Source organism: Phaethon aethereus (genome assembly GCF_964289735.1).
Source record: "Phaethon aethereus genome assembly, chromosome: 3".
NCBI classification, from domain to species: domain Eukaryota; kingdom Metazoa; phylum Chordata; class Aves; order Phaethontiformes; family Phaethontidae; genus Phaethon; species Phaethon aethereus.
In genome coordinates this window covers 84,035,238-84,179,416 of record NC_138576.1, presented here as the reverse complement: position 1 = coordinate 84,179,416, position 144,179 = coordinate 84,035,238, and the positions used below count along the sequence as shown (strand labels likewise).

The window sequence follows — 144,179 nt, the reverse complement described above, 5'->3', positions numbered from 1 at the left end:
CTTGTAAACTGTTAGCATGTTTGTAGTCTCATTTTCTCATATAAAACATATTTTGCTTTAGCAATTAGTTGCTGTTACTTCCAACAGTGTATTTTTGTGTTGCTGGCTTTTTCTGCCTGTACGTCTGAATTTTTGCACTTGTGAAGGAGATCAGGGTACATTAAGCAATTTGGAGAAAAATATCTGTGAAAAAAGAAATACTGATAGAGAAGGTAGGATAGCTTAGTGAAAAGTTTTATGTTTGAGGTTGGTCTGTGGGTGGTGCTAATTTTTTTTTTAATTAACAATGAGAAGACTGTTTATACACTGTGATAAAACTTTATTTTCAAAGTACTGTTTCCACAATTTCCACTTTGAAACTCCCACAGTATGAAGTAAAATGAATAAACATTGGTCTTTTTAAAGAACAGGAAGAATCATTTCAGCTGAACTTGGTTTGGGTTTTTTTTTTTTTTTTACATTGTAATTTTCTTCTTTACTTCATGCCACTGGATAAAAGAAGAGCACAAATGGCAAGACGAATAAAAGGAAGGCTGTTCAGACAATTTCTTTAGGTGTTTTAAAATTCACAGAGCAGAAGTGTGTAAGAGTGGGAGGCTATCCTCACTAGCTGCTACTAATATTAATTGTTATGGCAATAATGAAAACAAATCCTCAAATAGAGATTTATTTTTTCCTTAGCTCACAGACTGCTGGAGGAGGTAGAGAGGGGCTGAGATAGTAGGCAAAGAATGAGGAAAGTTGGAGAAACTTGAGTACAAGGTTGTGGGGTTGAAGTGTGTTGTGTCCTTCTGTTCAGCCATTGATGACTTTTAAGGAAATAGCTCTCAGTCGAAGCTACACTTTCCGTTCATTCCCCAGGAAGCTCTTTTCTTCACGTCTTGTTTGAAGTGGGAATTTTGGCACCCACATGCTTTATCTTACTTTCAAATTGTTTTTTCTTTAACCATAATTCTCTGGCTTTTGGTTGCTTCTCTTCTCACACAAAAAACTGTTAATTTAAAATCAATTAAAATCCTAATGGGGTTACTTACTTGGGAATAAACTGACAGAAACTACTGTTCTGAGCCTTTTGGAGAGAGGATCTTAGGGAGTCATGGATACACTACAACAAAATTGCAGCTAATTGCCAGTAGCCCAGCTGATTTATAGGAATAATATAAATATTCTCACAGTTGAGCTGACCACAGTAAAACCTTGCAGTTATGAGATGTTATGAAACCTAAACCATGAGTTTCTAATAAAACGTTTATGGCCTTCAACCTTTTTGGCAATAAATTAAAAAAATTCTGTTTAGAATGCATTTTTTTCTTAAACTGTAATAACAACATAATTTTCTCTCTAATACTTTCCTCCTCCCACATACAGTCTTTCATTCTACAGTAAAACTTTTCATGCCCTTCACTCATGCTCTATTCTGTCTCCCACACCCCTCTACTGACTTGCCACTACCCACTTGTGGAACGAAATATCACTTCTCTTCTTTAATTAAAAAGCGTAGGCCTGTGGCACAACAGCATAACTCACTTCAGTCCTGGGTGTTTCACTGTACCCAGTGGGATACAGTGTGGTGTTTGTCTCTCCAGAGGCTGGAGGCAGTGCATGCCTCTTGGTGAAAGACAGCTGACCATCAGCTCCTGTGTACCGTCTGGCTGGGCAGTGTGTGCTCAGATTTGTTTCCTGCCTCCTGCCTGTGAGGTTTCACATTTACTGCTGCCAAGAGGACATGCTCTCAGCCCTGGAGCATGTCGGCAGCACAGGTTGCCCCTTGACCACTGGCAAATTAGTGAAATTCCTTTTCCAGCTATGTGTTTTATGGGACTTGTACAGTATGTAATGTAAGAGATCTCAGAGTAGAGTGAGCATTTATTTTGCTGTTTTGTTTTAAATTTTTTTCCTGTGGTACCATGTTCTTTCAATAAAGGAGTAGATGGTAGTATGTTTTTTCTAAATTTACTGAGAATGTTCTGCCCTTTCAAGCTAGTTAGACTTTAAATGATTTTCTGTCTCATCAGTTAGAGGGGATAAAAACATAGCAAGAGGTTCCACATCAGAAAGTCCACATATGGTTCACAAAGATGATGAGGTGCTTTGTTTGTTTATTTAATGGATTTTAAATGCCTAAACACTTTTCAGGATACAAATCTTGGCCTTTTTTTTTTTTTTTTTTCCTATTTGATACCCATAGGATTAGCACCATAGATGAAATACTAAAATAAATAAACAGTCTGATGTTTAGATATGATGGAGATGAAAGCCTCTTGAGCTCTGTATGTTGTCAGTATATTGAATAATTTGACTGAAGGATTTTGTCTCCTATAGAATCGGGGTTTTTTTTTCTTTTTTTTTCTTGTGTTAACATCTTTTCTGGTACATACAGTTAATATGTATACTCTGGAGGTTATTCATAAGTTAATGATAACCCTGTTATCCTTGACAGAGATTCCTTGTTCCTTCACTTTTCTTTTTTTCCTCTGTACCATAGCCACGGGTATACTTTAATGATATTTTTATCATCAAAGATGAGCGATTTGTAAAACTTACAAACTACTAGAACATAGAGAAGGTAAGTTAATAAAGATGCCATTATCATATTAGAAGAATTGATAATATTCATGTTTAAGAGATAACAAGCTGTGAGGTTGTGTTTTCTGGGAATTTAATAGCAGTTTCTCTCCACAAACTGATGGACTGTAGAATAGGTCCTCATTTTTTTAGCTCTCCATATTTATATACATTGTATAAAAAGTGGGTATTTGTTGCCTTCGAGATGCTCTTAAACGGAGGGAGAGTGAAAACACCAAGTGAAGGGAAACACATGTGGAATATAAAAATACTTAAGAATATCCTCCATATATATAAAATGCTCTAAATTTTTCTGTTAGATTAAAAGGACTGTTCCTCTGGGGAAAAAAAAATCACTTCAAGTTTCATTGTTAGATATTAAGCACTATATCAGATGAATTATATAGTGTCGTTTTTCTTATATCAAAAGAACTCCCTTCAGCTCTTTTCTGGCTGCTGTTTTTACTAGATGGGAGTGCAGATCTATATTTTTGAGTAGAATATTTGAGAATTGGACTCTATTAAGCAAACCTCAAACTTGCTTTGTATGCGTTTGCATAATTTTTGTTAAGGCTACTTTTCCATCATTATATTGTGAGCCATTTATAACAAAATGCTGATGTATAGGAGTTCGCAAGTGAGTAACTAGTCTGAATGGCCTAACCTTATATGTCTGGAACTTAATGCAGTCTTTTGTGATTGAGTGACATATGAGAAAAATGAAAAACTTGCAAAATGAGCCTCTCTTTGTACAGAACTGTTGCTGCTCTGTTCAGCTGATACAGACTCTTTTCAGCTGTCACTTTTGGTACAAAAGAGGCGAAGCCTGTACCTGGACTTACTCCTGCTATCTTAGTTGGACTTTTATCTAAAAAGAAGTCTGATGCCTGCGAGGTTATCCACCATTTGTCCTGTCAGAGTGCCAAGGTCTAGAATCCTGACTTTTCTGTGTTTTGGTAGTTCATTGTCAGTTTTTAAAGTATCTTTGTTTCAATAATCAACATTAGATACTATTTGTCTCCTGTGGTGGGGTATTAAAAATAATTGTCAAACACAAATATTCTGCTCTCTTCATACTCCAAAATATATTAGGTAGTCTTTTATGTTCTTTTTGTTTATAAATCCTAAAAGTATGTTAACTTGAAAATACTTCTGTTTTCAGCAAAAAGCATCTGGGTACTTATTTTGTTCCTAAAAGTATTAAAAGTTCTATAGCTGATAATCATGACTGAAACAAGAAATACTAATCCATTTGTGGGAAGGGGAAAGAAGAGCTGGGTGATACTTAGGATGTTTGTGATAGCTGCAAAGTCTGTATATTGGAATTGTACAGTTGTCTCAAGCATTTTTTTCGGTACTGCTCGGTCTTGATATGCTGTTTTCTTGTCAAGCCAGTCTCAACATTATAGGTAAGTGGTAGGAAGTTCTTAGGTAAAGCCTTCTACTAAAAAGAAATACAATAAAACAACAATAATATACTTGGATTGAGGAGCAAGGAAATCTTTGCCAGACGGAAAAAGGGTGAGTGAGCAGGGTGTGTATGTGTGTATGCCTGTGCACACATCTGAAATGGAGAAAGATAAATAAAACATAACTGTGAGTGACTGTTTGATTGTCTGTTCCACACGTGCAAAAGCAGCAAAACACTCTCAGATCTGAAATAGAGCACTGGTTCTTTTTTGTTCTTTCCGTGATCTTGGTTTTATTAGTCAGCAGAAATAGTCTGTTCTTGGTCTGTGATGTTTATGACTTAGAATTTTTTTTTTTTTTGGTTGATTGATATCTATTCCTGGTGGAAATGCTATATTGCTTGACTGCTGGTTTTCATTACTCGTTCATCCTATTGCAGTTTTTAGAATGGAATATACTGTAGGTAGCATCCTTAATTGGGTATAAATTGTTACACGAGTGCATTATTGAGATAAAACTGTGTGGTGGCGCATACACTTTCAAAACATTTTGTAAATCACTCAAACCTTCTTTCTAGTAGCAATTGAAGCTGTATAATAGAAGGGTTTGTCTCAGTTTAGTTTTGATTCAATGATTGAGATAAAGGGCGTGTTTCTAGAACTTTGGCAACCTTGAAAGTTTGTTTCAAGTCAGGTTAAATTCCTCTTAGTTACTGAATGTTTTTAACAAGACCAAAAGGCTGTGTTCATAGCATCACTGAAGGTCAAGGTACTGAATGAGTGAAGGCAGCTTACTTTTAAGGCAGAAGATGTAGCATGGCATGGTGCGAAAGCTATTCAGCTGTGCTCAACCTGTGCTAGCTAGCAGAATACACGAAGGTGCAGAGCCTTGCTGTCTTTCTCAAATAAGGCTATCTAGAAAATGCTTGGGTATAATAGATGGCAAGAAACTTGATGTCATTTTAAGTCCTGATTAAGGTACACAACACTTATTACTTTAATTTGCATTCTCTCCTATGCATGCACTAGGAGTGTGAACCTTAAATTACAGCTATTACAACTCATGTTTGGGAAAAAGAGTACAGCTCATGACTTAGAAAACACACATTGAGAGATGAGTTGTTCTCTTTCTATAAATGTAGTCATTTGCATTTTGTTTTACAGAATCACAGAATGGTCAGGTTTTGAAAGTCTCCAGAGAAGGAGACTCCACGATCTCTCTGGGCAGCCTGTTCCAGTGCTCCATCACCCTCACAGTAAAGAAGTTTTCCCTCATGTTGGGGTGGAACTTCCTGGGCTGCAGTTTATGCCTATTGCCCCTCGTCCTATCTCTGGGCACTACTGAAAAGACTGGCTCCATCCTCCTGACAGCCACCCTTCAGAGATTTATAGTCATTGATAAGGTCCCCTCTCAGCCTTTTCTTCTCCAGACTAAACAGCCCCAGGTCTCTCAGCCTTTCCTCACATGAGAGATGTTCCAGTCCCTTAATCATCCTCGTAGCCCTTTGTTGGACTCTCTCCAAAAGTTCCCTGTCTCTCTTGAACTGGGGAGCTCAGAACTGGACACAATACTCCAGATGAGGCCTCACCAGCGCAGAGTAGAGGGAGAGGATAACACCTCTCGACCTGCTGGTCACATTCTTCTTAGTGTACCCCAGGATACCACTGGCCCTCTTGCCCACCAGGGCACATTGCTGTCCCATGGAGAACTTACTGTCTACCAGGACTCCAACATCCTTCTCCATGGAGCTGCCTTCCAGCAGGTCAACCCCTAACCTGTACTGGTGCATGGGGTTGTTCCTCCCCAGGTGCAGAACTGTACACTTGTCCTTGTTAAATTTCATGAGGTTCCCCTCCACCCAACTCTCCAGTCTGTCCAGATCCTGTTGAATGGGCAGCACAGCCTCCTGGTCTGTCAGCCACTCCTACCAGTTTTGTATCATCAGCAAACTTGTTGAGGGTACATTCTAACCCTCCATCTAGGTCATTGATGAAGATGTTGAACAAAACTGGACCCAGTACTGATCCCTGGGGAACACCACTAGCTACAGGCCTCCAACTGGACTCTGCGCCACTGGCCACAACCCTTTGAGCTCTGTTGCTTAGCCAGTTCTCGATCCTTCATAAGTTTCACAGAAAACTTATTTGGATATATTGAACTATATTATCCTGATGTAGTCTAATTTTATATTTACATTTATTTTGAAGCTCTTGAATAAATAGGTCCAAAACCTGCTTACTGTTGTTTTATTTAGAAGTTGGTTAGATCACATCTGAATCATGTTGAAATCTGTTAAATCTTAACTGATGGATTTTTAAATTGAGATTGTAAATGCCTTTTTAACAGTGTTTTTATTTTTGTGATGTGTGCTGATTTCTAAACTGTGTGCAAAAATATGGGGAGAGGATTTGTCTTTTGGCCAACTTTTTTTGTTCCATCTTATAGATGGCTATGACTCCTGTTTCACAAATACTGAATAGCTGTAACTGCTCCATAGTTAAGGACATTTATGTACATTCAGCAGCAGATGGCCTCTTTAAATACACAAACCCAGGGACTGTCTTAGCAAAGATGAAAAAAAAATTCCTCTGTGTATGGCACATGGCGAAGTGAAACTGTTATTCCTGCTAATTGTTGTATTTTAGATGTGTTGTATTTTTTTTCTTTTCCTCAGACAGTAAAGTCAGTAAAAATCCATGACAAATACTGCTTTCACATATTTCTGGTACAGCAAACAAACCTTGTTCTCTAGTAATTTTTTTGTTTTACAGGAGGGAGGCTATTAGCTGTACCTTTCCTGATCTCTCTTCTTGTGCAATAGTGCCTTTGGGATGCTTCTAGTTTGACTGGCAGGCTGGCATATTTAGGCATGTCTGAAATATAGGCTGTGTATTTTTGATTCAGAACCACACAAACTATGCCATGTTTGAAGTAACTTATTGAAGCTTCATCTGCAAGAATAATGGGCTTAAGAATTTAAAGTAGAAATTTTGTACAATCAAAATTCTGTGCGTTTTTTTTTTTTTAATAGAAGAGAAATACATCTGTCAAACATAAATGGAAAAGGAATCAAAATAAAGCAATCCTGAGCAGAAACCACTTTTTAGTTTGAAGTTTTTTCACTGACTATTCTTCTGTTTTGCCATTCAGTAAAGACCAAGGGTCTGGGAAACAGCAGTAGAGGTGGTAACTGTGATTGCCTGTATTAAAAATGCTTGTGAATGAGCCTTCTCTGCAGCTATATCAGGGAGATGGGGGGTGGGGGTGGAGAGGAACAAAAACCAAACAAAAAACCCCCAACCAAAATCAACAACTTCCCCTGCCCCCCAACAGGTGATATCAATTATTGATTTAGTAACAATTCACAGAAACACTGGATAAGTGAAAGAGTGGTGAGCAAATTTTTCTTTTTTTTTGGTCAGGGAAACAGGATATGCCCTAGATTGTAGTGTAAGTATATAAATATTGGGCTCTAGTTGCAATGGGAATCCAAAATGTAGCAAAAATGTTTCCTTAGTCAAAGTAATCAAAGAAGAATTTTGTTTATAATTTTGTAAAATATCATTCCAAATTATAAAAAAATTTTATTCAAATCAAAATTGTTATATATATCTTACACTTTCATGGGCTTCAAATTTTTTTCATATAAGACATCTACCTGTCCTGGTTTCGGCTAAACCACGCTACTACCATATTCTAAAACATCCAGAGTTATAACCTTCATAAAAAGTATTACTTCCCCCACTTCACTTAACGAGTGAAATCATAGTCATTTTGGTCTATGACAAACTTTCTTTGACTTCAGTGAAACTAGAATCAACATGTACCCAAAATCTGTCACCAAATCCTGTTGATTTATGGATATGGATTAATGGTATTTGGGATGCTGAAAGTTTTGGGCTGTGTTCAAGTTAGTCCCTCTGGACCTGAAAAAGGGATAGGGTTCTTAAGTACACTATGTTATAGTGTACTTATCTTCTCAGATGGTAGCTCAGATCTCTTTAGTCCTCAAAAGGAAAGAAAAATAATTCTTTATTTTCTATCGTGTATTTACCTTATATATTCCTCTTTGTTTTGCCCTGTGTGTGTGTTTAATCTGGCTTATTCCATGCTACTATTACACCATGTAATTGTTGACTATAAAAAGCAGTGGTAGTAAATTATGAGACTCATATTCTTGGAACTAATTTGATGACCAATTATGCTATTTTTGCCTCTGATATTCAAAGGGAAATGGGAGACATTCAAATGCAAGTCTGGGCATTGTCAATCTTTTCATTGTTGTCTCACACTTAAAGTTGAAAGAAGACTGTACAGAATTTTGTATAGGATTTTCAATCAAATGCATAAGTTCAGCGTGTATGAAAAACACTATGAAGTTATAATTGTGTTTGTAATTGAATGAAGAAATGATGAAATTAATTTCTAAATTCAACAAACTAGTTTCTTTAAATTACTGGATATTTCCCGTAGGAGAGCTGCATGGTACGTTAAAGATCTTGGTTTATGTTAAATACTCAATTTTGTTCCCCACAGTTTAAGAGGGACATTGAGGAACTGGGGAGCACCAGTAAGATGGGTAGAAGGCCCACTGCTTAGAGCAAATGATCTGCCAGGAGAGGTTGACGGAGCTAGACTTGTTTGCTCTGACAAAGAAGCAGCTATTGGGTGACCTAAGAGTATCCCGTAGCTGCTTGCAGGGTAGTTACAAAAACGATAGAGCTGAATTTTTCTCAGTGGCACCAGACTGGCCACAAACGGTGATATGGTATGTTCAAGTTAGACATGAGGACAGTGCTGGGAGGCCAGTACAGCCCTGGAACAGGCTGCCTGGAAAAGCTGTTGAATTTTCCATCTTTGGAGGTCTTGAAGACTCAGCAAGACAAAGCCATGCCTGGCCATCAACCATCTAGTGTTAATGACAGTCCTACTCAGAGCAGAAGGTAGGACTGCATGACTTCCAGAAGCTTCTCTCATCCACTCCAAAACTTAAAGCGATTAGGTTTTTGTTCATCCTCTATCCCATTTCTTTTATTACCCCATTCTAAAATGACTATGGCTCATATGTTTATTTGAAAAAGCAAACAACACTGTCAAAAGGCATATCCTACACACAGTAGGGCATCTGCACATGATATTCACAAAACTCTCCTATTGTTTTTGAGAGAAAGTAATAACATTTAAAAAATCCTCTCTACTGATAACATTTGAAAACGGTCCTGCGTTTCACTCTGGAAGAAAACAGAGCTGATAAAGAAATGTTTCGGGTTTTTCCATAGTATTTAAAATCTTGCTTTCCACTCAAAAATAACAAAAAGTATTTTTTCATCCCAGCAAAAATTAATGACAAAATATTAAGCAGACCTATGCGAACAATATGAAAAACCTTCATTCTTATTTCTGTGAATAGCGTTCGCAACACCATAATTTAGTTAAGATTATTTCACACCTATTTTGTGAGCTGTGAATATTTTTTGTATCTTTGCTGCTTTTAAGCAGTTGCCTTAGGTCCGTTGCCCCATTCCAGTTGTCTTTAATTGGAAATTGTCAGGTACTACCTCACACACTAGCTGATTTTTTTTATTTTTTTTTTTTAATCTCCCTTTCTGTGGATACCATCAATGTTTTCTGTCTTGTTTAGTAACTTCAGTTCCAGACTGATAACTCATTTTTATCATTAATATTTTCAGCATTTACACTTTCATGAGGTTTCTTTTTCTTTGTGTTTAGGTGGTATTGAAAGCACTTATTGTCTTATTACTGTACTCTGAAAATATAGGGAAGAGCCCCTAGCTCTTTCATTGTGAGGTGTGGTACCTGGTGGTTATACCAAGCCACTCACATTTCAGCTGTTTACCTCTTCATTTCTGTGGTGAAGTCTGGCATAGTACAAAGTAAAAAAAATACGACTGTGGGGACTAAATGCTGAGCTCTTATTAGCAGAGAACAGAAAGGCAGCAAAGACAGAATAGACCTGAAAGTGGCTATACTATCTACTCTGTATTATCTACTGTATTTTCTGTAATTTGTGGTCCAAGCCCTAAGGTATTTTGTAGTCCCAGAATTGATACTGTTTCATGATCTCTTTGTGGCCTTGATTATTACCTGCTTTTGCTGTGTGTTCAAAATGAGGTGTTGCAAAGGGAGGAAAAAATGCTTGGAGCTGAACGTTGTTTCATGGAAGAAAAATAAAAAAAGATGGGAATGAAGATGGCGTTCACATTATGTACATGAATGGCAGTGTGTGTAAGTGGCACATCGAAAATATAAATTATAAAGATTTAGCTCTTCACTTATTACCTTTTATTAAAAATAGTTACATTCTATATTAATTGCCAATTTATTGTAGGTAAAAGGTATCTAGTGAAATGATATGCAATGTGGGGTGTTCTGTTCATTTCTGACAAAATCATTTTAGTGTCATGTACAGGAAGTTCAAAAGGTAGAGCTATCTCTAGTTACATTTTCTGTTTTCATAATGAAGAATATTCTTTATCTGAGGTTTTTTAAAATGTTATAGAACTCTTCCAGGTGAGAGCTGGGTCAGTTGATTTTTCATATTCAGGATAAAGGTATAATTACATTTCAGTGTCATAAAAAGAAAATTATGATGGCCTAAGGATAGACCTATTCTAACTGCTTCTTATATTAGAGAGTGAACCAACAGTGTATATTGCACTGTGCACCTTAAGTTTCTTAGCAAGTGCTCTTTACTACACATCTCAGAGAAAGGGTCATCCAAAGTTACATGTTGTTCAGCAAGTTCTATAAATGGTGCTTCTCAGCAGTCAATCTGAGACTTAAGCAGACAAAAGATGAATGGATGTTGCTTTTTAGTACTGCTGCGTAATTAATTGCCCTTAATTAGCAAATCTTCCTTTAAGTATTCAGACTGCAGTGATGTAATTTGTTTTCCCAGGTAACTGATGACATAACAGGACAGTTCAGCTTGGTATGGAAAGCTGCATTTAACAAACTCCAAGTAATTGCATGTTTCATTGAAAGTGTTTTGATTGAAACAGTGGTGATATATCTGATGACTCTCAAATTGTCTTGGGCTCACCCAGTCCTTCCAGCTGGCTTGCTTTTGCTTTAAGATACAAGGTGGATGTTTGGGCAGTGTGCTCTCTCGGGTAATTGAATCCTGGTCCCTGTGCTACACTCAGCTATGTGCTCAGAGTTTGGAAATGCATCCACTGGGGAGGTATCGCTCCTTTGCTGCATGCACAGGAACTGGTATGTAGAAATAGGAACAATGTTTACTGTGATGGTGAAGTATCTGCAAACTGACCTATAGCTGTTGAGGTTAGGCCAGCCTGGATCAAATAAGGTATCCCTTCCATAGAGAGGCAAATTTAACTTTGTGATAGTATTTTTTTTTATTTTATGTAACTTTATATTGTGACAGTATTTGTGATAGCATGTGATAGTGATAAAATTTTCAATTTCCTTTTAAACTGAGTGGTTTGTGTAGTCTCCTACATGATTAGTGCCCTCATCTGCTTGACTGCTTTTAGAATTGGAATTTTCCACACACCACTGGGCAGTAGAGAATTATAGATCTTAGCGAGACAAATGTAATTCTTGCTAGAATGGATGTTGATATTTTTGACACTCATAAACAAGTGTACAACCTTAGGTGCCAGGCATCTTCAGCCAACACAAGTTACTTTTCATTTGTGCTTGTGGCTTTGGTACAGGAGTTCAGAATACAGAGTCCAAGAAAAATCTGTAAATGGGGAATTCCAGTTTGTGCTTTAAATAAACGTTATAACATTGCAACCAGCATTTGTATTAAAAACCCCAAACAACACCAACTTATCAAATAAGGGATGGTTTTGGTTTTTTTTTCTTTAGTCAGAGGTGGCTAGAATGTTGATTTGTACATGTTTATCTGGGCAGCGTAAAATCAAGAAAGAACTTACGGCTTTAGAGGGAAAACCCAGTTTACAAGTCAACACATAAAAGAACTGTGGTGTCTCAAGCTGGGGATTTTACAGGTCTTAAAGCAAAGATACTGCCTGGTATAGCTTACATCTAGGGCCTTGAAAAATGCTCTGGGTGTGTTACCGCAAGAACTACATGGAAAAAGGAAAGACAGAAGGTGGAGGTTGGGGAGAGCTGGAATGCAATACAAACCAATTGAATGCCTGATCAGGGATATCTGTTGTGTTCTTGAGTCCATGGTTTTATTAAATTTCACTTTCTAAATCTTGGTGCCTTTTGTTTTCCTGTGTCTCATTATACAGAGCTAAGGAGAGAAAAAAATACATTTGTTGATGTTGTTTATGGCTTGTTTATTGTATATCTTCATTTTGTTTCACAGTAAAGCATGTTGCTGCTTCCTTAACCTTACTGTTTTCTGTTTCTCAGTCTGTATTTCAAAAAGAAGCAGCAAGTTTTCTCTGAAATGAAGGATTACAATAGATTTCATGTATGAAACACCTGCACAGTAGGAAGTAACTTTTTAGCTCTCACTGTTTTATGGCAAGATTTCTGTTGCCTTTCCTTCCTGTAAACAAAAGGAGTCGCTTAGAGAGTGGGAAATAGGCTATTTACAGGATATTTTCTGTATGAAAGGAAGGAAAAGTGCCTTTACAGAGATCAGCCTATTGTGTTGGGAATATTGGAAGTTATATGGTGTTAAATTGAGTTTAGTGTGTTTGGAGGGGATATAAACAGCAAAGTACACATAATTACTTCAGTCTTGACCCTGAAAAGTGCTAGATGCCCTCATTAGTTGCTGAAATCAAAGCAGGTGTTAGGACATAGAGTGCTTTGGTGTGGTCCCAAATCCTATGTGTAACCTGTGATCATTGTAAGAACTTGATCAGATTTAATTACTAGTTCAAGTTACTTTTGCACATCTGTCTTCCAGCTGACTGTCTTTGAAATACAGTTGTCTTTGCTAGAGAAATGTCGTAATTGGCTTTTTCCTGAAAGTAATGGTTTCAAATGTACATGTAAAGTGTACAGATTTTCAAAGTTCTAATTCACCTGTGAAATATATTAACTATAATTCCAGTGTGAATCAAGATATCTAATTCTTGCCCGTGTTATAAAATTAATTTCTATTAATTTATTATAGCTATTTGATTTTCATTTACCTTCTGTAACACCAGCAAGAACCTTTATCACCAGTAAGAATTGTGGATTAGGTTTTTAACTCTTAATTCTGCTTAAGCATTATAGAATAATCTGCCTTTCTTAAAACCTCAGGTGTATATATAAGCTGATAGGACAGACAATAGCTTCGCCAGTAAAACTGAGCAGGGTAGAGAGAAACACGCATGCAATATTACTTGTCATTAGCTGTATCTTTTATCTGTAGTTCTTTCACTGTAGTCACACTTGAAAATGGAAATGTATTGTAGCAGTTCTTATAATTTCTTTTGCTCAATATGTTAAAAGTAGTTAATACTTGAATACCAAGAAAAGGCAATTGAAAGCATGGCAATGAAGCAAGTAAAAAAAAAAAAATCTTTCTTGCTAAATAGATACTGAACTCCACTCTTAGTTTCAAAAGTGGTACTTAAATATAAAAAGCCTTCACAGCAGTGTTCCCTGTTAGAGAAAGGATTTTATTTCCTGCATGATGGATCCAGTTCCTCACACAGAAATCCTAGCATCTGGGTATTTCAGTCTAATTTGGCAAATAAGACTGGAATGTGTGCATGTGTGTATGTAAATGGAAACTGAGAGTGGTCTCTCTTCTGGTATGTCTTGGTGAATGGAGCATATGCCCTATCTTTGTCCTTATAGAAGAAATAGAATGATTCCTTTGCTGCCTGTATTTGGTTTTGTGGTGTTCTAGGCCAGAAGTGTCTGTCTGCTTGTTTGCTTTCTCTTTGTATTTTTCGGTCCTTTCTTCATTCTAGGTAGAGTGTTACCAAAAGAGCTACTGCAGTCATGAATGAGACTTTGTCTAGGTGTAGAGGAAAGCATAAGGTTTCTTCTTAAAAGAAGAAGAGTTGGAGTCTTGAAGAAGCAAATGTCAATAGTATCCTACAATCTAGACCAAATGACTCAACGAGGCATTAGCTAGTGTTTGTGGTGCTATGTGGAATTTATTTTGCTGGGCTATGTATGATTTTGAACATAATATTTTTTCAAAGTGAGTAGGATCTTAGATGTAAATACATTATTGTCCTGAATATTCTTTAATGAGGGAACTATTAGGTTTGTATTTCACATGTAAGAAATGGTTTCCTTATACATCTTGCAAATGTAATAAATCCACAGAATCACAGGATCACTAAGGTTGGAAAGGACCTTCAAGATCATCAAGTCCAACCATTAATCCAGCGCCACCATGTCCCCTAAATCATGTCCCGAAGCGCCACATCCACACGTTTTTTGAACACTTCCAGAGATGGCGACTCCACCACCTCCCTGGGCAGCCTGTTCCAATGCTTGACCACACTCTCGGTGAAGAAATTTTTCCCAATATCCAATCTAAACCTCCCCTGGTGTAACTTGAGGCCACTTCCTCTCGTCCTATCACTAGTTAGTTGGGAGAAGAGACCACCAACACCCTCGTCGCCACAACCCCCCTTTCAGGTAGTTTTATAGAGAGCAATAAGGTCTCCCCTCAGCCTCTTCTCCTCCAGACTGAACACTCCCAGTTCCCTCAGCCGCTCCCCATAAGACTTGTGCTCCAGACCCATTACCAGCTTCATTGCCCTTCTCTGGACACGCTCCAGCACCTCAGCATCCTTCTTGTAGTGAGGGGCCCAAAACTGAACACAGTATTCAAGGTGCCGCCTCACCAGTGCTGAGTACAGGGGCACAATCACTTCCCTACTCCTGCTGGCCACACTATTTCTCATACAGGCCAGGACGCTGTTGGCCTTCTTGGCCAGCTTCTTTTTGTATGTATGAGAGTTTGAATCAAACTTTCCTAGTAGATTTGCTAGGCTTATCTTTCATAGATTCACTGCATCTTCTTCCTTCCCATGAAAGTTCTCCTATTTTCTCTCAGATACCCCAGCAGAAATATGGCTCCTATACTATGAGTCAAGCATGTCCGGGGTACATTAGATTTACTGTGTAGATGATTGCGACAAGTTGATATTCTGGACATACTGAACCTGCTGTGGAGCTTATCTCTGCAGTGACCCTCTGTACAATGTTTCAGAGCACTAGGAAGCCTTCTTGGAACTAGGCCCTCGTGACTAGGATGCTGCCCATCTGTGCATCCTTTCTGGAATCCGTTTCTTCTGCACAGCCAAAACTTTTTGGGTAGAGAAAGAAGATTTGCCCAGAGAAAATTGGATGTCTGGTACTGATACTATTGTCTCTTTCTGCTTTTTGTATGATAACAAAATAGGAATAGAAAATATTAGAAGATTGGACATAAGTAATACCAAAGACTCGTGCAGAAAATTCATGTTTTTGTAGTTGAAAATGAGGTGCAGTGTATGGCAGGCAACAGTTATGAATGTCTGACCTTTTGCCAAACAGGAGTACTGATAAGGATTGCCCTTCCTAATCTATTTAGGAATTACTTCTACCTGTGTTTCAGATACCTTCCTATGTGAACTCTTCACCTTTTCATTGGCCAAGTTGGCTTCCTCAGTGACATTCCCTGTAGGAACAAGGCTCTAGTTTACAATTCCAGAGGACATTTAGAAAAAGAAAAGACTAACAAGCCAGCAAATGAAATAAATGTGTTACTTCCAAGAGAATAAAGCAACCTAGATGGGACTCTGGGAATAGCAAAAGATGAGAAGTCCAGGAAAAACAGATGTATGATAATTGACTTACACACAGGAGTCTTACGATCTCTAATGATACAAACATGTTTTAAAGTACATTTAAGAAAATAGGCATAGTTACTCCTGATTTCTGATTTAGAATTTGTTACTTTGAGAGTTTAAAGGAACATATGTTACTTCAAGTTTTGAGTTGGTTGTTGTTTTTTTTCAGTTGTAGATATTCATGAATGTAGGGCAAGATGTTATGAAGAAAACTCTTAGAATGCTGGTGAAATCATGAATTATTTTAAAAATATATTAAATTATTTTTCTTTTCAATTCTTGGATTTTTTTTTTCCTGATACAGTGTCCTGTATAAGAACTTTGAATTAAAAAAAAAAAAATACATGGACAAAGCTTAGTGTTTTCCCATTTGACTGCCTCACAAAAGAGCTGCATAATCCTCTAAATCTTACTTTACTCTGTGGATCAAGTGACTCCACTTTCTACTCCCATAAATAGGCAATCTGGAAATTGTCTTTGAGACAGATGTTTTGAAGCTTGCTCTTCTATTGATTTGCAGTGCATGAAGACATCTCTTTTTTTTTTGTGAGAAAGACAACATTAATAATTACAATATTTTAATAATATTATTTATAGAAAACTGAAACTAGTTTATTTTGGAAAATTGGATCAGATTCCATAGGCATTCTAAAAAAAAAATTCTTCATTTGGCAATTGCTTTCTTCTCAAGTATTTACTTTTCTGGTTCTCCCTCTGTGCTGATGTTTCCTTTTATCCTGATAATGTAACTTATGAATCCAGAGGCTCCTACTGGAAAATAAGCGTGGATTTTGGTTATTCTTATCTGTCTGGAGAGGCTTATGGAATATGTTTGTGTGTTTATCTATATATATATTTGATTTAATTTATGATTCAATTTCAGTTTTACATTGGAACAAATGTCTCAGAAACACTATGAGACTACAGTATGTACTTGTACCTATATAGAAGTATGCATATCACTTATAAATTGTGATAATCCTTGTTTTAACTTGTTGTCTCTGGTTTGTCAGATTAGACTAAAATACATGCCAGTCTACAATTTTGTTTCTCGGTGAGAAAACAAATCTGTCCTGCTGGACTTCTGTTGCTTCTTCAGCTGTTTGTTTTACCATATGCAAGGATTGTTTAGAATTTGGATACTCATTTCTTACGGGTTTTAGATGTTGTTACAGTGTTCTCAAGTTCTTTCTTCTAGGATTCATGATTGAAGAAGTTAAAATGTTTGTCTCTGTCTTTAGTTTCATCTTTTACTTGAGTGAGGTTTATGTTTGAAATTTGTCTTTATCAGATATAATTTTTAGGTTAGAAATGAGATTTTTCTTTTTAATATCCTGGTTTTTTAATTGTGTCTTCTGTTGGCAAACAGATTAGTTATCTAATGATGTTGGTCAAAGCTACTACTGGTATAGTTTTGTGTTGTTTTAGTTCTTCCATAAAAGCTGCACTGGTGAAAGTGTTTGCTCAAGCTTTAGGTTATAACTACACCAGGACGTTTTTGCTACTGTGAACATAGTGGTAAAAGTAGACATAGGTGGCTGCCTAGTTTTAACTAGGCCTAAGATGAGGATAATAGTAAACTGTTCTGCATTCCCTCTGTATGGGATTTTTGGTTTTTTAGGTATTATAGGCACTAGTAACATAGATTTGCATTTGACTTGGGATTTTGAGGCTTTGTGTTCTTTTCCATTGTATGCACTATTCTGTAAAATACTTACTAGAATTGTTTTTATCCCTATGGTGGTGCTTTAGTACAGGAAATTACATCTGTTACTGCTGTGTGTGTGTTCTTTTTCCTTTCTTTCAATATGAATGTAACATTGTGTATTTTCAAGTTAGATTTTATTATCTGAGGTCATGCTAAAATGAACTCCCTTTCAAACTGTGGTAGCACAGATGTAAAATAGAAAGCAAAATCTTGGTACATGATAGTTTTATGTTCTGTATCTTTGTATGTTGATCAGACAGACCTATCTAAAACATTTTTACTTTACATATACTTTTATTTTATTTCATTCATAAGTAAATATAAAAATGTCAAATGTAAAGTTTGTGATGTTAGACTCTTGGCTGTAAGCCTTCCCACAGATTCTCATAGAATGTTTCTAAATTTTTTTGGGATGAACTGACTACTATCTTCCCTGAAAACATTTTATGAAACTTCATTATTTTTTCTCATACTTGTAATCAAAAATATTATTAAGCTACTTGCTTTTTATAATACTGTTCTAGGATTAGCTGCGGACCCTTTATCATGACCTTTGAAGCAGAGCCATAATGAAACAGTCTGATGGTTCAGCAGCTACTGGTTCATGACCTCTTCCCCTAGCAAAGCTTTTTTCCAGTTATTGCCAGGAACTTACACAGATAACAGCTTTAATTTCTCTGTTGCAACACATACATATGGTATGTGTTACACTAGGCTGAATTTTAAAGCCATTGAGTTGTTCTTGATATTTTCATATATAAATTAGTTGATTCTCATTTTACACAAGTGTTCATTTAAGATTATTGTTTTTACTTATGCCTTAGTGTCATAAGTGGACATGTTCACCTAAAAATAAAGAAAAAGTCAGACCTTTCTCATTTGACTTGCAGGTATCTCCATTTTACTGATATCAGAAAAAAAAGTGACTCAAGTTGGCATTCTTTGGGAATCCTTCTAGCCAAAGGTAAGCATAATTTCTAACCAGTGGCAAATATGTTGTTAGTATGTTTGTAGTATTACCCTACCTTTTAAATAAAATGACAGCTGTGCTACTGTCTTTCGTGATGTTTGACATCTCACAAACTGAATTTTGTTGGGATATCTAAAGCATCTTGACAAACCCATAAAAGAATAATTTATATGGCTCAGCATACAAGTGAAGTTCAGTCTTTTTTGATGTCTATAACTTGGCAGATTGCCTCTCATTAATATTGAAGCGTATGGTACAATCTTTTTGAGGCAACGCTTATTATACAGCTGTTACTATACAGAAGGGTGATTGCATTCCTTAATGCATTGGATAAGCCAAAAATAAAATCATAAATTTGGTGATTTGGAAATTCTGAACTTGATCTTCTGGAAAAGAGTTAATATGACCAGAAATAGACATGAGCATAATACACTGAAAGAGTATCCTTTGTAACGGCTAATTAGGATGCTTGTAGAAAATCCTGAGCCTAGAGTTGCCAAAAATCATGACATGTTGATATTTTCTGCAACAGGAATTAAGAGGTGCAGTCATCCTTCTATAGCTCCTAATTCAGCAAACTTCTTGATCTAGTCCAGCTGGGTTACTTTATAGTTCTAGTGTATGGGTCAGGTTTAGAAATACTTCATGTTGGCTGAACACAGTCTGTCATCTAATGAAGACATGCTCCCTGCAGCACAGTGAATAAATGAATAATTTATTGGGGGATGAATACCTTCCTGTCCATTTGTGCATTCATGTTTACTTCTGAATAAAACCTGCTTTTGGACATTTATAGATAAATTATTTACTTTCAACAACATGCAAACATTTGGGAAGTATTTCAATACAAGCTTGAAAAACTTGATCAAATTAATTCATTCTATTTTCACTGTATGGGTTCACCAAGAATACTATAAGCTAGAGAGAAATCTGCCACATAAATAATTCTTCAGTTATGGTAATCTGGTAATCTGCTCACTGTTAGACATTGTAAATATGTACTGTAACTACTTTTGTTTGAAGAACAGCATATCATATTGATAATAAAAAGTGGAAAATAAATTGTGTATAATTGTGAGAGACTTGAGTCAGAGTTTCAGAATTATGCTTAGTTGTTTGTGGTCCAGATGAAAAACTTTCAGCCTTTTACAAACTGTTTGAAGAAAACTAATTTTAAAAGAAAAGCAATTATGCATATGCAAAACTAGCAATGTGGATTTCTCATATTATAAGGTGAGAGGGAGAGTAGTGAGAGGGAGAAGTAGTTGTGGAAGATTTCTTTTGTAGAGAAGAAATAGAATAGTACAGGGCCACAGTAGGTCTTGTGGCTCATTCAACATTCCTGGGGAGTCTAATGTCAAATATGTATCAGAGGTATGTACCAAAAATTAAATATAAGTGCTAATAAATGTTTGTAGATGTACGGCTACACTTTGTTATAATTCAGGATTTCACAATTCTACAGCTGCTGTAGGAGAAAGTCAGAAAGCAAAATGCTGAAAACTTAATGTTTAAGAGAAGGTCTGAAAACGTTCCTGTGTTTTCATGTTACCCTTCAATGGGTATTGTAGGAAGAAGTGCTGTATTCATGTTCCAACTTTACCCTCCCTCCTATGTGATGGGCAGATTTGGAACAGGGGGTAAAGTTGAGTCCCCTCTATCTCCCTTCTTTCTAGATTAATATTATGAGGATGTGATTGATGTGAAATCAAATTGTGTTAAAAGCAGACACAAAGAAGTTTTAGGTAATCTTCTAATCTAGGCTGCTAATTTTTGTAGTTGTCACTTTCTCTTTTGTCGTCTTCTCTTTTGCACAAAGCACCAAAAGAAGGAATTGTATACCTTTATACCTGGGAAAATAAGTAAATGTTCTGAGAAACTAGTCTAAATTAGCTTTTTTCCTGATTATTGTTACAACTGAAATGTTGTGTTTTGTAAGAGTAGATAAATTTTATATAAACAAACCATAAATTATATATGATTATACATAAATTATATTGAATAACTTATGCTTCATATTCTTATTGTATTCATTCTAGTCTCTTAATTTTCAGTCTTTTCAAGCACCATCCCTCTGCAGTATATACAGTGTTCCACTACTCTGTGTTCTTTTACACAGAAAGAATGTAAAAGATCATTACTGAAGCTGGTTAGAAGCTTCTGTTTTCAACAAAAACTTATTTTGCATGATCCTTTTTTTTCCTAAAATATTCCTATTTGGGGGCAGGAAAAGAAAACTAGAATTTCATCCTTTCTTTCATCCTTTCTTTTGTCCTTTCTTTCGTCCTTCCTTCTTTTTTTAAATGGAACTCTCCCAAAATCTTTTACTGTTTAGAAGTTCAACACTAAGCTATGTTTGCCTTGGAGGCAAACCGAGACTGTAAAAGCTGGTGTTCAAGCATCTAATGTCCATGCTGATGGCTAGCTTTTTTGACTAGGCTGCATCTGGTTTGAGGCCATAGTTTTCTTTCTGAGTGACTCAGGTATAGTCATGCAGTTCCCATGACAGACATATACATCGTAGGTGAGATATCTGACTAGGGAGGCCAGGCAAACATGGGAGACACAAATTCTGCCCTCTCTCTGCTCTAACAGCTGCTTGTGAAGTACCCACATCTGTTGAAGGTACAGGACAGGGCTGTCCTTCCAGAATTTTCCAGATGTTCCAAATGCAGGCTTGAAGATAACTTCTGCTTTATACTTTATAATACTCTACATACAATTGCAGTTTGTACTTTGTTTTTCCAGTGTAGTAGTTTTCTGTTTGTATCGTATTGCCACCATTAAAACTTTTAACTTTCACTTCCAACTACATATTGTTTCCAGGAGAAGAAAAAATCCGAAGGAGGAATTGTTTGGGTTTTTTTAATTTTATTTTAAATTTATTAAGCATTCAGAGAATTGTATGAAGTAAGATAACTGCTATTGGATTCTGTACAATTTTGTCAATCTATTGAAAAAAAATCATAGATTTAGGAGTGTCTGAATAAGTGACCTTCCTTGCCAGTGGTTTGGCATGGTTGGCTTATGCTTTGATGCAAGAAACAAAATTGAACTTTCTGTCCAGCCACCTGAGCCCCTCTGCCCTCTGTGCACTACAGCAGTTAAACTAGGTAGATGCTCAATAGCTACATGTTATCATTTATCAGGTTTTAAGTGGCTTCCTTTTCTCACATCAACTTAATAGTTTCTTTCCCTTTCTCATCTAAGGCTCCATTTTTCAATAAATGGTCTGTTCTGTAATGCGAAATAAGGTCACCAGACTCCTATGTTACTGAGCTTGATGAAGCTCTGCTATATTAATGGCAGTGTAGAACATACCTCTGAAAATTTTGCCCACTTACACAGATTCTTACACAGAATCACAGAATCATTAAGGCTGGAAAGGACCTTTGAGTCCAAGTCCAACCGTTAACCCAACACCACCATGCCCCTTAAACCATGTCCCGAAGTGCCACATCCACACGTTTTTTGAATACTTCCATAGATGGTGATTCCACCACCTCCCTGGGCAGCCAGTTCCAATGCTTGACCACTCTCTTGGTGAAGAAGTTTTTCCTAATATCCAATCTAAACGTCCCCTGGGGCAACTTGAGGCCATTTCCTCTCATCCTATCACTAGTTAGTTGGGAGAAGAGACCAACACACGCCTCACCACAACCCCCTTTCAGGTAGGTGTAGAAAGCGATAAGGTCTCCCCTCAGCTTCCTCTTCTCCAGACTGAGAGATTCTTTTGGTATAGCTTACAATTATGGTAGCACTGGTACTGATTAGCAGTTTTGGTAATCCTGATTTTGGAACATGTAAACCTAGAGTATTTTGTAGACTGTAAGAACTTATTCACTCTTTTTCTATCATAAGGACAGGCATAAGAAGATAGAAAGGAAGTTATTCTTATTGTAGAAAACCAATAGTGGTTTTGTATCTGAAGAAAAGTAGTTAACCATTTATTAAGGAATAATAACACTAAAAAGTAAAAAATATTTGAAGTTTCTTTCTGTTTAAGAGCTATTGTAAAAATGGTCACGCACAACTAAGTGTTTGAGAAATATTTACAATTTCAACTACTTAAAAAGGAATATAAATTACTTATATTAGGTTGCTTAGCTCTTGCAACTGCACAGGCCTGCATTATGTCTGTAGGTAGTACTGTTAAGGCAGGAGAACAGATAATAAAATTAGAGGCTGTACATCCACGTAGAATATATAAGTGTCAGATTTAACTGGTAAACTTATCCATATTCGCCTAAGTCATCATCTACTTCGTGGGTGACCTTTTGATTGGGAGCATGTGTCCAAATACATGAAGTGAATATAGAATCATTAAACCTATATACGGCATTTGGTCTTAGTTTTGAATCCAGTGGCATATTTCCTTTTAATAATGATAAAAAAAAAATTAAAATAAGTCCACCGCACTTCACCTTTAGCTACTGCTAAACTGAACCACTAGCTACTGAACCACTATTCCTTTCATATTTCTGGTATTTATTGTATAGGGGTGCACATATGTGGGACAACTTATCTGATCTTGAAGTTTGGTATTTCGGTAGTATATTTGTGACCTGGGAAAGAACTTGCTTCTAAAGCATTATGTATTTATGCGAATTAATTGAAACCTTAGCTCTCAACAGTTTGCATATGGTATTGGTAGTTACGATATGGGGGTAGATAGAACGATGTCGTTTGTGCATAAACATACCATGTTTTCAGACACTAATGCAAAGAAAGAATGTATAGCAGTAAATTTGATACAATAATATATGTAGAGTATAGTGTGATATAACTTTTTTATGAAAAACATGTCATGCATTTGGTGCAAAGAAAATTGTTTTCAGAAGCTGATGTGTATTAGACAAATCACAAAATTGCTGAGGCGGGCAGGCATCTCTTGAGATCGTGTAGTCCAACCCTCCTACTTAAGGGTAGTCAGCTAGAGCAGGTTGCTTAGGGCTAAGTCCAGTCAGGTTTTAAATATCTTCAAGGGTGGAGACTCCACAACCTCTCTGGGCAACCTGTTCTGTTTTCTGACTCTTACAGTAAAAAAAGTGTTTTCTTATGTTTAGATAGAGTTGCATATGTTTCCTTTTGTGCTATTACCTCTTGTCCTGTCAGTGAACACCAATGAGAAGAGTCTGGCTCCTTTTTCATTGCCCCCGATCAGGCACTGGTAAGATGCTCTCTGAGCCTTCTCTTCTCCAGGTCAAACAGTCCCAGCTCTCTCAGCCTTGCCTCATGTGAAAGATGCTCTAATCCCTTAATTGTTTTGGTGGACTTCCCTGGATTTGCTCCAGTAATTCCATGTCTGTTTTGTACTGGGGAACCTAGACCACAGTACTCCAAATGTGATGAGGGAACGATGATGGGATTTTAGCTCTAACCAGTACGTGAAAAATAACTAGCTAGAAATGCAGATAGACACATACTATTTCTGTCAATAGCAATGTAATATGTTCAGTAATTCTGTATGATTTCTGATGTCTCATATCCCTTTTCAATCTCCAAATTCTTATCCTTTATTTCCTCAGTGAGAAGAATTAAAATATACAGTCAGGTGTAAATAAAATATCAAGGTGCTTTATATTTCAAGGCATGGTGTGCTATTTACTTCAATTTTGGAGCAGTACACAGTCATAATAGTTCTTTCATCTCTCACCTAGGTGCAAAGGTCATGGGTAAGAGATCCAATTTTTTTTGTTAAAAAGTTACTAGATCATATACTACAAAATAGTATTAATGCTATGGGTTGATTGGTTGTTTCTGTAAAATCATATTGACCTGCTGAGTTGATCTCCTGCCATCATGAATCTGTGAGGACTTGTCTGTTCAGGCACAGGACTATTTTGGTTCCTAAAGGCAGGGAGCCAAAAAAATACCTGTGCTATGTTAGGTTTCACTGCACTGTGCTTCACAAAGTTTTTGGTTCTGGGAAGGTATATTAAGTTGGCTGGATCTGTCTGTTGAGCTTACTGAAGCTTGGAAAGTAGTAGGACTCTCACCTATTCAAATACTATATCACTCTAATAAAAAGATAACAGTAAGAAGCACTAGTTGACCACTTGTGAAGGCATGCATTATTAGTGAGGTTCATCAAAAATAGAAGTCAAGGTAGATTAACATGCAAGTTAATAAACCGGAAGAGCTTATTAATTCATGTTTTGTGCTAGCTATTTTGGCGAGAGCATGGGGGAAAAAAGAGGGAGTGTTGGCAGGTTGGGTGTAAGGAGGGGAGAGCTAGGATCAAGAGCTGAAGAGTGATGAATCTTAGAAGGGGAAGACAGCTATACTAAAAAAAAATGAGAACCTAGTGTAAAACCTTCTTTTCCTAGCCCTCAGCAAATGCAGTATGTGTTTCCTCTTTGAGGAAGAGGCTGATGCATCAGTGGTGCATACTAAAAAGATGTAAGAGGAAACAACAAACTCACTAATAACCAAATAAAAAGAATTTAAAGAAAGTTGTCAGGAAGGAGAGGGAAAAGATGCACACCATCTTCATCTCTTAATTAATATAATTAATTTATTTCAGTAAAATGAATTGTGTATTGTTCTTTTGTACAAAGTGGAGGATTAAAATAAATTATCTTAATTGAAGTCCTTTGTTTCTGGCCCATGCAGAAAAAGATCTCTAATGAAATATTTGAAATAATTAAGAATTAATGCAAATACTTCTGAAGATAAACTGCAGAATGGGTCAAAAACATATCCTATGAGCTTGTTTTTGACTCGTACCAGAACTGTGCAGGATGAGTGGGAAGGTTGGGAAAAAAGAGCTATGCATTTGTGAAGGAGAGACTTCTCAGAGAAAATTGGAAAAACAGAACATGTAACAGAATGGGAAAGATGAGAAATGAAAAAAATACAAGGGTTTGAAAATGGTTCAGGGAGAGCCAAAGCCTTTCTGGAATTAAAGCTGGTGAAGGATGTGAAGGGCAACAAAAAACCTGCTACAAGTACATAAGGAATAGAAGGAATGCTAGGGAAAATCTTAGCCCACTGATGAATGTGGTAAGGGATCTGGTGACAAGGCTGAAGGAAAGGCTGAAGTAATCAATACATTCTCTCTACAACTACCTGAAAGGGGGTTGTGGCGTCGAGGGCGCTGGTCTCTTCTCCCAAGTAACCAGCGATAGGACGAGAGGAAATGGCCTCTCGAAAGTGTAGAGTAAGGAAGATTTACTCTCAGTGGAGGAGGATTAAAGAAAGAAATATTTAAACAAACTGAGCATAAAGAAGTCCATGGTACTTGATAGGATGAACCCATGAATACTGAGGGGGCTGACTGATGTCAGTGTGAGGGCGCTCTTGATTTTCTTCAAAAGGTCATGGCAGAGACTGGAGAAAACCAAATGTCCAAGAATGACCTGGGGAAGTACAGGCAGATCAGCCTTGCCTGACCCTGTGAAGTCAGGCAACAGAGCAAGTAATCATGGAAGGTATTTCCAGAAGGACAAGAATGTGACTGGGAGTAGTGAGCATGGATAAAAAAGTGAAAATCCTGCTTAAGCCACCTGATAGCCTTCTATGATGAGATAGGTGGCTGGCTTGGTAGATGAGGGGAGATGGCCTTGATAAATGGACGGTGAGATAGACTGAAAACTGGCTGAACTGGTAGTCTCAGAGGGTTGTAATAGCAGCACAAAGTCCAGCGGGAGATTGGTTACTAGTGGTATACCCTAGGGGCCTGGGTTCAATAGTGTTTAATGTCTTTGTTAATGATCCAGGTGATGGGTCTGTATGCACCCTCAGCAAATTTGCTGATGATACAAAACTGGGAGGAGTATGCGACATCTCAGATGTTTGGGCTGCTATCCAGAGGGACCTCAAAAGGCTGGAGAAATAGGCAGAGAAGAACCTCTGTAGTTCAGTACAGGAGAATGCCAAGTCCTGCAGCTGAGGAGAAATAACCCCATGAACCAGTACATACTGGAGGTCAACCATCTGGAAAGCAGCACTGCGGAAAAGGACCTGGAGACTTGGGTGGACAGCAAGTTGAACATCAGGCAGCAATGTGTCCTTGTGGCAAAGGCGGCTAATGGTGTTCTAGGCTATATGAGGAAGACTGTTGCCAGCAGGTTGAGGGAGGTGGTCCTACCCCTCAGGACTGATGAGGCCACACCTGAAATTCTGTGTCTGGTTCTGAGTTTCCCAGTACAAGAGAGAGATGGGCATGCTGGCGAGCATCAAGTGCAGGCCACAAAGAAGATTAAGGGACCAGAGCATCTCTCATATGGGGAAAGGCTGAGTGAGCTGGGACTGTTCGACCTAGAGAAGTCTCAGGGAGGCATCTTGTCAATGTATAAATACTTGAAGGGAGGGTGTAAAGAGGATAGAACCAGGCTCTTTGCAGTGGTGCACAGTGATAGGACAAAAGGCAATGGGCATAAATTGTAATACACGAAGTTCCATTTGAACATAGGAAAAAGACTTCTGTGAGGATGGTCGGGTGATGGAACAGGCTTCCAGGACAGCTTGTGAATTCTCCATCCTTGAAGATATTTAAAATCTGACCAGACATGGCCATGAGCAGCCAATCTATCTGACCCAGCTTGAGCAGGGCAGTTGGGCTAGATAATCTCCAGCAGTCCCTTCCAACCTCAACTATTCAGTGTTTCTCTGTGATTCTGAGAAGATTTCTAGGAAAAGGGGAGAAATCATCAATGTGTATTTTCCAAGCAGAAAAAAGCTAGAACATGCTGATAAATTCCATGGATTAAAAAGATGGAGTCAAGATCACTTGCAGCAGTTTCTTAATTGAGTCGTAGGGAAAATGCTCAGGTAATTTTTTCCTTAGTTAGTGATCTTAAGTAGCAGGGTAATAAAGTCAGAATTTCTTTCAGGCTCTGTTTATTAGAGGGCGAAAGATTTAATAAGGCTTTAGAAGCATTTTTCAGGGTCAAAATGGATTGTCTAAAAAAAACTATCAGTGCTTTGAATTTTGTGGAACTGGCTATGCTGTAATATTTTCACCCTGTCTATGGAATGTCTAAGTTTGTGCTTTCAGTAAATTTTAGTCTTAAAATATCGATAATATGATACAGATGACCTCTTTTTATATTTGGTCTTCTCTTGGGTAGCTTGTCACATCCACTCCTATCTAAAAAATGCAGACAGCTTAAAATAATCTCTTGCAGGCTGTCCTGGTCTGGTTTTTAACCCAGCACACTCTAAGCCCTGTCTATTTGCAAAGATGGGGGGGGGGAAGAGGAGGGGGCAGGGGGAGAGGAAGCATCTAGTTTCAAAAATAGAAATCTCACAAGTATTCTTTTTATCTTTGTTAGTCCTCTAAAAAGTTATTCATTTGGTATGAACAATACTTTGTAGTTCTTACTTATTAGACTTGCAGCAGTTTTTTCTTTGTCTTGCCATCAGACTCTTGTCATTTAGCCTAATAACCTGATTTGCTGCCTTGTTAAATTCCTCCTTATGAATGGAGTGTGTACTCTCTCATGCATGGCAGCCTGGGGTGGCAGAATACAAAATTTTCCCAGATCCTCCACTTCATCTGGTGTCCCCTTGTATACAGTTTTTCTGTTTCATCTCATTGCAAATGGGAGAAAGTTATATGGATGGAACGAAAACATACTTTAAAAAAAAAAAAAAAGAAATTTCAAGAAATTTCAAGAAGAAAATCCTCCTCTGTCATCTTTAAAACCAGTGATATTAACTGCTCTGGACAGCTTCAGGAAGGGCAGGGCTACATGCCAGCAAATGCTGAGGATCAAAGTCTGCTGCAGCAATAAAGTTTTCTCAAAAATATGGATTAAATTTGTAAACATTTTTTGAAGTGGCTATCTCTGGGAGGGGCAGGAACACAGGCTTCCATTTCATGTACTTTTGTTAAGCATATCTACTGACTGTCTCCTTAGAAGAAAGGAGGACTTCAGCCATTTCTGTATGTGACATCCTTCCTTTTGTCATTTGTCTCTTGGAGATTGTAGAAAAGTGATCTTCATTATTGTTAATAACAGCTAATTATATTTGGGTGACTGACAAATAGATAGACTGTCTATTTCTACTTCGTCTCTATTTTTCAGTTGGCTCCAAAGCACTGTTCACAGATATTTACTTAATTTCTCTTAGTGATGAATGTTTCTCCTGTATCATGTTTAAAAGCCAGATAAAAAGGTGACTTTGATTTTTTGACGCTGATTGTTTTCATCTTTTCCTAAAGTAGGATTTTTTTTTTAAGAGAACATTTAGAGATATCTTCCTGCTCATTCTAAAATTCAGAATATACCTGTAAATACATTTCTTTGTTTTTTCCTGTTTTGTTCTCTTTGGCAAGCTTTTCTTAGAATTTTGAAGGTCAGAGTGGGCTGCAGGTTTAATTCAAAACTGCTTTCTAAGGAGCAGATAAACTGATGTCATAGTCTAGTCCTTTTGCTTTACATATGCTAATTATTAGATTATATTTGGCAGTTGGTAGTTCTGTCTGAGAAGGAGGAAGAGTGTGGATTGTATGACAGCTGTAAGCATTTCAGCTGACTTGGTCTCCAGGGCAGCCAGCATTTATGGTACTTTTAGCAAGGTAATCTTGGGTCTCTCTTGCTTTGCATTTGATATAGTTTGACTTTGAAACTGTTCTTAAACTGCACAAGAGAAATAAGTCTTTGAAATACTTTGTTTTTCTCAGACAGATTAATGTATGCAGCTATGATGGATTTTAAGTTACTGAAGTATGGTGTTACTGGATGAGGTAGAAAGGAAACTTGTTTGGTCATAGGATTATTACCACTATAATGAGTGTTTGGGATTGACATTTTGTATCAAGGTAATGCAGTGATGTAGCTTAAAAGTTAAAATGAAGGCTATTTTTTAATTTAAGCTTTCTTTTTGCTTTTTGGGGGGGTCAGCAGACTGTCTCTTCAAAGAAGTAACCACAAAAATATAAAAATTTACAGAATTCATACTTCAACAGACAACATACTTCAATTATGTTGTAGTTGATAAGTGTGTTCTATGAAATAAGATGATTTTGTCTTGAACCTCCATGTTTATGTTCCTGTTGACCTTGTATTTTTTTTTCTTGTTAAGCTCACACAGGAAACTAAAATAGAATTCTCCATTGTGTTAGGTGTGTGTGGCTTACTATGAGGTGTTGTGTGCATAGCTTCTAGAACTATATACTGAAGTAATTATTTCATTGTTGGAAGCTTCAGGTTTCCTGGTTTGACAAAGGTGAACTAAAGCACAATTTGAAACCAGATACATTTAAGACAAGAACAACATGACAGTTGCCAGTGGAACAACTGCAAGTCTGCAGAAAGTATAGGGCCTAGTGAAGTTATACCTGTGGCTGTATTTCTGAAGCAAAAATTGAGAACTTATTAGAGAGTATTTTGGTGCTGCTGTGATGCAGGGTATATTTAATAACTCTTTGCAGAGATATAGTTTGTCAGTCAGTGAAGTCATCATCCAGAAAATTTAAAAAACTTCCTTTTAGTTCAAGGAGATTAAAACTTAAAAGTTAGTTTTAAAATAAGAATGTATAGAGGTAACTATTTTAGAAGGATCTTGTAGAAACGTAATCAAACAAATATTCTGGTATTTTATATACACATCAGGTATTTTGTTCAGTGTCACACAGGGTAAAGACCTTTGTGTAGAACACTATCAGAAATAACGGTATCTTGGAGTATTGGGATAAAATGAGAGTTCCATCCTGGTAAAATCCCCATAATATATTTTATCTCTTCTTTGTGAATATCCAACTGAAGTGGATGATGCAGTATTAATGCTTCACTCATCTGGTTGATTTAAAATTAGTTTCATATTTTACTATTACTTTGGTGCTGGGTGAAATATGAATAAATCTTAACTAAACTGAATTTCTTTTTTTTTTCTTTTGCCAGAAAAATCAGTCCCTCATGCTAATCCCCCCAGTGTTGGCTGTAAGATCAATGAATGGGTGATGAAGGGCTGGTGATAGAGTGCATTCTGCTGGGACATGGGTTCTACTGTGTGCCCTTCATCACCCACATGCTCCCTTTTCTGGAGCTTTCTCATACTCTTTCCTTCTCTTTGTTTCACCCAATAATGCAATATTCTCCCATGTCTTTTATCCCTTACCTAAAATAATAAAATAATTGTCCAACAACTTATTTTCCTTTTGCTTCAGTTAAGCCACAAGGTTATGTGCACATGATCCACATAGTTGCTAAAGAGAACTGAGCTCCATTGGCACATGCAAACTTCTTGGCCCTACTGGTGCATACATTTATGTCTGGTATGTATTTTAGGCATATGTGTTCATATGCTTCCTAACCGGAGAGATCAAGCAGTCAAATCAGGCCATGGTTGAAGGAGGGCTACAAAACTGATTTTTTTTTTTTTTTTTTTTTTTTTTTTGTATGTTGTATAGACTTAGAGGGAAACACTGGTAAGGAAATTGTAATTGTAGTTAGAATTAATGGGTAGTGCTTAATTTAATTGCTTAGTCCTATTAAAAATTATTTTCTCTAGCAGTTCTCTTTATAGTTAATTTACTTTTTTCCCTCCTCCACCCAACTACATGCCTGGACTGTTAACAGATAACTTAAGTTTTCTACCTGACATTTATTTGTTTTAATTGCTCTTACTGACTTCTAAGTGTCAGCTTTGACTAGAATATACTTACTGTCTCCTTTCAGCTCCAGATAACCATGCTGATTTGCATGCAGACAGCAAATGTCTGCATGAAAAAAATCATTATTTTGATACAAGTGTTACCACCTTGATGCTTTGTCCTTTTTACACAGACATTTCCTTTAAGTATTCAGCCCAGCAACTGCCCAACTATGTTGGGCACACTGCTCAGTGAAGATTTTACTAAAATAGTTTTTTGCTTGTATTTTTCTTCTCTAGTTAGCAGAGGTAGAGCTAAGCACAGTGTAAACAGATGTTTCTCTATTTATATTTAAATTATGGAATGGTGTAAAATGACCTTGTTTCATAGTATGGAAGGAGGCCTTACTGGTATCCCATACCTTCCATGAAGGCTATCAGTATGATTGATTGGGGGTGGATGCTTGTTTTTCTTTAGTTCTTGTGCTCCCTTACACAAAATGCTCTTACAAAGGCAGGATAGGAGTGTATTGTATTTGTATTTATGGACAAATCTTTGCAGCATATCATTCACACTTAATTTATTCCATAATGTACATGCTACCTTCTTTATTCAATTGTTATGAAGTTTACTTATTAATTGAATCAGAAGACATCTGTTTTTGATACTGATTCATGTTTAAAAAAGTCTTCCAGTTGACATATATGTTGTCTGTCAAGTGGTATTCATTCCTTCTCTGGAAGCAAACATTTCCAGAAAAGTACTGCCTACATGTCCATTGCCTAGACTCAGGATCTACTTCCGTTGTCTTGTCTGCAATTATTAGATGTTGATGATAGCTAAAACTGTGAAGAAATACTTTTTTTTGTTGTTATCTCCTACATAATATTTTGGTTTCTAAGTGTTTCTGTATTTGGTGAGGACTGGAGTGGAGGTCTGTAAACTTTCCTGTAGATGCCTCCCCACTTCAGAGTAGCTAGTTGCTTGGTAGTTTTGGTATTTCATTGGAGTATTGATTGCTGATTGCTGTTTTGTAGACTTCTTGCATGTAGACTTATTGCAATAAGATTTAATTTACTTCCCTATATTAAACAGAGAAGTGAGAATTATTTCTTACTGGAATTTGAGTGATACTGCAACACAGCAGCAAAACATAGTTATGAATATTGCTTAGAAAACAAGCTGTATATTGGACAGACTGTACTCATTTTTTTAATTAATAAAATAACTTTTTTCTAAAACCAGAAAACAATGCCCCAGTGCCCCAACCAACCCACAAACAAAAAAACCCAACACAAACACCAGCACCAAAAAACAAACTCAAATTCAATTTCTTCTCAGAGTATTCTAGGGTAGGAAGATGTTTACTGTGTTGTACTGTGTAGCTGCTCTGGATAATTTTTTCTGTATTTGTACTTCAGTTCCACAGTTTTCCACAAAGCTGCTTTTCTCCAGTAGACTCAGAATTTTTATGTTAATATGTATGCTTTCCCCAGTCACTTCACAGTGTCACTGAGGTTCTATAGAGTTCAATGGAAATAATGCCTGTCTTGTTTAACTTAAGCACAGTATGCTACTATAGTAGTTTTGCCCAACCTTTTTTATGTGAAAAGCAGTTTGCATGGTGTATTGAATTCTATTTCATTCTAATGTAGAGTCATTGTGTGTGTAGGAACAATTAATTGTGTATCAGTAAATTGCATTCACTTTTTGTGTGTTTGTTTAATAATGTGTATTTTCTTAACTTAGTCACAAATATTGTTGCTGATAGCTGCTTTAAAAATTAGTTTATTAAAATGTATTAAAAATTAAGAAATTCAACAAATACTCATTCAAGTTATACTTTGTTTGAGCACCAAATATGAAAAGAATTGTTACATTAAGTTGACCTGCTTATTTTTTTCAGCTTTTAATTGCTTTTGTCTAACTTGAAAGTAAATTCTAATAATTTTAAAATTATTTTAAACTATTTTTTGGGTTTTTTTTTAAAAAAAACTTTAATTGCTTTAAAACATTATTAAACTACTGATGTATTTTTAAAAAGTTAACTAACTTATTCTAGTTTCTTAACTAGTTGGGAGGATTCATTGCCTTACCTCCAGATGAGTTGACAGGTATGTCTGATAAAGTGCGTGGCCTTTTACGGCAGCCATTATGTTAGCTGCTTGTACAGAATTGTGAATAAATTGCATTCCTGGAGAAAACACAGCAGTAAAGAACTACTCCCTTCTAAAATTCTCCCCTGAGTGGTTCCTGCATACAGGGTCACCTCTTATGTGCAGTTGATATTAGTCTGGGTCCATTCAAATAGGAGAGATGCTTTCATCTGAAACTAGGGGGGGCGAAGGGGGGCAGTAAAACTAGACAAATGGGTCAGTGTTTTACCTGAGTAATGTGACTATAGGTGTGCTTTTAATTTTTTGCGGAGACTAACACACTGGTCTACTACCTCTTGCTAAGACTAATTCTGTTACTTCTATCTAACTGGCATTTGTTGGCAAGGAATAATATTTGGCTTAGTTTCAAATAGTTTAGGACTTCCACATTGATTATTAGAATGGAAGAGATGGTTGACTCATAAGTTGATAGGCCTCTAATTCTTTCATGAACAGTTCTATTAGTAAGCGCCCCACTTTCATTTAATCAATGGAAGAATTGTTTTGGCTGCCACACTAAGTCTAGTCTTTATTATTAAAAGGTATTTTTGAAGTGTCTTAGCAAGAAAAAACTAATTCCAGTTAACACATTATTCCTTTTATGAAACACAAGTTTCCAGGAAGATGTGGCAAAATAATGTAGCATTCCCATTTAATCTTCAAGATGAGTTCTTGCATTCATAAAGTACTTCGATCAGGAACAGTTATTTCAGTTGTTCTCTTGATACAGGTGTTATAATTTTTTTTCCTTCATACATGTTTCATTTGTTCAAATTATTTTGTGGCTTCCATATGCATCTTTGAGGTTTTTACATATAATACATATAATCTCAGTGTTTAAACTCAAAGATTAATTGAACACTTTCAAGTAGCTTTAATCACTTTCTGAAGTATTTTTTTTTTTTAAGCAAAGGCTAAATATCTGTTACACTTCCTCTAAAAATAATAGCTGAAAAGTGAAACAGATTTTTAAAAAAACTAATTCTAGTATTAAAAATATATATAATATAGTACCACAGGGCTACTATACATTCTGTTTTCCATATTAATGTCTCAATTATCTATACTAAAAATATGTACTTTGTGATCTTTAAGATTTTATTTGTGTTTACTCATTTTGTCACTAGGCTTGTCGGTTTTTTAATTGAAGGAGGGTGCCTGGCAGAGTGTTCTCTGAGGGGCTTTGTTCTTTGAAATTCTCTCAAAGCCATTGTTTGAAGCAGATTATTTGCCACTTTAAGGACACATTAAAGTACATATTTGGTTTGCCTTGGTTTTGACAGGAGATGCATGGATAGATTAGCACCTAAGTGTAATGCATGGTATTAACTGTTAAGTATAGATACAGACCCTTCTTATTCAAAGGAAAGGAAAGAACATTTAAATAAACGTACAGCACAGTGGACATTTTAAAAAGTCTCATAGCTTCCTTACCTCGCTTTCCTTTATCTTTCTTTCCAGGTGAGTAACTGATGCTAGTAATGTTGTGCAGTGTCTCATCTGACTGTCTTGGATACCACAAAGATGTAGCCTGCCAGAATAGAAAGGACTGATGAATGATACTTTAGGAAGATGTTAATAATCAGGAAACAATATTGAGATAAAGGAAGCAACAGTAGAGGAACAGTAGTGACATCAAAGAGGACAAAGCATTCAGAGAGGAAATTAATAGTAAAACTGCAGAATAAAATAGAACCTGAAGTGAATATTTCTAGATAAGAAGGCTAAAACAAAGACACATGCTTTTAAAGTCAGCTGAACTTAAATGCTAGAATGTTGGAAAGCTGGACTTCTGTCAGGGAAGTAGACCTTGGAAAGGACACGGAAAAGTATATTTATAAAAGAGGAAGAAATGGGCTTGGGGGTAGACAATGATGTAGGATGTTTCTTTTGATTTCAAGACGTTATAGGAGGCTGGACTTGCCAGGACCTGATAGATCACTTCTTGATAACAGATGATTTTGTACAAAGTGACAGATTAATTATAAGTTTTCAAGGATGGTTTTAGGCATCAGTGAGCAGAAACCAATTGATTTGAGTGGAAAACAAAGAAGATAGTGTGGACATATGGGCGCTTTTGGCTGGTGATTAGCAAAGCTGCTACCTTTTGCCATTTCTGTAATTGCCTGCAGATTAAATAGATGGCTGATGATGACCATTACCAACCTAACTTTGACTGGCATCTTAATTTACCTTATTGGCCTGTTTACACTCTTAATAGGTATGCCTGAAGAAGTGTTATCTGTGAACACTCTCATTCCAGACCAAAGGATGTCATGGCCCTAACACACATAAACTATCTGGCTTGTGCTCCTTGAAAGGAGGATCATATAAGTATGGATTGAGAAGGAAAATGTTGCATGAATTGGACATGATTTGCTGAATACATGGTTCCTAGTATATGGAAATAGAGAAAAGAGGAAGTGAAGAAGCCCACAGCATCGTCAACATGTGAGATAAAAATGGGAGACTGAAAGACTCCTGCATTAGAAGGAAAACACTGGAATAAATATGGTTTGGAGCTACATCATGAGAGGCAAAGAATTCCTGGTGTATGCAGCAAACATGGCATGCACATGCATGCCATCACTTTTACAGGAAGTTAACAAATCCTTAGAATGGAAGGAAAACTATATATGCTATTTGTTTTGTAAATATAAATTGCAAAATGAAATCTTTGTAGTGAAATATGGACAACCTATAATGATGTGATGAAAGGCTGTTATATGCTGAAACAGCAATTCATGAGACTGACACTGTTTTTTTTTCCTCAAGACTTGGCATTTTGGATAGAAAAGATGGGCGGGTTCCTGAATAAGACTATTAAAGAAAAGTAAGACTGAAACTGTGCAACCTTCTTTTAAGTGGAATGACATGGATCCTTCAAACATAGTTTCAGTGTGTGTCCCCAACACCTCCATTCTTAGAGCAGTCTTCTATAATTTACTAATTTAAATTTGTCTCTCTGCCGATGCAGGCTTCATATAATCAAGCCTTCTGAAGTGCTTAGTTTTTCTAAATACTGTTTTAGATGATTACTTAGCAAGTTTGCACCCCTGTCTTTTGGACCAAACTGCTGCCTAAGCTTTTTATTTTAATGTAGTTCTCTAGGTAAGGCAGGGGGGAAGTCTTGCTTCATGTAAAATCAAAACTGTTGACCAGAAATTTAGTCTGCATTTTCAGAAAGCTATTTATTCTCTGGGTAGGAGAATTACTTTTCTTCCTAGATACCATAGTCTTAAAAATATTCTGGAGTCTATAAAATCTCTGCATAGTTCAATTTAAGCCTATAAAACAGTGTTTAGATTAGTTAAAGAAAAAGATGAGAGGGAATTTGTGATTATATTTAACTTCAAAGGTGGTACTAAAATTTACTTTTTTTTCCCCAAAATCACTGTTAACATGGACTTACAGGCTAATGAGAATATGGATGCATTTGTATGCAAAAATATTGTTGCTTACTTTATGTGCACACTGTAGTGTGAGTGTCCATATTGAGGAATGCAGCCTTGAACATGCACAAAAATGTGCTCCCACACAGTTTGGCTGGAAGAAATTCAAACAACTGAATACACTTGCATATAAATGTAAGTACTTATAATTTGTTGACACATATGCAGTCAGACTTCAGCTTAGGGGAAGACACTTCTTTAGGTTATAAAGAAAATAGGATTTATTTGATAATGTCATGAATTTGGGGAAAAAATAATCTGTGGATTTTACTGATAAAGTAGGTGAGTATGTATTGTGAAGGAGAAGGAATGCCATTTACTTAAGTTATATGTCAAGTGTGCAGTTTCTCTTATAATCTAATATGAGCTTTCTAAGAGTCAGAAACTTAGCAAATGTGATTATTCCTTTCTAAATTTGGATTTTGAAATAAATCTGTAGTTTGTATAATGCAAATATGCTGTAAAAAAGAGAGAGAGATGCACTGACACCAAGTAAAAACAAAGTTCCAGAAATGTGCGGTCTGTATGAATGATATACAGTTTGTTGGCTGACCAGAAACTTTGTGCTAAATCAAGGCCAATAATGAAATTCAGAGCCAGATTTTTTACAATGCCTACGCTGTGCCTGTGTGTGAACACTTTGGATTGGTTAATTATACCCTCCTATTTGAACGTTTTCATTTACATAAGGAGCAGAACTTGATAAATCAAATATAAAATTCAGTGTCTGAATTATTGGATGGGGTGTTATGTAATCAGAATTTTAAAAGCAAAAGTTAAAACAAAACTGGCCCTGTAGAAGCAAACTATTCCAGGTAAATGTGAATTTATAATTAACGTACCCCATGCTTAGGAACAATGGACCACAGTTATATTTTTCGTGCTTCCTAATAATGTTATTTCTTATTAGTGTGTTCAGAGAGCTATTTAAAGGTAAATTGCTGATTATTAAATTACTGAGTATTTCAGTATGTCAAGAGACTTCTTTTTCCAAAATTTTTCTCTTTTGGCTCTTTATCATAAAGCAGTCAAGTTAGGAAGATGATAACATGCTTATGATAGCTTGTAACTATCATCTCATGTGTCACCCCATACAAAATTTTTTTTTTCAGAATCCAAAGAAAGAGATAAGACAGGGGGAGGGAGGGCGAGGGGGAGAATGATGATGACAAAGAATTAAGATTCCTGAATTATTAAAAACTTATTTTTAGGGTTGTAGCTTTTTAAAGGATAATTTACTCCATTGTTGTCATGCTAAGAATCAAGAAAGGCTTATAGACATTTTATTTAATGTCTCTCTAACAGGAAGGGATACAACATTGAATCTGCATTCCTTAACCCCAGTTATGATGATGACTTTGTCTGGAAAATGCGTATCTACAGTAGAGAAGTCATCTTTTCAATTTAGGAAAATGAAGTCTTGCTAATCTGGCTCAGAATTTTTGAAAGACATGTTTCCACACTATAATTTTGAAGATAGTTATTTTCTTCCTGTTTAAACTGCAAATATATAGCATATTTCCTCACCAGGACAATTCCAGTTCTCTGACATGTGCTTTAACTTAAACTAAAGGGAAAGCTGTAGAGCAAAGTTTAAGCTGTCTTACTGCGGTTTTGTTGGGGTTTTTTTTGAGGGGTGGGGGTGGAAGGAAGTGTTCCATAAAGTTTACATAAAACTCTAACCAAAATTATTTTCCATTACGACCCTTTTAAGTCTCATTGATAACAAGTTTTTTAGCTTGACAGCAATTTGATTCTAGATAAGCTATTAAATGATCACTGAACAGATGGCAATGACTTTTTATTCCTGTCAAGTTGTGCTGAATTTGAGTTGACTGCTGAAAAATGAAGAACAATATTCTCCTGGCAACTCTTTCACTCCAGCTAGTGTTCTTCTGTTTATGTCTAGAATCATGTGAAAAGATTTTATTCATCAAGGAAGAACTACAACTCTACAAAGCTGTAGAACAACTGGGCTATAGGTCGCTGTCTGAGAGGCACTTGTTTGCCCAGGCTGTATTGTTCATTGCCAGGTGGTCCAAGCTCAATTGCATGTGCTTAGAAATGTCATGTGGACACATGTTACCAAGTTATTAGGTAACTACCAAGATATTTAATGGATTTTGTTAATCTTATGAATCTGCTTTCCAAATTTGTGTTGTAAAGTTAAGAACAAAATTGTTTTTATGTATTAAGACTGTGTGAATTAAGTGGTATGTATGAATTATTATAGTCACCGTAGATTTCAACAGATTTTCCTTCTATATGGAATCTCTGCTCGTTTAATTCAGAGAGAAAGGACAGAAAAAAGTGAAATTTCTGTTCACAAAAAAATAACTTCTTTAAAAGATCTTGCTGTGCACTGATATGAAATAATACTTTAGAGCTCAAAGGTGATACAGGAGTACATCAAAAGTTACTTGCTGACATCTGAAACTGCAGAACCCCAGTCAGTTTGAAAGATTCAGAAAACTGGCCAGTAATATCAGTTTATGCTACCTCACAGTTCATACCAGTGAATAAAGAACCAAGGTCAAACTAAAACAGTTACCATAAAAAACAATGAAGGGTAATGTTTCCTTTTTCTTTAAAACTTCTTTTACTTTAATCAACTACTTCCTTCATTACCTCTAAAAATAATTCTGAACTCTGACCTCAGAGCCATTCTAATACCAAATGACATGGCATAAAATTTGCTTTCTGTTTTACTTTCTTGAGGACGTAAGAAACAGAAGCAAAGCTAGTATTTCTATTTTTTCCATAAAATGTGCCTCTCTACTCTCTTCCTACTGAATACTTTACATCTCTTCTACAGTAGAATATTTTGAGCTTTTGAACACTCCATCTGTTGTCATAGGCAGTATTCAATGTTTCCTTATTAATTAGTGGGAGAGCATGTTCTTTTAGGGTTTTTTCATTGTTGTGAACTTTTATGATTTTATTCAAATTTTCCTTTGCTTTAACAATGAAGTGTACTTCAGCTTTTTTTTTTTTCCCCCACTGAGAAATGCAGTAACTTGAACTTCTAAACAGGCATTTTTCCACTTTGTGATTCCCTTGTTGCCCAGAGGTTGCAAAGTGTTAGAAAAATTGGTGTTAGCTGCAGCAGCTCAGTTTCTAAAGAGTGTGTGAGTGAATGTCTACAGTTGCATTCAGTAATTACAGACTATTTTCATCCATCTTGGGGGAATGTGGCTGGTCAGGATGGCAGAAAGACAGGACTCTTAACAGGAGCAACACTCTTGAGAAATTTTGAGAAACACTGTGTTCATTATTGTAGATACTCACGTGGTAAGAACTAGGTAATAGCTGTATGAAGCTGTGTAACAACTGACCTTTAGGCTGGCTGTCTTGAAGGTGCTTTTTGACCAGACTGTGTTGTTTAGAAAGTTAGAGAAGGTATAGAAGAAATAAGTTATGTCCATCAAGAATTCATTTGGAAATGTAAGGTGAATGCAATAGGTCTAGCAGAAGAAGGGAAGGGAATCAGCATGTTGCCTTTGTGCATTTCATTCGGAACCTGTAGAATGTTTGAGGAATCACTGGATGATGCTGCATATATGTATAGAGCACTTGTGATTTGCTTAGTCCCATGGTAGGGTAGGAGCTGGAGGGTGACCCTCTGCTGTCACAGGCCTGCATTTATAAGGCCTGTCTATAGGGATTCTCTAGACCATCACCAAAATAGTGTTTCTCTGGAATATTTTATTCCCAAAAGAAGCTAGAACTCTCTTATTCTGGCTAAAAATGGCTTTGTACATTTCAAAAGCTCTCGAGTACTATGTCAGAATCTGAAACTTGCTTTGTGGAATTGGCAGCCTTAGCCATTTAATAGATTTATTATTTTATGTTTTCACTGAGTAGATGAAAATGCTTTATTTTGGGCCTTACTGTAGCAGACTTATAAAAAGTGGAATTGCCTCTTAGGAATTTTTGTGGTGTGTTGACTCTGAAAAGTCAAAGCTTGCAATCTTGCTCTTTCTTACTGAACGATTTCTCCTCTTCCAGTATGTGACTGAAAGTATTCAGCTTCAGTACAGCTTCTGAACCTGCTTCCAAATTTCTACCTCCGAATTTGAAATAATAGTCAAAATGTTAGTACATCTCTCCTTTCCTATTAACCTTTAATTAAAAAACATTTCTTCAGATATCCCAGGAGAGGTCAACTCCCAATATCCCAAAAAAGGTTTGAGATAATTTCTCCAGAAAATATGGTGCTAACACATTCTGTCAAAAATTTATCTAAACTTAGTTTTCTGTTAGAAATCACCCTCTGTTCCTGAAGTTTTAAAGTTTTGTAGATTGATAAGTATACGTAATTATGTTCTTTAATTACTTCTAATTTTTCTATCACATCATTCCATCTGTAACAATTTGTATATTGTATGTGCAAAAATTCTTACAGTTCTACTTTTTTTAAATGAAATGGACAAGACATTTCTTAATATTCATAGAATCATAGAATCTTTGGATTGGAAGGGACCCTTAAGGGTCATCTAGTCCAACCCCCTTGCAGTGAGCAGGGACATCTTCAACTTTTATTTTCCTCTCTAATGCTGTTTTTCTCTATGCCTGCTCTTGGGCAAAGTCCTTTTCCATTGGAACTTCAATAACCATTTTGTGTGCTGAGCTAGAATTATAACAAAAAAGATAATTTCGTATGTGACTAATGCTGGGAGAAGGTAGAATGTGTTCTTTTCTTTGTTTTAAAATAATGGAATACACTTCCATTATTTCTTCTAAAGTGCTGAGTTGCTTTTTGTTTCTGGCAGTATTTTATAATAACTACATAAAAACCTTACCATTCTTAGTATTTGTTAATGTGTATTAACAACTTGAAGGTAAAAAGTTTGTTTTGAAATTAAACACACAGTATGTTCCTTTCTCAATATACAATCTGAATGTTCTCCTTTCTGTATAATTTTCTGCTAGTCAGTTTACAGATGCTGAATTTCTCTTCTGAGTGTTATGCCAATGCATACAATTGGTTGTCAAAAGCTCATTTTCATGCGACAGGTATTCAGCAACTACTGACTTTCCTTTTGGATTATGCAAATGATTGCTTAGAGTCAGTACATGGTTGTCCTTTTCCTTCTGTTTGAATGTATGAATGTGGTGCACAAGTCCTGTCTTTGTCTTTCTAAACTTTGCCTCTGAAAGTGACTTGATACACTTGTTGCTTACCAACTGGATTATCATAGTATTTAGCATCCCATACAGTGAGGTCATTGTATGAGGATCCTGTTGGAACAGGACAGAGAAATAGCTCCTGTCTTGGGGATTATACAATTTAAATGAGAACATGTGCATTCAAGTAGGAAGGGGCAATTCAAGAATCAGTGGACGTATGACAGTTTCTGAGCCTGTAGATGGTACTGTTTCTACTGAAGATTCAGAGGTTGTCCAACTTGCTTGAGAAGACCACTGAAAATGACTTTTTGGTTGGTTTTGAGTGGAACTTGCTTCAAGGCAATGTTTCAATATTGTAACTGAAGGTGAATCATCTTTACTCTTCCAGAATAATTCATGCTCTGTCTAATCTGAACTCTCTTACTGAATAAGTTCTACTAGCTGCGGAAAAGTACATGTCATGCAAACAGATTTTTACTCCCTACTTTGTAAACTCTTGAACTACACTGAATATGTGAAGTATCATACAAAGTTTACTTCTGTTTATCTGGTCACTGATGTTTCTTTGTGTGAATCTTATGACATACCTATACCATTATATTCTCAAAGATGAATCTGGGATTAAAATTCTGTATTATTAGTATTTTAAGGATATATATATTTACAAGGAAGTTGTAATTACTATGAAATGTTGGAGGCACAGAGATAAGTACATCTAAATAAGGTAGGAAAATGTCTCAGTCATACAGTCTACTATACTTCTTTCTGTCCTGAAGAGATAATATACATGCATGTAAATTATGTTCTGGATGTCGTTTTAGTCTCCCTGTAGAAAACACATTATTTAATGCTCAATAAGTAGGGTTCTTTTTTGTTATCCTGCCCTTTGACACCTAGATTAATGAATGGAAAGAATAAAAGGAAACAAAGACAGTTTGGATTCTGTTTGTTTAAAATTTTCACGGATACAAGAACTTGACTGACAGGTATATAGTTTCTGTTTGCAAGTAGTAAAGACTGCCAAAAATCGTATTGGTTAATAATAATGTATGAGGAGTTTGCCTGTTGGATTTTTTTGTTTGTTTGTTGTTGTTTTTTCTCTCTCATTAAATAATAAGTGGTCAGTGCTTGCAGATGTTTTTTTCAACCCTTCCCTGGAAAAATTCCTTGGTCTGAGAATTTTGTGTCAAGATGTTTCTTTTCTACCTCATTCATTGTGTTATGTTGTAGGCTCTACTGTATGTTCCAGGCTTTGCTATGTTCCATTATTTCAGTTAAAAATAATTGAATTGAAAGAGTACAAATTAAAGATTCTCAGTGTGTGTGTCTGTGGTAGCTTTGCTATTGATTTCAGCATAATTTTGATCTCACTCTGCTACTTCACATTGTTCAGCCTGAACAAGATACAACTTCAATTCCAGTTTTGTAGTTAAACTCTGCATAGGCTGCATAATTGAACTGTTTATAATAGAGCTGTTAGAACAGGAGGATATCCAGTTTGTTCTGGAAACCAAATTATCCTCAGTGCATCTCAGTGTCAAAACTTGTGCTAAAGGAAGAGTAGAATATTGGTATTAATATTCTAAGAAAATACAGTGCTAAAACAATCAGTCACAAATTTATCTAAACATATTTTCCAGTAACAGAAGGTCATTTCTAACAGAAAGTTTCAAGTCAGTGACAGTAATGCTATAGTCAGTAATAGCTCTATATAAAACATTGATATTCACTGAGAGATAATGTAGGTTGCTTCATGAAAAACTTAAACAGTGTTTTTTAATGAAACAAAGCAAGAATTGAGACACAAAGTGTAGGACAATATTCAGGGAAAGTAATAGAAGATAAGTAAAAGAGAAGCTGATGGATCTTTGTGGTAGGTATTCTTTGGTATAATGAGTTACACTAAAGAAAGGATATATTTTGTAACTGCTTTTTTAGTTCTTTTCAATAAATGGCTGTAGTATATATAAAAAAACCCAAACAACTAATAGTAGTGAGTTTAGTATTTAGTAGTTGGAAGGTGTGATTTATTAAATTATTTTCTCTGGAAAAGCCAAGATGACAAGTAGGGGCTCTTGACCATAAGACAAACACAAGTCTTACTTTTTTGAGGGGTCTGTTTTTTACTGTTAGATCTTACACAATTATTCCTGTAAATGATGATGAGATTTTTCTCAGCCTGTGAATGGAGTAGTTATGATTGGAGGTGTCTCTTTCTTAAAGATAAAACACCTTTCATTGAACAGTACCAAACAGCTGTGGAATTCAAAGTTCTATTCTAAAGATCCATTGCTCCAAAATCACACATTGCATCTCTGTCTCAATATTTATGTGTCTGCCATTTTCTTTGTTGGAGAAAGGAACTGTATTTGAAGAACAGAGTATGATTTTTATAATTGTTTTTTTTAACCCCAAATCTTGCACCAGTCCCAAACTAGTGGGATTACACTGTTTTGGTAAGAAACATGATGGTTCTCACCAGCACTGAGAATCACATGGTCTATTGTCACTTAGTTGTAGCTCTTTCCCCGCAGCCCCCAAATCAGTTAAAGTGTCATATGATTGTGGATTATTCTGTAGATGCATTTCTGTAACTATGTCATTTCAACAAAGGATTCTTTTCAGTTCTACTCCTGTGTTTCTCCCACAAGCAAAGACTGTAAATATGAAAAAATACAGCATAACTACGGAAATATGCAACAAATATTCACTACACAGCAGCTCATATGTATTTCCATTAGCAAATGAGGAGCTTCCCATCCTTCTTCTGCCTCTTGTCTATGTCTGCATATTAATCAAGTATATGAAATATGCATATGAGAAGTAACCATTTATACCGTAGTAGTTATAGCTTTAATTGTAAATTTGATGTATAATAATTTGAACCATTTTTTTCATGAGCTGTGCTCATAAATTCTTTGTTATATTATTTCCAATCCATTTTCCACAGCTGCAATCTGAATAAGTGTCTCAATTATAGTTAGTTTTATCCTTTAATATTCACTCATGGAACCTCCTGGAAAACTTTGAAAGAAATATTCTATTTAAAGACAATTATGCTTAAATATCATGGTTTTCTAAAGACATTTGCATGAAAACAAATGCATGAAGAACTCATTTTCCTTTTCCATATTCCTATCTGCAGTAATAATTTTCCTGCATGACATCATAATCAACTGTCATATGATATGATTTCACAGTTCAGTGTGACCAGAATTTTCTGGCTTGGACACACAGATAAGCAGCATGGCTTGAAAATCAGGCATAGCTCTCATTTTGCTTCTGAAACTTTGGTAGTTCTGACTTAGGAATCATTAAGAAATAAATGCTGTTACTAGATACACTGAAATTATGTAAATCTAAAAACATTTGCTAATGTAGTCTCTTTTTAAAAATAAGCAAACTGAAACAAATTTGAACTTGCATTAAAAAACCTTTTTGTATTTTCTTCTTTTTTCAAAAATTACTTCTTTTTCTAGTGGCAACCTTAGTTTTAGGAGATGATACCTTGTGACAGATTTGTTCAGTGGATTATCTAGTCCAGAACTTGTGGAAATACAGGCAGCTAACAAACCACATTATTTCTCCTTTTCACTGTTCTTTTTCATTGTGCTTCAAAGTATGGGCCTGAAGGCAGAATTTTCTTGCAAACTTTGGATTCCCATAAAGTAGCCATTGTGTAACTGCTAGTCTGCTATACTGGCCAAATACATAATGCTACTACTCTACTATGTGTTTTTTTGAAGAGTGGAAACTAACCAGTCTCTGAGCACACAGGAAATGCTGTGTAGAATCAATTGAATGCAAATTAAATGTCTGATCTTCAGCTTTTTGCATATTATTCCTGCCTATACTCTTATCAAATTGCTCTTCCCATTTTTTAAGATTAGTAGAGCTTGAGAGTCATGGTTTATAGAATTGTCATCTTGATAAATAGTGGAGACTAATGCTTTCATCCAAATTATGCATTCTTTTTAAGATGATAACATTACATAATAATAGGGGCAGATTTCCAAAGTCTTGATCAACAAAATGATCACAGAAAGACTTCTTAAATAATTCATTTCTATCTATCAAGGCTGACATGAGGCAAACAGCCTCCTTTTGACAGGATAGTTCAATAGTACAGTTCTTATTCATTGCTCTGCTACTGGCACAGGAACATTTGTGGGCATGTATCCAGGTCCCCAGGAAACTTGGAATCATTCCATGTTAAAGAGCTGTAACTGTGGCTAACAAACCAGCTGCTGTATTGAGCTCAGAAGGAAGTCTTTGTAGCTGTGTGGAAGGAACTTAAGTTATTTGCATAACATCCAGCAGCCTTAGTGGGAAGGGTTGGCATGAGCACAACAGAAAGATAGGCATCCAGCTTTTCTTTTCTGACCATATCTGTCAGGGATTACATTCTTCAATGCTAAGATGAGTCAAAAAGAGAGACTTGACCAAAAGGACTGTAAGGTCTGAAGAGAAGGGTACTCTTGATCACAGTGACTGCATTCTTTGTGGAAGTAATAGTTTATTAAGTCTGGCAAACAAAATTGCTTTGTAATGAATAGTATCAAAATCTATGGAGGAATGTTTGTAAGCCACTAAATTGTTATTATGGAGGAGGAAAAACCTTAAAGAAAAAAGTACAGGAGAATATAGTGCTATCCATCAGCATAGGTCAGCTGTCAATCAAAACACGTTGTTGTACTGACTTACACAAATTTCCAGGAATAATAATTAGGCCAACTTCAGATTTAAAAAAAAATATTTACTGGTATACCCTAGATATACTGCATGCCATCTTCAGATACTAGTATTTCCAATAAAATGTCAATCTACCATTCCAAAACAAGCATTTCTTTGGTCTTCTGTCACACCAGCTTTACACTGTAAAGAAAAATAATTCTCTCTTTAAATACTACCTTTTGCAATGTACCTTTGTTTTAAAATACTCGGGCAATCCTTCAAGTATTTAAGCTACCACCAGCATGAAAGGAGAGAAGAAAAAAAAAAAAAAAATCTTGCTTTCCTGTGGCCTTCAGGCTATCTCCTGCCTTCCACAAATTTGAGGCCAAACAGTAAATCACGTCGTGGATTTGGATTGAAACAAATGGGATTGTTTTGTGCATTTGTTGTTCCTTCCTTCTGCCTCTCACCACTTCATCCTCAATTCAATTTCAGTCTGGATTATGGTCCTCGTCCAATTCACTACTTCTGCACAAATGCTTGCGGCAGAAAAAGGGTTAACACAACAGAAGAAGAGAATGGAATTTTTGTAGGATAGCCTTTTCTGACCTCATATGTATTATCCCATTTTGTAAGAGATAAAAAAAAGCATATAGTAATGACTTCTATGAATGGGATTTATGTAGTAAAAGGCAAGAAGGCTAGAAGATGTAATTAATTAATTTTTCTTTGAAGTTATGGTGAATCTTCAATATGAAGTTAAGTATCTTCCCAGATATGTGAAATTGACCTTTCTGTGTTCTCACTATTTTATATTCTTGCAGAAACAGAAAAGATGATTCTGGAATAGTTTAGTTTTTCTTCAGTGTTTCTATTTGGCAAAGGTTTCTCATTCTTCTACGATTGTATAGAGAGCACTTTAAGAGATGATAAAGCTGTCAGCTGTTCATGTTAATTTGTATCCCACAGAAGTTTTCTTGTATTTCACCTTTGTAATACTACTTGTGCCCCCAAAATATTAAGCATATTGACATATCTGAGAGCAGCCCTGCAGAGAAGGACTTGGGGGTACTGGTGGATGAAAAGCTGGATAGGAGCCAGCAATGTGCACTTGCAGCCCAGAAGGCCAACTGTATCCTGGGCTGCATCCAAAGCAGCGTGGCCAGCAGGTCGAGGGAGGTGATTCTGCCCCTCTGCTCTGCTCTGCTCTGGGGAGACCCCACCTGGAGTCCTGCATCCAGCTCTGGAGCCCTCAGCACAGAAAAGACACGGACCTGTCGGAGCGGGTCCAGAGGCGGCCACAAAAATGATCAGAGGGATGGAACAGCTCTCCTGTGAGGACAGACTGTGAGAGTTGGGGTTGTTCATCCTGGAGAAGAGGAGGCTCCAGGGAGACTTTATGGCAGCCTTCCAGTGCTTAAAGGGGGCTTACAAGAAAGATGGGGACAGACTTTTTATCAGGGCCTGTAGCAATAGGACAAGGGGTCATGGTTTTAAACTATAAGAGGTCAGATTTAGACTAGATATGAGGAAGAAATTTTTCACAATGTGGGTGGTAAACCATTGGCACATGTTGCCCAGCGAGGTGGTAGATGCCCCATCCCTGGAAACATTCCAGGTCAGGTTGGACGGGGCTCTGAGCAACCTGATCTAGTTGAAGATGTCCCTGCTTATTGTAGGGGTTTGGAACTAGATGACCTTAAAAGCCAAACCATTCTATGATTCTATGACTGATACTTTACTTTTTGTGTTTTATTTTCATAAGTCAGTGTTTAAAAATCCTACATGCCACTTTTGAAGTACTGTTTCTTTGAACATGTCAGTTGTTTAAATAATCTTTTGGACTTCTGTAAAGAATTAAAAACTTTGATGGTCAATGATGTCAATTAAAACAGGAGTTCTGAGTAATTTGTATGTAGTGAAAGTAAGTTGCAATGATATATTGTTACTGTTACCCGTTCCTAACAGTCATATAGAAACTATGTCAATCATAATGCTACTGTAACTCTTAACTTGTGTTTAGTAGCCCATTAAGGTAGAAGAGTCCTAAAGTTTGCTGTATCAAACACAACTTTGTATTGATTTCTGAAAAGCAAAAAAAAAAAAAAAAAAAAAATCTGTCAAGTTTTAATTTATATTATTCCTTTGCCTCCGCCTCACACTTTTTTTTAATATAATTTTTATGGCATTAAATGTGGGGAAAACCTTACTTATCATCTGAGCTTCTTTTACTCCACCTCATGTCTTCACTGAAATAATTTGACCTGACCTTTTTTTAAGCTCTGGTGAATGCATATTATGCTTGTTTGCAGCATCTTAAAAGATCATTATGTTGGTGTTTTTGTTCAAGGAACAAAAGCTGAAAAGGAAGTACATAACACGCTGTCTTGTCTCTTATTTTAGTGTAGTTTTATGCAGTGGGTTAAAGAATGGGCTCTGCCTGCAAATTGATCTTCACAGCATGAGTCATGGTCATTCTTAAGACCATTAAAGCCATTGAAGAATATTTTTATTTCCTAACAATTCTAATTTTGGAATCAAATTAACACTTACCAGTAGGGCTACTATCTTTTCTTATTTGTGGAAGACAACAGACCTGTTCTTTAGCACAGTCTAGGTTTCAAACCAAAGGAATATAATGTAACAGAAACAACTGTTCTACACAGCTAAATAATAGTTTTCACTCCAAATAAAGGAATGTAAGTAAAGATCCCTTTGGCGAGAGAGAGGAAAAAAAGCCAAATACATCTATTCACTGAATTAATCACAGTGGAGAGATTACTTGTCTTTAAAATATTCTTTTAAATGGGACAAAACACTTTTCTTTGTCTAAGGTCCTATCTATTTTACGTACTGGGGCAGGACTGGTAGGAAAATGTAACTCTCTCATGTTATGTAAAAACCATTATTAGTGGTTAGACAGAGAATAGGCATCTAAGTTGCTGTCAGCATTGAAGGAAATGTAGAGAGGATTGTGGCTATTCTGCTTGGCAGAATCTGGTCTGCTGTTTGGTGTGCATGTACTGGCTAGCCCATGAGAGATATGCAGGTTCAAACTGCTCACATCCTGTGGGTATCATATGGGAAACTGGGATTATTGCATTTGTTCAGTTTTAAGGAGGCAAAGGATAGAAAACCATACAAAGCAAGTCTCAGTAGTTCCAGTTTCATGGGGTATTTCATTGTGTATATACAAGCAACATTGGAAGCTTACTGTTATTGACTATAAACATTTTAATACACTTTCTCTTTTTTTTTTTCTTTTTATGAACAGATAAAAGAAATTTCTCTGGATTAATACTGAAATGAATGCATCTGAACTGAAGGAAACGTTTTAAGATTGCTCTCCTGACAGAAGTTGTAGAAAAATGATACACTGAGGTTTCTGTGTGCACTTCTAGGAAGAGTGTATCTGTATTTTTATATTGCAGTTTATTGGCCCATAAAAGACAATGTAATAACAAAAGTAACAGTAACTTTGTGCAATAGTAGCAGTCCCCTCTCACTGACTGGACATGAGTGATCAAAGGTCTTTGCAAGAAGATAAGCACAAAGTTAGCAGAACTTCCTCAAAGTTCAGGGAGTCTTCAAGAAGCATGCAATCTGATGATTATTTTGCTAGAAAACTTAAAGCTTTGAATGGCAGCATGGGTCCTCCTGTTTCTTCAAATGCATCTAGCAAAACTGAAAATAATCAAACAAATGGTACACCAGCTGTGCCTAAAATGGGTGTTCGAGCAAGGGTATCTGAATGGCCTCCTAAAAAGGATTGCTCTAAAGAGCTGGGTAAAGCTCCATGGGAAAACAGACCTCCGACCAGTTATGAGAGTGTTGGCTCAGTACTTCCAAATGGACAAAATGACCAAAGTGATGCACAGCAAGAAGAGCTAGAATTGGAATTTACAGAGGGAAAATACTCAATTGGAGATCTTTTTGTTCATTCCCCTCAAAGGGGACTTCATCCCATAAGGCAAAGAAGCAACAGTGATGTGACAATAAGTGATATTGATGCTGAAGATGTGTTAGACCAGAATGCTGTTAACCCAAATACTGGAGCAGCTCTTCATAGAGAATATGGCAGTACCTCTTCAATTGATAGACAAGGCTTGTCTGGAGAAAATTTTTTTGCAATGCTAAGAGGATACAGAGTGGAAAATTTTGAACATAAAACTCTTGCTCCATTTGGATTTTCTGAGTTTTTCCACTGTGATCCTACAGTTTCTCCAAGTCTACATGCTGCAACGCAGATTTCCAGGGGAGAATTTGTCAGGATTTCTGGCTTGGATTATATGGATAGCGCCCTACTTATTGGTCGAGATAGGGAGAAATCTTTCAAGAGGAGACTAAAATCGGAAGCAGTAGAAACATCTCTATTTAGAAAACTACGAACGGTTAAAAGTGAGCATGAAACTTTTAAGTTTTCGTCTGATCTGGATGACAGACTTGACAGAAATGTTCGTTCTTGGAACTGTCAGAAGTGTTTTGCGCACTATGATGTTCAGAGCATTTTGTTTAACATAAATGAAGCAATGGCTACCAGAGTAAATGTAGGAAAAAGAAAAAATATAACCACTGGGGCTTCAGCTGCATCACAAACTCAAATGCCAGCAGGCCAAACAGGAAACTGTGAATCTCCTTTGGGAAGCAAAGAGGACCTCAATTCAAAAGAGAATTTAGATGCTGATGAGGGTGATGGGAAAAGCAATGATTTAGTACTGAGTTGCCCTTACTTCAGGAATGAAACTGGTGGGGAAGGAGATAGACGGATTGCACTTTCTAGGGCAAATTCAGCATCTTTTTCTTCAGGTGAAAGTTGTTCTTTTGAGTCCTCTCTGAGTTCCCATTGCACAAATGCTGGTGTTTCAGTGCTGGAAGTACCAAGAGAAAACCAGTCCATTCACAGAGAGAAAGTGAAGCGTTACATCATAGAACACATTGATCTTGGAGCGTATTACTACCGCAAGTTCTTCTATGGAAAAGGTAAATTTTTCTAATGCAACTGTTCTGAGATATTCATGCATTAGATTTAAGTTGCTTAGTAAAGATTTTTTTTTTTCCTTCTCTATAGAGAGACCTAAATATTACAAGGGATCCTGAAACTGTTAACTAACATTAAGCCTGTTGTTCTTGCTGTCCCAGAGGGATACTCAACAACCAGTGGGTTATGTGTAAAGTTATGCAATACTTGTGTAAGTTCACTAAGTGTGGGGTCATTTAAATTGGTACATAAACTAACTTCTCTGAAACAACCTTTCTCAGTGGGCATAGAGGAAAAGAGAACATTTATATCCAGTAAATGCATTGGAAATACTGATACCCAGAGTGGAAGTCATTATTTCCTAAAAAGGTGCCTCCAAAAGAGGTTTTATTATTGAGGCTTCTGACTCCCTACTTCTAAACTTTTTCAAATGTCTCTTGGGGCCTTTCATATGCACATATACATACTCCTTAAATAGAGGTCTTCTGATGCTATTTAGTTTTTCAGCCTAAAGAAGGTTGTTTTATGCTTTTTTTCTAGCCTTCTACCCTATTCTTTTAGGATATGTTCACACTGCAAAGTGGCAGGATACTCTTCTCAGCAGAGTAATTATCTTGGCTTGAAATGTTATTCAGATAGATCACAAAGTGGAAACAGTTTACTTTGGCTGTCTGTATTCAGTACTGCATTGTGCAATGTGTGTGAAATCTTTGTTTTTGTGGGGAGAACCCAAAAATACCTGTCGCTGTCCTTTCAGTCTTAGGAAGTACAGCTCAGTCTTTTTGCTGTTATTAAAAGAAAAGCAAAGAAAAAAAAAAAATCTGCTTCTGTGCTTAAAAGACTATTTGTTACTCCCCAAGTCTTCCTGAAATCATATTTCCTCTGCTTTCTAACTATATTTGAACAGCAGGAAATAAGCAGTGTACTGTATGCCTTCCTCCTGTGACCATTTACAAGGAACTCAAAAGAGGATCTAGTACAGTGCTCGTTTTCACAATACAGTAGACACCTAGAACATATTGGCTGTAAAAACACTGTATTTAAAAGGCAAGGAAAAAAAAGAATCTGGAGCTGTCATGGAAGGGGAAGAAAAAGACCTAGAGCTAAGAAAGGAATGGGCAATAAATTCAGAGGTTGAAAATGGTTCTCTTAGCTGGTTGTTCATTGAATTGTAAATTTAATAGCACAGTTGAATTTAGCAAAATAATTGTGGAAGGGTGAAATAAAAATTTAGCAAACAATAGTCACTTGTATATGGAGACATATGTAATGCCACCGATTTTCTTTGCCTTTAACAAGATATCTATGAAAAAGAAATAACTTTCTGAATATTTGATTTAGCTCACAGTTTTATAATTGGCACTTGTCAACGTACAAGTTTTATTCCTGTTTTAAGATGCGTGGAAGAAACACCCTGGCATGTGTAGTACTAATTATTCCATTTCCTTTCAAGAAATGAGAGATTTGGAATTCAGTGTCTTTTGAAATGAGCTGTAGTTTTATACTGCATATTTATAAGCTTTGTAACTATTGTTAAAATCAAATCCAACATGATTGATGTAAAATATGTTAATGTTTATGGAAAATATCTTCTCAGTTTTCAGTTAACATTTGTAAAAACTAGAATATTTTCTTTTATCTCATGGTTTTGATTTAATGGTGTCCTTTAGTGAACTATATTTTTGTGGGATAAAAGGAGATGAGAAGGGGAAAAAAGCTATGTTGATTTTTAAACAGGATAACTGAAATATGCTTTTATTGTCATTGGTTTGTCCTTTGCCACTTGTGTAATTATCTTCATAACACCTTGAGACTTGACTATTACTACCATACTTTTTATCTGAGGGATGCTTGCAACCATTTCTTAATATGTTACTGTATCTATCATGCTGATAGGAAACTGAAAAAATGCTCTAGAAGAAATGTACAGGCTTAGCAAGCCTTTGGTATTAACTTAGTTTTGTATAAGTAAGACTTTTGTGTTAGAAGAAAAGCTGACAATTATTCCTCAAAATGAAAAGGTAAAAAATGAGGAATATTTTACCATCTCTCTTTAAACAGCTAGAAAATAGCACTTATTCTCTTCTCTCCAGTTGATAATTTTAAATCAACATAAATACATTTAAATGCGCTTAATGAGTTTGTAGTTTATGAGATTTTTTTTAAAAAAAAGCTTCTTGAATTAAAAATTTTTTCCCCAAGTCCCAGAATATCAGTAGCCATGCTATTCTTTAATTTACTTCAGCTTCTTTAATTCCCACTCTTGAAACTGTTTTATGCATTTTATTTTTAATACACATAAAGAATATCTTTGGGTTTGTGTCTTTCATATTGTACAAGAAATAAGAAGATATCCACCAGGCTTGCATTTTTCTGCTCAGTAATACTGCAGCCAAGAAATCTAGTAGCTCTGTAACACGCTTTTCTAGATTTACATCAAAATGGAGGGCTATAGAAACCTTAACTGAGAAGTTTACCTTTTGTCAAAGCTTGAATATGTAGCTGTGGGGAGTTTTTATGTTGCTGAAAGTGTTTGGCCTCTGAAATCTCTCTCTCTGGTCTGTAAATTGATAAATTTGCCCATTAAGGCTCAAAGTTTTAATTTAACACTGGGAAATCCATAAGGTATAATTTATCCATGCAGGTGGAATGCTCAGGCTGGGGAAGGGATGTAGTTGGTGACCGTGAGTGCGTAATTTAATGTTTGTGCCCCTTTCATCCCAGGTGTTCCTCCCCCCAAAAAAGATGTTGGTTGCAATGTGCTGCTACTCATTTTCTCTCCATTGGGAGATGGACTGTAACCACCAACATACTTTATAGGTAGATTTTTGAAAAGCTACTGGAAACTTAAGTTAACTTAACTTGATTTGACAAATAAGACTGTCGTTTATGTAGAGGTAACTTTATCTTTATTGTAAAATAAATAAATCAATATCCAACTAGCTCAAAAATGCTAGCAAAGTGTTTCTTAATCCAGACTATCTTAAAAGGAGAAATTAATCTATTACTTCATTGCTATTTAAAATATGGAATTATAGCATAAATTGGATTGGAAGACATTTCTGGAGGTCTTCCAGTGTAATTCCTTGTTTAAAGCTGCCTTTAAAGGTAGGTTCTGAATAGGTTGCTCAGAACCTATTCCCCTTTAGTTGTCCCTTGAGGTTTTGACCATCTCTAAGGATGGAGATTCCACAAACTCTCCTGGCAACCTGTTCCTGTGTTTGATTCCCCTCAAAGAGGGGCTGAATCTTGTGATGGTTGCATCTTGTCCTTTCTCTTTATACCTTGGAGGAGAGCCTGGCTGGCCCTTCTCTATAACCCCCGCATCAGCTAGTGGGATCCTACAATTATTTCCCTCATGCTGCTCAAGCCCACCTCTTTCAGCTTCTCCTCATTGGTTATATGCTCCATCTCCCTAATTGTCTTGGAAGTTGTGTGCTGGCCTTGTCTCACTCTTTCCAAAACTGGACACTACTCCTTATGTGGTGTATAAAGTGCCAAACAGAGAGGCTTAATGTCTTCTCCTGACCTGCTGGTATGCTCTTGCTAGTGCAGCCCAGAGTGTGGTTAGGTTCACCTCTGCAGGGGCTTTTGCTGACTGCTGTGCAGCCTGTGTCCCACCAGAGTCCCCAGTCCTTATCTACAGAGCTGCTCCTGAGGCAGTTGGTCCCCAGCCTGTGCTGCTGGATGAGCTTGCTGTATTCCAGATAAAGGTTTATGTTGTTTTTCATGAGGTTTTTGGCCATCCATTTTTTCAGATTGTCAAAAGGAGAGTTTGTTTTAAACATGACCTGTTAAAAACTTCAGTGGTTTACGAGTTGCTTCTCATGCAGCTCAGCTGTCCCATCTCAGCAGCAGCTGCCTCCAGGGGAAGGGGAGAGTGGGCAGTGAAGCACAGTGAAGCCACCCCACAGCCTTGGGCCTCTACCTGTGTGGATGAGTTAACCGCCTGTGCCCGCTTTTGTAAAACACTGCAAGGTTTATGCATTTCAGTATCTGCCCTATGCACATATTACTCATTTGTTAAAAGCCTGATGGTTATTCCCCTTCATCTGTTGCACCCAACTACAGCCCTAACCTCCAGTACGTGGACTGTTCTCCTTGAGCTTGATCATATATATGAATTTGTTGAGGATGCATTCCATTCCATCATTTAGATAATTTAAAAAAAATATTAGTAACAGCTCCACCACTGATCACAGTCCTTTGAGGCCAGTTGCCCAGCCAATTGATGTCCACCTTGTAATTTGCATGTCCAAACCATATCTTTTCAGTTTAGCTACATGGATACTATGGAAGACTGTGTAAAAAGCATTACTAAAGTATAAGTAGGTGACGTTCATTGCTCCTTCCTCACCCATAAAGCCAGTCATCTCATCGCAGAAAGCAACTGGGTTGGTCGTGCATGATTTGCATTTTGTAAATCTATGCAAACTGTTTCCAAGCATCTTTCTATCCTTCATGTGCCTGGAAATGTCTTCCATGAGAATTTGTTCCTTAATCTCCCTGGGAATTAAGGTTTATGATGACTAGTCTATAGCTTCCTAGACCCTCTTTCTTGCCCTTTTTAAAGGTAGGTGTAACTTCTCACTATGACCTTTCAAAGGTGATGAAGAGGGGCCTTACAGTGACACTGGCTAGTTCCCTCAATATGTACCCTGTTTGGTGCCATGGACTTAAGTGTGTCTCATCTGCTTAAATGGTCTCTAACTTGATCTTCCTCTTCTGTCATAGTGCTTTACTCTCCCAAACTGGGCCAGCTGGCTCAAGGATGAATTTAACTGAAGAGTTACTAGCCTCAGTTTTCACTTGTTAAAACTGAATTGCTGCTTTGAATGTAAAACTTTAAATAAGAATAAATTGGATGAAATTAAGGTGCTATATAGCACCTTTATTTGTTTGAAGACTGTTCGCTTTTGTTGAGGACTCTGTTGTGAAGATACAGTTTTCCAAAGTAGTTTCTTACAGCATCAAGCAAAATGATTAATTTCATAGTAACAAACTATGCAAAAAATTATTGTTTCATAGCAGTTGCAGTAATTTATGTGATGTGAGTGACCATTCTACTCATGGCATTTTGTGATTTGTGTACTTAATTTTGCAGTTCAGGAGATCACAAACCAGTATATTTGCAGATCTTGCAGAACAATTAAAATATTATTTTTTTTTCTTGCTGCAGAAATTTTTAATGAGATTTGATGAACATTTTCTAGGAGACTCATACTTCATTATTCTCTTCTCTCTTCATTCACTCTTGTGCAAAAGAGCATCAGAACTACTTTGGAATAGATGAAAATCTTGGACCTGTAGCAGTCAGTATCCGGAGGGAGAAGGTTGAAGATGCCAAGGAGAAAGAAGGATCTCAGTTCAACTATCGTATAGTTTTCAGGACAAGTGAGGTAATGTTCTTTCATTAATTCTGCAAAGGAATGGAAAAGTTAATTTAGAGCTTAGGATACTAGTTGTTTGTCTGTGGATGTTGCTAACTTTGAAAGTAGCAAAGGAGATGGGGATATAGCAATGGGAAAGGGATGTTTCTTGTACCATAAGTAAATGTGGTAGCTCCTGAAATAAAGTTTTCCTCCTCTGCACTGCATAAGATTTTCCTCTTTTTGAGCAAGTACCCAAAAGGAGGTAAGTTGGCTGAAGGGAACTGCAAGGGGGCAAGCAAGAAAACAGATGGTAAGAACAAAGCTGAAGGTAAGTTTGGATCAAGATGCTTGATGTTAAGTTTCTAATGATAGAAACAAAAGATTAAGAAAGAAGCTAGTACTGTGATTTATTTGTATTTTTGTGTTTTGTTTCAAAATACTTTCTGTAGAGGCTCTTTTCTGTGAGATATTTTCACATACTTCTACGTACATGATTTGTGGAAGGCATATTAATATGTTGATAAAAATAATTGTCTTATTTGGAAGAATATCTTGCTTGTGATCATTGTGGAAGGACATGTCTCTCAAGTTGTATTTCAAGTGAATTAATATCTCTTGCAAACTAATTTCTTCTTTATCACAGCAACTAGCTTTGATTTGTATGAAAACACACAATGTTATTATTGTAGCAAGCAACCATAAATTTTAGTAATCCTTGGGACGATTGTTTTTTATTGTGATTAGGAGAGAGAAGTGTTAGTTGGACCTCCTGATATCTCTGGGCTCATGTGCTTTTACAAACATATATAGAAAGAGACAGATAGATAGATAGATAGATACAAAATTTTTTTTTAGGCCAGGTTTTTCTTTTATTACCAAAAAAGAGGGGTGTCTGTATGTATGTGTGGAGAGGTTATTCAGTTGACTCACTTCTAAGAAATTACTCTCTCTTTGACAAATCCAATGAAAATAAAGCAGCAGGGTTTAAAAAACTATTTAAAAAATAAGTGTATGAGTTAAATGAAGTTGCCATTAGCTGTGGCTTACCTCACCTGTCCAACTCACCTTCAACTACTGTGTCTGCTGGGATAGTATGGCATTAAAATTAACAATTTTTAGTTTTCCTGGTGTTTTTTCCCAGAAAAGTAATAGTCTTAGGAATTAGAATAAGTTAATAATATCATCAGTGAATTTCTTTAAACAAAAAATATATTTGTCACTGAGACAATAAGAGCTTGTCTCCTCTTTAGAAGTTATTTAGGGATCTTTTTCTTCCCATTCTTTCTTCCATGTTTTTGCTAAAACCTGAAGTTTATCTCTTTAAAAGTCATTGTAGTCTTAGAACTGAAAATGTTTTTTATGTTTTATCCTTAATGCAGCTTACTACACTTAGAGGAGCAATTTTAGAAGATGCTATACCATCCACTGCTCGGCATGGCACAGCAAGAGGTCTACCTCTCAAAGAGGTACTAGAGTATGTAATACCAGAGCTGAGCATTCAGTGCCTGAGGCAGGCTTCCAACTCACCCAAAGTACCTGAACAGCTGCTTAAACTGGATGAACAAGGGGTATGTAGCACATGACTTTTCTTTAAAGGCTATTCATTTAAAAGAAGAAAAATCTTAAATATTTTTCAGATGATGTTAACAAACATGATTCTGTAATGCAAACCATTCAGTTTCTTGGTTTTGGAGGTGTTTGTGTATTTTCATTGGCAAAATGAGGTTTGGTTTTCTAAGCAAATTATTTTTAAAGTACATTGCAGCTTAGGAAAAAAATGATTGGTCAGTGGAGTATTTCTTTAGATAACTGAGTGAGAGAAAGATTATAACTAAACTTTTAACGTCATAAAAAGTGATTTTCACAATCTATATTTGCACTTTAATGTGTACAAATGCTGAATGCAAATGAAAATACATCCAACATTTTATTAATATTGTATGTAGGTAAGGAGGCAAATGGATATAACATATCAAGTCTCCACATCTAAAATTTTGGGTTGTTTTTTATCATAATGTTTCCTGATTCACTTGCAGTAGTCTTACTAGAATAGAATGCTTCTGGGTTCAAACACCTGAATTTGTGATTGAGACTAATGAATTAACTGCGTGGCAATGAAATATGCATAAGTCTTAGATTTGGAGAGAAAATGGTGAGGTTTATTAGGTTTAATAAAGTGAATCTGCTTCATTTGAAGCTAGTGATTACATTTATAGGTTCTGAATACTTTGTGAAGGACAGGCTTGTGATGGCTTTTAAATAAATTTTTAAAACCATGTTTTTAACAAATCTTTATTTAAAGTGAAGATTGCACTTTCTAGGCAAAAGTCAGTATCTATCTGTTGAAGCTGAATCATCTGAAGGATCCAGTTGATTGTGATGGTGGTATAATTAATTTTTTAATGCTAATTCAGTTTCGAATGTCGTGATTGCATCTAACAATCTGGTGGTGTCTACCAGAATTATTCTGTCTTCTCTTGTGGCTGTAACAATTGCTCAAAACCAAGTAAATGTAGACAGAGGAAGAGAACTGCTTTTCTGAGTGGATTGTTAAGCTAGTTTTGTATGTACATTTTACTACTTTTGTTCACTGTAGTCTTTGAGAAGGACTTCTCATTGAAAATTCATTTTTGCCAAATGTCCTTGTTTTTTTCCATGCTTGTCAATTCTTTGGTAAAACAATAAAGGGAAATCAGAACACTCAGTTCTGAATCCAAGAGTTCCTGATGTACTGTCGGTCTGTCTTTCCTGTTTGAGCTCCAGAGTGAGTTTAGATTAATCTAATAAATAATACTCACTGCTCAAAGGGGCAGTGTGTTCTAGGCAGCATAGAGTACTACTTTATTTGACCTGACCTGAATATATCCCAAAATCACTAGGAGTATTTCCCAAAAATTAGAAGTGGAGATTGTCCATTGAACTGACCAAGTAATTCTTTAATCATCAGCTCCTAATTGTGAGAAACAGCAGTACATAGCACTTCTTTTTATTTTGGGTGATCAGTTCTGAAAATTTAATCCTGTTGTGAAATGGGCTGTCACCAGGAAAAATGTAATATTAATGTATTTTATGTGCTGCTTATTATGAGATAATTAGTTGAACATAGGCAGAAAGCTGTGCATAGAACTGGCATGAGATCCATTTGTGCTTTTAATCCTCTTATGTACTTGATGCTTTCAGTTTATTAATCAAGCAAATATAGAAAGACTTATGCTTGGCAACTGAAGGTGATGTCTGGCTGAAGTGTCAAAAATTTAAGAATATGAATCATGATCTAGAGGATTAATACTGTCACCAGAATAATATTCATTTTGTGTAATGGTGTATTAAATGCTTACATAATGCCTCAGCAGACTGTAAACTGTTTAGGTGTTTATTTTCTACCTGTTTCATAGTTTTCAGTGAAATCTAGTATGGATTATGGAGGAAACATGCGGCTAAAACTTTGTCTCTAAAATGCAGTAGAAAGTAGATGCAAATTGGATGGTTGACCTAATTTGAATAAATAAAAAAAGAATCTGCATTTTCCCAATTTTTTCTGGCATATGATGATCAGCATTAGATTTGGCCGTAAATTTACAAGAAAAGTAAACTATTTATTTATAACCTGGACAGAAGTGTGAGTTTTGTGTTTTGTTTTGTTTTTTTTTTTTTACCTCCCTCTAATTCTGTCCCTTCTCACTTCTGCTAATGGTTGTTTATCGTATATATGCTTTTTGGTTCCCCTCACATCCCTTTGGGAATGTTCACTTCTTTCTAGGCCAAAGGCTGAAGTTTACAAAAAACCCAAAGAAATTAGGAGCTTTGATTGCAGTGATATTTATTTAATGGCTATGGAGTGTCTTATCTCTTGAGGTTCCTTGCCAGAAAAACTGTAAAAACTTCACATGATGAAAGTCAGCAAGTTGTTATTACATGATAAAGAATCTATACTTTACAAGAAGTCAACAAAATGCTAAGATTCAGTAGTGAGTGATTCTGACTAGAACATAGTCATTTTGAGTCAGGAAGGATTGCTATGCACCTTTAATACAGATCATAATACCCAAGTAGCTAAATGGGTTTAGAATTTAGTTTCTGATGTCACATTATTAAATTGTTCTCAGTCTTACATTAAATGTAAAATATCTAGTTTAGAAATCATGAAATCGGAACCATGCCTGCAATTATTTACTTAAAAAGACTTGAATAAACATGCAGTACCATTTCAAAACTGGTAAACTTTATCAGTTTTAAATATGCTGATAGTTTTTCATACCTGTTAAATGCTCCACATAAGATCCTGCCAAACCTCATTTAGTTACTTCTTTCTTAGGCATTGATGTTCTAAAGGTACCTTGATGCATTAACAAACAAGGAAGGACTGGTTGGGGATGTAAAGGTTGGGAGTAGCCTTGGCTGTAGTGATCACGACATGGTAGAGTTCAGTATCGTACGAGGAAGAAGCAGGGCAATAAGTAATATTGCGACCCTGAACTTCAGGAGGGCTAACTTTGTCCTCTTCAAAGACCTACTTAGAGGTATCCCACGGGCTAGGACTCTAGAAGGTGGGGGAGCCCAAGAGAGTTGGTTAATATTCAAGCACCACTTCCTCAAAGCTCAAGATCGATGCATTCCTTTAAGTAAGAAATCAAGTAGAGGAGGCAGGAGACCCCATGGATGAGCAAGGAACTATTGGTAAAACTTGTGTGGAAGAAAGGAGTTTACAGTAGGTGGAAAAAGGGACTGGTCGCTTGGGAGGACTATAGGAACGTTGTCAGGATATACAGGGATGCAACAAGGAAAGCCAAGACCCTCTTGGAACTAAATCTGGCAAAGGAAGTAAAAGAGAACAAGAAGGGCTTCTTCAAGTACATCAGTGGTAAAAGGAAGACTAGGGAAAATGTGGGACCTTTGGTGAATGAAGTGGGAGCCCTGGTGACAGAGGAGGCAGAGAAGGCAAGAGTTACTGAATGCCTTTTTCATTTCACTCTTTACTGCTAAGACTACGCCTCAGGAATGCCAGACCCTGGAGATAAGCAAAAAAGCCTGGAGGGAGGAAGACTTTCCACTGGTCAATGAGGTTTGGGTTAGAGATCATTCGGCTGAACTGAACACTCACAAATCCATGGGCCCTGATGGGGTGCATCCGCGAGTGCTGAGGGAGCTGGCTGATGCTGTTGCAACACCCTCCCTCCATCATTTTTGAAAAATCATGGAGAATGGGAGAGGTGCCTGACCACTGGAGGAAAGCCAATGTCACTCCAGTCTTCAAAAAGAGCAAGAAGACAGACCCGGGAAATTATAGACCAGTCAGCCTCACCTCCATCCCTGGGAGGGTGATGGAACAGCTCCTTCTGGAGGCCATCTCTAGGCACATGGGCAGAAAGAAAGTTATCAGGAGTAGTCAGCATGGATTCACCAAGGGGAGATCATGCTTGATCAACCCGATAGTCTTCTATGATGGAATGACTAGCTGGGTAGATGAAGGGAGAGCAATGGCTGTGGTTTACCTTTATTTCAATAAGGCTTTTGACACTGTCTCCCATAACATCCTCATACTGAAGCTCAGGAAGTATGGGTTGGATGAGTGGACTGTGAGATGGATCGAGAACTGGCTAAGCAAGAGAGCTGAAAGGGTTGTGGTCAGTGGCGCAGAGTCCAGTTGGAGACCTGTAGCTAGTGGTGTTCCCCAGGGATCAGTACTGGGTCCAGTTTTGTTCAACATCTTCATCAATGACCTAGATGGAGGGTTAGAATGTACCCTCAACAAGTTTGCTGATGATACAAAACTGGTAGGAGTGGCTGATAGACCAGGAGGCTGTGCTGCCATTCAATGGGATCTGGACAGACTGGAGAGTTGGGCAGAGGGGAACCTCATGAAATTTAACAAGGACAAGTGTACAGTTCTGCACCTGGGGAGACAACCCCATGCACCAGTACAGGTTAGGGGTTGACCTGCTGGAAGGCAGCTCCATGGAGAAGGATGTTGGAGTCCTGGTAGACAGTAAGTTCTCCATGGGACAGCAATGTGCCCTGGTGGGCAAGAGGGCCAGTGGTATCCTGGGGTACACTAAGAAGAATGTGACCAGCAGGTCGAAAGAGGTTATCCTCTCCCTCTACTCAGTGCTGGTAAGGCCTCATCTGGAGTATTGTGTCCAGTTCTGAGCTCCCCAGTTCAAGAGAGACAGGGAACTTTTGGAGAGAGTCCAACGGAGGGCTACGAGGATGATTAAGGGACTGGAACATCTCTCGTGAGGAAAGGCTGAGAGACCTGGGGCTGTTTAGCCTGGAGAAGAGAAGGCTGAGAGGGGACCTTATCAATGTCTATAAATCTCTGAAGGGTGGCTGTCAGGAGGATGGAGCCAGTCTCTTTTCAGTAGTGCCCAGAGATAGGACGAGGGGCAATGGGCATAAACTGCAGCCCAGGAAGTTCCACCCCAACGTGAGGAAAAACTTCCTTACTGAGAGGGTAATGGAGCACTGGAACAGGCTGCCCAGAGAGATCGTGGAGTCTCCTTCTCTGGAGACCTTCAAAACCTGACTGGACATGTTCCTGTGCAGCCTGCCGTAGGTGATCCTGCCTTGGCAGGGAGGTTGGACCAGATGACCTTCAGAGATCCTTTCCAACCCCTACCATTCTGTCATTCTGTGATTTCTTCTTCTGCACAGTCACCATGATCTTGGCATGAGAGTTCTTTTGCTCAAGTCTTCTAATTTCATAGTCAGGAGTGCTCGTAGCATATGGGTAGGAGGCTCAGATTACTGCAAATGACCTTGCAGCTGCTGCCTTGTTTAGGAATAGTGGTACTGGTAGAATCAAATTTGTACATAATTGCCTAGTGTTTACAGTATAAAATGAAAACCCAGGATTAATTCCTTCCTTGGGCTGGGGAGTTTCAGATCCTCATCTTCAGTATCTCCTAGGGCAACATCTAAACCATCTACCTGAGATGGTAGGTTGTTTTGGAAGATAGAGGTATACTTCACTCCTGTTTGGAATTATATTGGTATTCATGAACAAAATCAGGAATGACTGGTGTCCTCAGAAAGAATGAAGGAGTGTGACTGCATATTTCTAGCCTGAATGTTTTGCCCAGGTGCTTCTTTACTGTTAGTTGTTGCCCCTATTGTTGGTGGCTCAGTTAGCGTTTAACTTCTCCAATCCTCCATTCTAGTGTGAAATTAAGGAACTTAACTTAAATTCCTTGTGGTTTAAGCTAAACTATTTGACATGGAGCTGGGATAGAGGTGGCACTGTGCTCACAATCATTTTAAGTCTCTGCTGGGAAGTGTCAAGTAATAGCACTGCTTCCTATAATCTAATGTTTATATGGCCAGTTCTCTTCCAGCTTCCTCCATGAAATATTCATGCTAGCTTTTCACTGAATAAAATAGTCACCAGTGTGCAATCTGGAACCTTTTGTCACCTAACTCTCTCCAGGCAGTGCTTCAAAATGGAGATCAAACAAGGAAGCACTCTTGATTTATAGCATCTAATGCCAGTCAAAAGGAAATGATAAGAGCAAGTTGGTATCTTAACCCTGTCCTGCTCCAGAGTTCAGTGGTCTGACTCAGGCAGCTCCTACAGTGCATCCATAACCCAGAATCTCCTTTTATTTCAGATGGTCATCCCTCCCATTCTACATCAAACTTTGGCACAGCTCCTAGTTCTTCTCTGTTTCGTGCTGCCCAGGTGAAACCTTACTGCAGCACCATGCCTTGTTCCTGTCATTTCTAAGACTGTTCTTTGTTCCTAACTGCTGCCTTGTCAATGGCTTCCTGCCAGAGTATGTTCCACAAGGGCTCACCCCTACATAAAGCAGTTATCAAAGGGACAGGCTGGATTTGGGCTCAGTAGAGAGACGGGAGCACTGCCATCATACATTACTCTTATTCCCGTTGTGCTGCAGGTTTTAAACATCAGTAGACGAAATTCTGTAGTGTCCATTGCTGTCAATATAGATCTGCTGAAATAATGGAGTTAGGCCTGTTTGTACTTATTAAAATGAGAAGAAATTGTCCCACTGATAGGCTTAACTTCATAGTGAGAAAAGAACTCCAGGCCCAATTGATGTTATGAAGTGTTTTGCTATTGACTTCAATAGTCTAACATTTCCCTCTTACTTGATTTGAATACATTTACCTTTTAGGCATGAGATTCTTCGTGAAACACAGAAGGGTGGTAATAGCACAGTGAAACCTTTTTCTCCAGGGGTGATGAGGACTTGGGTGGTAGTTTCATTTTTTTGGTTTGGGGTTTTTTGTTAGTTTTTTTTTAATTCACTGTGGGCAACTGCCTTATATACAACTCTCCACTTAAAATGGAGAAATGTGGACTTCATTGAAGAGGGAAGGTTAAGGACTATTTGAAGTCTGGAATGATATTTTTGCCACTTTCTTCTTTCATGTATGTATGTTTTCTTGACTCAACCGTTTACTATTCTCATCTTGTAGCTTTTCTTCAAAATTGCTGTGGTAAAACATCAGTGCAGTAGCATGTCTATGAATTTCAGTTTTACAATATACTTAACATAGCAGACCATGTATTACATATGACTAAGGTGAAGCAGACTGCTCTTGTCACCTTTACTGTAACAGAAATATATACACTCTTTGCATAACACACAGTTTAGACACTAATCCTGAAGTTTTCTTAATAAAAGTCTACAGCTGGAGAGTTGGTTTGAGTTGTGAATATAGATGAATGTCTTAAGGGAATCTGGTGTGACTGGTGGTCTTTGTCAGCTTGTGAAGCTCTAAAAGTTGTCAGTTGAGAACAGTAGGACTAATACATTCACATGGAGGTTTCCTGTTTGTCATCTTAAGTATGCATAAAAGCTAAGAAAACAAGACAATACTCAAGAAGTAATAATCTCTTTTTAGACTTAACTTTTTATAGTTTTTATATTTACTTTTATAGAAGTAATTTACCTCTTTTTAATGTTTTAGAATTGAGGCTCTAGTTTATTTAACAAAACTATTTAACTGCAGTCTGATTTCTAGCTTGAAGTATACTTCTGAAAATGGGGAATAATTTTTAACAATGGACCATTTTATGGGGAGGGCAAAAGAAGTTACTTTCTGAGAGCCTGTTTTAACTGAACTGCACTGAACATTAAAGGGTAGAAATAATGGAAAATAAGCATACCTTGTTTTGAATCTGAAGAGAGTTATTCAAAAATTGCCAACTAAAGTTCTCATACTATAACATGCAGTAAAGTGTACTTTTATAGGTAACTAAGTAAAAAGTCTTCATGTACCACTTTTATCTGTGTTTGGATAGTGAGAATCCAGTTTTCTTTCAAGATAGTTGTTGGGGGTTTTTTGTTGGGGTTTTCTTTCTGTCTGTCTTTCTGTCTTTTGTGACTTAATTTCCCAAATCAGGACACTTATTTTTTTCACTTTTGGACAACTTTTGCCAGGGGCTATAACAGTGTTAATATTTTAATTGTTAATATTTGTTCTAGTATTGACTTTACTTTGCTTCTGTAATTTTTCCTTTCCTTTTTTTTTCCTTTTGTTTTTATTTCAGCTGAGTTTTCAACATAAGATTGGTATCCTTTACTGCAAAGCAGGCCAAAGCACAGAGGAAGAAATGTATAACAATGAGATGGCAGGACCAGCTTTTGAAGAGTTCCTTGATCTGCTGGGCCAGAGAGTTCGGCTAAAAGGATTTAGTAAATACAGGGCTCAGCTAGATAATAAAAGTAAGTTATGTGTCTGACCTGTGGTAGAAACTATAATTATCCAGTTGATCTTCTGCAAATCATGTTTCTTCTTTTCATGCTCTTGACTTTGGGTTTTGACTAGTAAAAATATACGGTAAATGAGGAAGATGAAGCATATGATAAAAGCATGTATCACACCTTGTCTGAAAGTTTATTTACTTTTTCTGTGGCATTAGTAGAACTGAAAATCAAAGCAACTTATTCCATTTGTTTGCACTTAGTTAAAATTGTACTATGTGAATGATATTTTTTTTATATTTCAGAATTTTCCAGCTACACTTTAATATCTTATTCTTAAAAAGGCAAAAGAAAAGATACGTATTTTAAAATATGAAGTCATGACAAAGGACCATTTTCCTGATTTCAACTAAACTTTTGTGTTTCTTTTTAGTCAACATATATATTGATGTTTATATTTGAGGAACAATCAAGTTTCCTCAGTTTTCTAGTTTCTCACACATGCACAGTAAGCATGTTATCATTTTGGCAGTTGATAAACATTCATCTACCTAACCACTGTGTTATTACTGCCATTTCCTCAGGTCTTTCAGTCTCCCTAAGTGCAATAGTGTAATAATTTAAATGTACAAATTTGTTGGGTTTTGTAGCAAAAATAGGAAGTGAAATATTGCTGTTAAAAAAGTCAATGATATGTTAACACGCTTCTTTTAGCACTGCTTTTCACTGCCCTTAAATTTAATTTACCTCATTTTTAGTTTAATGTAGTTTTAACAGGATTTTGACAACTGATCACTACTAGCTGTGATCTAAGGATATCTAGGTATTCATCTACTTTATTGTAACATGTTATTTTTATAGGTATGAAAACTAGATACAAGGAAGAAATTTTTTACAATAAGGGTGGTACAGGTTGCCCAGCGAGGTTGTAGATGCCCCATCCCTGGAAACATTCCAGGTCAGGTTGGACAGGGCTCTGAGCAACCTGATCTAGTTGAAAATGTCCCTGCTTATTGCAGAGGTATTGGACTACATGCCCTTTAAAAGTCCCTTCCAACCCAAACTATTCTACAATTCTATGATTTGATTTGTATCCTTATTTGTGCTGTAGCTTGCATATTGCATCCTGAAAATAGAATTTTTTTTATATACTGTATATGGCCTGTGTATGATAGAAAAGGAATATTTTTATTGGTAAAGTATATCTTTTTACACTATTAAATCCTGCTACTTGTATGTGTATTCTACTAACTCTTCTAATTAAATGGGAAAGTTTCTTGAACTGTTGGAGATAAATGGTGAAGAAGGAAGTTTATAAAGATGTATTTAAAGGAAATTAAGGGAAGATCTTTTCTTGCAAGAGATATTTTGCCCTTCAGATAGTCACAGAGATCTAGGAATTGATAAGTCCTCTTATTTGCTTCTCTGTTCCTCCTGCCTCTTATCCACCAGTTCTTAGTGGTTCTTATCAAAAACACACAAGAGATTCCTACTTCAGCATCAGTCTCCATTTATCTGGAATACATCTGGATTTTTATTTTGTTTTAAATGGTACATTTGAACACTGATCAGTGTCGTAGCCATAAAAGGATTTCTCTTCTTCAGGTTGTGCCCTGATGGACTGTCATCTGTACAGTATTAGGAGAGAGACTTAATGATTCATATTGGAAATTTTTTGAAATGTCTAGTGTGTGTACATTGTAGTTGGCACCCAGGGCAGATAAACTGTCCATAGGCCAATTTCCAGTTGGAAATGAGACATGTGAGGTTGCTGATAAAGCCTCACATTTTTTCAATCAAGGGAGACCAGCTTTGCAACTCGAGAAATCTTACACATTCTCCATCTCTAGTAGTGGTGGGAAATGATGAAAAAAGTGAGCTGAATCCTGTGACAGATTCTATTTTATGACTTGCAAGCTGGGAAAGCTGCAATTCCATAGTCCTCTCAACCTGCATAACCACACATTTATTTTTATTAACATTATTGCCTCTGCTTAAATCCATGCTTGTTTCACTTTAATAATTCAGGCTTGATAGAGACTATTGCATCCTATTTCAGTACAGAAGAATAACTCATTTTTCAAATTAATGTGTAGAAATATTTGTTAACATACTGTGGTTGTCATACTTCTGGGATGAATTGATAAATGGGGATGAAAAATTCAAGGAAGTAAGGGGTGTTTTGGTTTTGCCTTTTTTTTTCCCCAATCAGAGCATGAACGAATATCACCTAGTAATTTTTACAAATGAAAATTTGTCTGTCAAGCAAATTCAGTTTCTATATTTGCCATGCTTCAATATGAATGTATATTGCTGATTGGCATTGTGTACATATCATTCTGTAACATAATTTTAATGTTTTATTAATGCTGTGTGCCATTAACGATAGTCATAATAAGTTCTCATAGTTTGCAACAAACAGAATGGAATTAAGAGAGTTCACAAAGATATAGTCTTCAGTTTTATGTTAAATGTAAAAAACCTGACTTAATAATCATCTTTCTTGTGTTATACTTGTTGTACCATTATATTGAAACAAGTATTACTGCATGTTGTATTTATAATTGGGTAATACATTGATCTGACTGCCTGCAGGTTCAGAATAGTGTAATAATTTCATCTCTAGTAGCTACAATTTTGGTAGGCATAATGTTTCAGTAATGTTTCTTGCTCAGTTTTTGTAGGGTTCACATTTATTAAGTTTTTCTGTTCTCACATGTTTGACCAGCTGTGGGTTTTTTCTTTAAAAAGTTAATTTTAAAAAAAATTTCATCTGCTTATTTACTGTTTTTATAAGTAATTAATTGGTCCATTTCTTATGAAAGATAGAATGTAGAATATTGTGGTGCGTTGACCTGTCTGGCAGGTAAGCCGCCACCCACTTGCTTGCTCACACACCCCCCAACAGGATGGAAGAGAAAATCAGAAAGGCAAATGCAAGAAAACTTGTGAATTGAGATTAAGACAGTTCAATAAGTGAAAGAAAGAAAGGAAAAAACCAAACACACCGCTCCCCCCCCCCCCCCAAAAACCCAAAACTAAACCACAAAAATTCCACAAAACCCCCACAAATTTCTTTATGGAGAGAGTGGTCAAGCATTGGAACAGGCTGCCCAGGGAGGTGGTGGAGTCACCATCACTGGAGGTGTTCAAAAAAATGTGTAGGCATGGCACTTCAGGATATGGTTTAGTGGGCATGGTGGTGTTGGGTTGATGGCTGGACTTTATGATCTTAAAGGTCTTTTCCAACTTTAATGATTCTGTGGTTCTGTGAAAAAAAACTAACGCACCACTACAACAGTCAACCGACCAACAAAAAAAACCACACAAAAACAAGTGATGCAAAGACAATCACTTGCCACCTCCCATCATCAGACTGATGCCCAGCCAGTCTCTGAGCGACAGCTACCATGGAAAAACTCTGTCTGCTCAAGTTTTACTGCAGAGCATGATGTTGTATGGTATGGAATATGTCCTTGGTCAGTTCGAGTCGGCTGTCCTGGCTGCGTCCCCTCCCTCTTGCCCACCCCTAGCATACTCCTGCGGTGGGGGACAGTGAGAAACAGAGAAAGCCCGGATGCTGTGTAAGCGCTATTCGCAATAGCTAAAACATTGGTGTGTCATCAACACGGTTTTGATCACATATAAAAACCACAGCACTGTATGGGCTGCTATGCAGAAAATTAACTCCATCCAAGCCAGACCCAGTGCAAATGTGAAGAACATGTGGAATATATGAACTACAAACTTTTCTGCCCTTCTTATACCTTCATTTCCTTATACCTATAAAGAGAGAAATGAAGGTAAAAAAATTGAGGAAATGTTACAATTTTATATTTACAGAGGAATAGTGCTGTTTCACTTTCGTTTAGTAAAAGGTGCTTTTCTGAAAAAAAAAACAGAAATGTTTCATAACTGGAAAAAAAGTCTAGCCAATGTCTCAAACTTTGTGAAATAAAACTAATGTTCAGGAAGGAATAAGATGCAAAAATGTCAGCGCAGATATAATTTTTTTCACTAAAATTGTCAGCAGAGTAATGTTTCTAGTAGCAACTGTTATGTAGATTTAATCACAGTGGGCCTTAGTAGGTGTTCAATAAAGCATCTGTTGAATTAGAAGATTTCAGCTTGCTTAGTGTAAGGGACTAAATTTCAGAAGAAAAACTTGCTAGCTTATTTCCAAAGTCAAGGTGCTAAATCAAAAGTATTCAGCTAAGTAGGATGTTGTATTGGGAAAGCATTGATTTAAGGGTAAGGAACCTGCCTTTCTGTAGCAAGTATTTAAAGGCACTGTTTTGTGCAACATCTGTTCAAGATAATTTGACTTTATTTAATATATAATTGCAAAAGGAGTTAGGGAGTAGTTGTATTTCACAGTATAATTTATTTCCTCCTTCCATCTCTTCAAAAGTCTCTTTCTAAAATGCCAGGGAAATGTTATAATGGAATTATATTTTCAACAAAGATTTTAAAATAGAGGCATGCAATAACATTTGCTTTTCTAAGCAACGTTTAAGAAAGAAACTTCAGTGGAAATTACGCTTCCTCTTTCTTATGGAGCTGTAATTTATATTACATCAAGATTAAAAAATGAAGTCAATTTTATTATTGTACAAACGTAACTGATGAAACCAGTTGTAATATGAATGTCTTCAAAATTGTACACACACATAAATATTTTCAGGCTGCAGATACATTGTGGTTACTGTTGAATTTTACACTTAAGCGTATGTTTATATACTTTTAATCAGAGAACTAACATGGCCAATCAATTTCTTTTGGAATACAGTTAGTATTTAAAACAACACAAGACCTCAAAACCTTTAACAGTGTGTGGAGGAGAGTGCTGGAGAATTCTTATTGGTGTAGATAATATAAAAATATATTTTAAAAAATCGTGAACATGGAAAAATATAAGAAAAATTGATAGTTGCCTCCATTCGATAGGGTGTTTCTAACCTACTGCTTTAAAGTTAATTGTACTTACTTAAATATTCCATACATGTTAAAGAGAATAAAAAGGGTTGATTAATTTATGACTATAGAGTAAAACTCATCTAATTTGCTGTAAACATTCTGAAATGCTAACTCTATTAATAAACTTCCTAGATAAAAACAATAAAAATACTAAGTCATATCATACACGAAATGTATTTTAATAATTTTAAAATATCTGAAATTTCCCAATGAAATTGTCATTGTACTACAATGTATTATGCACATATTTTACATTTTAAAAATATCTGATCTGCAGTATGTTTTTTATTGTCATATTTGAAGTAGCATTATCAGTTTATTTTTTGTAAGGTATTTTTCCTTATTAATGTTTTAAATAATGAAAATATATATTCTATAAAACTATACTCCAGTAACTAAAGGGTTTGTTTTGTTTTTTCATGAAATGCCAATATATTCAAAATTAGATCATTTATGTCTCATGGACAGCAAACTCTTTGGCAATTTCTTGCAGGACCCTTCTATGTCATAATATGAAACTAAAGAGTAGATCTTTAGCTGATGTAAACTGTTTTTGTTCTACTGAAAAAAGTTTTAAATTGCATTACTAGATTTAAATCATAGCATGCAAAGAGTGGTGCCCTAAAAAGTAGTACGAATGTTCTATTTTACTGACCTTCTTGCGTTTAAATTAATTTTCAGCTGATTCAACAGGAACTCATTCCCTGTATACTACCTATAAAGACTATGAGTTAATGTTTCATGTATCAACTATGCTTCCATACATGCCCAGTAACAGGCAACAGGTATGTTCTTTGACTCTTCATTGTAATTTTACATTATAAATGTTTGACATTGAGGTTTTTTTTAAGAGTATACTGATTTAAAGCTGAATCGTTTTAGATGAAGTATGACTCAATTGTATTTTTTTTTCTTGAAATATTGTAAGGCATTAGAAATCTCATAGGATTTCTTATACTATATAATTCAGAAAGTTATCCCGTCTCCCCCATTTCATGATACTATCAAAAGATAATGATGCCTGTGGTGAATGAGTTATTTTCAGTTTGGACTGGATTTACATCTTATGTATGATTTAAAAGTTGAATGGAATGAAGCTTGAAAATAGTCTTATGGTTAAAATACACATCCAATAAGATTTTTTAAATTATTACACTTAAGCCTTATATTACAGATCTTGAAATGTTTACTAATGTGTCAGCTTAGTAATAAATGCTTAAGTGTATCCTTCAAGGTGTTTGCTTGTGAAGACAGAAAACTGCAGTGTACTTACTTTATTTCTGGAGAATTTCTTTTCCTTATGTAGTAATTCAGAATATATTTAAAGCATTAAGGATGGCTAAAAACCAGCACAGCATCCAAAGTGTGCGTTGCACCAGTAAGGTTACTCTGTCTTGCCTGTCTCAGATGTTTCTTACAACTGAATTAAAAAGTACAAGCACATTTGGTATAATATATCAACATTAACACTTTAAAAAAAAAAAAGCAGTAGAATTGCTCGTAGGTCAGACTCATGATAGTTCATAACTTTCTGTGCTACTACTCTGCATTTTTCTACATCTGCAGAAATAAGTATTGGATTTATTAGTTTTAGAATAATAGTCTGTCATTGCCATGCAAGATGTAAAGATTTTGGTAATTTTGGAGGATTGTCATGAAATAAAGATGCTATCTCACTTTCTTTTTGAACAGCATAGAAAAGATGGTTACTGATTGTTAAATGATATGTGAGTTGTATCTTTCGTGTCTACCCTATCAATAGGTCTTGTGGGAAGAAAAAGAGATGTGTCAAGGCAGCAAGAAAAAGATAAAAGAAAATGATTAAAATTGTTGAGAGGATAAATGAAAATCAAAATGGAAGAAAGTATACAATGTATTTATGTATTTTAAATAGTGCATAATATTCTGAACTGTTTGAACAACTGTTTCAAGTGAGCAGTTAAGATAACTGCAATTTTTACTCTATTACACTTAGGAATTAGATGCAGTTTAAAGAAACTAAGTTAGGAATCAAAAGACAGAAACTCTTCACCATATGAACAATATCAATGTTTAGATGACCACATCTTAAAAAGCTTGGTTTTCAGAAGACAGAATGTTCAGCTATATCATACACTCAACAGTGCCAATAGCTAGTAATCAGGGTATCGGATCATCATCACTGATTTGATATTGCTCCTCTAAACTTTCACTTACACCTTATTACAATACAGGGTTAATTTAGTAAGCACACTAGGTGTTACTCTGTAATAAGTCATAACAATCTTTGATTGGAAAGCACATGTAAATAGGGAAAACTGTACACTATTAAGAAGATATAATACACTGAATGAGCTTGCCTTAAAAGGAAAAAATTAATATTTTCATAGCTAATCACAGGCACCGACAGTAAATATGGCCTTACTTGGAGTTTATTACTCTTGTTGTTTTCCATGACTTTCCCTTGGTTGTCAGAACAGGATATTCTCTTGCCATGATCCACTATTTTTCATATTGTTTGCTGTTTGTCAGCTTCACTGCTGTGTTGCTCAGCCACCACCTGTTACTGTCCTTTCACTTCTTCCTGTTCCTCCCTTTCATTCTCATAATTTCCTTCTGTATCATTCTTTATAGTCAGGTGCTGATTCTTGTGTATAGCAAAATCTTCCAATTTTGACTTCATGGTTTTCCCCAGCAACAAGCACTCTTTTCCACGGTGTTTTAGCAAGCTCTCATGATTGTCACTTTAACAGGTTCAATATTTAGTAGAAGCACCACGTTGTTACTCATGGCTTTCCTGGGATCAAAATAATGTGGTAGTTTTCCAAGTTCAAGTAGTATACCTATCTGAAGACCCACCACATTATTTTTTTAGGTGCTGGGATCTAGCAGTGTTTGCACAGCATGGACACTATCTTAATGAAATGTGACAAGTGCACCCAAGTGACCAGAATTTAGCCAGCCTTAATGTGCAAAAGGGATCTATAATAATTGTTTAGTTTTCTTCTATTACTGTTTAGTTCCAAAATACATACTGACATGTGAAATGTATCAACAGTGTTATTTTTCACAAGCTAGGATAAAATTCGATTAGGTCTTTTTTTCTTGAGACATTTTAGATGCTGAAAACCACAGATGCAGTTGCATCAGTTGTGCTCAAGACTGAGGTGCTGAGGAATATGAATGTCGTTTGTCTCTTCAGGATTTGGCTCACTAACTTTAAATAGCCAAGTAAGGGGAAGTTAGGGACCATGGTAATTTTCCCTTTAGGTTATGTTAGCCATGAAAATCCCAGTTCAATAGTTATTTTTTGCTAGCATATTGTGTATGTACTGGCAATGAGGTTACTGCATCCTGTCCCTATGTCCCTTGTTTGGTAATGACTGGGCAAGGTATTGAGTCACTCTTCATCATCTAGGCCTATGACCTTTGAAGAGCAAGCACTGGGCATTGCTTATATTCCAAATACCTGTGAGCCAAAAACAGGCCACACCAGAACTGTTTGTTGCTTCTTCCAGGACATAACTACGCCCTGCTTGGTCCCTGATCAGGACATCCCTCTAGTTTTAGAGCCAGCAGGAGATCCAAAGAGCAAGGTAATCTTCATTTTGGCTGCAACATAGGCTGGGAACTTTCAAGTCAGCTGCTCCTTCCCTAGGACAGAAAAGACTACCAGCCCTGGTGTGGCCAGTTTCTTTTCCTTTACTGGCCTTTTCTTCAAATCATAGTTCAAGGCTTTCCCCTTTAAACTTTACCTTTGCAACATCCCTTTCCAAAGCATTCCCTTGCAAATTTCCTGTTCACACATTTGCAGTCTGCTTGTGTACACGTGGTCAGCATGTACATGCAAATCAGTTCAAATAATAAATCCAAATCAGTTCAAATAACCAGTTTTCACCTGATTTAATGAAAACTTAAAAATTAAACAGATATGCAGTAATGAAATAAACTTTTTGAGTTTAAGCTACTGTTAAAATGCTTGGGATAACAAAACATGTGGTTATACCAAACTCGGTTTAACCATACCTGATGAAATATCTTTTGCTGTTTGTTTTGGTACTGGTTAAGAACACAAATTAAAATAAAAATTTTGAAACCAGTTAGTTTAGAAATGTACTAAAATACGTTTGAAGATGTTCTTATTTGATTTTTAATGTTTCATCATTTAATTGAATGAAGAATATATTTCACTGCTGTTTCAACAAGAATTCCTTGTTATTTCGCAGTTTTACTAGGCAAATAAAATTCCACAGAAGTGGGTAGATTTTAATGGCTGGGCATAACCTGTAAATATGCTAAGTTTTAAGACAGTACTTTTTTTCAGAGATGCATATCTGAAAATTAAGAATTAAGTAGTTAAAATCTCAAAATTAATATAATAACTATTACTGGATATAAATAATTTTAATCTAATGAATTCTGCTTTTCTAACGTATTTTCCTTACCAGACTCCCCTTTGCGTGTCTTGTATTCTTACACAAAACTTCACTGATTTCCTTTTGGCTGCCCATCATACTTGATTGGGTTAATTTTCAAATTCTACTATGCCAATTTAGACTGATACCAAAATGATGTCAAAGTGTGTTTGATTGTCTCCTTACTGTAAGTAATCCTCTGTAATCTGTGCACCCTGTTGAGAGTTCCTGTTGTGTTCTGCATTGGCATGAGACTCTTTAGAGTATGTTAGAAAGGCAGATTAAAATCAAATTAATAATACAACCACCCCCAAAAACCACAAACGTGAGCAGACTTCAAAATGGGAGAGGAAGGGGAAACTGAGAACCTGAAATAAAAAACAAACTAGAATGTAAAAGTTGGGAGGAAAATCTAGGTTATAGAATGGAAACTAGAAAAGTGTTTCTTATAAATCTTTTTGCTTAGTTCCGGTTTCCTTCAATTCCTTTTTCATTGTCAGTATGCTATCCTTATCTCACATTTCCCAGGGAAGTATATGTTCCCTCCTTCTTCTCCATTCAATACTTTATTCTTTTCCTATTCCTTTATCCTATTTAGAGCACTTCTTTCCATCTTCCAGATCACCCCAATTTACTCCTCTCCCCTTTCCAAGTTCTTTGCATTATGATACTTGCGCACAGCCATGACTGTGGTTTGCCTTTGCCGTTGTGTTTGATTTCACTGACCACTTATGCATGACAGTTATTTATAACAATGTTACACTGATTTTATTTTAAAAAGTTGAAGAAGTCACTAAGATCTCTGCAAGTTTGGTAAGGTTCTTAAAAATGATGACCTGACTTCCTATTTCCTATTTTTGTGCCTCTTAGAGGTTTAAGCTCTTGAAAAATAGTTTAGGGATAGGCTATGGGAACTGCCATAATTTTGAAAAAAAAATTTTTTGCTAGTAAAATTTCAAACATTTCTACAACTTACCTCTTATTAAGTGACTGCTATTCTTGCTTAAGCAACCTATGATGGCAAGCAGAACCTCCTAAAGAGGTCTACAAAAGCAGAAAATGTTCTTGAAAACAATGATTGTCTTGAGAAATAAATATAACTTTAAACAGGATCTAGCTTTCTAATTTTTGTAATTTTGCTCTGTGGAATTGTATAGGCATAGGCATGAACCACTACAGTAAGAGTAATTGGGCAGTTAGTTATATAACAAAGGCAGAAATTAATCATCTTGTATCTCATAATTGGAAGGTTTCTTACAAATTTAACTGTAGTATAAATTCCAACCTGGGTGATAATAATAACCTCTAAACATGAACTTGTGCTTCACTACTATGACCTAATTGTATGGTTCACTAGCTCAGTGAATTAAAATATACCTGGCACACTTAGTTCTGTGATCAGTTCCACGTAGTGTACTTCTACTGTAATTTGTACGCAACAGGGTGTATATCTTAAATTGCTCAAATAGCCAGTTATTTTTATTTTAGTCTTAACAACCTGAAAAGTTGACTGAGCAACATGACTTATACCAAACGTTATTTTCTGTTCTTATATCTGCTTTAAAGTTTCATCAGAAGTCTTACTTATTTAATCAGCGTAATTTTGATTACATTTAAAATAATATAGATACACCGAGGGCTTTAAAATTATGGCTTTGGCCCTTCTTACTACTTTTAGAAGACCATCTTTCATGTTATTTTAGGACATATAATGAAATATATTTATGGGTCTTAGGCTTTAGCATGTCCAACTATGCTTTTTTTGTTGGTAGCTAAAATACTAACTTCTAATGAAACTGAGAAAATACAAGCAAATACTCTTATTAGAAAGACTATGTTCCATAAAATCAGCTCAATAGAGAAATTTTTACTTGTTCTGTCATAAAGTTTTCAAATAAATTTATTCTTATATCCTTTTTAGTTACGCGTGAGCTAAGGTAAAGCTTTATGTGTCTGTATGCTACTAGCTGACAAAGCAAGGTCTTTAGCAGACTTTGAGTGGATATTTAAAATGTAACACATGCTAGACTACTTTTTTCCATCTCATGATATACATGGATGTTTTATGAGCACAGGTATTTAAGAAAAGTATAAGAAAATTTGAGAGGTACAACATGAGGAAAAGTTCACTTTTCCATGAGGAGAGTGAACATCATTTTACTGTGTTGTTTTGTTGGGTGGGGTTTTTTTTGAAAGAGAGAAGTGGTTCCTTATTGTTGGAAATGTTTTGTAGTTTTTATTAAGTTTTAGCCTGTAACAATGATTTAGTACTTTAAATTATTCCTTAAAGATATTTTGATGATAAAAGCTACCAATTACAAGAATAAGTTTTTAATTAATGAGTTTCTAATAGCTGTTGTTTCTCCATGAGTATTCTGTGTCTCAGCTCTGTTCCTCAAGTATGCAGTTGTTAAAACTTGGATGAGTATTCATGATAATCTATTTTTAAAAAAATTAAGATCATAATATTAAGGACAATGTTTAATTAAAATGCAACATGGAAAAGGAAGGTTTATTGAGAAAGCAGTACTATATTTTTCATATAGAAGCAAATTTACACTGTAAATAGGGAACTGATGTACAGTTCTCTGGATAGTGAGAAATGTCAAGTGATGTAACATTTTTTTAATTACCGGAAGTGATGCACGAAAGTAGGAGAAATATATTATTCTCATAGAATAAAAGATAACTGAGCAGAAACTATGCAGAACTAGTGTGGGGATGTGAGAGAACTCGCTAGTATTTTTGTGAACTTAGCCCACTTTCCCTATCTTTTTGCAGTTCAGTCCGATACCCTTTATCTATAGCTATCCAGAATATGATTAATTAAAAGTTATTTCTGAAAAATTAAGCTTAATTTATTTTGGTTTGGGGTTTTTTGTTTGTTTGTTTTTCTAAAATGAAGAAATGGTAATTCTTTCTTTTATAACTAATTTTTCAATACATGTTTCTTGTCTAGCTGCTAAGGAAAAGACATATAGGAAATGACATAGTAACCATTGTCTTCCAAGAGCCAGGAGCACTTCCTTTTACTCCAAAAAATATTCGTTCCCACTTTCAACATGTATTTGTCATAGTAAAAGTGCATAATCCTTGCACTGAAAATGTGTGCTATAGGTGAGTAGAGTCTTATAACTATTTAAGTTTTTTATTAAGACTACAACAGCCTCTTCTAACAGTTTTGTATTTCCTAGAGAGATTTTGTATACAATTTAAAAATTTCTGCTGCGTTTTCTGTGAGTTTGAAACCCCAGTGTCTCCCTTGCACACATCTAGAGTTAGGAGGCACAGTTTGTAGACGTAAAGGGTATATGCAGAACTCTGTATTGCCAATTTCTGGGCACAACATGGGGATATAACATGTTAGTGAAAACTTGCAGACATAGCGATAGAAGTTAATTTGTAGTGTGCATTTCCTTTTTCAAAGAAAGTGATTTAAAATAAAGTATTTTAGAAGGTTATTAACCTGTATGAATCCCAATAGGACACTGAGATGAGTCATGGCCTTTAAGCACATGAATGAGGAATTTTGGGGAGTATAAAAACATCTCAAATTTCAGGTGACCTTAACTCTCATGTTTAAGTTACTGCATCGTGAATTCTAGCAAGGTAACTGGAGTGGAAGCATAGTTCTGAACTTATTGGGAATTCTGCAAATAATGATAGGGACTTGAAGTATAATGGTGAAGATTTAGCATATATAAATATTGTTTACTTATTGTTTAGAATGAAATTAATGTACATCATAAGATTGGGTCATATTACTGTCTTTTAGCTGTCTTTTAGAACTTAAGCTATCTTTTAGAGCTTGGTTTTATTTCAGTAGCTGTTTTGTGTTTAATAATACCTGACATTTCATAAGTTACATTTTTCTTATTACTAAATTATGTCTGTCTGTCATCCCAAATGTGACTGCATTTCAGTCAAACTAGTCATAGTTGTACGTAGTTTGTACAGTATTTTGAAATCCTTTTTCAGTTGAAATACATTATGGAGATATCAATTTTAGGTATAATTGTATCAGTGAGAAAATACTGCTGTTTCTTTTACATCTTGCTGTGAACTCTTCATAGAAAGAATCGCAGGTATTTTGAAATTTTATTAATATAGAGTAGGCAACTTAAACAGTTGCAGAATGCTCCCATTATAGACACATTTGACATGGATACTTTTTCTTTGTCTTCATACTACATTGTAGCCTAATGTCTGAGGATTAAAATAAATTCTGTTTCTATTTATATATTTTTTAGTTTTAAGATCATGCAACTGAATGACAGCTGAAAATGACAGTCAGACTTACATTAAAAAAAACAATTTAAAAAATACTTCTCGCATGTCTCACAAAGCATTTTTATATTATTCCATTAAAGAAAGGAGACCGTGACACCCTATGAAGCCGTCCTTGATATTTTTCGTGTTAGTAAGATACTTCCATAATGTCTTTTATACATTTAAAAGAAAAAAGCCATTTTAAAACAGACAACCCAATCAGTTTTCTTTGGTGTGTCTAAAATGTCTGAAAATTGACGTCAAAGCTAAACTAAACTGTGTAAATGGACTGCGCAGATCACAGTTCTGCTTATCATCTGATTTTTTTTTTTTAGGCATTAACCATTGTATTTTGTTATTTTTATTTCCAGTGTTGGTGTTTCACGATCAAAAGATGTACCTCCGTTCGGTCCACCCATTCCCAAAGGAGTAACTTTCCCCAAATCAGCAGTCTTTAGGGACTTCCTTTTAGCCAAAGTTATTAATGCTGAAAATGCAGCACATAAGTCAGAAAAATTTCGAGCCATGGCCACAAGGACACGTCAAGAATACTTGAAAGATCTGGCAGAAAATTTTGTTACCACAGCTACAGTGGATACTTCAGCAAAATTTAGCTTTATCACTTTAGGGGCAAAAAAAAAGGAAAAAGTGAAACCAAGGAAAGATGCACATCTATTCAGTGTTGGAGCAATTATGTGGAATGTGATTGCACGAGATTTTGGCCAATCTGCTGACATTGAATGTCTCCTTGGAATCTCCAATGAGTTTATCATGTTGATTGAAAAGGAATCAAAAAATGTTGTGTTTAACTGCTCCTGCAGAGATGTTATTGGATGGACGTCTGGATTAATGAGCATCAAAATCTTTTATGAAAGAGGAGAATGTATTCTTCTGTCTGCAGCAGATAATTGTACTGAAGACATAAGAGAAATTGTTCAAAGACTTGAAGTAAGTACAGTTTCTAGACTGGTATTCCAAATTTTTTATGAAGAGTTACTTGTCAACATCTCCTTTGAGATATAATTAAAAATGTCCTATGTTTATACTTTGGGAGTGTTTTCAGTCTTCAGAGAGCATTACAAACAATAATCATCACAACTGCATGTGAGAGAAATGTTACCAACCCATTTTCAGGGATGAGGAATCTGATACCAATAATCTGACAGGCTTGCCCAAAGGCCACGGATGGTTTCAGTGTTGAAATCAAGATTGAAAGGCTAAGCTTTTGTAGTCTCTTGCTGTAGCCTGTTCTCAAATCACACCTTTGTAGGTAGAAATATACCTTAATTTAAAAATATACAAAATCTTAATGTGTAAGGTATACACACTTGGACTTTTTATAATAACCCATGTGAATATTAGCAGAAAAAATTGTATATGTGATTCTGCTGATTTGTTCCTCTATACTGAGCAACTGCAGGAAGTAAGGAAGACTAGACCGATTAATGCCAGTTTTTACAGCTGACTGGATAAAGTTTTTCAGATGCTTGATGACCCTGTTAGCACAACTGTCCTGTAACTATTTCAGTTAGTACAAATGAACTGACAGGAACTCCGAGGTAAAAGTGCTGATGCATCTACTTCATGTGGTTACACTTCACCCTTTGATTGTAATTTAAGTGATCTAGATGGTCTCACTTTTGACTATGTTAGAAAGCCTCGTGCTGAAAATAAATTGTTATGCTTACCATTTTCAAACTGCAACAGTTGGATTGCAGCTGATGTTTTAGGGCATCTGTAGTTCTGCAGTCACATTTAGCATTGCTCAATATCATGCTCTAAATAATAACCTTTTTCTTCCAATGTATAATTAATATTTCAATAGATGAATGTCTTTAAACTCTTCTTGCCACTGTTACATTATCCTTTTCATTGAGGTCTTCATTTTCAGTTTCCTTAGAGAGATATTTCCCTTCTGAAAAACAGTGTACGCATAGTTCCCTCCTATTAAGTATGGCTAAATGAGCAATATAAATTGCTTAACACAGATGGAAAACAAGATTCAAAGTTCTGTCATCAGTGATGACAATTTCTTTTGCTGTTTTTCACTTCTTCAGTTTTACAAAACATGGAAATATCCCAGTTGCTGATGATAGATCTTTAAAATTCAGTAATTAAAAACACAAAATGAAATGCTTATCTATATTTACTTGAATACTTCCTCTTTTTTATGGTCAGATTTTGGGTTAAATAATGACAAATTGACTTAAAGCCTCAAAAATTTAGTATCAGTTAATGCCAAGTTAACCTGAGTATTAGGTTTAAGTATCTATTCCAGTGAACTCTGCTTTCTCTCTTTCTCTGCCACCTATCCAACTTTCACATTGCTTAAAAGAATTAGCTGTCATTACTTGTCTTTAAACTTTTTTAATCCCCATTTCTTACCTCATAGTTTTCTCCTTTCTTCCTGCTTCTTCCTCTCTTTTGAAAGCTGCATATTAGTGTTATTCTGTAGTTGTTTGACAAGTTGAATGCTTTCTAAACAGTCCTTAATGTACATTTTGATATAGAAGCTCAGAGGTGACCATTACAACCACTAAAAAGGTATTTAAAACTCTGATTCCACACTTCATATGCATCCTTTAAAAACCTTTAAGTGATCAGCTAAGATCAACAACCACATGTGCCAGCAGATGCTAAAGATGAAAGCTCAAACTGTGACATAATATCAAACTTACTTGACCAGATTAAACCTTTTCAGTCACTAGTAAAAGCATTTCTTAAAACCACTGAGTAAAATGTTGCCATTATTAAATGAGATGTCAAAGAAACAACTACATTTTATTGCCTGGGTTTTAATCATGCAGATGAATAGGAAACCTATCTGAATATTCAGATAAAGCAAAGATGTGAAAAGCTGAGACTGTAATTTTGGTTTGAAGCAAAAGAATCAGTTCAGGACTAAAAAAAGAGCTGGGATTTGCCAATCTAAGAGTCAGATCTGTATTTGTGGGGAAGAATATTTAGAAATATAAAGTAGAAAGACCAGCAGAAGCGAACTATAGATTAACTTGGTGGGCTGTGTTTGAAGGTGGAAAAAGCAGTGGTTCTGAGCTTTATGGTAACAGAGAATGGCAGAGTGATATAAGATAAACAAAAACCCTGAATGTATCTGCAGACAAGAATCTGGGTAGACAAAATTTCCTTAGAAGCCTGCATACTAAAAAAACTCTTTACCTTCTTCATGGGACTTAGAGGTTGTCTGTCTTTTGATTTCATCTGTATGAACTGCATTTGGAGAAGCTGGCTCTTAGTTCATGTACAGCCACATGGTCAATGAAATGGCAACCACGTAAGCAGAATGACCTATTTTGACATGGAGCAGCACTGTTTTATGTGATGTTACTATGTAACATGCAGTGCCACCTTTTAGGGGATATACTTGTGGAGGACTTGATCTCCTGGAATCCTTTCCATTGAGAATAGATGAATCTTTGGCAGGAATGCTTATCTTCCTTCTCTGTTAACCTTTGAATATTTAACTAACTTGAAAAAGAGATTTTGAGTGCTCCGAGTTGGGGAAATCCATATCCTTTGACTGGTGCATTCATTCTAGAATTCATTCTATCATTGTGACATCATGATAAAGAGGTGTCGCCCCCCCCCCGCCCAGAATATTGTGTGGTTTCATAAGGATAAAATTCCATCCCTCAGCTGGGCTCCTGACTTCTAATAGCATGTACTTCTTTTCACTGCATGACTAAATATTGTATATATTTTAGAAACTTGTGACAGAAGTGTAGGGAAACTAGTGGAGAGCTATAAATTTCCTTTTCACTTATCTAGTTCTTAAATTATTAAAGTCTTGTTGAAAATTAGTGGTGACTGAAGAAGAACCTCAGAGCTGGAAAAAAAAAAAAGAGTTAAAGCTTAGTGCTTTCAGCATGCCATATAGCTCTAATACTATATGCACAGTTATAAACACAGCAGAAAGTTCTGTTTAAAATGGAAAGCTTCAAAAGATACCAAAAACTCAAGAGCTGAATAATGACAAAGGACATGGCTGCTTTTTTTGATAGGAAGAGCCAGAACATGATTTTGTAAATAAAACCTTCGGAGTACATTTTGGACATCTCAAGAATGACTTTCACATTTTAAGTTTGAAGCCTACATCTTCAGAAATAACTGGAAGGTTTATGAAGTCAAAGTGCTACAGTTTAAGTACCTAAATTTGGCAAGCAATGATTCTCAGAATATCAGATCCTTGCAAGATCTTCCTCCAATGTTTCACAGCTCAATGAAGATTAGCCCTTAATGAATGAGGACTAACTGTATTTCATTACCTTGTGTTTATCACAAGTTATAAGTGTGAGCGTGGACCAGCTTCCTCAGATAAGCAAAATTACAATAACTCATGGTTTTGTGGCACTTTGCTTTCACGTGTGCAAGTTCTAATTTTTTTGCTGAGTGACAGATACCCATATAGAATTATTCTATAAAGGCAATAGTGCTTTAAAACTTACTAAGGTACTGAAAACTGTGAACACTGAAAACACAAACACTCCAAAGTTTTTTCCAGTCAGCTGTTGGATTGGGAAGGGAGTAGAAGTTAGGTCTCTCATCCCTGACTCTATAACAGACTTGGACAAAAGATTTCTCTAAACAGGAAGTGTAAAAAGGAAATTACAAAAGTAACTTACCGCTTAATATTTGCTATGTGTTAAGTGCCTTTGTTGGTGATGGAGACGTACTTTCATAACAGTCACCAGTGAAGGAGACATTCCCATCCATTCCCTGCCTTTGGAACACTATTTTAAAAAGCACTCTTTCAGCTGTGTCATCCCTCTCATCTGCATGGCTGCACAACTGCTAATGCGATACAAGGGACAGCATAGTGGTAACAGGGTCTTAGATCAGTTTAAACCTCCCATGAAACTGCACCTAGTCAAATGCCTCTGACTTGGGTAGTGAAAGGAGTGGTTTTGTGACAGCCTTACCCAGTCACAGTGCCAACATCTCACTAGCTGCACAGTCCCACTTCCTCACTGTGCAGCCCTGAATTAGGTTGGGTCATGCTTCTGTGGGAAGCACACAGTAAGCTAGTGAGCTAGACTGCCCAGATTCTGGCTCAAATAAACAGTGGAGGGGGAGAACGACTCTTCCAAAATAGCCTCCTGAATTATGCTCAACCTATAAAAGAACCTCTGCAAAGACCTATCCTATACACCTGACTATACAGGACACTAGCTTCCTAACTTGAGCACCTTAAATTAGATGCCTAAAGTTGAGTGTGTATCTTTGTAATGCATGCTAAAAGCAACCATAAACAGCATGAACACCTTTGTGGAACAAGGTACACTGTGGAACCACTCTTAATGTAGAAACTCCTGGGAAGTTCCCTTGATCTGTACTGTAACATATGCATCTTTAAAGGACAGATATTTGCCTTGCTGGAATGTTATAAAGCACTGTGCGATCTTTGAGTGATACACATTATGAATAAAGATTTGTTACAATTTTTGATTTATTTTTTTTTTCAGTGGTTAAGTTTTTGTTCTTAATTGTACTAATGGAGCTAAAATACATACTGGTTATGAGACACTGACGAAAGGAAATGATAGCGTAACTCACAAACTTAGCTTGTAATGCAGACTAGAGTTTGGTTTTCTGAGTCTGGTTCAGTATCCCAGCACACATGCTACTGTACGATTAATTTTTACTGGGCAAAACTGTTGAGGACTTGTTACTTGGTATATAAAAACAAGTCTGCTTAGCAAAGTCTGAATTTGAATGATTTTGGCTACTCTATATAATGAGAGAATTACTTTTCATTGAATATTAAGAAAGTAATTTTTTTGTTTCTAAGTTTCCCAGTGACATTAAAACTCTTATGTTTTATATATATATTATTTATATATATCACTGCCATTTTAGTGATGTCCACATCTGGAGATGGTGGTAGTTAGAAATCTGACTACAAGGCAAAATAAATGAAAATTTTCTTCATTGCTATGGTCGTGAGGAAGAAAAGCTGCAAGAACTGAAGCGTTTCGCTCAGTTTGGCTCATGTTGTATCTCAGGTTTAATACTGTCTAATACTGAAGAAAAAATGCCTGCGTACCTGCAGTCAGACAGCCAACAAGAATGAAGTAACTGACAGGATAGCATTTTGCCTGCTTTGTGTTTTGAAATTAAAGCAGCTGTTAAGTTTTCAGTAAGATATAAATGGAATAAGATATCAATAAGATATGTTAATATTGGGCAAGGGGGAAGGAACTTGACATGGATCAGCTGCTTGCTCTGGGGATGTAAGATTTTTATCATTGTGAAATGTTCTGTTCACTTTGTTCTATGCAGAAACCTTCATTTAACCACAAATGTCAAAATAATTGTTAGTATTAATATATTAAAGAAATGTAATGTCATGCCATATACAGCTTTATAGTGTTTGAAAACAGATCTGTTTGCGTGTCCAAAGAAGTGAGTGTCCTGACAATAGTGTAACAATCTGATACTTCTTTAGATAGTGACCAGAGGATGTGAAACTACGGAAATGACCCTTCGGAGGAATGGGTTGGGCCAACTTGGATTCCATGTGAACTTTGAAGGGATAGTGGCAGATGTGGAGCCCTTTGGTTTTGCATGGAAGGCAGGCCTACGGCAAGGGAGCCGCCTGGTTGAGATCTGTAAAGTGGCTGTGGCAACTTTGACTCATGAACAGATGATTGATCTTTTACGTACATCGGTGACAGTAAAAGTGGTGATTATTCAGCCGCATGAGGATGGAGCACCTAGAAGGTAACGAGCAACAATTCTCAATGTGACATTTGTATCTGTTTGTTCGGGGTTTTTTCTCTGCTACTGCTTAAATTATGGCTCTTTTATTGGAGGTCCTCAGGAAATGAATATTGTCTCTCATGTTTGGTGATATTATTGAGGCTCTTGAAGCAATCTTTTTCCCAAAAACCCCTATTGGCTTGTAATAGCAGATAAAATTGGATCCCATAAGAAATGTAATGGGAAATTTACTTTTATATGGCTTTGAAAGAGTAAGAAGTAAACTTTAGTGCATCAAGACTGACCTGTTATGAAAGCTGATGCTACTCCTTTTCTTCCACAAGAGGATTTTGTATTTTAATACTAATTTTGAAAATTGGGAATTCTCTGAAAACTGTACCTTGTCTGCCTTTGACATTTCTCTGTCAGAAAAAGAAATATTTTATTTTTTCTTATGTTGAAATTTTAGCAAAAGTAGTGAAGTACTGAGTTCTGGACATATGTGGTATGAAGTCTTGGAGTCCTTCTCAATTTTAGAGATATCTAACTTAGTCATATTAAATAGTGAATTACATCAAAATAATCAGTTAAAGCAAAGAAATCTTGCTGCAACATGAAATAAATGCTCACACACTCAGGAGAAGACTGTACTGAAGATTATTATAGTAACTACACCATTGTTTTCAAGGATGAAATGCAATTTTCTTTCACAGGTGTTCTTTTTTTGGTAACAGAGGTTTATGCTTTTCTCTCCATTTCTTAATATTATGAGGTGGAGAAGTAGTAGGGAAAAATTAAAACTTTATAATAATGTGACTTTATTTCTCACATACCTTGTCTAGGCACTGTTAATTTGGCTCATTCTAAATGAGAACTGTACCAGAATAAATTGAATTACTTGTCGTCTTGTAGAAGGCCAACTTCAAATCTCTTGTTGATTTTTAATTTAACAGAAAAAACATTAGATGTGTTGCTTTTGGCAAGACAACAAGCCATAAAATTTTACGTAGCATGCAGCACTATGAAGTTGGTGCCAACTATACACGAATACTGTTTAACTGTTGGCAGTTCTCCAAGTAGTCATTGACCTGATGAATGACAAAGTCCCCTCCCCTGCCTCAACCTGCATGTCAATGTGTTAGGTTCCTTTCTGAAGAAAATGCCTGTGAATGTAGAATACCATCATTTTGCTTAGTTGGATAGAATTTACAATTAAGCCTCTCTTTGATTAGCTTTGCTATTCTCACCATCTGCTTCTGGGTATGAATTTTCACTGACTTATTTGGTATACAAGTCCAAGCTGTTTACAGAATATGAGCCTAATGAGCCGATCCTATTAAATTGAAGGTAAAAATGTGTATTTTATAGGTCCTGATGGAAAAATACATACTGTATGAATTGTTTATATATTCTTTGGTACATTTTTAGAAATAAAATGTTAAAATCCCAAATCAGTATGATACATGACACTCAGTCTTTGTGTAGGAGGAGTTTTAACTGAGTGCCACCAAACTGGGAAAAACCTGCAAAAGCTGTTCTTGTTTATAATTTTTTTTTCATTTTTAAAACAGTGTGACTAATTACTAAAGAAAATGAATTTTTTTACAACTATGTTTCTATTCTAAAATACGAAAAACACCAAAGCATTTATTTTTAAGTTCTCTTCAGCCTCATCTCTCTGGTATAAAAAAAGAAATCTTCATTAATGCCTCTTTCTCTCAAATATCCACTTCTCACTGAAACAGAAAGCTCCTCTTTTTCCTCTTTATATCACCAAAATATGATTAGTGATTTTGATTGCCCAACTTAAAAGGGATCAGATATCCAGATAATTTTGAGCTTGCCTTTTCTCAGTGTTTATAATCTAAACAGAGCAGATGGAAAGTAATATAGATAGTGGGTGACAAGACTGAGGGTTTCAGTTGACAAACACGACATATGACATTGTTTGTAAAATATATTCATAAACCAGGGAATGAGGAGAAGGCAGAAGGGCATAAATTAGCAGAGGTTTGGCGAAAGAAGATAGTCTATCACAGCTATTTACTAGTTAAAACTTCTGCAAATCCATCTACCTGTCTCCTACTCAATTGCTTGTCTTTAGCTATCTGCAATGTCTTATGTTGCAGAATCACAGAAACAGAGAATAGCTGAGGTTGGAAGGGACCTCTGAAGATTGTTGAGTCCAATGCCATTACTCAAAGCAAGGTCAGCTCAGATTGCTCAGGGACATGTTCGCTGGGTTTTGAATATCTCCAAGGATGGAGACTCCACAGCTTTGGTTCCAGTGTTTGATCATCCTTACAGTAACAAATATTTTTACTTAAATGGAATTTCCTGTATTTCAATTTGTGCACCTTGCCTCCTATGCTTTCACTGGATACAACTCTAAAGAGTCTTACTCTCTCATCTTTTCTCCCCATAAGGTATTCATACACATTGATAAGATCCCTTCTGAACCTTCTCTTTCCCAGGCTGTACAATCCCAGCCTCTCCTTGTGTTTCAGTTTCTTTGCAGCCCTTTGCTGGGCTTGCTCCCATATGTTCATGTCTCTCTTGTACTCTGGTGTCAGGTTTACCCAGAAATCTACAGGTGGTAGTTTTGGATGTAAAACTGGAGTATCTGGAGAACTAGAATCCATTTCACCTTAATTTGACAAGAAACATCACTGTCCTTGCAGAATCCATGCATGGCTCTATAGGATGGAATTGGGTCTCTATGCGTGATTTCTAACATGTATCTGTGAGCAACAGTTAAGGCACGTGTGCCGGCTCATCAGGAGAGAACTTTCTTTACTGTCAAGTAACTCTAATAGTTACCAAATAACACTCAATACAGATATTTCCTTCAAAGTTGGGGGTCCATCAATCCTTGATGACCATGCTGCACATGTCTAGAAGAATGATGGTTCAAAAGCAGGAGAAAGCTTCGCATGTATGCTCCACTAATTACTGCTTTCATTCACAGCTGTTTTTAGAGATTTTCTTCTAAGAAATGATACTTCAGTCTGCCTGACATAGGTACCTGACCAGTAGATTTGGAGGCTGAAATAAGTACCTTGAAAGTTTGACTTATCCTACAGAGGATATGATCTTCTGGCAGTCAGGGTTTTTTCCTCTGTATTTCAGCCTTATTTCTCAGGGTAGATATTGGAAGTTTATTAAAATCTTTTGCTTTAAATGCCATAATCTTGGGTTTCAAATTCAGCCACTTAAGTTTTTGTCCACAGTGCATAGACATAAAAATACATTCATCTTTGTTTCTACAAGATTCAGTTGCATTAAAAATTGACATACATTTACAAGAACATAAATATAATTTTAGGAAAAAAAAAATTCATAGTTTCTTGAAAAATCCCCATCAGGCATTTTATTAATGCCTGTCTTTCCTTTACTGAGATAATCAGCTGATTTCCACTGCTTGAAAGAGTAGTTTCTGCTTAGCTCTGTCTGCTGGGTTTTAGGAATACGAAGCAATGAGGACTTTCTCTTTAGGTTGCTTATTAGCACTGGTTCCTTCCTGGAATCAAATTCTGTGGTGAGTTTACACTGGGACATGAGTGCCATGGAGTGTGAATTATACCTTCAAATGAAAATGAGTTTCAAGTGTGCAAGGGTGGCGCTGGATTAATGGTTGGACTTGATGATCTTGAAGGTCCTTTCCAACCTAGTGATTCTGTGATTCTGTGAAGGGTGTTTCCAAAGCAGTCCCAGTCCCTTGGAAAAGTATCAGCTGAAGTGGAGGTCTCTAATAAAGTTCTTAACTTGATATTTTTCTCTGTTACCTTACCCACAAATCATCCTCAGTCCATCAGCCCTTTATATTTTAAAAGAAAACCAACAAAGTGTAAGTGCACATACACTGACAATATTAATAATGAACTATTAACAACTTATTTTTTTCTGCAAACTGTCTTGTATTAAATTATTTCAGCATGAAAATAAGTTCTTTGTAATTTTGAAGGTGTTTACAAAGGAATGTTGCAGGGTGATTAGGAAATTACAGAGGAAAATTCTGCTCAGTAAATGCGTTCCACTACTTAATGTAGATCCTTCTACCTATAGTCTTGATGTGCAAAAGCAATCATGGAGTAAGGCCTTTCATTTACTATCCTGTAAAATTAATGAACTTCAGACAAAGCTCCTGCTGTTTTCAGTTAGCTCCAGCAATTAAATAATCATGTACAAATTGAGAAATCATAATTATTTGCATGGCACCAGGCTGATATTTAGACAGAAAGAAGAAATTGCTATTTAAAACATAAATTCCCTAAATTACAAAGCAGTATTAGAACAAACATGCTGGTCAGTGTATTCAGATCTGAAGTATCCTTCTGTCATATTTGTTTCTATGCTATGTCTTTCCCTTCAGAATTGTTGATTTGTTCTTCTGTTGTTGTCAATATTACCTAGTACTGCAGTGCAGTAGCTAGATTTGTACACATTTTAGCAGGAGAATAATGATGTTCATTCTAATTTGCTTTCACGTGTGGTGTCACAGTAATGCTCAGGGACACTCTATCCTTAATCCATCAAATCCAATCAAGGAATTCACATACTTCTAAATGCATTTTAAACTGTAGATTCTGCTAGAATCTTACTACATTGAAACTTATGTGTCTGTCTTAGTTCAACTGCCATTATATATAAAAAGAAATTGCTTAAGCAGTTACTTAAGCAGAACTGCCTAAGAAACAATTTCTAGAAGGTTCAGAAAATTAACAAAACTTTAAGGAAAATTTCCAGGGATGGGTGAGAAACAGAAGCTCAAGTACAAGCACTGTACTTAGGGAGACATAGCAGTGGTAGTTTCTACCTGTTGGTCTGAATATGTAACAGACTTTTTTCCTGCTGTGTGTAGGTGATTTTGAAAATGGAAATATTTTAGTAACTATGACTGAAACTGCCTGTGGGCCATTATTAAGTACTACTGCATTTCTTTTGAGGTTGTTTTATTCTCTTGAACTTTGCAAACTCTTTTTTACAAATAAAATAGGTGTAATTACTTTCTCTATTTTCCAGTCCTGATGTTTGTTCCTCTTAAATGATTGTGATCTTATTAAACAATTGTGTTTCTATGGCTTTTTTAAAGTAATGGATAACCATCACAGTATAGAAAGCTTGGAAAGATGTTTTTAGGAAGCGGAAGGGTTTACTGTGTGGAGGAATTCAAATCTTCTCCCAGGGGTGTTTGCCCTAAGCTGGTGGGATAGTTCATAGGGCATTCATTTAATTTATTATTTTTTTTAAATTAAGCCTTCTGATCTAGAAAGAAGTCAGGTCGAGGATTGCTGGCAGGATACTGCCAGACTAACAACACTTGAGGCGGGTTAAAGCAGAAAAAACTGAAATTGAACTTTTCGTTATAAAAGTAGAATATGGATCTACCAAAATTTTTAATTACCACTCCTGCTACTAACCTAAGAAGGCCACAAATACCTGATTATGGTATTTTTAGAGGTAACTGAAAGAACTAACACTAAGAAAATGTAATGATATTAATGGGAAGCCATATCACTTAAAAAAGTTAATCCTCCGTACCCAACAAAAAGTAAAATGGTAGAAAATGCTTAACTCTCTTTACTGTCAGAATTACTGTACTACTTATAACATTATTAGATTCACGGAATGAGAGACATGCACTGTCATTTAGCCTGATGGAGACTTAGCAAAAACGAACTCTGTTAGAACTCTGATTACCACCAGAGATTTTAACCTGGGCTGTTACATTTTAAGTCCAAGTCCTAACAGAAGGTCAATGTCACAGTAAGACCTTTTGGCTCTTCCCCTCACTGAACTCTATGACACTCCTCCTGCCTTTGGAGGCAACAGTCAACAGAGCTTAGGCATAAGGTATGGGCGGCCCTCTTTCCCATCTTTAGTATGTCATGCACCATGTGCTTTTTGTATTCCCTGGATAACCAAAACATCATGGTTTTCTTCTGCATAAAAGAAGAAGACTTTTTTATTGTTTAAAAAACTAAAAAATTGTTTTCTGTCACTTTTAATAAATTCTTTTAAGCTTTATTATTTCCAATATATTTTTCAAAGGAAAGGATGTGTAAACTTGGCCTTTGCCAGTATATACAATTTTCATTTTAATATCTTTCCTTAAATGCATTGTACTTAAGAGAGTACGACTAAGTATGCAGTGCTACTATAATCCCTGGGAATCTGAAACTTTATTTTATGAGCATCTTTTTCTATTTTAATTTGCATCAAAACAAAGGAAGACCTAGGCAATATATGTAACATATGGTCTCCACCCAGAAATAGTTTAACAAAAGAACTATAAACTAAAAAGATACAAAGCTGAAAACAATTCTCTGATGCTTATCCTATTTCTTATCCAAGTAAAGTCTTTGAGGTTTTCTTACATTTAGTTATGAATGAACTCATAGGAGGAATTAGTTGTAATTACTGAAGTTTATTATGTGTACAGTTGTTACAGTCAAGCAGGAAAAAAAAAATGCTAGGCAAAGTTCTGGTTGTCTCTACGGACAGATGTAAATATGAGTTCCAGACTTTTTTTTTTTCTTCTCTCTATTACTCAACATGATTGAAAAAACTCAATAGAACTACATGGCTTTGGCATTTTGAAGCTTAATATATTGCCTACTCAATTCTGGGTCAGCAAAGTTGTTTTTCATTGTAAATAACTTGAGGTATGTATACCTACTGTTATATAAAATATTTTTTAGGATCCATTTTTGTTATGTCTGGGTTGGAATGCACAAGATCTCTGCAGAAATTGCAAGTGGTTTGATGATTGCCTCATTGAAAACCTTTTGGGTTCATGGAATCATAGGATAATTCAGGTTGGAAAGGACCACAGAGGAGTATCTGGTTCAACCTCCTGCTCAAAATGAAGTCAACTGTGAGGTCAAGCCGGGTTATTCAGGGCTTTATCCAGTCAGGGATTCAAAAACTCCAAGGATGGAGACTGCATAACCTCTCTCTTGTAGACATATTCTACTTGGTTTTCTTTGATGAGGATCATTTGTGTTTTCCTGTATGTCCTCATGTGTGGTCTTATTCATAATCTTGTCTTAAAGACCTCTTCAAAATCAGGAATCATTCTGAACGCAGTTCTTTCAGAGCTCAAAGACTTAGATCTCCATTTGGTACTGTTCCCTCTACTTCATTTGTCCCCTCTCTTACTCATCATTTCCATTTCTTAAGTTGGAGCATACTATAACTTCTACATCCCAGCTGTTGGTTTTCTAGCTCTTCTTTGCTTCATAATCTTATGGTGAATTTTGACGTTTTATTTTTCTTTAATGTCACAAAAATCTTTCATATTTATCAATTTTTCCCAGTGATCCTTCCTTCTTGCTAATAGCTTCTCAAGCCTTTATTCCCCATAACTGTTGTCTTTTGATGTAGATGTTTTCCTATTCTCTGGGATTTGGAAATGTGACTTGCTCTGCTTGCGTCCTAGGTTCCATCAGCAGAGACTGCAAGGGTTGTTACTGACTTACTGATTATGCAAGTAAGCCAAACACCTTGGTTGGTTTGGGGTTTTTTATCCCCTTTTATTTCCTGGCTAGCTCCTTTCATCCAATGTCCTGTCTGTATTTCCCTTGTCCTTTTCATGTAACAATGCAGGCATAGAGGCTCTTAGGAGGCCTCTGAATTGTTTGTAAGCTCACCAACACAAAGATTCTGTTTAAAATTGAATAGTAACAAAGATCAGTAGGACAATGAGTGTATCTTCCTAAAGGAGGGATTGTCAGCTTCAATTCTTCAGCTCTGTGAAGCGACTGCCTTAAACCAGGGGAGATAAAATGGGCAGCAGCTTTATCTGAGGTTCCCATAAGCAATCACATACATCTATTGTGCTATGAAATTATTTTAAAGTAAAACTGATTTAGTATTTTTCAATTTACATGTCTGTCTTTTTTGATGCAGTGTGACTACTGTTAATAGGTTTCTGAGATGTCAGAACTTGGAATTTTTGTCTTGACTTTTTGACCAAAGTTTTCTTAGACCATTTGAATCTTATCCAATGTCTTGGACTTGTGCTGTAGTTGATTTAGGGAGTCAATGGAGTTGAGGGGTTACCTCCAGGAGGCACTTCAGCATGTCAGAGAAGGGGAAATGTATGTATGTCTTAGTTAACTATACGGTGAGTCTAAGCAAAACTGGGTTACTAAATTCTGCTTTTCAGTTAAGTCCCTATAATTATGTGAAATTAATCTGTTTTATTATGTGGATTTAATAGATTGCATGATGGGTCCTCAGTCTCACTGTGACACTTTGTGGGAACTGCTGTAGTGCAACAAAAATGCACTGTAATAGAAGTGATGACTTTCAAATGCAAAGTTGGAATTAGAAGAATGCAATTAGTTATTGTACTGCTAGATATAGATAAAGACTCCTTATTGAGCAAGATTAAATGTTTTGAATTGAAATGGTGATAGTAAGGGATAATTTATTGGTGTAATACAACTGGTGAACACCAATGGTTACTTCTCTATCCCTATATCCCCCTTAGTGGCTCAGATCTGTGATATATTGAGCTAAAGTTAAAATGCAACCAGTTATTCTAGTTTTGTTATTACCCTGACAACTTGTTCATGATGTATGTAATGTATAGAGAGTTGGGGTCCAAATAATGAAGTCATACCCAGTAGCTGGTAGTGGCAGGATATAACTGAAAAGAAAGCTTTTGCATAGTTACCAAAGTGTCAAAATGCTGATCATAGTATATGAAAGCTTCTAACTTTTCCATGGAGATAAATGTTTACCTTTTTTTAACTAGCATCCTTGCCTAATGCAGGCCCTTCACAGAGCATTTTACAGAACCTTTATATGGAATCTTAAATTAATATTGAAAGGTTTGGTTAACATAATTTGAAAAATTTAATGGGCTGCTTGGTAATTGTTTCAAACATAACAGTCTTTGCAGTAACATTTGAATATTGCAGATTTTTATAGTGGACTCTTAAACTTTAATATGCAGTCATGACCTGCTAGCTGTATCATAGTCATGCTCTGTGTAATTGCAAAGTAAGTTTTATTAACCAATTTTTTTATAGGTTAATATGGCTCTTGAACCAAAGATAATAGTAGGAGTCTGTGCTTTATGTTGAAGGATTGATTTAATTAATACTAAACTATAGTGAAGGACAGGAAGTGCTATCATTTCTGATGTGTGGTTAAGACTTGGTCACACTTAATTGATAAATAACGCGAGTCTGTCTTTCAAAATGTTATATTGAATATAATTAAGAAAGATGTTTGATATCCTGTGCTTGTTTAACATAAATTTAAATATCTTTTAACACCATAAAATATAGATTTGTCTTTACGTGTTCTTTAAAGTGAATTAAAAAAAAAAAATTAAAATAAAAAAATGGATTAAAAGCTATCGTTCAATACCAGTGCCAATGTATATTCTTCATCCAGTGGAATAAGTAACAATATTATAAATAGAAGTTAGATAATGGCCAAATTAAATATTTAACAGGAAATTGCATTTAATTTTGTGTTTTGTTTTCATGCAAGATAACTTGCAGTTTGATACACCATGGGGGTTGGGGATCCTTATTGGACTGCAGGCATGAAGTAATTGGTTCTCTTGATTTCTGACATTGGAGGTAGCTACAATTACGACTTTACATATCTCAGTATACTGCAGTATCTGTTCTTTAGGCAGTACTTGTGAAGCAATGAAGCATAATTTTTCATTAATGTTCAACTGATTGGTTTGGCACTTTTAAATTAAAATTAAGAAGTCTATGTGACAAAGGCAGCCATACAAAGTAGTTCCATTTTAACCATGAAAATTTTTGGGGGGCCAGTTACAACAGTAATCTTGGGACTCCATTTTAAATTTAAAGTGATGTTTTTAGATTTTTATAGTGATTTGAAATAGGGTTGTTTTGTAAGCCTTTTTTTGCAGGAACAGCGACCTGAATAATTTTTGCATTTGTCAGAGGAATACATTTTCATGATATAAAGAACCACAAAATTCTACAAAATTTTAAATTATTCTTCTTTGTGGGAAAGCTTGTTTGCTATTTTTATATCATGCTTTAGTTATTCAGTTAGCAACCTGAATCAAACTAGATAGTAGTAACGATCCCTTTTGCCTTCAAAACCCATGGCTATTTTTACAGCAAAGTACTGTAGATCAGTTCCAGGGAAGGTTATGGAGGAGCAGATCATCTTGAGTGTCATGACATGGCATGTACAAGACAACCAGCTGATCAGACCCACTCAGCATGGGTTTATGAAAGGCGAGTCCTGCTTGACTGAATAGAGTTAAATACACTTGGTGGCTGGTCACAAGTGGTGTTCCCCAGGGCTCAATATCGGGGCCAGTTCTGTTTAATAGCTTTATCAACGATCTGAACGAGGGCATTGAGTGCACCCTCAGCAAGTTTGCAGGTGCCACCAAAGTGGGCGGAAATGTTGATCTGCTTGAGGGCTGGAAGGCTCTGCAGAGTGATCTGGATAGGCTGGATCAATGGGCCGAGGTCAGTTATATGAGGTTCAACAAGGCCGAGTGCCGGGTCCTGCATTGGGGTCACAACAACCCCATGCAACGCTACAGGCTTGGGGAGGAGTGGCTGGAGAGCTGCCCGACGGAAAAGGACCCAGGGGTGTTGGTCAACAGCTGGCTGAACAGGAGCCAGCAGTGTGCCCAGGTGGCCAAGAAGGCCAGCAGCATCCTGGCCTGTATCAGAAATAGTGTGGCCAGCAGGAGTAGGGAAGTGATTGTGCCCCTGTAGTCAGCCCTGGTGAGGCCGCAGGTAGAATCCAGTGGAATAGAATTCCACTGTGGTGGAACACAGTATTCAGTTTTGGGCCCCGCACTACAAGAAAGACATTGAGATGCTGGAGCGTGTCCGAAGAAGGACAGGGAAGCTGGGGAAGGGTCTAGAGCACAAGTCTTATGAGGAGCGGCTGAGGGACGTGGGGCTGTTTAGTGTGGAGAAGACGATGCTGAGGGGAGACCTCATTGCTCTCTACAACTACCTGTAAGGAGGTTGTAGTGAGGTGAGTGTCAGTCTCTTCTCCCAAGTAACAAGAGATAAGACAAGAGGGAACAGCCTCAAGTGGCACCAGGGGTGATTTAGATTGGATACTGGGAAAAATTTGTTTTCTGAAGGAGTTGTCAAGCATTGGAACAGGCTGCACAGGGAAGTGGTTGAGTCACTGTCCCTGGAGGTGTTTAAAAGGTGTGTAGGTAATAATAAAAGTTGGTGTGGGGGTGGTTTGGTTTTTTTTAACATTTAAGGTCTATAGGAATGAAAAAGGGAGTTGAATGGTACTAAGAAATCAGCAGAAGGATGATTGAAATTGTAGCCTACATAATTGTTCAGCTTCCTAGTCAAATAATGACAAACTGTATGTAATATAGCCACATGAAAAATTATGCAGGACATTAAACAAATATTAACCTTGCTATGTCATCTGTGCATTCTTTGTTCTGTTTGTTTTGTATATAAAGTTTTATGAAAGTATTTAATTGAGTAATCAGTCTTAGAGTGGTTTTTTTTTTCCCCTTTAAGAACTTTCTATGTTCACCTAACATGGACCTGCTCTGGGAATGAATCAAGGTTGCATTGCTAGAGGCTATTGTCTCCTACACCTTGGTCTTATTTGTTGAAGGCAGTGAACGAGGCAGGGAACTTTATGAAGAAAAGAATGGTCTTGGGATATAAACAGTTGAATATTGCACTGGAGAAATGTATTCTCTGTATGCTTCAGCAGAAATGTTTGCACAATTCTATGCCATTTGCTTAACTTGGCCCTTCTATGGTGTTCATCATTCTAAGAGCCCAACAAGTGTTTTGTGATTTTCAGAAGCATGAAACAATTTTAAAAAATAGATATGTGAACTGAGGTAGTTTGGAGTGATGGTCTGACTAACTGTGGCATTTGCAGTGCAAGCGTGTGCTCGCTCTCTCTCACGCACACTCTCTCTCTCATTGACCTTCTGAAATTAATTGATAATTTTATAACATTTGTTTCTCTGTAGCTCCATTCCTTGATGTGGTCTTAACTCCATAGGGAAGCTAAAGCCAGAAAACCATTATTGTGAAATTCTCTGATAATTTCATCATGTCCAGCTATGATTTGTCAGCAGAGTTTACACATGTCAAATTTTACTAGTGTGTTTAATATTGATATTTTTGATAAAAGAATAACCTTGAAAAAATAGTAATTCTGAGTTCTGTTTTGGACCATTTTAGTGACCCCTCTTCAGCTCATCATCTTCACAGTGTCTTATACTCTACATTGGCTATTAATCTCCACTCTCAATGCTTTATCCTCTATATTTTATAGTTCTTTCTTTACCTTTTTCATATGTTTGAGTGGCAGCAGGGACTGAGATTTAATGCTACAGGATAAACAGTTTGCTGATTTAGTACTAAAGTTCAGCAGCCCGAAGCATTTTGCTGGATCAGACTAGGCATATATGGAGTATCTAGAATGTAACTGCTATAGATGCACACGCATCTTCTCTTCAACAACTATTAATAACATAGTTAGCATTTTTAGCATTTTTATAATATCTTTTTTTTTTGTCTGCTTACCAGAAGACTGACAATGACTTGCAGTTTGGTACAGAAGCTTTGGAGCACATTAATGCATAAGAATGTATACAATTGATTTGAACTGCACATTTGTGCCAAAAATTTTTCAGGATTAAGACTGTAAACTTTGCACACACTCTATTACATTTTCTCTAGGTGATTTTAATTTAGTTGGAAACAGTGAATGTTGAGTTTTCAACAAAAGTAAAGCCTGATGAAGTCTCAGCTCAAGGGATAGAGCAGGATTGTAGATGAGAGAGAGAAGTGAACATTCACTATTTCTTTCTTAAACTTAGTGCATTACATTAGAATTATTTAGGGTGTTTTCTGTATAGGTGTTAATTTACTACACGCTGCCTATCAGTGAAATAATGGAGACAGTATGTGAGAATATAAAATATATACAAAGATCATCAGTGTTGGCTTAAAGTGGGTGTGAAGCTCTAGTAACTAATTTCTGAAACTAGCCCTTAATTTAAGTCCAGCCTGAGTCTCCAGCAAATATCCCACAGGCAAACTGATCATTTGGGGAACTGTCACTATTTTTACCTGAGTTTACACTTTCTGGGAATGCTGTATTTAGCTACACTGTAAGCTTTAAGCAGAGGTTGTAAATCATACTGTTACTGATTTATCTCTTCCTTCTGCTTCCCCATTTCTCTTCCAGGCATAGAGACCCCCAGGAAGAGAGACATTAGAAAGTATAGTTTGAAAACAAATAGAAATATGTTTAGATGCCACTTAATCATTTGCCTTGCAGTGTATATGCTCTATCATTCGGTGGGGACAATGTGGGATTCTAAAGGAAAGTTCTCAATACCACTAAGAAATGTTTAGCTTGCTGCAGAGCAGCAAACATGTTTTGTAATTTTGGATATGTAAATTTTTACATCAAGAAATTGTTTGTATTTATGAAATTTAAACAAATTAAAGCTGTAATAGAAGGACTTGATGTTTGCTGAATTCTGAATGCTTTGCTTCTACTAGTTTTTATTATGTAAAATTCAAGCTGCAGAATAATTTATAAAAGCTTAGTATTTTCTCCTTTTTGAAGGGTGAGGAGAGAGTTCAAAAACCTTTGAGCACATGAGAGCAAATCCTTTATTTTGAAATGTTTCGTATCTGGTTGGCATGATAATTTTGAAGCATCCAAAGGGCTGTGCAATGCTCTATGAACACCGTTAAGCACCCGGGAGGAAAAGATGCATATGCTTCTGGCTGTAGAATGCAAGATTTCTTTTTCTGTTCCCTCCAGTGAGACTGATCAGCATTTTTATTTGTCCCACAGGGGTTGTTCAGAACTTTGTCGTATACCCATGGTGGAATACAAACTTGACAGTGAAGGCACCCCATGTGAGTATAAAACCCCTTTCAGAAGGAATACCACTTGGCATCGGGTGCCGACTCCCGCTGGGCAGCCTCTCTCTCGTGCCTCTCCAATCCTAGGAACATCTGACAGACTGCAGTGCCAGCAGCTTCTCCAGCAGGCTCAGACAGCCATTCCTCGCAGTACTTCCTTTGATAGAAAACTGCCAGATGGTGCAAGGTAATGTAATCTGTTTAATGCCTGTTATTTTCCTAATGTGCGTTACTTTAGATAGCTCTGCTTTCTACAACTTTGGAATACTTATTTTTTTAAACCTTATTTTGTTGAGTTTTAACAGCAATTTTAATTCTGTGTTAAAGAGCATTCACTGAGCCCAGTTCCCTCTACTTGAAAAAAGTGACTTCTTGTTTGTGATGGAAGTGGAAGTGGACTGTACTAAGAATCCTACTGTTAGGAACAGATGACTTTTCCCTTTAGTCCCAAATCAGTAAAGTGGGAAACTGCCTTGTGACTTTTTGATCTAAACAATGTCCTGTCCCCCACCTTTTGGGAGCCTATTTAAACAAATAATGAGTGTAAATAAAATGAACTCATCCCTTTAAAAATGAGTTATTTGATCTCATTACCAAGCTATTGGCATAGTTTCAAAGGGTTCTGTAAGTCATTACCAGTCCTTATGCTTCGCTTTGCTTTTAATTACACAAAGCGGAGCTTGTGATTTGAATATGTAACGCCTCTTAGATGATGGGATGTTATCCTTAAATGTTAGCTCTAATTTATTCATCATTCTTCATAAAGTAAAATTTATTTTTGAAGTTAAAAATTTGTAAATACATTTGACGTTTGAATTATTTAGGAAAACCATATGTCTCGCATGGAACTCTCTGTCCTTTATTGTTTGCAATTATTTCTGCTTTATGCCCTTTTTCCATGAGGTGATATATTTCTAATTTCTAAGGAAAAAAATACTGCATGTTGAAAATATGCAATTGATATGAAAATCTAAAATACTAGTCTTAAATAGCTTTAAAAAATTCTGAATGAAATCATAAAATACCGCTATTGCTACACTATCTATATTATTTAATAGGAAAGAATTAATGACTTTATACATTGTTTGAAATACATACAGTTAATAGTACTATATCTTTGAAAATATGTCTATATCAAGGCAGACTCCTGGTTACAACCATTTGATCATTTGTATTCTCCTTCTCCCCTACCCCTGCCCCCGCCTTACCCTCTGAAAAAAGGGTCGGTGCATTTCTGTAAGCATGTATATACCATTATAGAGCTTAAGCTTTTCCTAATGTCTTCTTACTGAAATTCTTGGTAACATCTAGCATAAGGAGATAATGTGTCGCATGTCTAAAAAGACTTCAGGATCTATGGAGCTTTATTAAGCATACTGTATGTCTATACAGAGAAAAAGTGAAAGCTTTCTGACATACTACTCATTTCCAAAAAATTTCACAAACATAAGTTGCACTTGTCCTAACACTCAGTGAAGCATGTGAAAAAATGCTAAGACTAAAAATGCTGAGAGGGGCTATCTCTTGTCATGAAGAAATTCTTGTATCACTTAAACAAAAAAAATGCAATGCAGAAGTGCTGTTCTGGGGAAGACATGGTACAGAGTATAAATAATGAAAAGAGAGAAAAATGATGAACTGTGACATGTGGGTCTTGAAACACAAAAAGAAGGTCACCTAATTGGCAAGATCTTCCCACATGGTAGGAGGCATATTTGGTGGCTTGGCAGAGAGATGGACTTAAAACAAAAGAGTTTGAAGTGAGGTTGGTTAGTACTTACAAGTAGTCTTGCAAGGGTGAAAATGTATACTCAGGCTAGGAAAATGATGACGAGATTTTAGAGGGTCAGAGGCCCAGTATCAATTTAGACAAATTGAAGAGTGCAGGCAGGGAGAAGCAGGTTGATAAAACAGGGAAGTTCTAGCAACTGATCTGAAGAGGAGCTTCTGAAATTGAAGTCAGTGATAAAATGGCTGGTTTTAGAGATAAAAAGAGGAAGAAGCAACATAAATGTGGGCTAGATATAGTAAAATACTTAAGCAGCAACAGTTCAGCTACTGTGACATCTATCAGTTAGATCCCCAGTCCCTGGAGTGAAATGAAAACCTGGGACCTGAAAACCCATGCTCCTAGTACAGTACCTGAGGAGAGTTTAAGCCTTTTGAGTAGGCAATCCAAATGTTTTTGTGTTGATTACTGTTGATCGGTACTAGGCATTTCCTCTAATCAGTCACTAAGAAATAGAAGGCTATCCTTGAGCTCTATTCTTGTTTTTACAAAGTGCCTAATTCTGTGACAGTCGCTCATAGCGAATGCCTAAGAGTGAAGCTTCAGTCAGACTCACTCTTCTGTTTTTTTCACACCAAGAAGTCTTGGTACTTTAGTCTGGAATCCATTCTCTTCGGTAAAGGAACTGTATGAGGCATTCACTGACTGGATTTCTGTGCTTGTCCATTTGTAGCCACCTTTTGTTTAGTAGGCTAATGCCTAGACACTTGTCCAGCAAATGGGAGGCTTGGGATCTAGGCATTCTTTAGCCTGGGATAGTACAATCCAATGTCCTAAACATCAGGCTGGACACACATGCGTCATAACTTACCCATTGCTTAATGCTGGTTCACTTAAAGTGTGCAAGAAATGCAAAGTTCTTGGTTGTAAGAAGCCAGAACATGCAGTTGAATTCAACTGTAGCCTATAGACTATTTCACTTGATTGAGAGAGGCTCAGTCCTGTCAATACCTATCAGAGAGAGACATGCTGAAATATTAGGCACTACACTATCTACTTATTGTGTATGTGTTTGGCTATTGGACAAAATATAATAGCTAATGTCTTCAAAATTTTCAAACTGAACAGTAAAGTTGCTTATTGACTGTCATGTCCTTGGGAAAGTGTTGTGGATAAATCCAAAACTACCTCTTTTCACCTCTTGCCTGAGTACATACATTAATTTGTACATACAGCCTTTAAAAAGAACAAACCCAAACAATATAAAAAAAAGAAGGCAAATACAGAGAAAGGTAATGTCACTGAGGGAAATTGTCTTGTAGTTATGGACTGATATACACAGAAGTGAAGGGTAGGAGAGTGATCAAACCCAAATTTGAGCATTGCCTTTCAATTGTCTGGAAATCCAAGAGGAGTAATTAGAGACGTTGTTAAGACATGAGGCTCAGAAGTTTAAATAATAAGTACAAAATAATACTATTCATATAAATGTTTTCTTATTGCTCTTCTATGTCAAAGAATTAATAAAATTTAAAAAGTATTGGTATTACCTCTTCTAAATTACTATGTTGAAAATTGAAGTACATGCGAAACAAATAACAATAATTTATGATCTTTCATGAGAGTTTCCCACCTGTGAATTTAGAGACCTAATCCAGCTGATCTGACTCCTGAGTAATCCCACTTGTGCAGAAGTAAACCTAGATGTAAGAAACATAGGATTTGGCACTTAAGTCTTTCTCTTTCTGTGCCTTTTTTATATATTCAGTTGGAAATATTTTATTAGTGATGAAATAAATAATATACTTTGAAAATACTTATTTAAGTTTATGAAACTAAGATGAAACTGTAAATTCCCCAAATGAATATAATCAAGTGTTCATAGTGCATCTGCATTATTTGTAAAAATGAATGTATTTTATCAAAGAAGCACAGCCCAGTTCAAAGCTGAAACCTCACAAATACCTCAGTGCACTGTTAATGACTCTAGTCAACATTACAGAAGTTCTCCGAGCAACCAGTCCTCCTCCAGTGACCCAGGACCCAGCGGGAGCAGCCAGTGGAGACAGCAAGTGGGATACGATGGGTATTGATGATTTTTTTTTTTTCTTTTTTTAAATCTTGATATAGGTCCCATGCATCTTCTTTCTAAAACAAAGTTTATGTGGATGTTCTGTATCTTAGATTTATTTGCAAACTCTGTTAGGATATTTTAAGATGTACAGGTTTACTGATCTTTAACGTAACATGTATGCCAATACGATTTTAAAGTCATACTGCTTTAACTCTTTAGAACCAAATTGTTACTTTACAATTCAGGTAAATAACAAACAGTTCTTATGTTTGCTTTCCCAGAAACAGGCCAGAAATTGGCTTGTAACTCAGAACTGGAATAAAATAATAGTATATCCTCCTTTTGCTTCAGTGTAAGGGTATTTGATTAAAAAATCATCTTTATGGTCTTCAAAGGTTTTATTTCCTACTGTACCTGTTCCAGTAGCATCCATTCTTTAGCATTTCTCCTGAAAAAAGCATCACTCTTTCAGAGGCCTGTTCTCCCTAAAAGGCTGTTGCGGTATATAGATGGTTCTTTCACATCCCTGTTAATCAGTTGGTGCTGAATTTTCAGAATTTAGTGATCTGTATATAAGAGACCACCTCAATATACTGTCCATGTTATAAGAATATTAGGTGAGACATCTGTTCTAAATTACTTGAATTCATCACTTTGTTGTATAAATATAGCTGCAGAAAACACTCCTGTTATAAAATATTGACCTATGGCAGTATCTACATAGCATAATATACAAGCATTCCAGACTAGCCACTTGGCGTTCAGAAGCTACTTCTCAGGAAAAAGTGAATATTGAAAACATCAGCTTGATTTCTTGTCTGTAAGCTGATGCTTTGGCATGACTGTTTGTGGATAAGATATTCCATGTAGCAGATACGTGCTATGTATATTCAGATATATGTAGCAGATATGCAATATCTTGGAGACTCCTCAAGGAATTTCAGAATACTCACTAAAATCTCTGGCAACTAAATAGATGCTAATAATTCAAATAAAACTATAGCAATTTTTTTGACATTTTTCCAGCACAGTTATTTCTAGTAGCAACCTTGGTTTCTTTGTGAAATAATTTAACTTTTGCAGTACACTACAAAGCAATGGATCTGGTACTAGCTTATGTGTTCTGAGTGTGAAAACCTGCAAAACTACCCTAATTTTCTGTGGGGCTTAGTTCATAAACTGGTTAAGCATACATTACCATAGTTCTCCATTGCAAAAACATTGGATATATAGCCCCAAGAATGCATTTCTTCTTGAAGTTCAGTGTCGTCTTGGCCTATTCACACTTAAGATACAACAGTATGCTGTTGAAAAAACTGTATGTAAATATTTCCATGCAGTGTTAGAAAATGTTGCTATACTTCCTTGCAGCGGGGAATGATGATTGTTTAAAGAAATCACTTACAAAATATTTGCTTTGAAGAGTAAAAACTGTTGTTGTTCACCATGTAACTCGTTTTCTAGGGAAAAAAAACCAAACAGCTTAATTTTCTGCTTACGTTAAAAGGTGCCAGTCCCCTTTGCTCCATGAACACCACCAAGGTGCAGGCTCACTGGAGTGTGAAGGAGGCAGAGAACGAGAGGAAACTTTGGAAGGAACTAGACATTCTGGTAATGAAAACCACTGTATCTTTAAAATAAGTGTTCCTTGCAATGCAGTGCCTTTTGAAGTGCAGTCACCTTCTGATGGTGGCGTTTTGATACACAAAGAGCATGTAATAAGACAGTGAAAGCAGGAACTGTTACAGACAGTCCAACAGAATATGGCATGGGATATCTAGATAATACTTGCCACAAACTACTTCTGAACTTCAGAAAGCTTCATGAATGAGGAAAAGCGGGTTGAACTTCATTTAATTATCGTTGAAAAACTAGATCTTAGGAAATTCTGCAAAGATACACATCACTGATTCCAAAGAGTGTACAGGTTTGAAGCCTGATGCTAAGCCTTTTTTCTTTGTACAGTATACTCATCTTTTTAGCATTCAGAAATTAAAACACAATTATTTATGGCAGAAACCAAGTGGCATGCACCATCGACCAAAGTCCTGAGCTCCTACAAAGACCGGGCTTTACAGAAAGAAGGCAGTGGCAAGGAGTCGCCAAACAAACTTTCACATGTAAGTCTTTTACTTGTATGTCATTCAAAACTCTAAAAATAATCCCAGAAAACCCTGTAAAAGTCCCACCCTGGACTTAAAGAAATACATCTTAAAAATAAATTTTAGTGATTTATGAAGACAACTGTGTGTTTTGGGTGGCAAAGAGTATGTTCACCTAGATGTGGGGTTGAGTATGTTTAATCTGTGTTTATAAACTAAAAATTCCAGGAGGGCTTGGGTCTGGGGCACTGAGGAGATAAAACTAGTATAGTCTACACTCAGATGTTTATTTACAACTTCATTTATACTGGCTTTCTTAACCTGTGAAGTATTTCATATACTTTTAAAAAAAAATTATATTCACTGTACCACTTGTCATGTTGTGTGAAATACCCATGTAGTATAACTACCAATAAGCACTATAAAAATGTAACTTGTATGTTGGGAATGCTAAACAGATTTCTAGTCCACGTAGTTTAGTGACTTGTCTTCAGTAATGGCAAAATCCTCAATGACTTACTGGTGGAAAGTACACTAATGTTATGCGCTGTCTTTTTCTTTTTTTTTTTTTTTTGTTTGCTGCATGGAAAAACCTGCTATATATAGTCTATACACTATTTGTAGACTAAGATAGGTAAGAATATGAGGCCAGTTTCCCATTTACTTTGCTGGGTAAAAAACTGTCTGGACAGCCAGGCCCAAAGAGTTGCGGTGAATGGAGTTAAATACACTTGGTGGCTGGTCACAAGTGGTGTTCCCCAGGGCTCAATATCGGGGCCAGTTCTGTTTAATAGCTTTATCAATGATCTGGATGAGGGCATTGAGTGCACTCTCAGCAAGCTTGCAGGTGCCACCAAAGTGGGTGGGAGTGTTGATCTGCTTGAGGGCTGGAAGGCTCTGCAGAGGGATCTGGACAGGCTGGGTCAATGGGCTGAGGCCAATTCTATGAGGTTCAACAAGGCCGAGTGCCAGGTCCTGCATCTGAGTCACATCAATCCCATGCAACGCTACAGGCTTGGGGAAGAGTGGCTGGAGAGCTGCCCGATGGAAAAGGACCCAGGGGTGTTGGTCGACAGCCGGCTGAACAGGAGCCAGCAGTGTGCCCAGGTGGCCAAGAAGGCCAGCAACATCTTGGCTTGTAAAAAAAATAGTGTGGCTGGCAGGAGTAGGAAGTGACTGTCTGCCCTCTAGTCAGCCCTGGTGAGGCCGCAGGTGGAATCCAGTGGAATACAATTCCACTGCGGTGGAATACAGTATTCAGTTTTGGGCCCCACACTACAAGAAAAAGACATTGAGATGCTGGAGCATGTCCGAAGAAGGACAGGGAAGCTGGGGAAGGGTCTAGAGCACAAGTCTTATGAGGAGCGGCTGAGGGACGTGGGGCTGTTTAGTGTGAAGACGATGCTGAGGGGAGACCTCATTGCTCTCTACAACTACCTGTAAGGAGGTTGTAGTGAGGTGAGTGTCAGTCTCTTCTCCCAAGTAACAAGAGATAAGACAAGAGGGAACAGCCTCAAGTGGCACCAGGGGTGGTTTAGATTGGATATTGGGAAAAATTTGTTTTCTGAAGGAGTTGTCAAGCATTGGAACAGGCTGCCCAGGGAAGTGGTTGAGTCACTGTCCCTGGAGCTATTTAAAAGGTGTATAGATGCATTGCTTAGGGACATGGTTTAGTGGTGGAGTTGGCAGTGCTAGGTTACAGCTGGACTTGGTGATCTTAAAGGTCTTTTCCAACCTAAACAATGCTATGATTCTATGAGAAAGATACTGTCATAAACAGAATCATGCTGTAGATTTCTGCATGTGAAGACAACAATACTTTCTTTTATCTTAAGCCAAAGTTGGCAGGAAGCTAGAATCAGTATATGTAGCAATCAGTGTTAAACAGAGCACTGATAACAAATGTAAGTTATGAGTTTTATGGTAATGGCAGCTCACATGCTTTTTTGGATGGTGGGGTTCTGAACAGAATATTTCATAATGGTCTTATGTTTGTGTTTGCCTGCATATGCATAGTGCAGGTGCAAGAGAACTATATTGTACAAAGTAAAAACTAGCATTATTATAAGGATAATACTAATAAAATGAGGCTCTTTTGTTGTTAGATGCCGTAAAACAGAAAAAAAAGTCACCTTGTAAAAGGACTTTGTCATGTTCTCTTGCACAGACACTTTTTGTTTAGCTCGATTCGCTATATGTCTCTGCAAGCCAGTGAAATTCACACTGATGGCTACAGCAAATGTACAAGAACTTGGAAAAAAAAATTGGAAAAAAATGTCTATACTGTCTTTTTATCAGTTTTAACTTGGAGGAAGGAGAGTGCGGGGAATTTCACTGGCTATCTTCAAGCTGTCTTTGTTCTCCTGGAATAAATACCATATTCCTGCAGGTTTTTTTTTGTTTTTTTTTTTTTTTTAATCTTTAACAACATATAACAATTAGAGCCATGCTGAGCTTTCATACAATAATTTCTTTTGGCACAAGGAAATGCATAAAATGATCCTAAGGTATTGCCATGGTGAACTTTGAGCAGTTCAAGATGTCTATGTCAGTAACTGTTGTCCAGATTCTCTGCTGCTTGCATGGCCAAGGAGGTGCCTAAGCATGTATGTCCAGCAACGTACAGGAAATTTGGGGGCGGGGGGGGGCGGGGCTCATACATGCAGTGTGTCTTCTAAGGCTAATTTTATGGCTTTGAGCTTTCTTCCTCCCCCCACCTTGTTTCTTCCCACTTTGGTTCCATTTTACATTTACAATAAGAAGTGACATGCCTTTTCTCCAGACACCCTTCTCCAAGTCCCTCTGCTTGAAAAAACTGCTCATTGTAATTTTATCAATTGTTCCATTGGTTTTAAGGTGATAGCCACCTTGTAAAGGTTAGAATGAATGCAAATGTAACCCCTCCTTTTTTCCTAAAATAATTTTCTCAAATTTTGAGGCCTGTTAATTTCCATGTGGAGTAGAAGTGTCATGTCTGGAAAGGCTGCCTTGTCTAACTGCTTTAATGTGTAAGCAGCAGCTATGTTTATATGCATCTGCTAGGAGGGGAATCTGATAAAAAAGTTAGTCACCCTTCCCACTTAAATTCTACCTAATAGAAGTCCATCTGCCCTAATTCTGGCCATTCTGTCACATTGATAAATTAATCCAACTCTCTATAAAATCTCTTTTAAAAAAACCAACAAACCCCCCCAACTTTATTTACACAAATGTCTGAGATAATTATTCCGCTTCAATAGCCATGCTTAGCTTAGGGCCTTGTAACTTGAGTTACTTTCATCTGGTACACATACATCACAATTGGCTTCAATTTAACTAGCCACACATCCAATTGGATTTGATCCAATAAGCTACATATTACCCCACATTGAGAAAAAGCCAAGGTTAATTCAGTCTTCGGTTTTTTTCAGATTTGCAGTAGAACTTGTTTAAACAATAATTACTAATGCTTCTAGCTTTAACAAATGCTTATTTTAACTGTTCAGCAATGCAATTTTATGGATGTTAAGCACATCCTCTAATAAGAAAATTCAAGTGTGATCTTAAGATTTGCCATAGAAGATGTAACTAGAGCCTTTTTATTTGCAGTGACATCAACCTTTAATATGTCTAGCCAGTTGTGCAATTCATTTCATAGAAACGGGTGGTATAATTAGCTGGTTTTATACTTCACAGTTATAATATAACATACTGTAAAAAATAAGAAAATGGTCTTTGAATGGCACAAATTCAGTAATTTATCTTCTTTTTGTGTGTTTTCTTGTTGTTCAGATTGGAGACAAAAGCTGTTCAAGCCACTCAAGCAGCAACACCCTATCCAGTAATACATCCAGCAACAGTGATGAAAAACACTTTGGTTCTGGAGATCTGATGGATCCTGAGCTGCTTGGATTAACATATATAAAGGGGGCTTCTACTGACAGTGGAATTGATACAGCTCCCTGCATGCCTGCTCCTCTTCTGGCCCCCTTGCACCTTGCTGGCAGCAGGTCTGGAGTACATTGTCGTACTGAGCAGTGGGCCGAGTCTTCTGAAACTCCTGGCCCAGATGATGATCCAGCTAAAATCTATGCTGTTCATAGCTATGCCTCTGCTATTTCTACCAGTCATACAGCTGAAGGCAGTATGGGGGACCTAAGTGAAATCTCCTCTCATTCCAGGTATGTGTTTCTTACAAATTATGGATTATAGATTAGCATACAGAAAACTCTTTTTTTTCATTGTTGTTATTCTGTTTACCTTTCTTTGAAAGTGCACTTAACTGATTTTGAATTTTTTTGTTGTATTTAAATGCCTATATGAGTAGTTTTCAGGCAATTTTTGATGAGTCTGCCTAAAAACCATAGCTAGCCCTACTCCCAGAGCTGATGGAGACTTTGTATGTGACCTTGTGCACATTGCTTAGGTTTTTAAAGTTGGAGAACATCCCTGAGTAAAAGTGAAGTTTGCATCTAGAACTTATTTCACATACTTTTTTTTTTTTAGTACAGTGCAAAAAATTACCTGGGAGGTAATGCTGAGGGAAATCAGAAAAATTGCAGTGGACAATTTTTATGTGTAGTGATAATTTTTACATACGGTGAAACTGGATTGTATACCATCCCCCCTAATTTGCATTATTGTGATGTATGCTTTACAATTTTGTCTGTTGAACTGAATTTCTGATTGATTTTTCAGCTGCTCTTTTTGTTACCAGTGGAATGTGTGCATGGTACATTTGTTCTAAAGCAAACTTTGAAAGTACACTTTTAAAGCTGGTTGCCTTTCTCTCCCAATTCTCATTTTATGGTGACTTTGAAGTTGAAGCTTTGGTCTGTGTGTTAAGGCTTTTACTCTGTAAAGGATGGAAGGAAATTGTTCTATTTTTCCCTCTGATTTTCCTGTTTTCAATGTCAATCAGTACAGGAAAATAACTAAATAATATCTTGTATCCTCATTTCTTTATACGCTTGACATGAGCGAATTAATCTTGTATACTTATTCTGACTTCTAGAGGTTTTTTTCACAAGTTATAGAAGATAGTATAGACTATTGTATAGACTATTGTGGAAACTAGGTAAATGCTTTTGCTACCCCTGTGATAATGCAGAAGCTCCAGATTTATTCCGCTTTGTGTATGTTGAGATTTAATTTTATATATTGAGACTTCTAAAGCGCTAGAAGTAAGCTCAGTGTTTCTAGGACTTCATCATAATGAGCTGAAATAGATTTCTAATGGCTAGAATATGAATTCTCAGCAACTGTGTGGCAGCTGTCATATTTAAAGTGCCAGGCAACCATTAAGTAATCTGCTGCTCACTTCTATGGAATACATGTTTTATGGATTAATTAAACATTTTTTTAAAAAGCATATAGATTTTAAGTGAGCTTACCTCGGCATTTCCAAAGTAGTAATTATTGTTGAGATGACGACTCACATTGGGATTGCCCAATTCCACTTTGGCAATAGCAATGTTTTCAAACGGCCACCTTCTAATTTGTGTGCAAATCTTTTTGCTATAGGAAAATGTCAGAGTTCTGTTATGTGACCCAACTGCTTTATTTAAACCTTGCTTACATAGTCTTCAAATTATGTTGGAATGATAAATAACTTCGCAGTTTGGTTTAAAAGCTGGCATCACCTTTACAGCACCCACAAGCATACATTATTAAAAAAAATCTCATTTTATAGTTGTGATGCTGCAACGCTGATGTGTTCGAATAGACATAAGAAAGTTGAGTTAACATATAAGCATATGATATCTACTGCTGAATCCCATGTATATTTTCCAACTGGTCAGACACTGAGTTTGTGTTTCTTCATAATCTATAATGATGAAATTCTAACGCTATTGAGGCATTCATTCACAATTATTTTATGAATGTAAACAGTAAACTTGTTCTGCAGTAGCTAAACAGTGTAAAACTTCAAGAAACAAGACCACAGACTGGTGGAATGACATTGGTCTATAAATGCAACCTTTCTTTATTAAAATAGTATTCTGTTTACTGAATATCTGCAATGCACAGGAAAGATGTTGGTTGGTTGAAATATACTGGCCTGATTCTCTAACATCATCACAGAATCATTAAGGTTGGAAAAGACCTCTAAGATCATCAAGTCCAACCGTCACGTGATAAAGAACCTCCTGAAAAAACTAATACTGCAGTGTCCAAGTAAGATTTACAGAATTAAACGTGCTGTGGGAAACAGTATCTCAAACTGCAAGACTGACTTGAGCTATGCACAACATTATGTCTCACAGCTCTGTTATTAATGGGTTTATCTCTCCTATTTTATATTAATTATGCACATGAATTATCAAATACCTTCATGTTACTGTAGCTGAAACAGCTTAGCATCATTGCTTTTAGTTTTGCTTTGTTTCTTACATAGAACATCTCTTTTGGATCCTAAAAATATATACTGCTTGTTCCAACCATTGCACTGAACTCATTATCCAAAACCAGGGTTTTACAGGCATTTTATTTCTTCACTTCAAAAATATTCACTTATTTAAAACCTACATAATGAGGCTGGACGCTCAATTTTTCTTAAATTTAGTTACAAAGAGAAGTCTAAAATCCTCTGGATAATGTCCTTGCTGTCCATTTGATATGTATTTTACATCGTGCTTCAATGTTTTCTTCATCTTTAGATATAAATTTTTCATAATTGAATTATTTGCTTTGCCACATCTTTACATAATTTATTTGCATATATGCAAGGATAGCAAGCGAAAAAGGTTTTAACATCACCCACATTATTTTCTTCCCCCAAAACCTCATAATCTTGTTTCTACTTTTTGGGGAGGAAGAGGGAGAGAGGAGAGAAAATAAATTGGTTTTAAGATTAAATGCACATACTAACTGTGATCAAAATTATTAATCCATTACCTTAATGATTCAACCTTCTTCCACAGTAGGCATTTTAATTTGATCTAATGACATCTATGCATGTGCATTGCTTGTATTTGACTCTGCATGGACAGCAAACTAGCCATGTCTGTTACACTTTCAGCAGCACCTTCTGGTCTTCTGTGAATTAATCCAATGCTCCTGGGATTAGATTAAAAGATACCATTGTGTTTGGTATTTGTAAACCAACAACAAGAGTTAGGAGCTGCTGCTTCAGGTTCCAGCTTCTGATTTTAGGCAAGGCACCGGGTTTCTGAATGCTTTGCTTACTTCACCTCCAAGATGAAAAAAGAAATTTATTCTTCAAGAAAGTGTTTGCTTTAGTTAATCTTAAATAATTTTGAGAATCTTCAGTAAAAGGTTTCAGTAGTGCCTACTACTGCTATTATTCATAATAAAAGAGGCTATTGAAATTATCCAGAGGACTGTTTTTGTTGAACTGAAATTTACTTCTGTTAATATTAAATTCTCAATGGTACTGAATGAAAGACAGCTTGTGTGTGAACTGGCAAAATTAACATGAAGTGCAAAAGCACATACATTTTATAATTAGAGATATTTGGGGTAATTCCCTATGTAGTTCTTGATGTAAATGGAATTACGCCATTAATAATGTGTGTGTACATATTTACTTAAAATCGCACACACAAATTCTATATAAATGTCTCAAACTTAGTCTTTTAATTCATATCAATTTGCACTGGCATTTCAGCAAGTTGAATTACATATATTGCTTGTTTTAGAAACTCATCGCAATTGTGTTCTCAAAGAGCTTTAATGCATACACCACTGGAATGTAGAAAACTACTGTACCAATATTACTACCTTGATTTTAACCTTGATAAAAACTTAATATTAAGTTATTCTTAATATTAAGAATTACAGCTGCATACCAGAAAGCATTTCTGATTTGTTGTTGTATAGCAGATTTCATTTTTGCTTTTGTGTGTTTTCTTTACTTTTTCAGTGGGTCACACCATTCAGGAAGCCCATCAACACATTGCTCTAAAAAGAGTGGCTCCCTGGATACCTCCAAAGTCTATATAGTGTCGCAGAATAGTAGTCAACAGGTTTCCGGGTCAGTTTCAAAACCATACCACAGACAAGGAGCAGTGAGTAAATATGTCATTGGATGGAAAAAATCAGAAGGAAGTCCTACACCTGAAGAATCTGAAGTTTCTGAATGCCATGAGTAAGACCTCTGTTTTAATTTGGGGGAAGAAGGGTAATGAATGTAAATTTCAAAATAGGATAGAAAAATTTAAAACTACAAATTTCACTTTGCCTTTAAATTTTTGGGGTTTTTTTCTGTACTTTTATGTATCAAAGTTACATCCAAAAAAACAAAAAAGGACAACAACCGTACAGGATACTGTTTTCTCCTCTGTTCTATCCAGCTGCGTCTTTTTCCAATGTGTCAAGTAAAGCAAGTTGACAGAAATTTCTGAAAATGTGTGTAGGCAAAAATGTATGGCTATGTCAGACATTCTGAATTTCCATTTTGAATCTCTAGGAAATAATTGGAAAGGTGCAGTTTTATTAAGGTCTTAAAGACCTTGTCTACAAATCTTCAGGAACTTTAATTGGATGAAAAAAGCTTACTTCCTGATGTTTCTGTATTAAAACTTACTTCCTTGTTGCCTATTACATTGGCTAATACCTTACAGATGAGAGAGATGACCATAAATGTGTCAGTGATATATGGTAGATACTTTTAAAAAATTAGTGCCAGCTGGGGTCATTTTAGTGGTTATTTGATATCTTTTCTGACTTTGCTTTAATGAACAGGTACATACAAACTGGCAGTTAGGACCCCGCAAGAAAAAGATTAAGTGTGGCTATATCTGACCGTCTCTTCACAAGACTCTACATGATGTGCAGGCTTCAATAAAACTACATAGTTTTCTAACAAGTGACATTTGGGCAAAAATATTCAGAGCACTTCTAACAAACAGCTGTATGTACAGCTTAACACAGGCATAGCTCATGAGAAATGTGTTGTTCTTAGGTGGAAGAAAAAGGCTTGTACTCAAAGGAAAAGGTGCAGTGTCTCAAATATACATAGAGATGATACTTTCCCAGTGTTGCAGCAGTAATAAGTAATGCTGGAATCTGCTGTTTAAAACTAACTTTTAAATTCCTGTTATCTCTCAGATAACCTCCTTGCTTTCTTTTTGTGCACAAGCTACTCAGTTCTATCTCTCAATAAATCATAGTCAACCCAATATATCTTGATAGATTGACAAGATGACATGCAGTACCTGATTTTCAAATGCTTAATATGGGACTACTCTTTGTTTAATGGGAATGGGTTATTTGCACCTAATATCTCATATTGCATACATGTGCATATTTATGGCAAGATCCAGATTTTAAAATATTACCTAGAATATATGTGCTATGAAATAGGAGCCTGAAGTTAAGCTCTTAAATTCCTATTTTTCAAAAGGAGATGATGTTACTACCTTCCTGTCCTGGTTATTTGTGTTTCTTTCTGCTATTGTACTGGTGATTTCATTCCCTGACTCCCTCCCCGCCCCACAATGTTTTGATTTTTTAAATTGTTCCGTCATAGTAGTGTTTGCACTTAAAAAGTGGGAACTTCATTGATTCCCACAAGTTTTTGCATTTTGAAGTTCAGATGAACTCCTGAAACAATTTCTCTTTATTTTGAATGGAACCCTTAAAACAAAATTGCTTACTGAATCATGGTATTCAGACTGAAACCACAGCAATTTAGAAAAGAATCTTCAGGAGCTTGTTCTATTTAAGAAATATTAATTGAATATAACAGCACTTCATATATCAGAAAATATTTTCAGATTTTTCCATGCCATAGAGCATTGCTTCACCTCTTTCTTTCTAGGAAAGCTTTCTATACATCACAGAGAGGAAATATCTCTCTGAGGATAATTATGTTGAAAAAAAATAACATCTCTAATTAGCAATGATAATGATAATCAGGTCAATTGCTGAGTGTTGTGCCACTATAGGATATAATTCACTGAGAATTACACTTTACTGTAGCAAAGCTTGTTTCCTGTCTGCTAAAGACAGAGGGATTATGCTGCACTTGGCAGTAAGTAATGGCTTCACAAATGTATGTTCTGTGTGATTGGGAATTTCTAGTTCCTTTGACTGCATTTCCAGAGTAAACCTGTTAAAATTCTCTCTCTCCTTTCTCACTGGAAGGCAGCTGAAAGATAATAATTTAGTTTGACAGTCTTTTGTTGACTGTAAATACATTTTTATATGCTGATAATTAAGGAGGACAGCTGTTTTATTTAGCTAAAGATGTTTATGAAATTGCTGATAATAAACCACACTTGGCATGTGGCACAGTCAGTTACCAATACACTTCAAACATTGCCATTGATGACCATAGTAATTTTTCCAGATCGTGAAGCTGGGTACAATATCACACTATAAAATATTGATTTTCTTATTTGCTAAGGAAGTAAAAGTTGAACTATTTTGTGATGAACTATTGGAAATGTTTAATAATAGAGAAGTGTGGTGTGGAAAAAAAAAAAAAAGACAAGCCTGGAGAAAAGAAACGTTATTTTTTTTTAAATTGTTCTCTAGAATTCCTAAAATTTATTTTTCAGTGGTTTAAGAATTTCATTTTGGACCCACAAACAGTTTCATAAATAGAAAATGGTCAAAAAAATGTTTTAACCAAGAGTGTGCTGTGGCGGGAGATACTTCTAACAATTTTTACTTTGTAACAGAAAATGAATGCAGTCTTTCAAATCCAAGAGCACTATTGCTTCTTTTGCTAAAAACACCAATTGTCTCAACAGAGTGTATGATGATATTGATGCTGTGTCTGCATCGAGTCCACTCCAAACTTCTGTGAGGAACGCCATTGTTGAAAGCCAGCAAGTCTTGTCCAAAGAAGATTTTCTGAGGTTGATGCTGCCAGACAGCCTCGCTCTGGAGGAGGGGAGAAGAAAGGTTAGCTACTTTTTTTTGGGTCTGTGTGTCTCAGACACAGTTACCTTAGAAATTAATTTCTGGTATTCCCAAAATTGCTATAGAGAAGACAGTATCATTTTGTACAAGCAAATATATTCCATGGGCATGCTATAAATACTGACTATAAGTCCCAAAATATCATTTCCCACAATATGATAATGATATCAAGTTTGATGATTAGGCATGAAATGTAGTATTTGTTTAAGTATGTCTTTGCTTAGCTTGAGCAGAAGCAGGTGCAAGTTAAGAAACTTAAAATTTCAAAGATTTTCAAGGTAGGAGACCTAAATTTATACACCCCATATGATGTTAAGGCACATAAATAAAAGCAGCCTGCTTTCTCCTGCCCTGTGATGCTCAGTCCCAACAATTCTGTTTGAAGTCTGAATCACAATCTTGTTTAAGTATCAGTGGCAACTGCTCAAAAGGCATAATTATCAGTGCTAGTGGAGAGCATACATCTAATCTTTATAGTATGATGACAATTGGTAATATTTAAAAGTTCACAAAAAGTGGATAAAGAACTTAAAATTTACTACTCCCCAAAAGATACATGATTCTGAATTCTATGCTTAATATGGAATAAAGCGAAAAGCAGTTAAATTACTCAAGATAATTGTCACACTTCAATATTAACTCAATGCTCTCTTAACCCACGGTGTTTATGCAATGTGCTAAAAAGCATAATCATCATGTCTGAACAAAAGTAACACATGGGAATCCTCTAAATGCAAAGTTAAATTTAAAATTCAGATTTTTTTTTTAACATGCAGTATGTTAAGTATGCGTTATATGTGTTCAAATTCTCATGAATGAAGTCCTAGAGGTGTTTATGATCTATGATTGATACAATAATTGGTTTTGTGTGATGATTTCAAGAGCTGTCAACGTTTCTAGATACCTAACAAAGAAACAACAAGGAGTGAGGAAGTGTGGCCATCCTGAGATAAATTACTGCTGTCCCTTTCCCTTCCCAAGACACTCAAAGAAAAGCTCACTAAGAGAGGCCGTAGGCCCTGACTCCCAGGGGATCCCCAGCCGTAGGACTCAGCAGTATCTAGTCTTTGATTATGCCTTCATAGAGGTTAGTAATCTTGGTATAGGTGAGTCAGTTGTCTTTGACAGCGAAACCAGAAAGGAATTTTCTGAATATGTAAGATTCTACAGAATCAAATCACATTTTGGTTTGGTTTTGTTTTACCTTCTTCATAGATCAGGGAATAATGAGCCCTCTAGGTAATGTTTAATCTTTCACAGAATCATTAAGGTTGGAAAAGACCTTTTAAGATCATCAAGTCCAACCATCAACCCTACACCACCATTCCCACTATTTTTGTCGCACCCTGAAAGGAAATTCTGTAAAGCTTCAACAATTAACATTCAACATGTTTGCATGGCTAAATGAACTGCATAGGTAGAAGATGCAGTATAAGGTTGAGGAGACTTGAGTAACAGCCAAGAATTGCAACAGGATGCTTGCTGGGAATCTTGAGTGCAGGAAAGAGAGTCAGAGACCCTTCAATTCAGAGGGTAAAGGCTTTTAACCCTTTGCCTAATGTGGCTCAGGGTCTTCTGATATTCTTTAACCACTGCTTGTAGAAGGATACCGTATATCGATTCATTTAAGGATGCTGTGTATGTCCTCTATCCATCCATTTAGGGATGCTGCTTATGTCTATTGTTGTGGACATTTTACGTGTGTGTTAAAGTTTTGATTGATGTTTATCCCCACAGCCCCTATCTGTTTCAGGCAAATCTCTAGAACTGATGTAGTATTTTGATGCTTTCCTACATTAGAATATGAATATCTCCCTCATTTTTTCTGAGACACAGTTAAGCATCCTAACAATTGAGCATATTCTATATTGTCATCAAGATAGATGCTTTCCTGAGCTAGCATTATGAAGTGTATTTAAGTATTTTGCAAAGACTGTGTCTTGTAGCATGATTGAGTGTTTCTGTGTATTCCTTTTAGGAGTATTCATCCGTGAGCAAGTTTTGTCAGAAATAAAACGATGTGGACACCTTTAATTCTATGCTATATTCACTGTTTCAAAAAGCTACTGCTCTTAATCATACATTGCGCATAGGCAGTGTGCAACGCATAATTAATTACAAAGAAAACAGAACAGGACATTAAACTGCTATATGCAGGACAAACCAGTTAAAATAATAAGGCAATAACTGACCTCTGTAGATGTGAAGAATAACCGGATTTGCAGTGCTGAAGAACAACATATGAAGTGGAATGGCCCAGTTTTACAATACAGTAACATCTTGTTTTAGTGTAGATATTTGGGTTGTGTTTAAGTAACTTTTTGAAATGCATAAGCAGTTTTCACTGAACTCTATCCTCTTTTCTAAGTCTATTTTGTTCAATCTGTAGAGATGCAGTGTCTCAAGTCACTTTTATTGTCCAATGAATTATATTGCACCATATATTAATTCAGAATGTTTGGTACTAAAGCATAGTAATTTCAAATTAAAATCAAACAGTTCTATGCATAGTCTTGAATAAATGTTGCCAGAGTTGGTAACCTTATATATATTTCTGGAAAACAGTCATAAGACTGTGGAGGTTTAATTTAACATTTCAGAATTAATAAAACTACACAGTATCTGATTAATTCATGGTGATGTGTTCCAAAGTATCAAGAGGAAGGATGAAGATCCAATTCAGTAACTCCTTTGAGGCCCCAGTAGATCTGATATGGTAGAACAAATCTTTGATCTTCTGCAGTAGCTCAAGAATTCCAGAGTGCTTGCCCAGAAAAATACTCCCAAGAACAGATGATGGGATATGATCATGTGAATTATTTTAACCAGTAATACATGTTCTTATATCTTCATATTTTGATGTTTAGTTTTCATTTTATGGAAACCTTTCTCCACGGAGGACACTTTATCGTACCTTATCTGACGAGAGTATATGTAGCAATCGAAGAGGATCTTCATATGCTAGCTCTCGAAGTTCAATGCTAGACCAGGCCTTGCCAAATGATATCTTATTCAGCACTACTCCACCGTATCACAGCACACTGCCTCCGAGAATGAGCCTGACTCCTGGAATGGGAAATCTGAGAAGTGAGTGATTGTTACTGTCATTGTTGCGTTTGGAATATTTGTAATAAAAACTCAAACAAATCACAAAATATTGAGTTAGATTTTACTTTTAAGGTGAAATTATGAAATGTCAAATCAGGGTTCTACATATCCTAGCAAAAGCATATTTGGTCAGCAGTACATACTTATGCTTCCCTTAGTGATCAATTCAGATTTATCATGTTTGGAGACAGCATTCATTTTATTTCCCAAAAATTTTCATGAGACCAGTGATAGGAAACAAACATTTATCTGAAGATATTTCTTATTATAATTTTATTTTGCAGTGGTGACCTAATTAAGCCAAGCCTGCCTGTTTTGTTTCAATATTTTTATTTACTTATTTTTTGTGTGCATTCAAATTACTGACATATTCATGAATATATTCAATAAAATAGCTAAATGGGACAGCTTATATTTAGATGATCCTTTTGATAACATCTTAAAAGGAAATGTGCAATAGTTGTCATCACCATCTCCAATTTCAAAACTGAACTTGCTGATAAACTTATTTTAACATGTTAATAAAACCTTTGCAAATAATACTTCAGTTTTAAAAGCAGGAAAAAAAAGAGTAATCTGGGATGCTAAGTTAAAATTATTTTATGAAGGTGCCTCTTCACTTGTGAGGTCTTCATAAGCAAGATCTTTATTATATGATTATCTTTCAATAATTCCAGTATGGAGCAATGAACTATAAAGTTTGTAGTAGTTTTACAGAAAATATGGAATGGAAATTATGAAAATAAAATTAAAAAAACAACAAAGGAAATTGTGAAAAATATACGTGCTTATATACCACCACCCAAATGTACACAGCCAGATAGATATATTCAGGCTACATATCCATGTTTATATATTTTAAATTGTGAATTCTTTTTAAAAAAATGCTAAATCGCTTCACATCTCAGTTATTTTAGGCTGACCTATAGAGGACACCCAATCTAGAAAAAAAAGGGGCACTTTTAGTTAGCTACTTTAATATTGCATCACCGCTGACCTCTATTTAAAAAAATAGTAGAGGAGTTGTGGGCTCTGAAGTCCATAGTTAAAAAGTTGTGGGTGGATTTCTTGAAAGCATTAAGAATTTTTGTAGGCTTATGTCCAGAGAGAATGCAGACAGATAACTTAAAAGAAATACTAATAAAAAAGGCTCCATCTTTCATCCTGTCTTTCAGGAGCTAGTAGTCATTTTCTAACTTTCAGAAGTAAGCCTTACATTTTTCTAGTTACAGCCTAGAACCTTACACTAGCCTTACAAAGCCTAAAGCCTTACACTTTTCTAGTTATAGTGGCGTCAGCTATGAGACCGAGTTTTAGTCACTAACCACTGGTTAATTTTAAACTGGTATCGCAAACAAGTGCTGAATTCCTGCTTCAGATGGGAATGCATGCTTGGTGTACCTTTTGCTGTTCTAAAAATATTCTTCTATCACAGTGAAACTCTTTACTATAAATTTGGTGTGAAAAGATCTTTTGCTTTTAATGATAGAGAATGAAGATCCATTTTGTTTCATTTGAGACTAATTCAGCAGATTTTACAGTCTGTGAAGGAGATACATATGTAATCAGGTACCCTTGATTGTGTTTTTTTCTTTTACTGTTAGGCCTGTGTTTTTAGAGACATTTCTTGTAAAGGTAAATGTGCAGTGGGATCAAAACTTCAGTGGGCTTTTATTCTGGAGATTGACACAAGACAATGAACGGTGTACACTCAAGCTGTGTACTGCTCCTCCAGCGGTGAAATTTTAGTGTTTTGTGTATTAGTTCTGTCTTAGACACCTTATTTTCCATTCTCGCTGCTTCTTGGATACACAAAGTTTATTTATACAAATAGCTGGGAAAAAACATGAAACTAGTATTCTGTCAAAGTGAAGCTTATTGTTGATATCCAAAGTTCATGCTGTTTACATGTACAACCTCTATTTTCTGGTTTTGTATTATAAAAGTTCCTTTCAATGCTAGCAATACAGGATCTTTTATGATGACTGTTTCAAGGAAGATTTAATTGTTTATCTGTAATTACACTCTGAAAACAAACATATTGTGACTTGCCCCACCTTTGCTTTCAAAATAAGGTTAGTCGGTATCTCCATATAAGAAACCAACTTTGGCTCTTGTCAGGAAGGTTTTTGTAATCAGTGTGTAGCAGCTATTTACATTCTATAGCAGTGGTGATGTGAGAGGTTTCTTAAGGTTGTAGTTTCAGATGTCAGGCATGTTAGCTGTCTTTTGTAAAATACATATGTTTGTAATCTTAAAACATTTTAATTTTACTGATATTTAATGTTTACAGAAGGCAGTGGGAAAAGTGTGGGTTTGGCTGGAATTCATTTTAGAAAGATACATTCTTGCATGCTATTACCCAGCATGTGATACATGAAATATTGTGGCAGCACCAAGTCTCGTGAGATCCCTCTAGCAAGGAAAAGAGTATGATTAATAGGTAAGCAAGGCAGCACCAAAGCGAAAGCATAATAGGCAACCTGAAGAATTTCAGTTTACTGGGAAATCAGAATTAGCAGACGGAACAACCATGCAAATATGGAAGCAGAAACTTAACTGTGTGCGATGTTGATGGTGGGAAGGAGATGAGAAAATGAAGCTATAGGATTTATTATTTTATCACTGGGGGAAGTGAAGTGAAAGAATTGCTTTCAGTAAAGCCTGAAATGCAAGCTCTGACAGTTGAGTGCTGTTGATTGCGCACAGCACACAAATCTAGAAAGATTTTTTTCATTTTATCTTATTTTTAACTTAAAGCAGAAAGCAGAACTCGTGTAGCTGAGAACTCTGGAATTTTACCTTGGGGACATTAAAGATTCCCTAGCTGAGACAGTGCCGTTCATGTTGAGTGATTCTAGCATGCCATACATAGTTGCAGGTACAAATTTATCCCTGTCTTGCAAATTCACGGCAGCTTGAACTAGCAGGGAAAGAATGAAAACAATGAGAACCACTGATACAAAACTAGTGTACTAACACAAGTTGGAAACCCAGGAAGATACATGGAGGCAGTCTGACTGACATTGCAGGCACCGTGGCACACACTTATTAGGAAACACAAAAAGAAAGGGGAAAGAAAAATGCCCTAAGTGATACAGTGGCATGACATTCCTATGCTGTGAGGAAAGGAGCAAGGTGCAGGATACTTGTAGTGCAGAGGGTCATAAGGAAGAGAATATTTTGCAATGATACACTAACAAATTCTGAAGGTTCACAGATTATATAAGGAAAAGGCTGCCATAAGCGCAGCTGATATATCTGCAGTGATGTTATTAACTTAAAATCTATCTTAAAACTGGCTTACTACCAGTGTTACTTTCAATCCAAAACTAACCTCAATGATAAGAAGCAGCATTAAAATGGAGCATCACTGTGTATTGATGATATACAATGTGAACAATTGGGAAATCCATTTTTCAGTAAGGAGATAAAGACTGTTGATTAAATAATTCACGCAACCAAAGAAGTATGTATGTTGTCTGTTACAGACTCTCACACAGTGAATAACTCACCAGACCAGAACATGAGACTACTTTCAGTGACAAAAGGGAAGGGAAAAGTAGTTATTGGGTGCACATGTCCACTATTCTAACAGTAACGTGAGCATATATCCATGAGAAAGTCTACTAGCAGGCTGGCATCTTTGAAGGGAGACCTTGGGCAACCCTTGGTAATACTGAAGAAGGGTAGGGTTCGGCAGGCAGAAGAGGACCGTAGACATATAATTGCTGATTGCAGGAAAGAAGAACAGGAAGCAGACAATGGGATTTATGTGTGCATATGTCTTGATACATTCCTTCAGCTGCAGCATCTTTTGAGATAATCTGTTTGTTAAATAACATCTAGTTTGAGCACAGTAAGTGAGTAGTACTTAGCAGATACTTTTTAAAGATCTACAGTCTCTGCATAAAAGTAGCAGTTCCAACTGAAGCAGGATACTTGGAAGTAGAAAAGGTTAAGTCAGGTGAATCTCTTCTTTCTGTATAACTAGTTACTCTTTGAATACAGAAGTATGTGGGACCGATGACAGTCAATTTGAGGAGCTCTGTTGGAAACTGAACTGATCATATAATTTTGGTGAAAATAAGGACTCTTCAAAATGCTTTATACTTTTATGTATCAATAATAGAAATTCCTAAGTGTAGGGAGTGACATAATTGAAAGGACCAGAAACCACAAGATCAATGATTTTGTGCCAAAAGGAGTACAGCAATCTTTAAAACTGAAAGATAACAGTTACATTGTTTCTTCAAAGGAAATGAGGGGTAAGTCTGTGTTGCTTCAAAACCAATCTTGTGGGCAATGAAGGTAGTGGCCTATGAGATTAGGCATACCCTCCTGGACACACAGAAGTGAGCTTGTTCAAGCACAACTTGCCACCTTTGCACAGATCAAAAAGGAAGACAATAGGCAGCTTGCAGCTGCTAATGTGGCAGTCATACAGAGAAAAAGTGGAGGTAACAACAAGGTAAGAGGAGCAGGAAGGAAATGCAAATACAGGAGGATAGAAATAATTAATCTCACCCAGAGCATTCCTGAAACACAAACAATGTACTCTGAAATTCAAAAGCACAGAGGCCTATGTCATTAGAGCTCCCTTTTTTTTTTTAACTTCTTCCTCTTCCCCCTGCCCCCACCTCCCCAGCCCCTGTTGCACAAGAACACATAATTTATATCTTGAAAATGAATTATTCTGTGGTGATATACTCATGCCTGTTCAGTTATTCTGCTTATAATTTCAGCCATCAGCACAAGCACTTGTGTTTCAGAGCTATCAATATTTAAATCTCTACTCTGGCAGGCTTTCTGCAGTTGAGTTGCTCTGTCAGGGGCTTATACAGGACTGAATAGGATCCACCCTAAGGTGAACTGAGGTTCTAACAAAGACAATGCATAATGAAGGATGATTACTGGTGAATATATCACTCCTACACTGTAATTTGGAAAGCCATCAGAATCGCACTGGGAACAAGCATCTTCCTGACAGGTTTCACAATCAGCCCCTGTAGGCTGATCATACAAAAGCAAGGGCTGTCCCTTAGGGTCTGCCTGCTGGTCTAGAACCAAAAGCTGGATTGCCAGCCTTTCACATAAGGCATTCTGTCTGTTTGCCACAACAGGGATGTATAAAACATTTGTACTTGCATAAATAAGGTTCTTATAATTTCCAGGTCATATACAAAAGTTCAGAGACTGCTCTGATGTTGAGCTTCCAATGTATTTGCACCCCAAGGTAACCTGATAAGATTTTATGTATGTTTATAAGGAACTGAAAATAAAATCTTAGTATAGAAGTATGAGTAGAATATATTTGTGTATTACATTTTCCATTTTCCGTTTCATACAACATCCAGTTTTGCATACTAAGAGCGGGTATTGAGAAAGACATTTCTGCAGAGGTTTATCAAGCCATTTCCAGTTGTAATATAACAATACTGCATTTTTCATATGATTTGTAGAAAAAGACAAATTCCACAGTAAACAGGTTTTCTACCTCTTCTGCATCGTTTTTGCTTGGTGGAACTTCTAATTTTTGACAGAGTTTTGCAAACCTCCTTCACTTTCCTGTTCCTGATTTTTTTTTAAACAAGCTTTCTGCGAAGAATATGATGTGCTCTAGTCATTGCTCCGTGCAGTTGAATGCTGTGTAATGGGCTACTGCTTTTGGATTTTTGTCAGAAATCTTTAATTCAAATGGACTTTGCCATTCTTGTTCATTGGTATCAGGACAATGACAACATGCCATTTTCTAAACTATAATGTATCTTCCACTTGTATGTGTGCATTTTTTCCTACAGTGATTTTTCTGTTTGGTGTTTTTGTGGGAAAAAATATTCCTCATAAATATTATAGTCCAAATCACTGGAATAACTAGATGGAAATTTCCTTCTGAAATATTTGAAGAAAAATTACTATTTTAGCCTTTTTATTTAATAAAGTAGATACATCTGAAGCAAAATTTCTTTGTTCCTGACTATACTATGTAGTAAAAGTACAATATTGTATCATTAGCTTTATGGTTAAGATGTAATGTGATTATAAATAATGTATTTAGTCTATGTTCAGTTTTAAGAACCTGTATGTGCCTGTTCAGCAATATTCATTTTATGTGTGTTCACATTGATCAGAGTGAAGATTGCTATGGACAGAGAAGGAAAATGTAAAACTAGTTAAGATAATTATGAAAATTAGCACCTCCTCTACTAAGATGTATGTTTGTGGTACCTTTCTGAAAGACTGCATAACTGAACTAACTTTATAGTGTATACATTTCAGTTAATATAAAATCTATCTATGGTACACAATGTGTTACAGCTCACTTGAGCCTAGAGATTGGCACACAAGTCTTACGTCCTCAGATATGCAACTACAAATATTAAAATAATAGGGTAGTATTTTCAATGTGAAAGTGAGTTTTGGATATAGGCTGGAATTTACAAATGCATTAAACGAAAAGCAGGTGATATTTTTTAAATTGCTTCTGGTACTGAGAAATTTAAGTTTCAGGATAAAACTCTGCATGTAAATATCTCATATGTTGTTTCACAGCTTTCTTAAAAATATAACTTTGTGTATCTAGCAATTTTCTGCTCAGTGCTCAGGTTTAATATGGTATGCTTTGAGAATGGATGCTGCCTACTCACACAGCATTCGCATGAAAATGTGAAGAACACATCATGTGCAAAGTGGCACAAAGAAACCTTTAGAAACCCTTCCCATCATATTCTGCTGAACTTCCACCCGTACTGAGTATTGAACAAGAAAAGACAGTAACAAGAGAAATGAAGATAAGCACTCTTTGCTTATACATTTTTTACAGTTCATTATAATAGCTTCAAAAATAATTGTACATAATTGTTATAGGAAGACTAATTATTGTGTTTATTGTTTAGATGAATTCTGGTTCTCAGATGGGTCCTTATCTGATAAAGCCAAATTCAATGATCCTGGCCTGATGCCCCTGCCAGACACTGCCACAGGGCTAGACTGGTCCCACCTGGTAGATGCTGCACGAGCGTTTGAAGGTAACAGGAAAATTTGAATAAAGATCAATGTTCAGTACACAAACCTTTTAAAAAAAATATATCTTGTATAGCCACATTTTTAATTACAAAAATCCGGTGTTTGCCTCCAATAACTAAACTCCCTTTAGTTATTTTGGCAGTATCAGTACTCAGAGCGGAAGATTGTCCACTGAAAATTTGGGGTATTCATGATACTTTCAGTGTCTATCTTGGATACAACTCATCCGCTTAGGGGCTGAAGTTCCTTCTGTAATCAACTGGAAAAATCAGGCGCTCTGAAGGAAAGATTCAAAGCATCTAAGTTAGATGTTTAAAATTAAACCGGGAGTAACACTCCCGTGAGTTTATTGTGTTATGTTTATAAACTTGTATGTGTAGTCCAAATGATGCTACAGTTCTTCTCATCTTTCATAAGCTACCCTTGCAAAACAGCAAAAATGTACACTATATTTTCCAGTAGCAGAACTTGAGGTGCAGGATATAGACCAGGTTTGCATTATTAAATTATAAGACCACGTTAACTAAGAAAAAACCTCCTTTGCCTCTCCAAGAGCTAAATCTACACATAATATATAAACGCAGAAAGGTGGATATTGGTTTTGAGTGTATATATGAATATATACAGTTGAATATTTGTGTTTTGTTGTTTCTGAGGGGTGTTTTGGTTAGGTTGCTGTGCTGTTCCAAAATTTCCAACATTTCTTAACTGGTGTTACTCTCATTAGTGAATGTATGGGAGGTCAGAGGTATCTGTGAATAAGGATGACACTACCACAGGCGTCATTATATAAGCTACAGGTCTTAACTTTATGAGGAGAACTGGTTGTGAAGTTAGTGATAAGCTGTTCTTCTGGTTTTTTAACTAAAAACAACCATGGGAATCAGTTTACTTTACCTGATTCCTTCCCTAAGTATGAAGTGATTAAATTTGAATTTGATCAAAAGCTCTTCAGAACTACTTATGATACAAACCTAAGTGGCATTGTTAAAACCCCAAACCAACAGTGATAATTAGCCATTTAAAGTACTGTATTGTTTCTTAACCTGATTAATTGCATGTGCATTCATTATAGTAATGAATACTATATTGCTACTACTTGGTACTACTCAAACCCGCCTGTTTGTTGGGTTTTAATTGCAAAAATCTTAGATATATCTGTAGATAATACTGAAGAACTGATGGTCTGAGTTGCAAGATAGAAGCTGGTTTTATTGGGGTTTTTTTAATTATTGTAAGAATTTGAGTAGTAATGTAATTCTTTTCTGCTTAGGACTCTGAAATAGAGACATCTGTGTATATGTTAGATGATTTATAAAATGTTTTGACTGAATTCATAGTACTGCAATTTGAAATTTTAGAAGGAATGGAATTTTTAAGCCCTTGTTCAACTTTCTCTATCCTTGCAATTTGAAAGCAATTTTAAAAAGAGTAACTGATAGGCATGTCATGAAAAAATTACTGGGAGGGAATGTGTTGGATATGAATTAGCAGGTACCATTTCCTTATGTATTTTAATGTTGTTGACTTAGGAGTTGCTTCACCTTAATATTTAAAAATGGCTCGGAACTACTGTTCTGCATTCTATCCATGTGAAAAAGAGAGTGGATGATTCTAAAGTTTGTCCACTTCTGCATATAAAACTGCTTTGATCTTTTTATTAAACTGGGTGGGAATGTGGTCACATTTTATATAGGACTGTCTCAAAAAACCCCAAAATAAATAATGCACCCCCCCCAAACCTTCAATTAAAAAGATCACAAAATGGATAGGACTTGTTTAATAATGATTCAAGATACCAATGTTAGAGTTGTTCTCTAGCTTGGCTTTGCCAACCTGATATTTCAAAGTTGTGTTCTCTTCTAGAACCTAGATACAAGACATAATTTTAGCTTTTTCTTTATACAAGTTCTTTTCTTAATGTCAGTTTATTAGAATTACCAATCTGATTCCAAGGTCACGGTTTTTCCCCTGTGATGTCTCTAGATTGTATGCTGACAATTTACGTATTTTGATCAGTTCAACATCCATAATGTGGGCCTCACAGTCCTTCATCTGTCTGTCTTAAAATGCAATTGTATCTCCATTAATGTTAAATACAGCCTTTTTAGGTGCTTATAATGTTGGCATTAATTGGATTAAGGATTAAATACCGTAGCAAGTTTTTTTGCTACCATCATCTCTACTCAGAGTTTATTCATGGATGTAACAAGAACAGCAGTCTCGTTTTTAACTTGCCCCTCTCCTCCCAAATGAACAGTTGACTAGGTTATTTATTTATTGGTATTAGCTTTTATCCAACTGAAGCCTTGGTCTTACGTAGAATAGCAGTTTTTAAACTGTGGTCCATGAGGGAGGAGTAAGTCATGCTTTTTTTTTTTAATAGAATGTGTGATGATAATGCTTTTCGCTTTGTGAGGATTTCATCTTCACTGCTTTTGCTTGGCAAGAACTTTTGTGGGAAACTGAATATTTACTTCAAATTTTTCCTGAAAATCCTCTGTTATTCCTAAGACAGATCGTCACAGTGCAATGAGAGCTGTGCAGAGCTTCAGTCCCCAGGCTCCAGCATCCGCATCAGTAAGGGGTTTTTCTTGAGCTGTGTCTGTTGAGGGTCAGTGTCCATAGGCTGGAGCACAGTGCAACATTAGAAGTCTTTGCACTGCCTTCCTTTGCAGGACATAGTTTTGACTCTGGTATTTATCCAGACATCATCTTTAGCATGCATGCAGTCAGTAGCAAGGGGTATCCTTCCATTTCTTTCAGACATGGATAGGCTACTTCCAGTTCCCTTCTTTATTTTGGTGGGAGCTGCAGAGAGACAGTAGCCAGAGAACAGTTGATGTGCTAGAATTACATTGTTGTAATATTTTTGTATCCATCCCTGAAGCAAGCAATAAGAAATAGGTAGAACTGGATGTGACTGTAGGGCTTTAGGGAGAGCAGTTGGGGTGAAAAAGGAGAAGTTAAAGAAGCGGAAAGAAAGCAAGCAACATGTTGAACTGAGTAAAGATAAAGATATGGGGATTTATAGAATAAATTGGAAAGCCAAATTAGAAAAAGGAGAACAAAGAAGTCTCAGAAAAGAATAGTTTTTTAATTCTCTTTTTGTATTATACTTGCAACAGATCTCCAAGTTAGGGAAGAAGGACTGGCTTTCAAAATATGTATTATGTTGCTGATGGCTAATTTTGGATCTAGTTGATGTTTTGGGGAACAAAAGGAGACGCCTTTCTAGAAGTCTATGTATATTACTGTCATAGAAGAGAATTGACGCAAACATAAATACCGATTATTATTCTAAATAGATCTTAATACTATTTGTGCTACTTTAAACTGGGTTTACTGAGCTTGAAAAAAGCTGTTTAGTGTTTGGTAAATGATACTGTGGGAATTAACAACCTAAGAAAGTCCCTCTTATGTCTCTAATTTAGTTCATTAAAATAGGTGGTTTCAACTTCTGATTTTTTTTTCCCCAGGTTATTTTTATGAACGCCCACTTAGTGCCAATCAGACTGCAGTGTTTCTTAGTGCCAATTTATCTTTGCAGAAACATCTGTGCTACTATAATTAATATTATTGTAATATGTCCATTTAAATACTGTATAGCTCAGTGCAGGTAATGCTACCCATAACATAATGAGAAAGAATTGAAGCATTCAGCATGAGCGATAATTCTTTTAACTAAATTAGTATGTTAAACTGCTAGAAAAAGAAAAACTGAAAATATTTAGTTAACATTTGGTCATTTCTAGTGCATGCATGTGTAACTCTTTTTGCTTCAGCGCATATGTAAGTGTATGGTTTTGGGTAGTCTTTGCTTTAGTAATGAGAGAGCAGCTTCATGCACTATACTCATTTTAGCCTTTTCGGCTCTCCAGTACATCAAAATTGCCTGGAGATTTTTTTCTGGCCTCTGTTAGTGGGCTGGAACAATAAAAGTCTGGATTCACATTTTTAGTGATTAGCATTGTACAATTCTGTTACTTTAAGGTGAGACATGAATTTTGTCTGATCAGTGATCTTGCTACGTCAACTGCTGCTTAAACTTTTGATATAAGCACCAATGTATTTTTGCAAATAGTTTTCTATGCATGGGACCTATGTGGGGTTTGGCAAGGATGTCCCAGAAAAAAATAAGAGCTCTGAGATTTACATGTATTTTCTTCTGTTTAGTAAGCACATATCACTTGAATTGAATAGGAGGTGTCCCTGTAGTTTGGAGGAGTCAGAGTTTACGTCTACAGCATCATAGTCAAAAATACACTTGATTTTTATTTCAAAAAATGAACTGTCGGTGAAGGTAGCTTTGATTTCATTTTCATGAATATAGACTCAAGCCAATTCTGTTAAGAACAAATAAAACAAAAATCAGTAGGAAGATTTTTCTCTTAGAAGCACAAGTTCAACCTTCACCACAGTTCAGGCTTAAAAACAGTTCTGATTTAAATAGTAAATTGGTGAAACTATTGCTAAGCATGGATACTTATAGGGAGATCAGTGAGATTTGATATAGTTACTGAAAATAAAAATGTGTCTTGAGAAGTATTGAAAGGCAAAATATTTTACTAGCCCAGGATCTTGTCGATGTACTAGTTATTACAGAGATTTATTGTGTTACTGACTTGTTCAGAGAATGATTTTGACACTACCCTGGCTTTTGAAAATTAAGAAGAGCAACACAGGAATTTACGTAGTCCGTTATATCATTGGAGACCTCTGGTTATTAGTGGCCATGTAGTGACTTTATTCCTCACCTGATGAATGTGAGAATATGGTTTCATATTTTTTTGAAGACATGAATATTGGAAGAATATGTTTAAGTTGTACTAGGAAAATAAAAAAGGTTAACAATTAGTTTCCTACTCTAAGTGTTAATATTATTTTTAAATTATGTGGAGTTGAAATTCATTAGGGATTACATAGGAAGAAAATGTTAAGCCACGCATTATACTTCATTGCAAGCACCTATGTTTTTATATTTTTTGTGTGTGTGGAAATAATACCAAAATATTTTAAAATGTTGTGTTTAAAAATGGAATCATGTGATTTCATTAAGAGCTGCATGTACCTGTTTTTGCACCTGCTTTTACCCATCAAGCAAAAGATGCTTTCAAATAGAGCTGGGGAGAACACACTGACAAACGTTTTCTCACAAAGTAAACCAGACCAGTGGACATTCTTTTTAATTAAGCCTACTTGGCAGAGGGAGGAAAAAGCAGATTTTTTTTTAATATATTACAGTAGAATTGCCTCTGAGACACAATGTCACATGTCACATATTGTTAGCTGTAGAAAAAATAGCAACAACATAACATTTGTTGCTGGCTTTATTTTCTTCTGTCAAGTGGTAATGAAAATGTGAACAGTCTAAAGGTGAAATCAGTAATTAGATGTGTACTTTGAACTGGTTGTTTACACAGTCTCATTTCTGGCCTACATACTGCATTTGGTCTGGGAAAGTAGTTTTAGTTTATCTGTACTAATTAAGTCTATTCAACTTTCAAATCTGTAATTGATGTCATTGATTATGTGTTTAAAATTACATCCTTGCCTTATTGTCGGCACATATGAAAAAGTCACGTTTGTATTTGCTGAGATCCATCTCTAGTTAGAAATCAGGATAAAAGCAGGGGAAATGAGCTGTGGTCTTTAAAACTGGGCAAAAAATGACATGCAACTTTTCTTCATTATGTTATAAAATGAAGTGTCACTCTTTGCTATCCCTTAAAACTATTAATTTTTTAAAAATCTCTTTAAAGAGCTTTTCAGTGATTTCCTATTTTTGTTTGGTAGAACTTTCAAACCAAAATTTACTTCCTCGTTAAAATGATCTGGCCTGCATTCACTGTTTGGGCGCTTAGAGTTTGGAGGGTTGTCTTTTTATGTATCATGCCAAGTTGTCATGCTGTGTCACAATACTGGGTATTACTATTAGAGACACGGGGCATGACACCTTATGCTTTACTGTAATGGTGGTGGTGTGTAAAAATGGCGTGGCAAGGCTGAGAGTGGGGGCCAGCATGAGTTGCCCGGGGAGTGTCCCACTGGGTGCGCTGTACGTGAGGGCCACAGCTGCTCCAGTGGAGATGGACTGGCTTTGTTTATAGGAACGTTCTAAATCTTATTCCAGGTTTTGACTCAGATGAAGAATTTGGGCCGTTCTGTCATCACACGCCGTTTCTAGGTGATGGTCTGGGATTGATGACTTTTGCCTTTTGTAAACTTTCTTTAATATTTCCTATGTTTGCACGTTTGCATGATAATGCAAGCTTTGGGCCTGTGGGGTGCTAAAGCAAGGGGAGAAAGGGCAAGGCAGGCATGTTGTCGCCAGAATTTATACAAGCCTACAGACATGGATTTTGTTTGACAGAAATAAGTTAAATCAATCTCCAAAGAATATGGATTTTTGGGGTTTTTTTAAAGATGACAAATTAAATCCTAATGAATGCATCATTTACTCCTGTTCTGTGCAATTATGATCTGCATGGCATATTTCTATTATGTGGTGACTGATGTATTTTGGCAACCACACTGTATATCCATAGGTAATTACATCTGTGCTTGTTAGATTATGCTCCAGTGAAATCCAATGTAGAGAATAGTGTGCCTTAGTAATATATATAACAAAAACTCAATTGATAAAAATAGTGTGAATATTGTTTTTCAAGTATGCAGATTACCATTAGGTTCTGCAAATGCTTGAGACAGTAAAACAATATGAAATGAACAGTGCAGATTCCTGAGGAATCTGATGGCTTTAAGTCCATGGAAAATGCAAACCTTTTCACCGAGTTATTACTGTCATTGGTTGTGGCCCTGAATTCTCAAATGGCTTTCTGCAGATTTCATCAAGACCAATTTACTGTTCATATCAGCATTAACTGGTCCAAACAAATCTGTCTTACTCTGCTGATGGGCAGAAAAAATTGCGTTGGGGTTGCCTTTGGATGCAGATGTGGGGAAGCCAACTAGTCGGAATTTACTTTACATCTGCTGATTGTCTTCAAAGCTGTGATGTAGAAACCTACATCCATTTCTCTAAATGAACCAGGATAATGGCTGTAATATAGCCTTTTAATTTTTATATATGTCCAGCTTTAAACATATCCTTATGTTACTTTTTTGTAGATCAGAGAGTAGCATCTTTTTGCACCTTGAATGATATGCAGCAAGCTCCGGGCTTGGAAGGAACACACGAGCTACCTTTGGATGAGAGTCCCCCGGATGGAAAAGATTTCCTTGAGGCTACTGGGTATGTCAAAATTAAAGTGTATTTTTTTACAAAAATATTTTCTCTTAATAACAGGAGCTCAACTGTAGTATGCAATAACCTTATCTGCAGCAAGTGTCTCAGACCTTGGAAGAGGTGTTCCTACCTGCCTTTTGCAACTATTTGCTACTTGCAAATCCATAATTTTTCATTTATACAGAGGTAAATTAATGAAGAGAATCTACAACAGAGGACTGCAGGAAACTTTTATGCCAAACTGCCCAATTCTTCAAATTCTTCCCAATGCTCTGGGAGAGATTATCTTTTTTTCTCTCTCTCCCCACCCCCTGCTCGCTGCTATGAGGACTATACTTGTTAAAACAACAGAGATTCAGCAGCATAATCGGTCCACTAGCACGCTTTAAAATAAAAGTACATCTTTGATTAGTTTTGCTCTTCAGCTGCAGGAATGGAAGAACAGGAAATGGAGGGAAACTTGCTTGTTAGACTATCACATTTTAATTTGAAACAATTTTACACAAATTAACTTACTTACATGGTAAAACGCATTTATTGTAATGAGTTCTAAGTCCACATCTTTCTCCGGCCTAGTGATCAGTAAGTATTGCAAAAGACTAAGACATTCCACTTTCAGCATTGGCAAATCTGTCAGATTTGTGCACTTGCATGAAGCAGCTGATTCAGCTTTGTATATAAAGCTCCTCTCTTCAGCTTCTCTCTCCTAGGCAAAATGATTCACATTGTGGCTAATTTCATCTACAACTGTCTCCCACAGTGCTCATTGTCACACAGGAAACAGAAGCTATTCTGAGTATGTTCCTTCAGTCATGCATTTGATTAACCTGTGGCAATATTTCATATGTTTTGACCTTTAAACAAAATGTTTGTCTCCATAAAGCCATAGGTTTATCCTTTACTGGAAATGACACAACTGCAGGCCAGACAAAAGAACTCTTAACAGCTCTTTTTGTTTACCATAATTGCTGCTGCAGCTTGCTTCAGATTAGTACGGTCCTTATCAGAAAGCAGTGCTCGGCACACCAGTTAGCAGCAAGTTTGACTTGCACTGTGAGGCTATGTGCACGTAATACCTAAACCATTCCTTCTTAAAATCATCATAATTTCTGCATGATTTGCATGAGAGGCAGTGTCATATTGCAGATATTGCAGCAATGGGTTTATGTTCCAGTAATAGTCTTTTGCTGATGCTGGTTTTGTCCATGTTTTCCTAACTATGCCTAAACTGATTTGTTTCCTTTGCTATCACTGAAAGTGTTACTCTGCAAAAGCTGGAGGAGAAAATGTTTCTGACTAACCCAGAGTGAAGGTAGTGGTTTACTTTACAGGGAACATGCTCCGAGTACTCTGACTGGAAAAGTAAACCAGCTAGAAGTCATCCTCCGGCAACTACAAACTGACCTGAGAAAGGTAAGAGATCTTTAACGATATTATTACTCTGCAGTTGTAGCAGTTACATTTTTATGCCAAGTTCATCAAGGGCTTGAAAAAAGCACATCAGTCAAAGTAGATGGGTGTAATGAACGAATGGTAGAGCCCACTGGTTGATCCGATCGGATCACTGAGGTGGTCTACACTTCTACACTGAGGTGCAGAAGGTCCTGTGGGAATGATCATGTGAACAAGCTGCCCCAAGGCTAACTAGTTTATGGGTCTTTACTCCAGAATAACTGTCCTACATATAGTCATACCCCAGAAGGAATGAGGCACTTTAGCTCCATTTATGGTACCTTGGATTTAACAAAGGATACGGACACTTTTGTTGTGTATGACATATTTGTCATCCTTGTTGCCTTGTGGTATCCTGATCATGTAACAATGACTTGCTTTGTGCCTCATTTGCTGTCTAATTTCTGAGCTGGAGACAATGCCAGAACTGGTAGAAATGAGACTGCTTTTGGTAAGAAAATAATCACGTAAGGGAAAATCTTGAAATTAGATATTTTCCTTCCTTAATATATGCTCAAAACCAAATCCTTATGGCTTGGGCTCTCACAAGTGATTTGTAATAGCTAAATGCTTCTTATCCTTTTAAGTGCTTGAATTTTTGTGTTAAATGGAGTAAACTCCTATGATTTTTGTGTTAAAGTAGCATCTAGTTTTCTTTTTAGCTTGCAATATTTTCTCAGAATGAATGAGGTAGTTGGACCATATTTGGAGAATTAACTTAGAGTTAGTAGTTGTCAGAAAGGATTAGGGAGCTCAACAAAATATATCTGCATGACTTGCACAGAAATATTAATAAAAATAAATGCTGTCGTCGCAACTAGTCGCTATACTCAACATGTGTCTTTGTTAACCAGGAAAAACAGGACAAGGCAGTTCTCCAAGCGGAGGTGCAGCATCTGAGACAAGATAACATGAGACTTCAGGAGGAGTCTCAAACAGCAGCTGCTCAACTGAGGAAATTTACAGAATGGTTTTTCAATACAATAGACAAAAAATCCTAATGACTGGGCCCCTGGAAAATACTTATTTGAACAATGTAACAGCTGTATTTTTTTAATTAGCGGGGTAATAATTTCACTGTGTTCACAATCCATTTTAGGTGTTTCTGCTACATTCTCTATCCAGCTTTATTCATTTGAAGAGGAGAGAGAACTGTGGTAATCCGTCTTTAAATTCATATGAAGAAAGCAGAGGATAGCAGATATTTGTTCGTGTGCAGATGAATGTAAAAAATCCTTAGTGTCATTTTAGACATTTTTAGAAGATGCTCTGGCTGGGGCTTGCCTGAAGAGGAATATTTGGGGTTTTAGTTCCTGCATTTCAGGTGCGCTGGTGAAGATGTTAAAGCAATTTACATTAGCTTGGGCTTCAGTATTGTAAGATAAAAAGAATAACCAGACATATACTTTAATGTTTAAAAGGTGCTCTATTTTTTTGTATGTACAGTAGTTTTATTTCCACAGTCCACATTGTCATAGCAATAAGAATGGAGGTATAGTGAATAGTCACAAAGCTGTGTTTATAAAATGTTAGCACTGATGTGTTTAACACTAGTTTGGATGCAGATACGTTAGAGATTATTTATTTGCAAGAACAAATGGTGCCTGAATATAAACAGTGTTCTGATTTTCTAAAAATACACATGCCTTGTAAACGGCTCACCAGGGTTAGCCCGCTCCCAACTTCAGTTACTTTTGTATAGTTGATGTTCAGCTAAACAGTTATACTGCTTAACTATTGAAATCATGTATGGTGTGAGCCAGCCAATCAGTTGTACAATGCCAAATTTGTTTATCTTTGTACAGAAGCTTTGATCAAGTGTCTTGTATTTAACATCTTTATTTAAGCTTATTTAACCTTAACTTGTTGTTTTTATAAAGTTTGTTTTATCTGCACTATGGTGAGGTCAGTTGGTTGCAAGTTGTAATACTTTTAGCTTGCCAAGACTGTACTGAGGAGTTCTAGAAAATTCTAACAATTGGATGCTGCTAGTACACAATTGATTTGTTTGTATGCTTTAACATTTTTAACTGTTTAATTTGAAATGAACATACATCCTGCTTTTTTAATAAATGTCAAAAATCTAAACCCAAATTATTATCTCTTGTATTATCTATAACCACTGGCATCAGCGATAGCTCAGGGTCCTGTTCAGCCCACTCCCTAGGTTCTTGATTGAGAGACAGTCCAACCCCCAGAGCTCTCACGATTCCTTGTGCAGTCGAGGGGCTGTCAGCATTATCAGAGTTGATCTCTTTGGTGTGTCCTGTCCTGGAGCTAAGGAGGTGCCTTCACGGGTCAAGGAACAAGAGCTGGTTTGACTGCTCCCAGGCAGTCGTTAGAGACCTAGGAGAAGAAACCTGCTTTACCCAAAAATACTTCCTAAGGAAAGTGTTCAAAAGGGGTCCAGTTTTCTCATTTTTATTTTACATTAACAGTAGCAGCAAGTAGCTTCTCATCTTCTTGTGCCTGCAGTTGAGGATTTGATAGCAGTGTTGGCATATGCAAGACATTTTGTGTATAGTACTGAGTTTAAAGTCTGCTCCAAAAAAAGTACAGTTTTGCAAAATGAAATTAAGCGAATGAGCACATTTGGTGTTATCCTTCTGAGAGGAAAAAAAAATAGGTTCAAGATCATGGCTGTATCCCAGTTTCAGCAGCTGAATGCATTCAGGCAAACCTGCAGAACATTGTTGAATAGTTAAAAAATACATTCAACGAAAGCAAGTAAAATTCTGTATCCATTGTTAGTGCATGTTGGCTAAGAAATGTTTTGTAAGTTGAACATTTGTTCAAAGTTGAACAAATGTTCAACTTTGCCTCTGCTGTGACAATTGTTCTGAATGACTGCTCTTAGGAAAGGTTACACATGGGCAGAGAATCAAGGCTTTGGTAGCCTTACATTCAAACAAAAAAGACTATTTTGTCTTTGTATTTTTCATCAAAAACTCTGACTCTGACTATCACCAATATCCATTAAGCTGTATTAACGTAATTAAACATGGCAGTTCTGTTACTCTAGATTCTGATTTAAACACCTTGCAGGAGTCGTTAGCAAACCCACCTCGCTGGAGACCTTGCCAAACAGCAGTGCTGGATAACTTGGGCGATTTGTCCGTGAACACGTTTCTGTGAGGATTGGTTTGTCCACTTTGGAAAGCCGTGCTACCCGAAATGAACTGGAGAATACGCTTGTTCTGAAGGGACGCTGTTAGGTTTGTGTCAGAGTTTATAGTCCGATATTCATCCTAGCTCTTTATCTTTTTTGAAAACAAGCGTTACTCTAACAACCTGCACAGAAAGGATTTTCGGCAGTTATCTTTCTTTTACCATCCGGCTGAAAACATTTTATTTCCAAAAGTGACAGAAAACTTTTTGTCTACAAACCTCTTGCTGCCTTTGCTGACAAAAGCAGTTGTGTTGGAGGCACGTGGTTCTTCCTTCAGTAACTTTCACCATGGGAAAAAGTTTTTAGTCTGGCTGTTATTGTTTTAATGACATGTGAATACAATATTTATCAGCGACCATAATACGACTTTGGCATAGGTAAAGGATGTTTAACTGGACATTGTAATTAACTGTTTTTTAAGAATAATCCTCTTGGAGACATTTTGCTGACAAAAATGCCCGTTTTAGACACGTGGAGGCCCAGGCTAAGTCTACGTAAGCAACTAGTGTGGAGCACTAGGAAAATTTAGTGTTGCTAACCCAGGTTTTGGGGGTGGGAGGAGATCTTTCAGGCTTGCTCTTGTCCGGTGCCATGACTGAACAGCTCTTAGTGGGTTAGGTGGGCTCTGGCTGAGCTTTGTTGGGAAGCTCTGTGCTCTAAAACCGATCTATGTGAACCAAAGCAGAGTGGGGAGGACTGAGAAATTCACATCAAAGACATGCTTGTGATCTGAATTAAAACACTAGCATAGAAGTGTTTTAAATGTCAACAAAGCCTTCCCAGCACAGCAGGCTGTGCTGTGAAGCACTGAGATGCAGAAGCCAAACACATGAGCCAACGCGAGTGTTTACTTCTGTAAAAGGGACAAACACAAACCATAGCAAAATTACAAAATGCTCTGCTTCTGCCTTGAAAGTGGCACCCTAATTTATATGTAGATCTTTATTGAAGGGATCCTCACTGAAACATTTCTCAGAATGTGGACTATATTTTATTATGTATAGTTTTTTCTGAGACCACTATTACAAACATAAGGAATAATTTTCGGTATTTTTTTCTGTTCCTGAGAGCATAGTCATACTGTGATTTAGGCATGTGATAGCTTTACACAGAAGCTATCTATGTCCTCTGTGTATAATTTAATATAAATTCTCCAAGTAGTTCATCTTTTTTTGTGCCTAACATCCAGTTATGTGGGAAAAATGTTTAAAATATTTGTAATACAGACTAGCTTGTTGTAGGACAGTTGCTTAGGAAAACAATTTTCAAGATGGAAAAAAAGACGACCATTGCTATGTGCATTATGTTGCTGCAGCATTTCTTGAGCTCTCTGTGCTGACTGGTTCTAATACATAAGAAAGTCAGTGAAATTCGGGAATTGGTGTTGTACAATCAGAAACCATCAGAACCATTAATTATTGCCAAAACCAGCCACTCTTCCCTTCCACAGCAAAGACTAGAAGAAAAAGAATGTCTTTCAACTCAAAAGCAAACAAAAGCCTGCTTCTGCATGTTTGGGAGCAGATTATGCAAAGTGAGAGGGAAAGGTATACTTTAGCAACCCTGCAAATAAATTTGCCAGGAACATAAATCTTACTCTCAGCTGTTTTCTCTGTGCACACCGGTTGTGTTTTTCATTCCCTGCACTTCCTTTATTTCACCCCCTCGCCGTGTTCCCTGGCTTTTCTCTCAGGAAGAACCCAAAGGCACGTGAGCCAGAAGGAAAACTTCTGCAACAGATCCCTGCCCTGGGCAGCCGAGGACAAGTCTCTGTGGGTTTGGACAGAGCCACAGAGACGTGGGGCCTAAACAGCTTGCAGTCTTTGCCCCTACCTTGTGCTCCACAGTGGCTGCCCAGCAGAAAGCGAGGCAGGCACAATTCCATCCAGCCTTGCAAATGTAAATCTTGGTGATTTTGCAGACTCTGAAAGTCACTCGCTGTCTTACCACTGTACTGGCTTTCTGAATTGGTTTTTGAGTCACGAGTAAAGCAACCAGGCAAGAATGTGTATTTCCAAAATAACTGTATCTAGCAGATTTCCAAAACCTTCACCTGGGAAGCAATTAAAAAAAAAAGGGGGGGGGAGTGGGAGATAGAGAAGATATTTTCTTAGGTTTTGTTTTGATTCTCCTTTCAGACAGAAAACCAACACTGCTGGCTGTTGCACCAACTTATGGGGGGACATAGCAGGACCAGAGAATGGAATGACCAGGCCAGATTGCCCATAGCCTTCCATTTTAGAAATCACTGGGGGGTTTCAAACATATTGGTGTTGGAATCCTATTTATTTTATTGGCTACTCTAGGGAAATAGTTCTATGTCCTTTGTTCCATTTTTTGAACGTGCAAGCCTCTTTCCTCCACTAAGCATGGATATTTAAAGGCTTCTTTGCTATATAGCATCACAGAGTTAATCTAGTAAGAGTCACATTGACCTTGTCCTCATTGGAACAAACTGGGGCTGACACATGAACAATACAAATATGTTTGTTTTGCAGAAAGGGTATAAATCTATTTCATGGTTTTCTGTGTTCCTGCTACACAATAGCAAATCATTAAATCTCAAAAACTGAAAAACAACAGGTGGGCTTTTTCTGACCAATGTAATAAAAAAATGCTATTGAATATGCTGTTGATATCAGTTCAGGCGTCCTTCAGCTAGAGGTGTTTAAATAAATCTGAGGAGAGATGATGCAGAGTAAGGAGACAAAGACATGACGTGTGAGAAAGTGGGACATGGGAAGTGCCCCAGTAGTAATGGTGGACAATATATGAGTTGTACTTTTATTGATGATAGATGACTTCATATCCAGAGACTAGGACTTTAATAAAATAGGAAATTTTCATGTAAGTTGTTCTTCTTTTGTAAATCCACTGTTTGGAACCTAGAAAGCAATTGTGAGAATACCTCCGGAAAAACTTTTGTCATGAGTTAGCCCTGACCAGAAACCTGGGAGAAGGTCTGCAGTACTTGGACGGTTATGACTTAATATCTAAGCAGTGGGGCTTGATTATGCCAAAGGCAAATTTAACGTTTTAGAAGCTCACTCCTCTTCATCTTTGTTTCCTATTTTGAAACTGGTGAATGTGTGTGACTGTTTGAGTGACCAAAGCTGTTACGAATAGACTTAAGTGACCCTAGGGTTGTCCAGTAATAAATACTGGTATGGTCACCTGAGGTTCTCTTTACCACTAACACTGTAGTCTCGCTTTCAGCTCAGGCATAACTTTGATAGGTAATATTTTCTGAAGAATTTTTTGTGGAAACCTGAGATATCTGCATTCTCATCAATGCTGTATTTCTCCCTCTACATAGACATTTTGAGATGATGGATGTTGCTTTCACGAACCCAAGACACGGTGTTTCTTTTCAACAAAAAGTATTTCTCTCGTGTGTCAGAACAGTGCTCCAGGAAGTATGTTCTAGCAGTAGTGCAGCTTCAAGCTGTTTGTGCTCAAGGTTGACTAACTTCTGCCACACAGCTCCCAGATTCTTGGTCTTCCCTTCCTTTGCAAAGAGCTGAGTTTCTCAGCAGGCATTTCAGTAAAAATAAGTACAAAACAAAAAACTCCTTCAGACTTGCAATGTCTTAATTTTGTAGAAAACACGGTTGAAAGGTACAAATATCCTGTCTTGTCCTTTTCTGTGCCTTCTCTTGTCAAGAAGCTTAAAAAAGGAACTTCAGAGTGGCTCAGCACTTGAACAATTCGAAGCCTGTTTGCTGAAATGCTTGTGTGTGAGTAGGGGATCTTAAACATAGCACTAATTAATACAAAAATTTGTTCAACATGCTTTTGGACTGCATACAGACCTGAAACAACCTTGTTTTCAGTGAGGGAAATGCTATTCCACCAATTCCAGTCCACATTGGCTTGGACAATGAGGGATGAGTAATCTGCCATTCAGAGAAAGCAAGCAATGGGCTCATTCCTATGTGTTTTAGTGTTATGTAGCCAACAGAAGCTGTGTATCATTTAGCCAGAAAAGCTCCAAGTGGCACCATTAAATTGGGCTGTGCTTTGTGGGCTGGGCGGCTGATTTCTTTGAAAATGTCAGCAAATATATTCAGTTCCTCTCAGGATTAATACCATTGAAATCACTGAAGAGAGTAAAACTGGGAAAAAGAATCAGTCTCTGTGTGTGCAATGGTGAACTACATCCAGACCATGTTTAAGAATGAGGTCAAGTGATTAGGCCAAAAACAGGATATGAAAATAAAATTGAAGTCTGTCTTTATTAACCATGACCTCAGCAGTCCATAGTTTTTTGGCTCATTGATTTCTAATGTTAATGTGGTTTAAACCTCTTACTAAGCTCTGAAGAATGTTCTTTCAACAGAACCATATCTATTAAATGAGTCATTTGCTCTTTAAAACTAGATAGCTTCACAGCACAGCATGCAGTAAGCCTCCTAAGGTCTCACCAATTGTCCAGCATGATTGTTGATATTTATACAGAGAAACTTTAAAGGGATGTTGACAGGAGAGTTTCATCATCTGTAAATAGCCTTATTATGGTTCAAGCATAAAATCCTCTTGGATTCTTGAAGTGTGAATTCTTGCTAAGACTTTGTGTAGGTACCTTCCTTCTCAGTCTGTCCGAGTTAGTTTGTTATTGCAGAGCAACCCAGAGTTGTTCAGCTGCTGATTTTTTTTCTTTTTCTTTTTTGTATAAAACAAACATGAAATAAGAAAATACTCTGAAAGACTAAGGCTAGAAAGTAAAATCAATCTTCAGACAGGCA

At 36.4% G+C, this 144,179-nt stretch overlaps 1 protein-coding gene across 2 annotated transcripts; it reads left to right on the top strand.

Moving 5' to 3' along the window:
* Positions 1-49,883: 49,883 nt before the first annotated feature.
* Positions 49,884-137,266, top strand: SIPA1L2 (signal induced proliferation associated 1 like 2; the record flags this gene model as incomplete). 2 transcript variants are annotated; one of them, XM_081997943.1, is made up of 21 exons in its annotated part: positions 49,884-51,348; positions 56,612-56,745; positions 58,098-58,286; positions 66,233-66,407; positions 72,045-72,148; positions 78,717-78,874; positions 80,398-80,974; positions 86,490-86,764; positions 100,583-100,840; positions 104,385-104,468; positions 105,964-106,067; positions 106,473-106,576; positions 110,330-110,718; positions 114,423-114,647; positions 117,259-117,412; positions 120,298-120,517; positions 127,435-127,566; positions 133,698-133,751; positions 134,696-134,819; positions 136,145-136,226; positions 137,120-137,266. In XM_081997943.1, the coding sequence occupies 21 exons, from the start codon at positions 49,884-49,886 to the stop codon at positions 137,264-137,266; spliced, it is 5,154 nt and encodes a 1,717-aa protein (XP_081854069.1). The 2 variants fall into 2 exon arrangements, with proteins under 2 accessions (XP_081854069.1, XP_081854070.1); XM_081997944.1 differs by lacking the exon at positions 133,698-133,751.
* Positions 137,267-144,179: the final 6,913 nt, after the last annotated feature.